Source organism: Ranitomeya variabilis, chromosome 6 (assembly GCF_051348905.1).
Source record: "Ranitomeya variabilis isolate aRanVar5 chromosome 6, aRanVar5.hap1, whole genome shotgun sequence".
NCBI classification, from domain to species: Eukaryota; Metazoa; Chordata; class Amphibia; order Anura; family Dendrobatidae; genus Ranitomeya; species Ranitomeya variabilis.
This window is the reverse complement of record NC_135237.1, coordinates 147,099,377-147,243,555: the sequence shown is the minus strand read 5'-3', so window position 1 is coordinate 147,243,555 and position 144,179 is coordinate 147,099,377. Positions and strand designations below refer to the sequence as shown.

At 44.2% G+C, this 144,179-nt stretch overlaps 2 protein-coding genes and 2 long non-coding RNA genes across 8 annotated transcripts; 2 read left to right on the top strand and 2 right to left on the bottom strand.

Annotated features, from left to right (window-relative positions):
- Positions 1-36,413: 36,413 nt before the first annotated feature.
- LOC143783517 (uncharacterized) lies at positions 36,414-72,655 on the bottom strand. Of its 4 annotated transcripts, none has more exons than XM_077271907.1 (5): positions 41,652-41,866; positions 40,020-40,280; positions 39,158-39,418; positions 37,612-37,951; positions 36,414-37,131 (listed from the first exon to the last, which is right to left on the bottom strand). In XM_077271907.1, the coding sequence occupies exons 1-4, from the start codon at positions 41,698-41,700 to the stop codon at positions 37,695-37,697; spliced, it is 828 nt and encodes a 275-aa protein (XP_077128022.1). In that variant the 5' UTR covers positions 41,701-41,866; the 3' UTR covers positions 36,414-37,131; positions 37,612-37,694. The 4 variants fall into 4 exon arrangements, 3 of the variants coding, with proteins under 3 accessions (XP_077128022.1, XP_077128023.1, XP_077128024.1); XM_077271908.1 differs by having other exon boundaries at positions 36,415-37,131; positions 37,612-37,829; XR_013217224.1 differs by lacking the exon at positions 41,652-41,866 and adding an exon at positions 72,493-72,655 and having other exon boundaries at positions 36,416-37,131; positions 37,612-37,965.
- A 3,737-nt stretch (positions 72,656-76,392) lies between these two features.
- On the top strand, positions 76,393-133,186 carry LOC143782025 (coiled-coil domain-containing protein 86-like). Of its 2 annotated transcripts, XM_077269090.1 has the most exons (5): positions 76,393-76,511; positions 87,410-87,730; positions 122,273-122,402; positions 126,400-126,474; positions 130,955-133,186. In XM_077269090.1, the coding sequence occupies exons 2-5, from the start codon at positions 87,438-87,440 to the stop codon at positions 131,111-131,113; spliced, it is 657 nt and encodes a 218-aa protein (XP_077125205.1). In that variant the 5' UTR covers positions 76,393-76,511; positions 87,410-87,437; the 3' UTR covers positions 131,114-133,186. The 2 variants fall into 2 exon arrangements, with proteins under 2 accessions (XP_077125205.1, XP_077125204.1); XM_077269089.1 differs by lacking the exon at positions 76,393-76,511 and having other exon boundaries at positions 87,406-87,730.
- LOC143782026 (uncharacterized) lies at positions 82,903-87,406 on the bottom strand. The gene is made up of 2 exons (XR_013216862.1): positions 87,270-87,406; positions 82,903-84,747 (listed from the first exon to the last, which is right to left on the bottom strand). It is a non-coding gene; the product is annotated as an uncharacterized LOC143782026 (long non-coding RNA).
- A 5-nt stretch (positions 133,187-133,191) lies between the features above and the next one.
- Positions 133,192-135,008, top strand: LOC143782027 (uncharacterized). The gene is made up of 2 exons (XR_013216863.1): positions 133,192-133,621; positions 133,911-135,008. It is a non-coding gene; the product is annotated as an uncharacterized LOC143782027 (long non-coding RNA).
- Positions 135,009-144,179: the final 9,171 nt, after the last annotated feature.

The following is a 144,179-nucleotide window of genomic DNA, read 5'->3' as shown; positions in this document are numbered from 1 at the left end:
CCAGCAAGGCTTTTTCTGCCTGAATTTCAAGATTGGGTTCCTCGTAAAGCAATCCGAGCGCCAGAAAAAACGCATCAATATTCGCCAATGCCGGATCTCCTGGCGTTAGCGAGAAAGCCCAATCCTGAGGGTCGCCCCGCAAGAAAGAGATAACAATTTTAACTTGCTGAGCTGAGTCTCCAGACGAACGGGGTCTCAGAGAAAGAAACAATTTACAATTATTCCTGAAATTCCTAAACTTAAATCGATCTCCAGAGAACAGTTCAGGAATAGGCATTTTAGGTTCAGACATAGGACAACTGGTAACAAAATCTTGTATGCCCTGCACACGAGCAGCAAGCTGATCCACACTTGTAATCAGAGTCTGGACATTCATGTCTGCAGCAAGCTTAAGCCACTCAGAGGTAAAGGGGAGGAAGAAAGAGAGGGAAAAAAAAAAAAAAAAAACCTCAGAATTTCCTTTCTTATTATCCCACTTCTGCAATGCATTAAACATTCAACTTTGGCCTGGCATACTGTTATGACCCCAATGGCAGAGGGTCTCTGCAATAAATACCAAGTCTGCAAACACAAAAAACCAGCTCATAGGGCAGTGGTAACTGGGCTGACCGCATAGCTAATCCTAGCACCACAAATAGCAGCAGCCGGGGAACGTGCCTACGTTGGTTCTAGACGTCTCGCGCCAGCCGGAGAACTAACTAACTCTAGAAGGGAAAAGATAGACCTTTCTTGCCTCCAGAGAAAAGACCCCAAAAGTTGGATACAAGCCCCCAACAAATAATAACGGTGAGGTAAGAAAAAAAGACAAACGTAAGAATGAACTAGGTATTTAGCAAAGAGAGGCCCACTGACTAATAGCAGAATATAGTAAGATGACTTATACGGTCAGCAAAAACCCTATCAAAAATATCCACGCTGGATATTCAAGAACCCCCGAACCGTCTAACGGCCCAGGGGGAGCATACCAGCCCCCTAGAGCTTCCAGCAAAATCAGGAATCACATTTAGTACAAGCTGGACAAAAAATAGAGCAATACAAATAACCAAAAAACAAGGAAGCAGGACTTAGCTTAATTTTGCATGAACCAGGACCAGCAGACAGGAGCAAACAGAAAGGACTGATTACAACGATGCCAGGCACCAGACTAAGAATTCAGGAAGTTCATATAGCAACACCCCTGGACTAACGACCCAGGTGGGTGCCAAACTAGGGAAAGACAAACTCAGAGTCATACCACTAGTGACCACAAGAGGGAGCCAAAAAAGTCTAATTCACAACAGGAAAGGTCATATTAATGTAAGCTTCGCTAAATTGACTCCTCCAGCCTTGCAATGAATACTGGTAAGAGTATATGTTAAACCTCCTGTTTTTAAAGATGTAGTTAACACTTTTTAAAAACTGAACTTGAAGCAGAGAATTTGTCAAACTCACAAAATGTCTAGCATTAACCTGAAAACTCTCTGCCGCTAGCATACTGCTGATCTAATATTCCTGCTCATAGTTGGAAACAGTTTTGCAGGATTTTTGAGCTGAACATACACAGGTTACAGCTACCGTCAATTCCTGGCTGCACCGCTGATGATACTACGGTTACATGACTGCATTGGCCATTGACTAGTTATATCTGTCCCGAGGATATTGTTGGGACCTAATATCTGCAGGCCACTCTAACAAGGACCAGCAGGACAACTGAGCTGGAATTTTCACTGGGATTTACAGAATAAGTAATCATTTTGAGTATTCTCTTATCTGTGTCCACTTCTTAAAAATTTTAAACAACTTAAAATGTATCTATAATTTCTGCACAGAACATGATTGCTGCATGCCACTGAACAAAGGCTGATGGTATTACCGGTGTGGCAGCATTAGAATCATGGGTAATTTATAAGTAATAACTTTTCATTATTCACTAGTCTTTGTACATTTTTTCACAAATCCTGGACAATTACTTAAAAAATGTACCTATAACTTATGTACAGAACATTGGTCAGGCATATCACATTCAATAACACAATACTATTATATGAGTAAAAAACATGGTTAACATATCAGCTTTAGATATTCATGATTAGAACATGTAGACCTACATCGGACTTAAAAGCTTAAAAAAGTTTACTGAATATACCTTCAATATTACATTTCACTACATTTCTTATTTTATTTTCACCCATTACACTGATTTATAAAAAGGCATGAATTATCTTTACTTCTCAGCTACATTTCCTAAATTGTGAGCAAATAGATTAGGAACACTTAGAAAAAAATCTAAAAAATAACAGCCTCCTCCATAACCCCTCTAGCTGTCCTTTCCATCACCAAGAGAAGTGTGTTTTTGCCATCTTAGTCAAAAATGGTTAATCCATTTGCTCATAATTTGGGAAAGGTCATATTAATGTAAGCTTCGCTAAATTGACTCCTCCAGCCTTGCAATGAATACTGGTAAGAGTATATGTTAAACCTCCTATTTTTAAAGATGTAGTTAACACTTTTTAAAAACTAAACTTGAAGCAGAGAATTTGTCAAACTCACAAAATGTCTAGCATTAACCTGAAAACTCCCTGCCGCTAGCATACTGATGATCTAATATTCCTGCTCACAGTTGGAAACAGTTTTGCAGGATTTTTGAGCTGACCATACACAGGTTACAGCTACCGTCAATTCCTGGCTGCACCGCTGATGATACTACGGTTACATGACTGCATTGGCCATTGACTAGTTATGTCTGTCCCGAGGATATTGTTGGGACCTAATATGTGCAGGCCACTCTAACAAGGACCAGCAGGACAACTGAGCTGGAAGCACTGGAATTTTCATTGGGATTTACAGAATAAGTAATCATTTTGAGTATTCTCTTATCTGTGTCCACTTCTGAAAAATTTTACACAACTTAAAATGCATCTATAATTTCTGCACAGAACATGATTGCTGCAGGCCACTGAACAAAGGCTGATGGTATTACCGGTGTGGCAGCATTAGAATCATGGGTAATTTATAAGATAAGCAATAATTTTTCATTATTCACTAGTCTTTGTACATTTTTTCACAAATCCTGGACAATTACTTAAAAAATGTACCTATAACTTATATACAGAACATTGGTCAGGCATATCACATTCAATAACACAATACTATTATATGAGTAAAAAACATGGTTAACATATCAGCTTTAGATAGTCATGATTAGAACATGTAGACCTACATCGGACTTAAAAGCTTAAAAAAGTTTACTGAATATACCTTCAATATTACATTTCACTACATTTCTTATTTTATTTTCACCCATTACACTGTGTAGGGGTTCACTCGCTCAGATGCGTAGGATGAAACAGGAGGCACATTCTCTTCAGTGTTCATGTAGGTTTATTCGCTCCATAAACCATTTAAGTCAGCAAAATAAAGGTAAACAGTCTTACAAATAGCCTTTGGCATTCTACCCACACCCAGACTCATAGTAAAACAGGTGGTCAGGAACAATGTCCCCACCCCTGTGTGTATAACTCCCAATAGGAACTATATAAGAGGAGGACAACGGGAGTATATATAGAAAAGTAACAATTTTATTGAAAAACACAATTAAAAACACACACATTTAAAAGACACCAAATGAATGTACCAGGAATCCATATTATATCCCATTTTAACAACCAACCATTGGAATGTACAAAGAGAAGATGTGCGGTAACTCCATGTAATCCTACCAAGTGGACCCAGTTCCCAATGACCACCCTATATCCGCAGTAATACATATAAGCCTGTGCAACTATGAAGTTAGAAAAGGTGCCAATACAAGAACCTGATCCACAATGGAGACTAACATGGAGAGTGCCCGGAGGAGCAGCAAGAGTAACCCCCCTGGGTGACGCTCAGTCCAGGGATCCTCATGTGGGTAAGATTGTGCTTGTGCTCTGGGAGGTGGATTTTCTAATGCCGCCTGGCTTGTTACTCTTGCTACTCCTTCGGGCACTCTCCATGTTAGTCTCCATTGTGGATCAGGTTCTTGTATTGGCACCTTTTCTAACTTCATAGTTGCACAGGCTTATATGTATTACTGCGGATATAGGGTGGTCATTGGGAACTGGGTCCACTTGGTAGGATTACATGGAGTTACCGCACATCTTCTCTTTGTACATTCCAATGGTTGGTTGTTAAAATGGGATATAATATGGATTCCTGGTACATTCATTTGGTGTCTTTTAAATGTGTGTGTTTTTAATTGTGTTTTTCAATAAAATTGTTACTTTTCTATATATACTCCCGTTGTCCTCCTCTTATATAAAATAGCCTTTGGCTCAGGCATAGGGAAACAAATGTCCATTCCTTCAGGCTCAGTCCTGAAGCCTTAACACACTGTGGAGGCTTGCCCCTCCACACACACAGACTCCTGTCTGTAGTGTCCGCCCTGGACACATTTAAATCTGTCCACCATGACAGACTCCCACACTCACTCACATGTGCCAAACACACCTCCATTAAGTAGCCTGAAACCACACCCAGAACCCATCACATGATTAGACATGTGGTTGTGACATCACCACAGGTCCTGACACACATACCGACAGCTATGGTTACATAACAGCGGTAAGCCATCTATGTGACACATATCTCCCATCGATTAGACACCCTTTAGCCACGCTACATACCTCCCCCTCTGCCTAAAGCCGTGGGGCTTGGCGCTTGTCCTTAACCGACTAGAGACCCCTCTCAGTCGTCCCTGACAGTCAAACCGTCTGTCTAAGTCAGAGCCTGTTATTGAACCCTTGTCCTCTCGTCTGCTACAGGATCTCCTGCTTAGGTCACTTAACCCTGAGCTGACTGAGGCACCACTGCTTCTACCTGTTTCATCAGGCCACCTTCTCCCATGGTCTTTATTGCCTGAAGAGGAATCCATCCACTTTTCTCTATGACCTCTGTTAGCTTCAGCTTGAGGACTTCCGGTCTTATGCAAAGTTCTTCGCCTCTCTGGCAGCTGTTTATTAACTTGCAATCTCTCAAGTCTCAGCTGCTCTACCTCCCTTAGGTATGCCATGCGATATTCCAGAAGCATGTGGATATTCCTAATACTCTCTCTGGATCCGACAACCAGGAACGGAACCATCCCATCTTCACCCATGGCCTGGACCTCTTCATCAGCCGGTATCCTCAGTCTCTTCAGACCGGATTTATCCACCATCTCCTGCATCACTCTCCCAAGTTTCCCAATGACTTTCGCCACCAGACCTTTGGGTACTTGGACTGTGTCTTCCACTAAGCCCAGCCGACTAAGAGCTTTCCTTTCACGCTCCAAACGTCGAACGGCTTCATCATTCTTCAAACTGATCCTCTGCTTTGTACGGAGGCAGTGTAGGTGCATATCCCTTAGGACAGCCACCCGCTTCACTGTGACTTCGCTAGTCAACAGTATGACCAATTGCTGAGTTTCAGGCGCCCAGTGCACACTACACGCCTCTACTGCCTTTCTAAATGCCTCATGCACACCCTTCCTGGTACAGGCTTCTCGCATCTCTTCGGGTACATCAATCACAGTCTTGAAGAGCGGGGTCTCACTCTCTTCATAGACAGATGGCTCCCTTTTTGCCTCTGATCTTTCCACCAAGACGTCTGTCACGACCGGGTGACTCTCTTGTTCCCCTTTTAGCACGAACTCTTCCTCAGTCTTTTCTTCCGCTTGAGCCTTCGCCAAGATGGGCATTGGCAACTCCTCTGCCAGGCAGCGACGTTCGTCCTCTCTCTGGAGAAGCTCCTGCTGATGCTTTCCTTGAGCCATTCTGAGCACATCCATATCTTTCAATATGGCCCTATTCATGGCCTGACACGCTGATAGGTGACCTCTGAGTTCAACGACCTCCTTCTCTAGGTCACCCACTTTGTGCTCAATTGCTTGCCTCAGGACCCTTTCTCGTTCGACTGTTTCTCTAAGCAGCTCTATGTTATGGTCCTGCTCTCTTTTGGCTAGCACATGTCGCACCACCAGTTCTTTAATTAAACTTTCAGATGGGGTCTCTTGCCCACCCACACTCTGCCTCTTCAGAGTTCCACCTGTTTCTGCATCCACCTCTATGGTCTCTCCTGGGCTCTCTGTCTGTTTACTCTTAGGTACCTCTGGACTCTTGGTAACTTCAGAGTTCTCCATCTCTTCAGCATCAGGTACTTCATCATACTGAGCCAGTTCAGTCTTTCCGGGCATTGCAGATGTGGGTCTACTACAGGTCTGTTCCAACCCCAGCCCGTCACCAACTACCTCAGCGCTAGGGTTTGTCAGAGACAAAGCGACCTCCTCATCAAGGACAATAACAATATCTGCACCAGACCATGTCTCTTCCTCATCATCTTTCTTCTCAGAGGGTGTAACCTGTCCCACCTTTTTGCGTCCCCCGCGACGAGATGAAGATTTGTGATTTTTACTGGGCTCCTCCTTACTGCACTCTTTTCCCTTTGCGCTCAAGTCACAGTCTGGATAGGAGTCACCCCCTCTCACCCTGTCATCCTGGAACAGCAAGTCCCCACTTAAACAGGTGTCAGAACCACACTTTCTTCCAGTCACCCGTAACTCTGGACTATTGACATTAAGTGGCGCTACTTTCTCTTTACACATCACACCACTCGGAATCACTACAGTCGCCTGTTGTGCTGAGGCTCCCTTAGGGTCACTCAGACTCCGTTCTGAGCAATCAGACACTCCCCTTTCCTCCCACAAGTCCCAAAACCTTTCAAAGTCCTGGCCTATTACAACAGGGAATGGCAAGTCTGGGACTACAGGTACATCATGGCTGGCAATAACAGTGGGCGTCTCAATGATTACCCTGGACACCGGATAATCCCTAGCGACCCCATGAACGCAGTGGGCTTCCATCTTCCTTCCGGGAATCAGATAGATAGGGAGTGTGGCGCTCACCAGCATCACCAGGCTCCCTGAGTCCAGAAGTCCAGTCACGCACACTCCATTGACTTCTACAGAAAAGCTCTGTGTCATTTTGTCAGATGAAAAGTCAGTACAACATTCTGAACATGCGCTGTTCAAACACTGAACTCGGCAACAGTCCATCAGCGCATTCGCCGCCGCCCTTTTGGACTCCACCCCCTTTTGGGTTACCGCCCCCTTGTGGACCATTTTCTCCTTTAGGGCCACCACCCATTTTAGGGACTCCACCCCCTTCCGGGCAACTACCCCCTTTTGAGACACAGCCCCTTTTTGGCCAACCATAATTATTTGGGGTCACCGCTCCGTTTTGGGACTCCACCCCACTTTTAGGGACACCACCCCACTCTGGGGTACACCCCGTGGACTTCCCACAGTACTCTCAGGCCCCAGATCGCACAGCACACCAATGTGACTCTGGCCCTTTAAGAGTCTGCACACACTAAACCAGCAATGTCTCTTTTTTTTTTCTTTTTGCTGCAGCTAGACTTCACAAGGCTCTGCACCGCAAACTTCATGGACCCGCCAATCCACAGCAAGCCGCTTGTCAACTTCGTGGACCCGCCGATCCACAGCAAGCCGCTTGTCACCTTCGTGACCCCACCGAGCCACAGCAAATTTCGTGACCTCACCGAGCCACAGCAAGCTGACCACAGAAGGAAAAAGAGAAATACCTGGACTCGCCGGTCCACAGCAAGCACCTGCACACGTGCTTTATAGAAAAAAAAACAGTCTTTCACTGACCCCGGTCAGTACAGAACACAAACTTCGGTCTGTTTCACACCCGGCTTTACAGCCCAAACACAGTTTTTCACTGACCACGGTCAGTATCACACGGTTTCCAGACCGTTACCTGTTGGTGGCGGCCACACAGGTTCCCGGATCCGTCTTCTCCTCAGAGGTATCCACAAATTGCAGTTCTCACTGAACCCGGTCGGTTTTTACTCACGGTTCTTCAAGACCGTCCAATCTTCTGGCTCAGCCCAGCCAGCGCTGCAACATGTGCTCCTGGATCTTTGCCCGCATTCTCCACCAATTGTAGGGGTTCACTCGCTCAGATGCATAGGATGAAACAGGAGGCACATTCTCTTCAGTGTTCATGTAGGTTTATTCGCTCCATAAACCATTTAAGTCAGCAAAATAAAGGTAAACAGTCTTACAAATAGCCTTTGGCTCAGGCATAGGGAAACAAATGTCAGTTCCTTCAGGCTCAGTCCTGAAGCCTTAACAGACTGTGGAGGCTTTCCCCTCCACACACACACAGACTGCTGTCTGTAGTGTCCGCCCTGGACACATGGAAATCTGTCCACCATGACAGACTCCCACACTCACTCACATGTGCCAAACACACCTCCATTAAGTAGCCTGAAACCACACCCAGAACCCATCACATGATTAGACATGTGGTTGTGACATCACCACAGGTCCTGACGCACATACCGACAGCTATGGTTACATCACAGCGGTAAGCCATCTATGTGACACATATCTCCCGTCGATTAGACACCCTTTAGCCACGCTACAACTGATTTATAAAAAGGCATGAATTAACTTTAGTTCTCAGCTACATTTCCTAAATTGTGAGCAAATAGATTAGGAACACTTAGAAAAAAAATCTAAAAAATAACAGCCTCCTCCATAACCCCTCTAGCTGACCTTTCCATCGCCAAGAGAAGTGTGTTTTTGCCATCTTAGTCAAAAATGGTTAATCCATTTGCTCATAATTTGGGAAAGGTCATATTAATGTAAGCTTCGCTAAATTGACTCCTCCAGCCTTGCAATGAATACTGGTAAGAGTATATGATAAACCTCCTGTTTTTAAAGATGTAGTTAACACTTTTTAAAAACTAAACTTGAAGCAGAGAATTTGTCAAACTCACAAAATGTCTAGCATTAACCTGAAAACTCCCTGCCGCTAGCATACTACTGATCTAATATTCCTGCTCACAGTTGGAAACAGTTTTGCAGGATTTTTGAGCTGACCATACACAGGTTACAGCTACCGTCAATTCCTGGCTGCACCGCTGATGATACTATGGTTACATGACTGCATTGGCCATTGACTAGTTATATCTGTCCCGAGGATATTGTTGGGACCTAATATGTGCAGGCCACTCTAACAAGGACCAGCAGGACAACTGAGCTGGAAGCACTGGAATTTTCATTGGGATTTACAGAATAAGTAATCATTTTGAGTATTCTCTTATCTGTGTCCACTTCTTAAAAATTTTACACAACTTAAAATGCATCTATAATTTCTGCACAGAACATGATTGCTGCAGGCCACTGAACAAAGGCTGATGGTATTACCGGTGTGGCAGCATTAGAATCATGGGTAATTTATAAGTAATAATTTTTCATTATTCACTAGTCTTTGTACATTTTTTCACAATGCCTGGACAATTACTTAAAACATGTACCTATAACTTATATACAGAACATTGGTCAGGCATATCACATTCAATAACACAATACTATTATAGGAGTAAAAAACATGGTTAACATATCAGCTTTAGATATTCATGATTAGAACATGTAGACCTACATCGGACTTAAAAGCTTAAAAAAGTTTACTGAATATACCTTCAATATTACATTTCACTACATTTCTTATTTTATTTTCACTTATTACACTGATTTATAAAAAGGCATGAATTAACTTTAGTTCTCAGCTACATTTCCTAAATTGTGAGCAAATAGATTAGGAACACTTAGAAAAAAAATCTAAAAAATAACAGCCTCCTCCATAACCCTTCTAGCTGTCCTTTCCATCACCAAGAGAAGTGTGTTTTTGCCATCTTAGTCAAAAATGGTTAATCCATTTGCTCACAATTTGGGAAAGTGTTATGACCCCAATGGCAGAGGGTCTCTGCAATAAATACCAAGTCTGCAAACACAAAAAAACAGCTCATAGGGCAGTGGTAACTGGGCTGACCGTATAGCTAATCCTAGCACCACAAATAGCAGCAGCCGGGGAACGTGCCTACATTGGTTCTAGATGTCTCGCGCCAGCCGGAGAACTAACTAACCCTAGAAGGGAAAAGATAGACCTTTCTTGCCTCCAGAGAAAAGACCCCAAAAGTTGGATACAAGCCCCCAACAAATAATAACGGTGAGGTAAGAAAAAAAGACAAACGTAAGAATGAACTAGGTATTTAGCAAAGAGAGGCCCACTGACTAATAGCAGAATATAGTAAGATGACTTATACGGTCAGCAAAAACCCTATCAAAAATATCCACGCTGGATATTCAAGAACCCCCGAACCGTCTAACGGCCCGTGGGGAGAATACCAGCCCCCTAGAGCTTCCAGCAAAATCAGGAATCACATTTAGTACAAGCTGGACAAAAAATAGAGCAATACAAATAACCAAAAAACAAGGAAGCAGGACTTAGCTTAATTTTGCATGAACCAGGACCAGCAGACAGGAGCAAACAGAAAGGACTGATTACAACGATGCCAGGCACCAGACTAAGAATTCAGGAAGTTCATATAGCAACACCCCTGGACTAACGACCCAGGTGGGTGCCAAACTAGGGAAAGACAAACTCAGAGTCATACCACTAGTGACCACAAGAGGGAGCCAAAAAAGTCTAATTCACAACAGTACCCCCCCTTTAAGGAGGGGTCACCGAACCCTCACCAAGACCACCAGGGCGATCAGGATGAGCAGCGTGAAAGGCACAAACTAAATCGGCCGCATGCACATCAGAGGCAACCACCCAGGAATTATCCTCCTGACCATAGCCCTTCCACTTGACCAGATACTGAAGCCTCCGTCTGGAGAGACGAGAATCCAAGATTTTCTCCACCACGTACTCCAACTCGCCCTCAACCAACACCGGAGCAGGAGGCTCAACAGAAGGAACCACAGGTACAACGTACCGCCGCAACAAAGACCTATGGAACACGTTGTGAATGGCAAACGACACCAGAAGATCCAAGCGAAAGGACACAGGATTAAGGATTTCCAATATCTTGTAAGGACCGATGAAGCGAGGCTTGAATTTAGGAGAGGAGACCTTCATAGGAACAAATCGAGAAGACAGCCATACCAAATCCCCAACACGAAGTCGGGGACCCACACCGTGGCGGCGGTTGGCAAAACGCTGAGCCTTCTCCTGTGACAACTTCAAGTTGTCCACCACATGATTCCAAATCTGCTGCAACCTATCCACCACAGAATCTACCCCAGGACAGTCAGAAGGCTCCACATGTCCCGAGGAAAAACGAGGATGGAAACCAGAGTTGCAGAAAAATGGCGAGACCAAAGTAGCGGAACTAGCCCGATTATTAAGGGCAAACTCAGCCAACGGCAAGAAGGTCACCCAATCATCCTGATCCGCAGAAACAAAACACCTCAAATAAGCCTCCAAAGTTTGATTAGTTCGCTCCGTTTGTCCATTAGTCTGAGGATGAAAGGCAGACGAAAACGACAAATCAATGCCCATCTTAGCACAAAAGGATCGCCAGAACCTGGAAACAAACTGGGATCCTCTGTCAGACACGATATTCTCAGGAATGCCGTGTAAACGAACCACATTCTGAAAGAACAAAGGAACCAGATCGGAAGAGGAAGGCAGCTTAGGCAAAGATACCAAATGGACCATCTTGGAAAAGCGATCACATACCACCCAGATGACAGACATGCCCTGAGACACCGGAAGATCTGAAATGAAATCCATGGAAATGTGTGTCCAAGGCCTCTTCGGGACAGGCAAGGGCAAGAGCAACCCGCTGGCACGAGAACAGCAAGGCTTAGCTCGAGCACAAGTCCCACAGGACTGCACAAATGACCGCACATCCCGCGACAAGGAAGGCCACCAAAAGGACCTAGCCACCAAATCTCTGGTGCCAAAAATTCCCGGATGCCCTGCCAACACCGAGGAATGAACCTCGGAAATGACTCTGCTGGTCCATTTAACAGGAACAAACAGTCTGTCAGGTGGACAAGAGTCAGGTCTACCAGCCTGAAATCTCTGCAACACACGTCGCAAATCCGGAGAAATGGCTGACAAGATTACTCCCTCTTTAAGAATACCAACTGGTTCTGCGACTCCAGGAGAGTCAGGCACAAAGCTCCTTGAAAGAGCATCAGCCTTCACATTCTTTGAACCTGGTAAATACGAGACCACAAAGTCAAAACGGGAGAAAAACAATGACCAACGGGCCGGTCTAGGATTCAGGCGTTTAGCAGACTCGAGATACATCAGATTTTTGTGATCAGTCAAGACCACCACACGATGCTTAGCACCCTCGAGCCAATGACGCCACTCCTCAAATGCCCACTTCATGGCCAGCAACTTCCGATTGCCAACATCATAATTCCGCTCAGCAGGCGAAAACTTCCTAGAGAAAAAAGCACATGGTCTCATTACAGAGCAACCAGGGCCTCTCTGCGACAAAACGGCCCCTGCCCCAATCTCAGAAGCATCCACTTCAACCTGAAAGGGAAGTGAGACATCAGGCTGGCACAAAACAGGCGCTGAAGTAAACCGGCGCTTTAACTCTTGGAAAGCCTCCACAGCTGCAGGAGCCCAATTAGCAACATCAGAACCTTTCTTGGTCATATCCGTCAAAGGTTTAACAACGCTAGAAAAATTAGCGATAAAACGACAGTAGAAGTTAGCAAAGCCCAAGAACTTCTGAAGACTCTTAACTGACGTGGGTTGAGTCCAAACATGAATAGCTCGGACCTTGACTGGGTCCATCTCCACCGCAGAAGGGGAGAAAATAAAACCCAAAAAGGGAACCTTCTGTACTCCAAAGAGACACTTTGAGCCCTTAACAAACAAAGCATTCTCACGCAAAACCTGAAACACCATCCTGACCTGCTCTACATGCGAGTCCCAATCATCAGAAAAAAACAGAATATCATCCAGATAAACAATCATAAATTTATCCAGATACTTCCGGAAAATATCATGCATAAAGGACTGAAACACTGAAGGAGCATTAGAGAGCCCAAAAGGCATCACCAAGTACTCAAAATGACCTTCGGTGTCATGAATCCCAATGGCTAGGGGATAGCACAGGACAAGCAAGGTACAAATAAATAACGGACGAGCTCTAGGGTGATGGAACCTGGGCTGACCGCTGCCCTACGCCTGACAAACGCAACTAGAGATAGCCAGGGAGCGTGCCTACGTTGGTTCTAGACGCCACGCACCAGCCTAAGAGCTAACTAGTACTGCAGAGAAAATAAAGACCTCACTTGCCTCCAGAGGAATGAACCCCAAAAGGTATAGTTGCCCCCCACATGTATTGACGGTGAAATGAGAGGAAGGCACACACATAGAGATGATATATATAGGTTTAGCAAATTGAGGCCCGCTGTAAACTAGAAAGCAGAACGATACAAAAGGGGTCTGAGCGGTCAGCAAAAAACCCTAATCAAAAACCATCCTGAGATTACAAGAACCCATGTGCCAACTCATGGCACATGGGGAGAACCTCAGTCCACTAGAGCTACCAGCTAGCATAGAGACATAATAAGCAAGCTGGACTAAAAAACCAAACAACTGAAAATCAGCACTTAGCTTATCCTGAAAGATCTGGGAGCAGGTATGCAGGAACTAAACAGAGCACATCTGAATACATTGTTAGCCGGCAAGGGAATGACAGAAAGGCCAGGTAAAATAGGAAACACCCAGCCTCTGATGGACAGGTGGAAACCAAAGGCCGCAACCCACCAAAGTCACCCAGTACCAGCAGTAACCACCAGAGGGAGCCCACAAACAGAATCCACAACACTTCGGGCGTATTAAATGCAGTTTTCCATTCATCTCCTTGCTTAATGCGCACAAGGTTGTACGCACCACGAAGATCTATCTTGGTGAACCACTTGGCACCTTTAATCCGGGCAAACAAGTCCGACAACAGAGGCAAAGGATACTGAAATTTAACAGTGATTTTATTCAGAAGCCGATAGTCAATACAAGGTCTCAAAGATCCGTCCTTCTTGGCCACAAAAAAGAATCCCGCACCAAGAGGGGAAGAGGATGGACGGATATGCCCCTTCTCCAGAGATTCCTTGATATACGAACGCATTGCGGTATGCTCAGGTACAGACAGATTAAATAATCTTCCCTTAGGAAATGTACTACCCGGAATCAAATCTATAGCGCAGTCACAGTCCCTATGAGGAGGAAGAGCACTGGACCTGGACTCGCTGAATACATCCTGATAATCAGACAAATGCTCAGGAACTTCCGAAGGAGTAGAGGAAGCAATAGACACCGGCGGGGAATCACCATGAATTCCCTGACAGCCCCAACTTGACACAGACATTGCCTTCCAATCCAAGACTGGATTATGGGTCTGTAACCATGGCAGACCCAAAACGACCAAATCATGCATTTTATGCAGAACAAGAAAACGAATCACCTCCCGATGTTCAGGAGTCATGCACATGGTTACCTGTGTCCAAAACTGCGGTTTATTTTCCGCCAATGGCGTAGCATCAATACCTCTAAGAGGGATAGGATTTACCAATGGCTCAAGAACAAAACCACAGCGCTTGGCAAACGACAGATCCATAAGACTCAGGGCAGCACCTGAATGCACAAACGCCATAACAGGGTAGGAAGACAATGAGCAAATTAAAGTCACAGACAAAATAAATTTAGGTTGCAAATTACCAATGGCGACAGGGCTAACAACCCTTGTAAGGCGTTTAGAGCATGCTGATATAACATGTGTAGAATCACCACAGTAAGAACACAACCCATTCTGCCGTCTATGATTTTTCCGTTCATTTCTAGTCTGAATTCTATCACATTGCATTAAATCAGGTGTTTGTTCAGACAACACCACCAGAGGATTAGCAGTTTTGCGCTCCCGCAAACGCCGGTCAATTTGAATAGCCAGCGCCATGGAATCATTCAGACTTGTAGGAATGGAGAAACCCACCATCACATTCTTAATGGCTTCAGAAAGGCCATTTCTGAAATTTGCGGCCAGAGCACACTCATTCCACTGAGTAAGCACGGACCATTTCCGAAATTTTTGGCAATACACTTCAGCTTCATCCTGGCCCTGAGAAATAGCCAGCAAGGCTTTTTCTGCCTGAATTTCAAGATTGGGTTCCTCGTAAAGCAATCCGAGCGCCAGAAAAAACGCATCAATATTCGCCAATGCCGGATCTCCTGGCGTTAGTGAGAAAGCCCAATCCTGAGGGTCGCCCCGCAAAAAAGAGATAACAATTTTAACTTGCTGAGCTGAGTCTCCAGACGAACGGGGTCTCAGAGAAAGAAAAAATTTACAATTATTCCTGAAATTCCTAAACTTAAATCGATCTCCAGAGAACAGTTCAGGAATAGGCATTTTAGGTTCAGACATAGGACAACTGGTAACAAAATCTTGTATGCCCTGCACACGAGCAGCAAGCTGATCCACACTTGTAATCAGAGTCTGGACATTCATGTCTGCAGCAAGCTTAAGCCACTCAGAGGTAAAGGGGAGGAAGAAAGAGAGGAAAAAAAAAAAAAAAACTCAGAATTTCCTTTCTTATTATCCCACTTCTGCAATGCATTAAACATTCAACTTTGGCCTGGCATACTGTTATGACCCCAATGGCAGAGGGTCTCTGCAATAAATACCAAGTCTGCAAACACAAAAAACCAGCTCATAGGGCAGTGGTAACTGGGCTGACCGTATAGCTAATCCTAGCACCACAAATAGCAGCAGCCGGGGAACGTGCCTACGTTGGTTCTAGACGTCTCGCGCCAGCCGGAGAACTAACTTACTCTAGAAGGGAAAAGATAGACCTTTCTTGCCTCCAGAGAAAAGACCCCAAAAGTTGGATACAAACCCCCAACAAATAATAACGGTGAGGTAAGAAAAAAAGACAAACGTAAGAATGAACTAGGTATTTAGCAAAGAGAGGCCCACTGACTAATAGCAGAATATAGTAAGATGACTTATACGGTCAGCAAAAACCCTATCAAAAATATCCACGCTGGATATTCAAGAACCCCCGAACCGTCTAACAGCCCGGGGGGAGAATACCAGCCCCCTAGAGCTTCCAGCAAAATCAGGAATCACATTTAGTACAAGCTGGACAAAAAATAGAGCAATACAAATAACCAAAAAACAAGGAAGCAGGACTTAGCTTAATTTTGCATGAACCAGGACCAGCAGACAGGAGCAAACAGAAAGGACTGATTACAACGATGCCAGGCACCAGACTAAGAATTCAGGAAGTTCATATAGCAACACCCCTGGACTAACGACCCAGGTGGGTGCCAAACTAGGGAAAGACAAACTCAGAGTCATACCACTAGTGACCACAAGAGGGAGCCAAAAAAGTCTAATTCACAACAGGAAAGGTCATATTAATGTAAGCTTCGCTAAATTGACTCCTCCAGCCTTGCAATGAATACTGGTAAGAGTATATGTTAAACCTCCTGTTTTTAAAGATGTAGTTAACACTTTTTAAAAACTGAACTTGAAGCAGAGAATTTGTGAAACTCACAAAATGTCTAGCATTAACCTGAAAACTCCCTGCCGCTAGCATACTGCTGATCTAATATTCCTGCTCACAGTTGGAAACAGTTTTGCAGGATTTCTGAGCTGACCATACACAGGTTACAGCTACCATCAATTCCTGGCTGCACCGCTGATGATACTACGGTTACATGACTGCATTGGCCATTGACTAGTTATATCTGTCCCGAGGATATTGTTGGGACCTAATATGTGCAGGCCACTTTAACAAGGACCAGCAGGACAACTGAGCTGGAAGCACTGGAATTTTCATTGGGATTTACAGAATAAGTATTCATTTTGAGTATTCTCTTATCTGTGTCCACTTCTTAAAAATTTTACACAACTTAAAATGCATCTATAATGTCTGCACAGAACATGATTGTTGCAGGCCACTGAACAAAGGCTGATGGTATTACCGGTGTGGCAGCATTAGAATCATGGGTAATTTATAAGATAAGTAATAATTTTTCATTATTCACTAGTCTTTGTACATTTTTTCACAAATCCTGGACAATTACTTAAAAAATGTACCTATAACTTATGTACAGAACATTGGTCAGGCATATCACATTCAATAACACAACACTATTATATGAGTAAAAAACATGGTTAACATATCAGCTTTAGATATTCATGATTAGAACATGTAGACCTACATCGGACTTAAAAGCTTAAAAAAGTTTACTGAATATACCTTCAATATTACATTTCACTACATTTCTTATTTTATTTTCACCCATTACACTGATTTATAAAAAGGCATGAATTAACTTTAGTTCTCAGCTACATTTCCTAAATTGTGAGCAAATAGATTAGGAACACTTAGAAAAAAAATCTAAAAAATAACAGACTCCTCCATAACCCCTCTAGCTGTCCTTTCCATCACCAAGAGAAGTGTGTTTTTGCCATCTTAGTCAAAAATGGTTAATCCATTTGCTCATAATTTGGGAAAGGTCGTATTAATGAAAACTTCGCTAAATTGACTCCTCCAGCCTTGCACTGAATATTGGTAAGAGTATATGTTAAACCTCTTGTTTTTAAAGATGTAGTTAACACTATTTAAAAACTGAACTTGAAGCAGAGAATTTGTCAAACTCACAAAATGTCTAGTATTAACCTGAAAACTCTCTGCCGCTAGCATACTGCTGATCTAATATTCCTGCTCATAGTTGGAAACAGTTTTGCAGGATTTTTGAGCTGAACATACACAGGTTACAGCTACCATCAATTCCTGGCTGCACCGCTGATGATACTACGGTTACATGACTGCATTGGCCATTGACTAGTTATATCTGTCCCAAGGATATTGTTGGGACCTAATATCTGCAGGCCACTCTAACAAGGACCAGCAGGACAACTGAGCTGGAATTTTCACTGGGATTTACAGAATAAGTAATCATTTTGAGTATTCTCTTATCTGTGTCCACTTCTTAAAAATTTTAAACAACTTAAAATGTATCTATAATTTCTGCACAGAACATGATTGCTGCATGCCACTGAACAAAGGCTGATGGTATTACCGGTGTGGCAGCATTAGAATCATGGGTAATTTATAAGTAATAACTTTTCATTATTCACTAGTCTTTGTACATTTTTTCACAAATCCTGGACAATTACTTAAAAAATGTACTATAACTTATGTACAGAACATTGGTCAGGCATATCACATTCATTAACACAATACTATTATATGAGTAAAAAACATGGTTAACATATCAGCTTTAGATATTCATGATTAGAACATGTAGACCTACATCGGACTTAAAAGCTTAAAAAAGTTTACTGAATATACCTTCAATATTACATTTCACTACATTTCTTATTTTATTTTCACCCATTACACTGATTTATAAAAAGGCATGAATTAACTTTAGTTCTCAGCTACATTTCCTAAATTGTGAGCAAATAGATTAGGAACACTTAGAAAAAAAATCTAAAAAATAACAGACTCCTCCATAACCCCTCTAGCTGTCCTTTCCATCACCAAGAGAAGTGTGTTTTTGCCATCTTAGTCAAAAATGGTTAATCCATTTGCTCATAATTTGGGAAAGGTCATATTAATGTAAACTTTGCTAAATTGACTCCTCCAGCCTTGCACTGAATACTGGTAAGAGTATATGTTAAACCTCTTGTTTTTAAAGGTGTAATTAACACTTTTTAAAAACTGAACTTGAAGCAGAGAATTTGTCAAACTCACAAAATGTCTAGTATTAACCTGAAAACTCCCTGCCGCTAGCATACTGCTGATCTAATATTCCTGCTCATAGTTGGAAACAGTTTTGCAGGATTTTTGAGCTGAACATACACAGGTTACAGCTACCGTCAATTCCTGGCTGCACCGCTGATGATACTACGGTTACATGACTGCATTGGCCATTGACTAGTTATATCTGTCCCGAGGATATTGTTGGGACCTAATATGTGCAGGCCACTCTAACAAGGACCAGCAGGACAACTGAGCTGGAAGCACTGGAATTTTCATTGGGATTTACAGAATAAGTAATCATTTTGAGTATTCTCTTATCTGTGTCCACTTCTTAAAAATTTTACACAACTTAAAATGCATCTATAATTTCTGCACATAACATGATTGCTGCAGGCCACTGAACAAAGGCTGATGGTATTACCGGTGTGGCAGCATTAGAATCATGGGTAATTTATAAGTAATAATTTTTCATTATTCACTAGTCTTTGTACATTTTTTCACAAATCCTGGACAATTACTTAAAAAATGTACCTATAACTTATGTACAGAACATTGGTCAGACATATCACATTCAATAACACAACACTATTATATGAGTAAAAAACATGGTTAACATTCAGCTTTAGATATTCATGATTAGAACATGTAGACCTACATCGGACTTAAAAGCTTAAAAAAGTTTACTGAATATACCTTCAATATTACATTTCACTACATTTCTTATTTTATTTTCACCCATTACACTGATTTATAAAAAGGCATGAATTAACTTTAGTTCTCAGCTACATTTCCTAAATTGTGAGCAAATAGATTAGGAACACTTAGAAAAAAAATCTAAAAAATAACAGCCTCCTCCATAACCCCTCTAGCTGTCCTTTCCATCACCAAGAGAAGTGTGTTTTTGCCATCTTAGTCAAAAATGGTTAATCCATTTGCTCATAATTTGGGAAAGGTCATATTAATGTAAACTTTGCTAAATTGACTCCTCCAGCCTTGCACTGAATACTGGTAAGAGTATATGTTAAACCTCTTGTTTTTAAAGGTGTAATTAACACTTTTTAAAAACTGAACTTGAAGCAGAGAATTTGTCAAACTCACAAAATGTCTAGTATTAACCTGAAAACTCCCTGCCGCTAGCATACTGCTGATCTAATATTCCTGCTCATAGTTGTTAACAGTTTTGCAGGATTTTTGAGCTGACCATACACAGGTTACAGCTACCGTCAATTCCTGGCTGCACCGCTGATGATACTATGGTTACATGACTGCATTGGCCATTGACTAGTTATATCTGTCCCGAGGATATTGTTGGGACCTAATATCTGCAGGCCACTCTAACAAGGACCAGCAGGACAACTGAGCTGGAATTTTCACTGGGATTTACAGAATAAGTAATCATTTTGAGTATTCTCTTATCTGTGTCCACTTCTTAAAAATTTTAAACAACTTAAAATGTATCTATAATTTCTGCACAGAACATGATTGCTGCAGGCCACTGAACAAAGGCTGATGGTATTACCGGTGTGGCAGCATTAGAATCATGGGTAATTTATAAGATAAGTAATAATTTTTCATTATTCACTAGTCTTTGTACATTTTTTCACAAATCCTGGACAATTACTTAAAAAATGTACCTATAACTTATGTACAGAACATTGGTCAGGCATATCACATTCAATAACACAACACTATTATATGAGTAAAAAACATGGTTAACATATCAGCTTTAGATATTCATGATTAGAACATGTAGACCTACATCGGACTTAAAAGCTTAAAAAAGTTTACTGAATATACCTTCAATATTACATTTCACTACATTTCTTATTTTATTTTCACCCATTACACTGATTTATAAAAAGGCATGAATTAACTTTAGTTCTCAGCTACATTTCCTAAATTGTGAGCAAATAGATTAGGAACACTTAGAAAAAAAATCTAAAAAATAACAGCCTCCTCCATAACCCCTCTAGCTGTCCTTTCCATCACCAAGAGAAGTGTGTTTTTGCCATCTTAGTCAAAAATGGTTAATCCATTTGCTCATAATTTGGAAAAGGTCATATTAATGTAAACTTTGCTAAATTGACTCCTCCAGCCTTGCACTGAATACTGGTAAGAGTATATGTTAAACCTCTTGTTTTTAAAGGTGTAATTAACACTTTTTAAAAACTGAACTTGAAGCAGAGAATTTGTCAAACTCACAAAATGTCTAGTATTAACCTGAAAACTCCCTGCCGCTAGCATACTGCTGATCTAATATTCCTGCTCATAGTTGGAAACTAGTTTTGCAGGATTTTTGAGCTGACCATACACAGGTTACAGCTACCGTCAATTCCTGGCTGCACCGCTGATGATACTACGGTTACATGACTGCATTGGCCATTGACTAGTTATATCTGTCCCGAGGATATTGTTGGGACCTAATATCTGCAGGCCACTCTAACAAGGACCAGCAGGACAACTGAGCTGGAAGCACTGGAATTTTCATTGGGATTTACAGAATAAGTAATCATTTTGAGTATTCTCTTATCTGTGTCCACTTCTTAAAAATTTTAAACAACTTAAAATGTATCTATAAATTCTGCACAGAACATGATTGCTGCAGGCCACTGAACAAAGGCTGATGGTATTACCGGTGTGGCAGCATTAGAATCATGGGTAATTTATAAGATAAGTAATAATTTTTCATTATTCACTAGTCTTTGTACATTTTTTCACAAATCCTGGACAATTACTTAAAAAATGTACCTATAACTTATGTACAGAACATTGGTCAGACATATCACATTCAATAACACAACACTATTATATGAGTAAAAAACATGGTTAACATTCAGCTTTAGATATTCATGATTAGAACATGTAGACCTACATCGGACTTAAAAGCTTAAAAAAGTTTACTGAATATACCTTCAATATTACATTTCACTACATTTCTTATTTTATTTTCACCCATTACACTGATTTATAAAAAGGCATGAATTAACTTTAGTTCTCAGCTACATTTCCTAAATTGTGAGCAAATAGATTAGGAACACTTAGAAAAAAATTCTAAAAAATAACAGCCTCCTCCATAACCCCTCTAGCTGTCCTTTCCATCACCAAGAGAAGTGTGTTTTTGCCATCTTAGTCAAAAATGGTTAATCCATTTGCTCATAATTTGGGAAAGGTCATATTATTGTAAACTTTGCTAAATTGACTCCTCCAGCCTTGCACTGAATACTGGTAAGAGTATATGTTAAACCTCTTGTTTTTAAAGGTGTAATTAACACTTTTTAAAAACTGAACTTGAAGCAGAGAATTTGTCAAACTCACAAAATGTCTAGTATTAACCTGAAAACTCCCTGCCGCTAGCATACTGCTGATCTAATATTCCTGCTCATAGTTGGAAACTAGTTTTGCAGGATTTTTGAGCTGACCATACACAGGTTACAGCTACCGTCAATTCCTGGCTGCACCGCTGATGATACTACGGTTACATGACTGCATTGGCCATTGACTAGTTATATCTGTCCCGAGGATATTGTTGGGACTGTCATGGTTCTCAATGGCAAGAGAACGTAATAAAGCATACAAAAGGACTAGCTCTTGGAAGATGGGAACTCGAGCTGACCATGAGCTAAACCTACCGCACAACTAACAGTGGCCGGGTAGCGTGCCTACGTTTTATCCCTAGACGCCCAGCACCAGCCGGAGAACTGACTGACCCTAGCAGAGGAAAATACAGACCTGGCTTACCTCTAGAGAAATTTTCCCCAAAAGGCAGACAGTAGCCCCCACATATATTGGCGGTGATTTTAGAGGAAATTGACATACGAAGTATGAAGATAGGTTTAGCAAATTGAGGTCCGCTTACTAGATAGTAGGAAGACAGAAAAGGGAACTTCACGGTCAGCTGAAAACCCTTTCAAAATACCATCCTGAAATTACTTTAAGACTCTAATATCAACTCATGACACCAGAGTGGCAATTTCAGCTCACAAGAGCTTCCAGCCTCAGAAATATTCAATCACAGAGAACTGGAACAAAAATGCAAAACAAACTTAGGACAACAAGTCCAACTTAGCTGATAGTTGTCTAGGAGCAGGAACATGCAACAGAAAGGCTTCTGGTAACATTGTTGGCCGGCATAGAAATGACTGAGGAGCAAGGCTAAATAGAAAACTCCCACATCCAGATGGAAAACAGGTGAACAGAGGAGATGAAGCACACAAGTGCAGTACCACCAGAAACCACCGGGGGAGCCCAGAAACCAAATTCACAACAGTACCCCCCCCTCAAGGAGGGGGCACCGAACCCTCACCAGAACCACCAGGGCGATCAGGATGAGCCCTATGAAAGGCACGGACCAAATCGGAGGCATGAACATCAGAGGCTGTCACCCAAGAGTTATCCTCCTGACCGTAGCCCTTCCACTTGACCAGATACTGAAGTCTCCGTCTGGAAACACGGGAGTCCAAGATCTTCTCGACAACATACTCCAACTCACCCTCAACCAACACCGGAGCAGGAGGCTCCACGGAAGGCACAACCGGTACCTCATACCTGCGCAACAATGACCGATGGAAGACATTATGAATAGAAAAAGATGCAGGGAGGTCCAAACGAAAGGACACAGGGTTAAGAATCTCCAATATCTTGTACGGGCCGATGAACCGAGGCTTAAACTTAGGAGAAGAAACCTTCATAGGGACAAAACGAGAAGATAACCACACCAAGTCCCCAACACAAAGACGAGGACCAACACGACGGCGGTTGGCAAAATGCTGAGTCTTCTCCTGGGACTTCAAATTGTCCACCACATGCCCCCAAATCTGATGCAACCTCTCCACCACAGCATCCACTCCAGGACAATCCAAAGACTCCACCTGACCGGAAGAGAAACGAGGATGAAACCCCGAATTACAGAAGAAAGGAGAAACCAAGGTGGCAGAACTAGCCCGATTATTGAGGGCAAACTCCGCCAAGGGCAAAAAGGCAACCCAATCATCCTGATCCGCAGACACAAAACACCTCAAATAAGTCTCCAAGGTCTGATTAGTTCGCTCGGTCTGGCCATTAGTCTGAGGATGGAAAGCAGACGAAAAAGACAAATCAATGCCCATCCTAGCACAGAACGCTCGCCAAAATCTAGACACGAATTGGGTTCCCCTGTCAGAAACGATATTCTCCGGAATACCATGCAAGCGCACCACATTTTGAAAAAACAGAGGAACCAGCTCGGATGAGGAAGGCAATTTGGGCAAGGGAACCAAATGGACCATCTTAGAGAAACGGTCACACACCACCCAGATGACAGACATCTTCTGAGAAACAGGGAGATCAGAAATAAAATCCATGGAGATGTGAGTCCAAGGCCTCTTCGGAATAGGCAAGGATAACAACAATCCACTAGCCCGAGAACAACAAGGCTTGGCCCGAGCACAAACATCACAAGACTGCACAAAACCTCGCACATCTCGCGACAGGGAAGGCCACCAGAAGGACCTAGCCACCAAATCCCTGGTACCAAAGATTCCAGGATGACCTGCTAACGCAGAAGAATGGACCTCCGAGATGACTCTACTGGTCCAATCATCAGGAACAAACATTCTACCAGGCGGGCAACGATCAGGTCTATTCGCCTGAAACTCCTGCAAGACCCGTCGCAAGTCTGGGGAAACAGCAGATAATATCACTCCATCCTTAAGGATACCTGTAGGTTCAGAATTACCAGGGGAATCAGGCTCAAAACTCCTAGAAAGGGCATCCGCCTTCACATTTTTAGAACCTGGTAGGTAAGAAACCACAAAATTAAACCGAGAGAAAAATAACGACCAGCGCGCCTTTCTAGGATTCAGGCGCCTGGCAGACTCAAGATAAATCAAATTCTTGTGGTCGGTCAATACCACCACCTGATGTCTAGCCCCCTCAAGCCAATGACGCCACTCCTCAAAAGCCCACTTCATAGCCAAGAGCTCCCGATTACCAATATCATAATTTCGCTCAGCGGGCGAAAATTTACGAGAAAAGAATGCACAAGGTCTCATCACGGAGCAGTCGGAACTTTTCTGCGACAAAACCGCCCCAGCTCCGATTTCTGAAGCGTCAACCTCAACCTGAAAAGGAAGAGTAACATCAGGCTGACGCAATACAGGGGCGGAAGAAAAGCGGCGCTTAAGCTCCCGAAAGGCCTCCACAGCAGCAGGGGACCAATCAGCAACATCAGCACCCTTCTTAGTCAAATCAGTCAACGGTTTAGCAACATCAGAAAAACCAGTTATAAATCGACGATAAAAATTAGCAAAGCCCAAAAACTTCTGAAGACTCTTAAGAGAAGAGGGTTGCGTCCAATCACAAATAGCCTGAACCTTGACAGGGTCCATCTCAATGGAAGAGGGGGAAAAAATGTACCCCAAAAACGAAATCTTTTGAACCCCAAAAACGCACTTAGAACCCTTTACACACAAGGAATTAGAGCGCAAAACCTGAAAAACCCTCCTGACCTGTTGGACATGAGAGTCCCAGTCATCCGAAAAAATCAAAATATCATCAAGATACACAATCAAAAATTTATCCAAATAATCACGGAAAATGTCATGCATAAAGGACTGAAAGACTGAAGGGGCATTTGAAAGACCAAAAGGCATTACTAAGTACTCAAAATGGCCCTCAGGCGTATTAAATGCGGTTTTCCACTCATCCCCCTGCTTAATTCGCACCAAATTATACGCCCCACGAAGATCAATCTTAGAGAACCACTTGGCCCCCTTTATTCGAGCAAACAAATCAGTAAGCAGTGGCAAAGGATACTGATATTTAACCGTGATTTTATTCAAAAGCCGATAATCAATACACGGCCTCAAAGAGCCATCTTTTTTAGCTACAAAGAAAAAACCGGCTCCTCAGGGAGATGACGAAGGACGAATATGTCCCTTTTCCAAGGACTCCTTAATATATTCCCGCATAGCAGCATGTTCAGGCACAGATAGATTAAATAAACGACCCTTTGGAAACTTACTGCCCGGAATCAGATCTGTAGTACAATCGCAATCTCTGTGCGGAGGTAGTGAACCAAGTTTAGGCTCCTCAAAAACGTCACGATAATCAGATAAAAATTCCGGAATCTCAGAGGGAATAGATGACGAAATGGAAACCAAAGGTACGTCCCCATGAGTCCCCTGACATCCCCAGCTTAACACAGACATTGCTTTCCAGTCGAGGACTGGGTTATGAGATTGCAACCATGGCAATCCAAGCACCAACACATCATGTAGATTATACAACACAAGGAAGCGAATAATCTCCTGGTGATCCGGATTAATACGCATAGTTACTTGTGTCCAGTATTGTGGTTTGTTACTAGCCAATGGCGTGGAGTCAATACCCTTCAGAGGTATAGGAACTTCCAGAGGCTCTAAATCAAACCCACAGCGTTTGGCAAAGGACCAATCCATAAGACTCAAAGCGGCGCCAGAGTCGACATAGGCGTCCGCGGTAATAGACGATAAAGAGCAAATCAGGGTCACAGATAGAATAAACTTAGACTGTAAAGTGCCAATTGAAACAGACTTATCAACCTTCTTAGTACGTTTAGAGCATGCTGATATAACATGAGTTGAATCACCACAATAGAAGCATAACCCATTTTTTCACCTAAAATTCTGTCGTTCGCTTCTGGACAGAATTCTATCACATTGCATAATCTCTGGCGTCTTCTCAGTAGACACCGCCAAATGGTGCATAGGTTTGCGCTCCCGCAAACGCCGATCAATCTGAATAGCCATTGTCATGGACTCATTCAGACCTGTAGGCACAGGGAACCCCACCATAACATCTTTAATGGCATCAGAGAGACCCTCTCTGAATTTCGCCGCCAGGGCGCACTCATTCCACTGAGTAAGCACAGACCACTTACGAAATTTTTGGCAGTATATTTCAGCCTCATCTTGCCCTTGAGACAGGGCCATTAAGGCTTTTTCAGCCTGAATTTCTAAATGAGGTTCCTCATAAAGCAACCCCAAAGCCAGGAAAAACGCATCCACATTGAGCAACGCAGGATCCCCTGGTGCCAAAGCAAATGCCCAATCCTGAGGGTCGCCCCGGAGCAAGGAAATTACAATCCTGACCTGCTGTGCAGGATCTCCAGCGGAGCGAGATCTCAGAGACAAAAATAATTTACAATTATGTTTGAAATTCTGGAAGCGAGATCTATCCCCAGAGAAAAATTCAGGTAAAGGAATTCTAGGTTCAGATGTAGGAGCATGAATAACGAAATCCTGTAAGCTTTGAACCTTCATAGCGAGATTATTCAAACCTGTAGCTAAACTCTGAGGATCCATATTAATCAGGTGAAATCAAAACCATTCAAGGATTAGAAGGAGAGAGAGACGAAGGCTGCAGTAAGCAGAGATGCTAGTGAATAAACTAATGAGCAAACTCAGGAAAAAAAAAAAAAAATCTCTGCAGACTTCTTTCTTCTGCCAATTATTTTAACTCTTGGCCGGCCAAACTGTCATGGTTCTCAATGGCAAGAGAACGTAATAAAGCATACAAAAGGACTAGCTCTTGGAAGATGGGAACTCGAGCTGACCATGAGCTAAACCTACCGCACAACTAACAGTGGCCGGGTAGCGTGCCTACGTTTTATCCCTAGACGCCCAGCGCCAGCCGGAGAACTGACTGACCCTAGCAGAGGAAAATACAGACCTGGCTTACCTCTAGAGAAATTTTCCCCAAAAGGCAGACAGTAGCCCCCACATATATTGGCGGTGATTTTAGAGGAAATTGACATACGAAGTATGAAGATAGGTTTAGCAAATTGAGGTCCGCTTACTAGATAGTAGGAAGACAGAAAAGGGAACTTCACGGTCAGCTGAAAACCCTTTCAAAATACCATCCTGAAATTACTTTAAGACTCTAATATCAACTCATGACACCAGAGTGGCAATTTCAGCTCACAAGAGCTTCCAGCCTCAGAAATATTCAATCACAGAGAACTGGAACAAAAATGCAAAACAAACTTAGGACAACAAGTCCAACTTAGCTGATAGTTGTCTAGGAGCAGGAACATGCAACAGAAAGGCTTCTGGTAACATTGTTGGCCGGCATAGAAATGACTGAGGAGCAAGGCTAAATAGAAAACTCCCACATCCAGATGAAAACAGGTGAACAGAGGAAATGAAGCACACAAGTGCAGTACCACCAGAAACCACCAGGGGAGCCCAGAAACCAAATTCACAACATGGGACCTAATATCTGCAGGCCACTCTAACAAGGACCAGCAGGACAACTGAGCTGGAAGCACTGGAATTTTCATTGGGATTTACAGAATAAGTAATCATTTTGAGTATTCTCTTATCTGTGTCCACTTCTTAAAAATTTTAAACAACTTAAAATGTATCTATAAATTCTGCACAGAACATGATTGCTGCAGGCCACTGAACAAAGGCTGATGGTATTACCGGTGTGGCAGCATTAGAATCATGGGTAATTTATAAGATAAGTAATAATTTTTCATTATTCACTAGTCTTTGTACATTTTTTCACAAATCCTGGACAATTACTTAAAAAATGTACCTATAACTTATGTACAGAACATTGGTCAGACATATCACATTCAATAACACAACACTATTATATGAGTAAAAAATATGGTTAACATTCAGCTTTAGATATTCATGATTAGAACATGTAGACCTACATCGGACTTAAAAGCTTAAAAAAGTTTACTGAATATACCTTCAATATTACATTTCACTACATTTCTTATTTTATTTTCACCCATTACACTGATTTATAAAAAGGCATGAATTAACTTTAGTTCTCAGCTACATTTCCTAAATTGTGAGCAAATAGATTAGGAACACTTAGAAAAAAATTCTAAAAAATAACAGCCTCCTCCATAACCCCTCTAGCTGTCCTTTCCATCACCAAGAGAAGTGTGTTTTTGCCATCTTAGTCAAAAATGGTTAATCCATTTGCTCATAATTTGGGAAAGGTCATATTATTGTAAACTTTGCTAAATTGACTCCTCCAGCCTTGCACTGAATACTGGTAAGAGTATATGTTAAACCTCTTGTTTTTAAAGGTGTAATTAACACTTTTTAAAAACTGAACTTGAAGCAGAGAATTTGTCAAACTCACAAAATGTCTAGTATTAACCTGAAAACTCCCTGCCGCTAGCATACTGCTGATCTAATATTCCTGCTCATAATTGGAAACTAGTTTTGCAGGATTTTTGAGCTGACCATACACAGGTTACAGCTACCGTCAATTCCTGGCTGCACCGCTGATGATACTACGGTTACATGACTGCATTGGCCATTGACTAGTTATATCTGTCCCGAGGATATTGTTGGGACTGTCATGGTTCTCAATGGCAAGAGAACGTAATAAAGCATACAAAAGGACTAGCTCTTGGAAGATGGGAACTCGAGCTGACCATGAGCTAAACCTACCGCACAACTAACAGTGGCCGGGTAGCGTGCCTACGTTTTATCCCTAGACGCCCAGCACCAGCCGGAGAACTGACTGACCCTAGCAGAGGAAAATACAGACCTGGCTTACCTCTAGAGAAATTTTCCCCAAAAGGCAGACAGTAGCCCCCACATATATTGGCGGTGATTTTAGAGGAAATTGACATACGAAGTATGAAGATAGGTTTAGCAAATTGAGGTCCGCTTACTAGATAGTAGGAAGACAGAAAAGGGAACTTCACGGTCAGCTGAAAACCCTTTCAAAATACCATCCTGAAATTACTTTAAGACTCTAATATCAACTCATGACACCAGAGTGGCAATTTCAGCTCACAAGAGCTTCCAGCCTCAGAAATATTCAATCACAGAGAACTGGAACAAAAATGCAAAACAAACTTAGGACAACAAGTCCAACTTAGCTGATAGTTGTCTAGGAGCAGGAACATGCAACAGAAAGGCTTCTGGTAACATTGTTGGCCGGCATAGAAATGACTGAGGAGCAAGGCTAAATAGAAAACTCCCACATCCAGATGGAAAACAGGTGAACAGAGGAGATGAAGCACACAAGTGCAGTACCACCAGAAACCACCGGGGGAGCCCAGAAACCAAATTCACAACAGTACCCCCCCCTCAAGGAGGGGGCACCGAACCCTCACCAGAACCACCAGGGCGATCAGGATGAGCCCTATGAAAGGCACGGACCAAATCGGAGGCATGAACATCAGAGGCTGTCACCCAAGAGTTATCCTCCTGACCGTAGCCCTTCCACTTGACCAGATACTGAAGTCTCCGTCTGGAAACACGGGAGTCCAAGATCTTCTCGACAACATACTCCAACTCACCCTCAACCAACACCGGAGCAGGAGGCTCCACGGAAGGCACAACCGGTACCTCATACCTGCGCAACAATGACCGATGGAAGACATTATGAATAGAAAAAGATGCAGGGAGGTCCAAACGAAAGGACACAGGGTTAAGAATCTCCAATATCTTGTACGGGCCGATGAACCGAGGCTTAAACTTAGGAGAAGAAACCTTCATAGGGACAAAACGAGAAGATAACCACACCAAGTCCCCAACACAAAGACGAGGACCAACACGATGGCGGTTGGCAAAATGCTGAGTCTTCTCCTGGGACTTCAAATTGTCCACCACATGCCCCCAAATCTGATGCAACCTCTCCACCACAGCATCCACTCCAGGACAATCCAAAGACTCCACCTGACCGGAAGAGAAACGAGGATGAAACCCCGAATTACAGAAGAAAGGAGAAACCAAGGTGGCAGAACTAGCCCGATTATTGAGGGCAAACTCCGCCAAGGGCAAAAAGGCAACCCAATCATCCTGATCCGCAGACACAAAACACCTCAAATAAGTCTCCAAGGTCTGATTAGTTCGCTCGGTCTGGCCATTAGTCTGAGGATGGAAAGCAGACGAAAAAGACAAATCAATGCCCATCCTAGCACAGAACGCTCGCCAAAATCTAGACACGAATTGGGTTCCCCTGTCAGAAACGATATTCTCCGGAATACCATGCAAGCGCACCACATTTTGAAAAAACAGAGGAACCAGCTCGGATGAGGAAGGCAATTTGGGCAAGGGAACCAAATGGACCATCTTAGAGAAACGGTCACACACCACCCAGATGACAGACATCTTCTGAGAAACAGGGAGATCAGAAATAAAATCCATGGAGATGTGAGTCCAAGGCCTCTTCGGAATAGGCAAGGATAACAACAATCCACTAGCCCGAGAACAACAAGGCTTGGCCCGAGCACAAACATCACAAGACTGCACAAAACCTCGCACATCTCGCGACAGGGAAGGCCACCAGAAGGACCTAGCCACCAAATCCCTGGTACCAAAGATTCCAGGATGACCTGCTAACGCAGAAGAATGGACCTCCGAGATGACTCTACTGGTCCAATCATCAGGAACAAACATTCTACCAGGCGGGCAACGATCAGGTCTATTCGCCTGAAACTCCTGCAAGACCCGTCGCAAGTCTGGGGAAACAGCAGATAATATCACTCCATCCTTAAGGATACCTGTAGGTTCAGAATTACCAGGGGAATCAGGCTCAAAACTCCTAGAAAGGGCATCCGCCTTCACATTTTTAGAACCTGGTAGGTAAGAAACCACAAAATTAAACCGAGAGAAAAATAACGACCAGCGCGCCTTTCTAGGATTCAGGCGCCTGGCAGACTCAAGATAAATCAAATTCTTGTGGTCGGTCAATACCACCACCTGATGTCTAGCCCCCTCAAGCCAATGACGCCACTCCTCAAAAGCCCACTTCATAGCCAAGAGCTCCCGATTACCAATATCATAATTTCGCTCAGCGGGCGAAAATTTACGAGAAAAGAATGCACAAGGTCTCATCACGGAGCAGTCGGAACTTTTCTGCGACAAAACCGCCCCAGCTCCGATTTCTGAAGCGTCAACCTCAACCTGAAAAGGAAGAGTAACATCAGGCTGACGCAATACAGGGGCGGAAGAAAAGCGGCGCTTAAGCTCCCGAAAGGCCTCCACAGCAGCAGGGGACCAATCAGCAACATCAGCACCCTTCTTAGTCAAATCAGTCAACGGTTTAGCAACATCAGAAAAACCAGTTATAAATCGACGATAAAAATTAGCAAAGCCCAAAAACTTCTGAAGACTCTTAAGAGAAGAGGGTTGCGTCCAATCACAAATAGCCTGAACCTTGACAGGGTCCATCTCAATGGAAGAGGGGGAAAAAATGTACCCCAAAAACGAAATCTTTTGAACCCCAAAAACGCACTTAGAACCCTTTACACACAAGGAATTAGAGCGCAAAACCTGAAAAACCCTCCTGACCTGTTGGACATGAGAGTCCCAGTCATCCGAAAAAATCAAAATATCATCAAGATACACAATCAAAAATTTATCCAAATAATCACGGAAAATGTCATGCATAAAGGACTGAAAGACTGAAGGGGCATTTGAAAGACCAAAAGGCATTACTAAGTACTCAAAATGGCCCTCAGGCGTATTAAATGCGGTTTTCCACTCATCCCCCTGCTTAATTCGCACCAAATTATACGCCCCACGAAGATCAATCTTAGAGAACCACTTGGCCCCCTTTATTCGAGCAAACAAATCAGTAAGCAGTGGCAAAGGATACTGATATTTAACCGTGATTTTATTCAAAAGCCGATAATCAATACACGGCCTCAAAGAGCCATCTTTTTTAGCTACAAAGAAAAAAACGGCTCCTAAGGGAGATGACGAAGGACGAATATGTCCCTTTTCCAAGGACTCCTTAATATATTCCCGCATAGCAGCATGTTCAGGCACAGATAGATTAAATAAACGACCCTTTGGAAACTTACTGCCCGGAATCAGATCTGTAGTACAATCGCAATCTCTGTGCGGAGGTAGTGAACCAAGTTTAGGCTCCTCAAAAACGTCACGATAATCAGATAAAAATTCCGGAATCTCAGAGGGAATAGATGACGAAATGGAAACCAAAGGTACGTCCCCATGAGTCCCCTGACATCCCCAGCTTAACACAGACATTGCTTTCCAGTCGAGGACTGGGTTATGAGATTGCAACCATGGCAATCCAAGCACCAACACATCATGTAGATTATACAACACAAGGAAGCGAATAATCTCCTGGTGATCCGGATTAATACGCATAGTTACTTGTGTCCAGTATTGTGGTTTGTTACTAGCCAATGGCGTGGAGTCAATACCCTTCAGAGGTATAGGAACTTCCAGAGGCTCTAAATCAAACCCACAGCGTTTGGCAAAGGACCAATCCATAAGACTCAAAGCGGCGCCAGAGTCGACATAGGCGTCCGCGGTAATAGACGATAAAGAGCAAATCAGGGTCACAGATAGAATAAACTTAGACTGTAAAGTGCCAATTGAAACAGACTTATCAACCTTCTTAGTACGTTTAGAGCATGCTGATATAACATGAGTTGAATCACCACAATAGAAGCATAACCCATTTTTTCACCTAAAATTCTGTCGTTCGCTTCTGGACAGAATTCTATCACATTGCATAATCTCTGGCGTCTTCTCAGTAGACACCGCCAAATGGTGCATAGGTTTGCGCTCCCGCAAACGCCGATCAATCTGAATAGCCATTGTCATGGACTCATTCAGACCTGTAGGCACAGGGAACCCCACCATAACATCTTTAATGGCATCAGAGAGACCCTCTCTGAATTTTGCCGCCAGGGCGCACTCATTCCACTGAGTAAGCACAGACCACTTACGAAATTTTTGGCAGTATATTTCAGCCTCATCTTGCCCTTGAGACAGGGCCATTAAGGCTTTTTCAGCCTGAATTTCTAAATGAGGTTCCTCATAAAGCAACCCCAAAGCCAGGAAAAACGCATCCACATTGAGCAACGCAGGATCCCCTGGTGCCAAAGCAAATGCCCAATCCTGAGGGTCGCCCCGGAGCAAGGAAATTACAATCCTGACCTGCTGTGCAGGATCTCCAGCGGAGCGAGATCTCAGAGACAAAAATAATTTACAATTATGTTTGAAATTCTGGAAGCGAGATCTATCCCCAGAGAAAAATTCAGGTAAAGGAATTCTAGGTTCAGATGTAGGAGCATGAATAACGAAATCCTGTAAGCTTTGAACCTTCATAGCGAGATTATTCAAACCTGTAGCTAAACTCTGAGGATCCATATTAATCAGGTGAAATCAAAACCATTCAAGGATTAGAAGGAGAGAGAGACGAAGGCTGCAGTAAGCAGAGATGCTAGTGAATAAACTAATGAGCAAACTCAGGAAAAAAAAAAAAAAATCTCTGCAGACTTCTTTCTTCTGCCAATTATTTTAACTCTTGGCCGGCCAAACTGTCATGGTTCTCAATGGCAAGAGAACGTAATAAAGCATACAAAAGGACTAGCTCTTGGAAGATGGGAACTCGAGCTGACCATGAGCTAAACCTACCGCACAACTAACAGTGGCCGGGTAGCGTGCCTACGTTTTATCCCTAGACGCCCAGCGCCAGCCGGAGAACTGACTGACCCTAGCAGAGGAAAATACAGACCTGGCTTACCTCTAGAGAAATTTTCCCCAAAAGGCAGACAGTAGCCCCCACATATATTGGCGGTGATTTTAGAGGAAATTGACATACGAAGTATGAAGATAGGTTTAGCAAATTGAGGTCCGCTTACTAGATAGTAGGAAGACAGAAAAGGGAACTTCACGGTCAGCTGAAAACCCTTTCAAAATACCATCCTGAAATTACTTTAAGACTCTAATATCAACTCATGACACCAGAGTGGCAATTTCAGCTCACAAGAGCTTCCAGCCTCAGAAATATTCAATCACAGAGAACTGGAACAAAAATGCAAAACAAACTTAGGACAACAAGTCCAACTTAGCTGATAGTTGTCTAGGAGCAGGAACATGCAACAGAAAGGCTTCTGGTAACATTGTTGGCCGGCATAGAAATGACTGAGGAGCAAGGCTAAATAGAAAACTCCCACATCCAGATGAAAACAGGTGAACAGAGGAAATGAAGCACACAAGTGCAGTACCACCAGAAACCACCAGGGGAGCCCAGAAACCAAATTCACAACATGGGACCTAATATCTGCAGGCCACTCTAACAAGGACCAGCAGGACAACTGAGCTGGAAGCACTGGAATTTTCATTGGGATTTACAGAATAAGTAATCATTTTGAGTATTCTCTTATCTGTGTCCACTTCTTAAAAATTTTAAACAACTTAAAATGTATCTATAATTTCTGCACAGAACATGATTGCTGCATGCCACTGAACAAAGGCTGATGGTATTACCGGTGTGACAGCATTAGAATCATGGGTAATTTATAAGTAATAACTTTTCATTATTCACTAGTCTTTGTACATTTTTTCACAAATCCTGGACAATTACTTAAAACATGTACCTATAACTTATGTACAGAACATTTGTCAGGCATATCACATTCAATAACACAATACTATTATATGAGTAAAAAACATGGTTAACATATCAGCTTTAGATATTCATGATTAGAACATGTAGACCTACACATCGGACTTAAAAGCTTAAAAAAGTTTACTGAATATACCTTCAATATTACATTTCACTACATTTCTTATTTTATTTTCACCCATTACACTGATTTATAAAAAGGCATGAATTAACTTTAGTTCTCAGCTACATTTCCTAAATTGTGAGCAAATAGATTAGGAACACTTAGAAAAAAATTCTAAAAAATAACAGCCTCCTCCATAACCCCTCTAGCTGTCCTTTCCATCACCAAGAGAAGTGTGTTTTTGCCATCTTAGTCAAAAATGGTTAATCCATTTGCTCATAATTTGGGAAAGGTCATATTAATGTAAACTTCAACTCCTAGACCTACTGCCAGTTTCTGGAAGACAACTTCTTCAAGCAGTGGTACAGGAAGAAGTCGGTATCGTGCAAGAAAAACATGATTTTCATGCAGGACAATGCTCCATCAGATGCCTCCAACTACTCCACCGTGTGGCTGGCCAGTAAAGGTCTCAAAGAAGAAAAAATAATGACATGGCCCCCTTGTTCACCTGATCTGATGCCCATAGAGAACCTGTGGTCCCTCATAAAATGTGAAATCTACAGGGAGGGAAAACAGTCCACCTCTCGGAACAGTGTCTGGGAGGCTGTGGTGGCTGCTGCACGCAATGTTGATCGTAAACAGATCAAGCAACTGACAGAATCTATGGATGGAAGGCTGTTGAGTGTCATCATAAAGAAAGGTGGCTATATTGGGCACTAATTTTTTGGGGTTTTATTTTTGCATGTTAGAAATGTATATTTCTAAATCTTGTGCCGTTATATTGGTTTACCTGGTGAAAATAAACAAGTGAGATGGGGATATATTTGGTTTTTATTATGTTGCCTAATAATTCTGCACAGTAATAGTTACCTGCACAAACAGATATCCTCTTAAGATAGCCAAATCTAAAAATAACCCACTCCAACTTCCAAAAATATTAAGCTTTGATATTTACGAGTCTTTTGGGTTGATTGAAAACATAGTTGTTGATCAATAATAAAAATAATCATCTAAAATACAACTTGCCTAATAATTCTGCATGCAGTGTATGTTAAACCTCTTGTTTTTAAAGATGTAGTTAAAAATGTTGAAAAACTGAACTTGAAGCAGAGAATTTGTCAAACTCACAAAATATCTAGTATTTACCTGAAAATTCCCTGCCGCTAGCCTACTGCTGATCTAATATTCCTGCTCATAGTTGGAAAGTTTTGCAGGACTTTTGTGCTGACCATACACAGGTTACAGCTACCACCAATCCCCGGCTGCACCGCTGATGATACTACGGTACATGACTGCATTGGCCATTGATTATTTATATCTGTCCTGAGGATATTGTTGGGACCAAATTGCTGCAGGCCACTCTAACAAGGACCAGGAGTGGGGCAATGCTGTGGATACTGGGCTCTCATAAGAAGTCAGTGCCGATGAGTGGAGTCCCCTTTCCGGTATATTTACCTGCAGTGGGCTTTGAGAAAATGGCCGCCAGAGGCAGTGTATGCATAGATTGAGTTTTTGAGAGACGAGATCCTCTGTCACCCTGCACCACAGCAGCAGCCCCCCACCCAGTAAGCTCATTTTGGAATATAAAACGCACCCCCATTCACCTCCCAAATTTGGAGAAAAAAAGTGAGTCTTACAATCCAAAAAATACAGTACTTAAAAGTTTAGTTTGCCTTTAAGAAAGCTCACTCTGATGTGGTATTTGCCTTTTTGGTCTCTGTTATTTGAACTTGGTAGCATTAGGCTTTGTTCCCAAGATGAGTTTTTGGTGAGTTGTTGATAATGCATATTTTCGCTGAGTCAGAAATGTTTTAGAAAACCGGGTGAGATTATATTTATTGCCTTATTTCACTAAGCGTAAACTGACCTGCGGTGCGTGTTTCAAATATGCAACATGTCAATTTCTCTTGCTGTTAAGCTTTCAAGTGAAGATTTTCCCCATAGACTTGCATTAGATGTGGAAAATCCACAGGTAAAAAAAACACACAGGTATTTTGAGGTTTTCGTGACCAAAATCTCATGAAATCTGCAAATCAATATATGATAACGTTTGTCAAAGCCAAATACCAGGAAGTATCAAAAGCAGGGCAGCTTGATTTAAGGCATAGCAGACCAACAAGACACAAAAAACGCAGTCAAAATGCAAAAAACTACATGAAAAAAAGCTCTAAAAATGCAATGAAAAAAGCAAGTGTCCTAATTTACTTAAAAGCTGCATCATCAAAAACTCACCAAAAGCTCATGGTGGGAACGCAGCGTTGTAAATATTTTTCAGACATCAACTTTTAAATAGGTTTTCCACATAATTGGTGTCTATTGTAGCTGAAAACTAGACCAGCTCATAACTTATGGAATGTGTACATTTTGGTGCATAGACGGTCTACAGATAGGTAAAATTAATTTTGCCCACCTCATGGCAGGTTAATTTTATACTTTAGTTTAAGACAAGGGTAAAACATGTCGATCTTCATAAACCTCCCTCTATGTTTTTCTCTGTGCCACTGACCTGTGTTACTATGGTAGATGTCCTGTCCTGGAAGGTAGAATTCCCAATCATTGTCCACTTTTCAACAAATGTCCTCAGTCCGGTTAGAAGAAATGTGCCAAACAACATGGAGGGCTGACAAGGTCATGACCAGCGGCTGCTTGTGATGATCGCGACGCCTGTGACATCTCATGAAGGCTTCTCCTCCTGGTCTGAGTCGTGTTCCTCTCTGTGTAGAGCTGCGGCAGGAATGTGATGTCATGCATAGAATTCCATCCCATTGTGATGTCATGCATAGAATTCCATCCCATTGTGATGTCATTGATTGACATCCAATCAAGGCTCAGTTTTCTATATGTAGCTGCAACAAATATACTATAAGATAAAATATAAATTTTAGATAATAAAAGTGATTATTATCTATACAGTAATAATCTGCAGCAGATGAGGGGTGTAACATAATATTGTGGATCTTCATATACCAATAGAAAAATCTATTTCTTTCGCCTTCTGGATTGCTCTTTCACTCCGAGTTTACAGGTAAAATCTTTATTCAGTGAATACAGATTTCCATGTTAATAACCAATGAGATAACAGTTGCTGCTCATGAGAGTCTATGGAGCGGGGAGGAGGGAGGAGCTAGAGGCAGGCACAGACATCCTGCTGCCTGCTCACCTCAAATGACACTTACACGTTAAAGGGAACCTGTTATGTTGTACGTGCAGTGTGATCTATGGAAATGATAATATAGAGAAGCTGAGCAGACTCATATATGTCCAGGGGGCAGACCTACAAGTGACTGACAGCAATTTCTGCATGCACCATCATACAGGGAAGACTGTCAATCACTACCAGCACCACACACTGGGATATTTGTATGTAAACATCAGGGATTTCAATGAATAAAATGCTAATTTTACTGAATTGTTTCCCACAAAAATGTCTAGAAATCTGATCAGCTCCTCCTGCTCTATAACACCCAGGCTGCTGGTCAGATATATTAACATGTCTGTGTGCTGCCAAAAGCTGGAAAGAGAGAAGGAAATCTTCTTTTCTGTGTGTTTAGTGTATTGGAGACATTATATTGGTGAGTCTCCTCCTAGAAGCTTACAGTCAATTGCAAATTACAGAAAGAGCTTTCAGAGGGGAAAACTGGAGAACCAGTGCGGACACAAGTTATATACTGATCGGAAATAGTGTTGTATCTCATACACACAAAGATCATTCTAACAAGTTACTTAAAAGAACAGTTCCCCTTTAAGAAAGCGCAAATTAATGTTGTCTTTGCCTTTGGGACCCCTGTGTTCTTTGAACTGGGAAGTATTATAAGTATTTTCCAGAATACCTGCTTATAAATAGTTTCTCCACATAACTGGTGTCCATTGTAGCTGAAATCTAGGCCAGCTCATAACTGGGGGGTTTTGTACATTTTGGTGCATAGACAGTCTACAGATGGGCCAAATTAATTTTGTACGCCTCACAGCAGGAGAGTTTTGGATTAAGACCAGCGTATGACATGTTGACCTTATAAATCCCCCTCTCTGTTTTTCTATTCTGAGCCACTGACCTTTTACTATGGTTGATGTCCTGTCCAGGAAAGTACAATTCCTAATCATTGTTCTCCACTTTTCAACAAATGTCCTCAGTCCGGCTAGAAGAAACTTGCCAAACAACATGGAGGCTGATAAGGTCATGACTGGTGGTCTGCTTGCGATGATCGGGACCGCCTGTGACATCTCATGATGGCTTCTCCGCCTGGTCTGACTCATGTTCCTCTCTGTGTAGAGCTGCAGCAGGAATGAGAGGCCTGACCTCAGCGCTGAGGCTCCTAAAGAAGAGAATCCCATTGTGATGTCATGCATAGAATTCCATCCCATTGTGATGTCATTGATCGACATCTAATCAAGGCTCAGTTTTCCATATGTAGCTGCAACACTTATATTATATACTATAAGAAAAAATATATATTTTATCTAATAAAAGTGATTATCTATACAGTAATAATCTGCAGCAGATGAGGGGTGCAGACACAAGTTATATACTGACCGAAAATAGTGTTGTATCTCATACACACAAAGCAGATCATTCAAACAAGTTACTTAAAAGAACAGTTCCCCTTTAAGAAAGCGCACATTCATGTGGCCTTTGCCTTTTAGACCTATGTGTTCTTTGAACTGGGAAGTATTATAAGTATTTTCCAGAATACCTGCTTATAAATATTTTTTCCACATAACTGGTGTCCATTGTAGCTGAAATCTAGGCCAGCTCACAACTGGGGGAATTTGTACATTTTGGTGCATAGACAGTCTACAGATGGGCTAAACTAATTTTGTACACCTCACGGCAGGAGAGTTTTGGATTAAGACGAGCGTATGATATGTCGACCTTCATAAATCCCCCTCTCTGTTTTTCTCTTCTGAGCCACTGACCTTTTACTATGGTTGATGTCCTGTCCAGGAAAGTACAATTCCTAATCATTGTTCTCCACTTTTCAATAAATGTCCTCAGTCCGGCTAGAAGACACTTGCCAAACAACATGGAGGCTGATAAGGTCATGACTTGTGGTCTGCTTGTGATGATCGGGACCGCCTGTGACATCTCATGATGGCTTCTCCTCCTGGTCTGACTCATGTTCCTCTCTGTGTAGATCTGCAGCAGGAATGAGAGGCCTGACCTCAGCGCTGAGGCTCCTAAAGAAGAGAATCCCATTGTGATGTCATGCATAGAATTCCATCCCATTGTGATGTCATTGATCGACATCTAATCAAGGCTCAGTTTTCTATATGTAACTGCAAGACTTATATTATATACTATAAGAGAAAATCTATATTTTACATAATAAGAGTGATTATTATCTATACAGTAATAATCTGCAGTAGATGAGGGGTGCAGACACAAGTTATATAAGGACCGGAAATAGTATTGTATCTCATACACACAAAGCAGATCATTCTAACAAGTTACTCAAAATAACAGTTCCTCTTTAAGAAAGCGCATATTCATGTGGTCTTTGCCTTTAGGACCCCTGTGTTCTTTGAACTGGGAAGTATTAGGCCATGTTCACACTTTGCGGTTTTTCCCGCGGATCCGCTGCGATTTTGATGCTGCGGGTCCGCAGCAGTTTCCATAGCGTTTACATTAACATGTAAACCCTATGGAAACCGCAAACCGCAGTGCACATGCTGCGGGAAAAACCGCGCAGAAACGCAGCGGTTTAAAACCCGCAGCATGTCACTTCTTTGTGCAGAATCGCTGCGATTCTGCACCCATAGGAAAGCATTGATCCGCTTACTTCCCGCATGGGGCTGTGCCCACGTTGCGGGAAGTAAGCGGTTCAATGTGCGGTTGCTACCCGGGGTGGAGGAGAGGAGACTCTCCTCCAGGCCCTGGGAAGCATAAATAGTGTAAAAAAAAAAGAATTAAAATAAAAAATGATGCTATACTCACCTCTCAGCGCTGCACGCGGCTGTCCGGTCTCAGTTGATGTGCGAACAGGACCTGCGGTGACGTCGCGGTCACATGACCGTGATGACGCCGCGGTCACATGACCGTGACGTCACGAAGGTCCTTCTCGGCACAGCATCTTTGGAACCGGAGCGCCGCGTGCAGCCAATTTTTATTATTTTTAACATTACTATTGATGCTGCATATTGCTGCATATGCAGCATCAATAGTATAGGAGTAATCCCGCGGCGGAAACCGCAAAACTAACCGCGATAAATCTGCAGGGATAACCGCAGCGGTTTTGCCCTGCAGATTTATCAATTCCGCTGCGGGAGAACCCGCAGAGGGACGCCGCAAAGTGTGAACGTGGCCTTATAAGTATTTTCCAGAATACCTGCTTATAAATAGTTTCTCCACATAACTGGTGTCAATTGTAGCTGAAATCTAGGCTAGCTCACAACTGGGGGAATTTGTACATTTTGGTGCAAAGACAGTCTACAGATGCGCCAAATTAATTTTGTACACCTCACGGCAGGAGAGTTTTGGATTAAGACGAGCATATGACATATCGACCTTCATAAATCCCCCTCTATGTTTTTCTCTTCAGAGCCACTGACCTTTTACTATGGCTGATATCCTGTCCTGGAAGGTACAATTCCTAATCATTGTTCTCTACTTTTAACAAATGTCCTCAGTCCGGCTAGAAGAAAATTGCCAAACAACATGGAGGCTGATAAGTTCATGACCAGTGGCTGGTTGTGCTGATCCGGACGCCTGTGACACCTCATGATGGCTTCTCCTCCTGGTCTGAGTCGTGTTTCTCTCTGTGTAGAGCTGCGGCAGGAATGAGGCTTCTAAAGAGAATCCCATTGTGATGTCATGCATAGAATTCCATCCCATTGTGATGTCAGTAATCGACATCTAATCCAGGCCCAATTTGCTTTAAGTGGCTTCAAAACTTAGAGGTCGGATTTATATATCAGGTGTAACTCAGGTGATACTCCAAGTATCTGAGGTTCGTAATGTGAGATTTTGCCAAACTTGGGGCACCAGATTGTACACAAAGAGCAGCTGCTGCAAAACCTCTTTTTAAAGAGTAAACAGAACATATATTAGCTGATGTAAATAGCCCCAGTTTTACATCAGTTTTCTATAATGAGGCTCTGAGTGAAATCAGTGTACTATAATGAGCTGTATATTACAGTATAATATTTTCTAGCAGGTGAGCTGTATATTACAATATTCTGCATGAGGTGAGCTGTATATAATATTCATCCATGATAGAGAAAAGTAAAGCCGCACAGTTGTCCACGATCCGAGACCAACTGCGGTCCATCCAGGGCGTGTCGTACAGGAGCCTGATATCCAAGTAGAGGTGCCCGCATGAATGAGATATGCAACCAAGAGAAAAATAGAGAACAGTGCGGCAACACTCACCGATCCATGTGTGGTTCGATTCCTTTATTCAAGCATTAAAACAAAGCCGTCATGTTCACGGCCCGGGATTGTGAAACAAAGCAGGAGGTGAGCAGGATGTGATGACGGCCGTTTCGCGCCTACGGTAGCGCTTCCACGTGTCACAGTTTGAGACCTGAATTAATAATATTCAGCAGCAGGTGAGCTGTATATTATAATATTCAGCAGAAGATGAGCTGTATATTATAATATTCTGCAGGAGGTGAGCTGTAAATTATAATATTCTGCAGCAGGTGAGCTGTATAATATTCTGCAGTAGATGAGCTGTATATTACAATATTCGGCAGCATGTGAGCTGTATATTATAATATTCGGCAGCAAGTGAGCTGTATATAATAATATTCAGCAGCAGATGAGCTGTATCTTATGATATTCTGCAACAGATGATTTGTATATAATATTCAGCAGCAGATGAGCTGTATATTATAATATTCTGCAGCAGGTGAGCTGTATATTATACTATTCTGTAGGAGGCGAGCTGTATATTACAATATTCTGCAGCAGGTGAGCTGTATATAATAATATTCAGCAGCAGATGAGCTGTACATAATAATATTCATCAGCAGATGAGCTGAATATAATAATATTCTGCAGCAGGTGAGCTGTATATTATAATATTCTGCAGCAGATGACCTGTATAATATAGTATTCGGCAGGAGGTGAGCTGTATATTATAATATTCTGCAGCAGATGAGCTGTATAATATAGTATTCTGCAGGAGGTGAGCTGTATATTACAATATTCGGCAGCATGTGAGCTGTATATGTATACTATTCTGCAGCAGATGAGCTACATATTATACTATTCTGCAGCAGGTGAGCTGTATATTATAATATTCTGCTGCAGATGAGCTGTTTATTATAATATTTTGCAGAAGATGAGCTGTATATTTAAATATTCTGCAGAAGATGAGCTATATTTTAATATTCTGCAGGAGAGCTGTACATTATAATATTCTGCAGAAGATGAGCTGTGTACTATAATATTCTGCAGAAGATGAGCTGTATTATAATATTCTGCAGAAGATGAGCTGTGTATTATAATATTCTGCAGCAGATAAGATGTATATTATAATATTAGGCAGCAGGTGAGCTGTATATTATAATATTCTGCAGCAGGTGAGGTGTATATTATAATATTCTGCAGGTGAGCTGTATATTTTAATATTCTGCAGCAGGTGAGCCTTATATTACAATATTCTGCAGCAGGTGAGCTGTATAATACAATATTCGGCAGCAGGTGAGCTGTATATTATAATATTCTGCAGTAGATGAACTGTATATTACATTCTGCAGCAGGTGAGCTGTATATTATACTATTCTGCATCAGGTGAGCTGCATATTATAATATTCTGCAGCAGATGAGCTGTATATTATAATATTTTGCAGCAGATGATCTTTATATTTTAATATTCTGCAGGAGCTGAGCTGTATATTATAATATTTTGCAGCTGGTGAGCTGTATATTATAATATTCTGCAGCAGATGAGCTGTATATTATAATATTTTGCAGCAGGTGATCTTTATATTCTAATATTCTGCAGGAGCTGAGCTGCATATTATAACATTTTGCAGCTGGTGAGCTGTATATTATAATATTCTGCAGCAGGGGAGCTGTATATTATAATATTCAGCAGCAGGTGAGCTGTATATTATAATATTCTGCAGGAGGTGAGCTGCATATAATATTCTGCAGCAGATGAGCTGTATATTATAATATTCTGCAGCAGGTGAGCTGTATATTATAATATTCCACAGCAAGTGAGCTGTATATTATAATATTCTGCAGGAGGTGAGCTGTATATTACAATATTCAGCAGCAGGTGAGCTATATATTATAATATTCTGCAGGAGGTGTGCTGTATATTATAATATTCTGCAGCAGATGAGCTGTATATTATAATATTCTGCAGTTGATGAGCTGTATGTTAAAATATTCTGCAGCAGGTGAGCTGTATAATACTCTGCAGCAGGTGAGCTGCATACTATAATATTCTGCAGTATATAAGCTGTATATTATAATATTTTGCAGTAGGTGACCTGTATATTATAATACTCTGCAGCAGGTGAACTGTATATTATAATATTCTGCAGCAGGTGAGCTGTATATTATAATATTCTACAGCAAGTGAGCTGTATATTATAATATTCTGCAGGAGGTGAGCTGTATATTATAATATTCTGCAGAAGATGAGCTGTATATTATAATATTCTGCAGTTGATGAGCTGTATGTTATAATATTCTGCAGCAGGTGAGCTGTATATTATAATACTCTGCAGCAGGTGAGCTGCATATTATAATATTCTGCAGTAGATGAGCTGTATATTATAATATTCTGCAGCAGGTGATCTGTATATTATAATATTCTGCAGCAGGTGAGCTGCATATTATAATATTCTGCAGTAGATGAGCTGTATATTATAATATTCTGCAGCAGGTGAGCTGTGTATTATAATATTCTGCAGCAGGTGAGCTGTATATTATAATATTCTGCAGCAGGTGAGCTGTATATTATTATATTCTGCAGTAGGTGAGCTGTATATTAAAATATTCTGCAGCAGGTGAGCTGCATATTATAATATTCTGCAGTAGATGAGCTGTATATTATAATATTCTGCAGCAGGTGAGCTGTATATTATAATATTCTGCAGCAGGTGAGCTGTATATTATAATATTCTGCAGCAGATGAGCTGTATATTATAATATTCTGCAGTAGGTGAGCTGTATATTATAATATTCTGCAGCAGGTCAGCTGTATATTATAATATTTTGCAGTGGATGAGCTGCATATTATAATATTCTGCAGTAGGTGAGCTGTATATTATAATATTCTGCAGCAGGTGAGCTGTATATTACAATATTGTGCAGCAGGTGAGCTGTATATTATAATACTATACAGTCATATGAAAAAGTTTGGGCACCCCTATTAATCTTAAGCTTAATGTTTTATAAAAAATGTTTTTTTTTGCAACAGTATTCTGCAGCAGGTGAGCTGTGTATTATAATATTCTGCAGCAGGTGAGCTGTATATTATAATATTCTGCAGCAGGTGAGCTGTATATTATAATATTCTGCAGCAGGTGAGCTGCATATTATAATATTCTGCAGTAGATGAGCTGTATATTATAATATTCTGCAGCAGGTGAGCTGTGTATTATAATATTCTGCAGCAGGTGAGCTGTATATTATTATATTCTGCAGTAGGTGAGCTGTATATTATAATATTCTGCAGGAGATGAGCTATACAGTCATGGACAAAAATTTTGAGAGTTATTTATTATTACTATTATTTATTGTTATAGCGCCATTTATTCCATGGCGCTTTACAAGTGAGGAGGGGTATACATAATAAAAACAAGTACAATAATCTTAAACAATACAAGTCATAACTGGTACAGGAGGAGTGAGGACCCTGCCCGCGAAGGCTCACAATCTACAAGGGATGGGTGAGAATACAGTAGGTGAGGATAGAGCTGATCGTGCAGCGGTTGGTTGATCAGTGGTTACTGCAGGTTGTAGGCTTGTCGGAAGAGGTGGGTCTTCAAATTCTTTTTGAAGATTCTGATGGTAGGCGAGAGTCTGATGTGTTGTGGTAGAAGGTTCCAGAGTAGGGGTGATACGCGAGAGAAATCTTGTATACGATTGTGGGAAGAGGAGATAAGAGGGGAGTAGAGAAGGAGATCTTGTGAGGATCGGAGGTTGCGTGTAGGTAAGTACCGGGAGACGAGGTCACAGATGTATGGAGGAGACAGGTTGTGGATGGCTTTGTATGTCATCGTTGGGGTTTTGTACTGGAATCTCTGGGCAATGGGGAGCCAGTGAAGGGATTGACAGAGGGGAGAGGCCGGAGAATAGCGGGGGGACAGGTGGATTAGTCGGGCAGCAGAGTTTAGAATAGATTGGAGGGGTGCGAGAGTGTTCGAGGGGAGGCCACAGAGCAGGAGGTTGCAGTAGTCGAGGCGAGAGATGATGAGGGCATGGACTAGGGTTTTTGCAGATTCTTGGTTGAGGAATGAACGGATTCGTGAAATATTTTTGAGTTGAAGTCGGCAGGAAGTGGAAAGGGCTTGGATATGTGGTTTGAAGGAGAGATCAGCGTCAAGGATTACCCCGAGGCAGCGAGCTTGTGGGACTGGGGAAAGTGGGCAGCCATTTACTGTAATGGATAGGTTCGTTGGGGGGGTCGCGTGAGGTGGGGGAAAGATGATGAATTCTGTTTTGTCCATGTTAAGTTTGAGAAATCTAGCGGAGAAGAAGGATGAAATAGTGGACAGACATTGAGGGATTCTGGTTAGTAGGGAGGTGATATCTGGTCCAGAGATGTAGATCTGTGTGTCATCAGCATAGAGGTGATACTGAAAGCCATGAGATTCTATGAGCTGTCCCAGGCCAAAGGTGTAAATGGAGAAGAGCAGGGGCCCAAGGACTGAACCTTGTGGGACTCCGACAGATAGGGGGCGAGGTGAGGAGGTGGTGTGTGAGTGGGAGACCCTGAATGTCCGGTCTGTTAGGTATGATGAGATCCAGGATAGGGCCAAGTCTGTGATGCCAAGGGATGAGAGGATCTGTAATAATAGGGAATGGTCTACTGTGTCAAAGGCAGCCGACAGGTCGAGGAGGAGGAGAACAGAGTAGTGTCGCTTGCTCTTGGCGGTTAAGAGGTCATTGGTGACCTTAGTTAGGGCAGTTTCAGTGGAATGGTGTGACCGGAAGCCAGATTGTAAGTGGTCAAAGAGGGAGCAAGAAGGGAGATGGGAGGACAGTTCAAGGTAGACGTGTTGTTCCAGTAGTTTTGAGGCATAGGGTAGAAGTGATATAGGGCGATAGCTAGATACAGAGGATGGGTCAAGAGAGGGCTTTTTGAGGATAGGTGTGATGGAGGCATGTTTAAAGCTTGAGGGGAAAACACCAGTTGTTAGTGATAGGTTGAATAGATGGGTTAGGGTTGGGATGAAGATTGTGGTGAGGTTTGGGATGAGGTGGGATGGGAGCGGGTCAAGTGCACAGGTGGTGAGATGCGATCTTGAGAGTAGAGTGGCGAGTTGATCTTCTGTAATGGTGGAGAAGTTGGTTTTGGAGGTGGAGGGCTGGGAAGTTGGGAGGAAGGGCTCTGGGGCTTGTTGACCAAAACTGTCTCTGATGTTATCAATCTTCTGCTTGAAGAATGAGGCAAAGTCTTCAGCGGAGATAAGTGGGGAGGGGGGAGGTGCTGGGGGACGGAGGAGAGAATTGAAGGTGTTGAATAACTGTTTAGGGTTGTGAGACAGGGAGGATATGAGAGATGAGAAGTAGGTTTGTTTAGCTGTTGCAAGTGTGGTCTTGAAAGCAGTGAGGGACTATTTGAATGCGATGAAGTGGTCGTTGGAGTGGGATCTTTTCCATCTGCGCTCAGCAGCCCTGGAAGCTCGCCTCAGTTCTTTGGTCAGGCTGGTGTGCCAGGGCTGTCTGTTGATTTTGCGAGCTTTGGTATGTGTAAGTGGGGCAGCAGATTCCAAAGCTCCAGCTATTGTGGTGTTATATAGAGCGGCAGCGTCATCCACATTGTGTAAGGAACTTATGTCTGTGAGAGGGAGGATGGATTCAGAGTATGAATGTAGGTCAAGATGTTTAAGATTTCTGCGAGGGTGTGAAAGTTTGTGGGGTGGGGATTGTAGAACTGGAGTGGAGAGAGATGAGAATGTGAGAAGGTTGTGGTCAGAGAGAGGAAGAGGTGAGTTAGAGAGGTTAGATAGAGAGCAGAGGCGGGTGAAGATGAGGTCCAGTGTGTGACCATCTTTGTGAGTGGCTGCAGAAGACCATTGAGTGAGGCCGAAGGAGGAAGTGAGAAATAGAAGTTTAGTGGCAGCTGAGAGGGAAGTGTCAATGGGGATGTTGAAATCGCCCATGATGATAGTGGGGATGTCTGCAGAAAGGAAATGAAGTAGCCAGGTGGTGAAGTGGTCAAAGAAGATGGTGGCTGGCCCTGGGGGGCGGTAAATGACAGACAGTTGGAGGTTGGAGGGGGAGTAGATGCGCACAGAGTGCACCTCAAAGGAAGGGAGGGTAACAGAGGGTGGCAGTGGGATTGGGGTGAAGGAGCAGTTATCTGACGGGAGAAAACCAACTCCTCCGCCATGCTTGCTGCTGGGGCGGGGTGTGTGAGAAAGGTGGAAGCCACCGTAAGAGAGTGCAGCAGGGGAGGCTGTGTCAGAAGGGGTGAGCCAGGTTTCGGTGATGGCGAGGAAGGAAAGTTTGGTAGTAACAAAAAGATCATGGATGTAGGGAAGCTTGTTACAGACAGAGCAAGCGTTCCACAGAGCTCCTGTTAGTGGGACTGGGGAAGCGGGGGCTGGGTGAATGGGTATAAGGTTAGAGTGGTTACGGAAGTTTGTGATGGAGCGTGGGTGGGAGGTAGAAATGACTGTGGGAATATGGTGAGGAGGACCAGGATTTGGAGAGATATCACTAGCAGTGAGAAGTAGCAGAGAAAGTGTTAGCAGGTGGGAGCAGGAGAGGGCGTGAGGGGGCTGCCTGTGCATTGAGACAGAGGATTGTATGTTAAGGAACAGTTCTGAGGAGGAGGTGAGATGGATGGGGAGGATTGAAGGGAAGATGAACAGTTCCTTACTTGGTGTGGGGATTGGGGGAGGTAGCAGAAAGTGAAAGAATATAGGGGTAAAAGTGACAACAAACAGAAACATTGTTTACAGTGACTGGCCAGTTACCTTCAGTTTCAATTCAGGATTTAATTCTAATGTAATCCACACTTTTAGAACACACTTCTAGAAATCACACTGCAGACTGAAGTCATGCAGACTTGTGCTATGCAATATATGGAAAACTAAGTGCGAAGTGAGAATGAGACAAATATTAATTTTTCCAAAGTCTACTGTTTCATTTTTTCTAATGGCAATTTGCATATACTCCTGAATGTCAGAGTGATCAGCTTAACAGCAATTACTGTACTTGCAAAGTCAATATTTGCCCAGAAAATGAACTTTAACCCCCAAAACACATTTCAACATCATTGCAGTCCTGCCTTAAAAGGAGCAGCTAACATCGTTTTAGTGATTGAACCATTAACACAGGTGTGGGTGTTGATGAGGACAGGGCTGGCGATCAATCAGTCATGATTAAGTAAGAATGACATCACTGGACACTTTTAAAGGAGGCTGGTGCTTGGTACCATTGTTTCTCTTCAGTTAACCATGGTTATCTCTAAAGAAACACGTGCAGCCATCATTGCACTGCACAAAAATGGCCTAACAGGGAAGAGTATCGCAGCTACAAAGATTGCACCTCAGTCAACAATCTATCGCATCATCAAGAACTTCAAGGAAAGAGCTTCCATTGTTGTCAAAAAGGCTCCAGGGCGCCCAAGAAAGACCAGCAAGCGCCAGGACCGTATCTTAAAACTGTTTCAGCTGCGGGATCGGACTACCAGCAGTGCCGAGCTTGCTCAGGAATGGCAGCAGGCTGGTGTGAGTGCTTCTGCACGCACTGTGAGGCGGAGACTCTTTGAGCAAGGCCTGGTTTCAAGGAGGGCAGCAAAGAAGCCACTTCTCTCCAGAAAAAACATCAGGGACTGACTGATATTCTGCAAAAGGTACAGGGAGTGGACTGCTGAGGACTGGGGCAAAGTCATTTTCTCTGATGAATCCCCTTTTCGATTGTTTGGGACATCTGGAAAACAGCTTATTCGGAGAAGAAGAGGTGAGCGCTACCACCAGTCTTGTCTCATGCCAACTGTAAAGCATCCTGAAACCATTCATGTGTGGGGTTGCTTCTCAGCCAAGGGAATCGGCTCACTCACAGTCTTGCCTAAAAACGCAGCCATGAATAAAGAATGGTACCAGAATGTCCTCAAAAAGCAACTTCTCCCAACCGTCCAAGAGCAGTTTGGCGCCCAACAATGCCTTTTCCAGCATGATGGAGCACCTTGCCATAAAGCAAAGGTGATAACTAAATAGCTCATGGAACAAAACAGAGATTTTGGGTCCATGGCCTGGAAACTCCCCAGATCTTAATCCCATTGAGAACTTGTGGTCAATCATCAAGAGACGGGTGGACAAACAAAAACCAACAAATTCTGGCAAAATGCAAGCATTGATTATGCAAGAATGGACTGCTATCAGTCAGGATTTGATCCAGAAGTTGATTGAGAGCATGCCAGGGAGAATTGCAGAGGTCTTAAAGAAGAAGGGTCAACACTGCAAATATTAACTTGCTGCATTAACTCATTCTGTCAATATAAACTATTGGTGCTCATAATATGATTGCAATTATATTTCTGTATGCGATATAAACATCAGACAAACACTAATAAAAACCAGAGGGCAGCAGATCACGTGAAAATATAATTTTGTTGTCATTCTCAAAACTTTTGGCCATGACTGTATATTATAATATTCTGCAGTAGATGAGCTGTATAATATTTTGCAGCAGGTGAGCTGTATATTATAATATTCTGCAGCAGATGAGGTGCATATTATAATATTCTGCAGCAGATGAGCTGTATATTATAATATTCTGCAGCAGGTGAGCTGTATATTATAATATTCTGCAGCAGGTGAGCTGCATATTATAATATTCTGCAGCAGGTGAGCTGTATATTATAATATTCTGCAGCAGGTGAGCTGTATATTGCCCCATATAAAGCTGCACAAACATTGATTATGCCCCATAAGATGCTCCATAAAGACATTTGCCCCATATAAAGCTGCACAAACATAGATTATGCCCCATAAGATGCTCCATAAAGTCTTTTGCCCCATATAAAGCTGCACAAACATTGATCATGGCCCCATAAGATGCTCCATAAAGACATTTGCCCCCATATAGTGCTGCACAAATGCTGATTATGGACCCATAAGATGCTCCATGCAGACATTTGCCCCATATGCTGTTGCTGCGATGAAAAAAAAAAAAAATCACATACTCACCTCTCAGGCCCCCGGCAATTGCTATATTCACCTGCTCCCCATTCCACCGCCGCCGCTGCATCTTCCCTGTCCTCTGCACTGACTGTTCAGGCAGAGGGCAGCACGCACACTAATCGCGTCATCGCGCCCTCTGACCTGAGCGTCAGTGCAGAGGACGGGGAAGAAGGAGCGGTGGCCGTGGAACGGGGAGCAGGTGAATATCGCGCACTGAGTTATACTCACCTGCTCCTGGCGCGGCCCCTGGTTCCCCAGCGCCGGTAGCTACTTCCTGTATTGTGCGATCACATGGTACCGCTCATTACAGTAATGAATATGCCCTATGGGAGTGGAGTCGGGTCCATATTCATTGCTGTAATGAGCGGTACCATGTGACCGCTCACTACAGGAAGAAGCTGTGCATTGGTCAACTATACAACGCACCGTGTTTTTTTCCCACCATGCATAACGCCTTTTTGTATGACCAAACAACTCAATCTTGGTTTCATCAGTCCACAGGACCTTCTTCCAAAAAGAAATTGGCTTCTCCAAATGTGCTTTTGCATACCTCAGCCGACTCTGTTTGTGGCGTGCTTGCAGAAACGGCTTCTTTCGCATCAATCTCCCATACAGCTTATCCTTGTTCAAAGTGCGTTGTATAGTTGACCGATGCACAGTGACACCATCTGCAGCAAGTTGATGCTGCAGCTCTCTGGAGGTGGTCTGAGGATTGTCCTTGACTGATCTCACCATTCTTCTTCTCTGCCTTTCTGATGTTTTTCTTGGCCTGCCACTTCTGGCCTTAACAAGAACTGTACCTGTGTTCTTCCATTTCCTTACTATGTTCCTCACAGTGGAAATTGACAGGTTAAATCTCTGAGACAGCTTTTTGTATCCTTCTCCTGAACAACTATGTTGAATAATCTTTGTTTTCAGATCATTTGACAGTTGTTTTGAGGAGCCCATGATGCCACTCTTCAGAGGAGATTCAAACAGGAGAACAACTTGCAAGTGGCCACTTTAAGTAGCTTTTCTCATGATTGCATACACCTGGCTGTGAAGTTCAAAGCTCAATTCATGCTGCGATGAAAAAAAAAAAAAATCACATACTCACCTCTCAGGCCCCTGGCACTTGCTATATTCACCTGCTCCCCGTTCCACCGCTGCCGGCCGCCGCTGCGTCTTCCCTGTCCTCTGCACTGACTGTTCAGGCAGAGGGCAGCACGCACACTAATCGCGTCATCGCGCCCTCTGACCTGAGCGTCAGTGCAGAGGACGGGGAAGAAGGAGCAGGTGAATATCGCGCACTGAGTTATACTCACCTGCTCCTGGTGCGGCCCCTGGTTCCCCAGCGCCAGTAGCTTCTTCCTGTATTGTGCGATCACATGGTACCGCTCATTACAGTAATGAATATGCCCAATGGGAGTGGAGTTGGGTCCATATTCATTGCTGTAATGAGCGGTACCATGTGACCGCTCACTACAGGAAGAAGCTGCCGGTGCCGGGGAACGAGGGACTGCGCCAGGAGCAGGTGAGTATGATTACACAGCTGCTGCTCCTCCTCCCCTGCCGACCCCTGGGTATGACTAGAGTATAAGCCGAGAGAGGCAATTTCAGCCTAAAAAAATGCCCCTAATACTATTCTGCAGCAGGTGAGCTGTATATTATAATATTCTGCAGCAGGTGAGCTGTATATTATAATATTCTGCAGCAGGTGAGCTGTATATTATAATATTCTGCAGCAGATGAGCTGTATATTATAATATTCTGCAGTAGGGGTCATTCCGTGTCAAGTGGACCAGTGGTCCCCACTCGACCTTCTCCGATTTTGCTGAAAATTTATAAGGATGTACATGTATGTTTGAAAAGAGGTTCTGTAAATTTTTAGGGCCAGATCTCAAATACATTGGCCACTGTTGACCTTTCACTGGAGGTTCCACCAAGCCTGCGGCTTCAGCTAAGAGGATTTTGCAAACTTTGGCACATAGCCATTAGAGTTCTATACTGGCTATGATGCTGAAATTTGGCATACTAGCCCAACTTTTGCTGCTAAACACGATAAAATTATTACCGGCTATGACAAAACAATATTTGGGCCGCAATTTTGTGTCAAAGTAGCTTGAAAAACGCGTTGCATAAAATTTATGCCAAACTTTGCCCATATATAACTCAAGACCAAAAACCAATAGTAACTGGTGCTTTGCCCTGTACACCAAACATCTACATGACTTTGCATTGCTGCAATATCACGGTCAAAGCATATGTATTTGTGGAAATATTCACACCCACATATGATGAAAAACTTAAAAAAAACGAATTTTACCTATTTTTAGGTCAAATTTCTCAAAAAGGGTACCCCTAAAATATATTAATTCTGATATCATTAGAAAGAGCACATTTTTCTCTACAAGGATCATTGTTTGTTTTTTTGGAGTCTCTCAGTTTAAGAAATGAAAAATGCTACTGAACATGGTGTTATTTATTAATATGCAATGAATGGTAACTGCACTATTCAAACCCTTGCGTTGGTCCATGGTGGTTATACCACAACCAATTCCCTAAGAATTGGTATTATAATCCTATTAAGAATTGTAATAATGCTGTCTTTCGAGAATTGGCAGCCCCATCGCCTAGGAGCCATGGCCGATAGCCGTGCAAGGCGAGCCTCGGGCGGTCTCTTTATCGCAGGTTCCGAAGCCTGAGGGTGGGTGTCTTTGCCTAGGATCCCAAGCCTAATATTGGGTATCTTTTGTTGGTTCCCAAGCTATAATGTTCAGTCTAAGTGGTCTGGAATTGTTGCTGAATTTGCAACATAATCGGTTCAGAGAAGCTGTATTGTCGGCCCATTGCTGTCTAAAAAGGTCCAAATTTTGGCATTGGCACCTAAAAGTTGGTCCATTAAGGCTATATCAGACGAATTCGGTGTCTCTGAACGAATGGTCAAACAAGCTCGAAAGCTTAAATGTGAACATAGGATCTTAGCCTTACCTAGAATTAAGTGTGGCAAGAAAGTTTCTGAGGAAGTGAAGAAAAAGGTGCAGGCATTTTTTGAGGATGATGAATTCAGTCGAATGTGCCCTGGTACAAAAGACTATGTATCAGTGCGAATAGCAGGAGAAAAAAAGCAGATGCAAAAGCGACTATTACTGAGCAATATGAGGGAAATGTTTGTTGCCTATCGGGATCGGAATGGCCCTGAAATTGGATTTTCCAAGTTGTGTGAGCTTCGGCCAAAGTGGTGCGTAACCGTTGGATCTGCTGGAACACATTCCGTTTGTGTGTACCATTCACCAAAATGTCAAACTAATGCTTGCAGCATGCCCAATCAGTGATGACTACAAAGAGCTCATATGCAAAATGGTCTGTGGAATTGAATCCAAGGACTGTATGCTTGGCCGTTGTGATAAATACCCGGGTCCTGAAGTTTTAAAAGAATTTCTAGTCAATGTGTTTGTCAACAGTGACCCTGAAGATATTATTGAGTTCAAACAATGGATTCACACTGATCGAGACACGCTTGATACCAAACAACTGACTATAGAAGATTTCATTGAAGAATTGGTTTTGAAAATTTCTAAACTTTGTAGCCATCACTACATCGCCAAGCATCAAAGTTGCTATCTGAAATCGTTGAAGGAAAATCTGAGACCTGGAGAGCTTGTGATCCTTATGGACTTTGCTGAAAATTACTCATTTATTGTTCAAGATGCCATTCAAGGTTTCCACTGGGAAAATAGTCAAGCTACAGTACACCCATTTGTAACTTACTTCAAGGAGTAAAATGGTGAAGCTGCGCAGAACATCAGCTTGTGCATAATCAGTGATTGCTCACAACATGACACAGTTGCAGTCTACACTTTCTTAACAGTAATTGTGGAGTATCTCAAGACTCATCTATGGGATTCGTCATATCCACTACTTCAGCGATGGATCTGCAGCCCAGTACAAAAATTTAAAAAATGTTCTCAACTTGTGCCACCACAATGCTGATTTCAATATCAGCGCTGAATGGAATTTTTTTGGTACCAGTCATTAGTGTTGAGCATTCCGATACCGCAAGTATCGGGTATCGGCCGATACTTGCGGTATCGGAATTCCGATACCGAGATCCGATACTTTTGTGGTATCGGGAATCGGTATCGGGATTAATATCAATGTGTAAAAGAAAGAATTAAAATAAAAAATAGGGATATACTCACCTCTCCGGCGGCCCCTGGACTTTACCGCCGTAACCGGGAGCCGTTGTACCTAAGAATGCGCGCTTGAAGGGCCTTAGATGACGTCACGGCGCTCTGATTGGTCCGTAGCGGTCGCGTGACAGCTACGCGACCAATCAGAAGCTGCTGACGTCATCTAAGGCCCTTCAAGCGCGCATTCTTAGGTACAACGGCTCCCGGTTACGGCGGTAAAGTCCAGGGCGCGTCAGAGGGTGAGTATATCCCTATTTTTTATTTTAATTCTTTCTTTTACACATTGATATGGATCCCAGGGCCTGAAGGAGAGTTTCCTCTCCTTCAGACCCTGGGAACCATACAGGATACCGTCCGATACTTGGTGTCCCATTGACTTGTATTGGTATCGGGTATCGGTATCGGATTAGATCCGATACTTTGCCGGTATCAGCCGATACTTTCCGATACCGATACTTTCAAGTATCAGACGGTATCGCTCAACACTGCCAGTCATGGAAAGTCACCCTGTGATGGGATTGGAGGGACAGCAAAGAGGTTGGCAGCTCGTGCCAGTCTTCAACACCCAACTGAAAACCAAATACTGACCCCGGTGGATTTATTCAACTTTTGCAATGAGCAACTGCATGGAATCAAGTTTTTTTTTGTTCCAAAAGAAAAAATTTACGAAATACGGGTAGTTCAAGAGGAAAGGTTCAAAGATGGTCATGCAATTGCTGGGACAAGAGAAAATCACCAGTTTGTGCCAATTGATGACAAAAAGATTCGCATTTCAAGGGTGTCAAATGACCCATCATCTTTCATTGCCTATGTAGATAGATCTGTCAGATCAGAAATGCCTTTTGTGCCAATTGCAAACCTCCAGCCAGGGCAATACATTGCCTGCATTTACGATAGGAACTGGTGGATTGGAAATATTTCTGAAATTTCTGTCTACGAGCATGATGCATTAATAAATTTTATGCATCCTCATGGACCAGCTAGCTTCTTTCACTGGCCTGTGAGAAATTATACATGCTGGATTCCCGAGCAGTCAATCATTGCAATAATTCCAGCACCAGCTGCAACATCAATGGGCCGACAATACAGCTTCTCTGAACCGATTATGTTGCAAATTCAGCAACAATTCCAGACCACTTAGACTGAACATTATGGCTTGGGAACCAACAAAAGATATTATAGGCTTGGGATCCTAGGCAAAGACACCCACCCTCAGGCTTCGGAACCTGCAATAAAGAGACCGCCAGAGGCTTGCCTTGCACGGCTATCGGCCATGGCTCCTAGGCGATGGGGCTGCAATTCTCGAAATACAGCATTATTACAATTCTTAATAGGATTATAATACCAATTCTTAGGGAATTGGTTGTGGTATAACCACCATGGACCAACGCAAGGGTTTGAATAGTGCAGTTACCATTCATTGCATATTAATAAATAACACCATGTTCAGTGGCATTTTTCATTTCTTAAACTGAGAGACTCCAAAAAAAACAAACAATGATCCTTGTAGAGAAAAATGTGCTCTTTCTAATGATATCAGAATTAATATATTTTAGGGGTACCCTTTTTGAGAAATTTGACCTAAAAATAGGTAAAATTCGTTTTTTTTAAGTTTTTCATCATATGTGGGTGTGAATATTTCCACAAATACATATGCTTTGACCGTGATATTGCAGCAATGCAAAGTCATGTAGATGTTTGGTGTACAGGGCAAAGCACCAGTTACTATTGGTTTTTGGTCTTGAGTTATATATGGGCAAAGTTTGGCATAAATTTTATGCGACGCGTTACTTTGACACAAAATTGCGGCCCAAATATTGTTTTGTCATAGCCGGTAATAATTTTATCGTGTTTAGCAGCTAAAGATGAGCTAGTATGCCAAATTTCAGCATCATAGCCAGTATAGAACTCTAATGGCTATGTGCCAAAGTTTGGAAAATCCTCTTAGCTAAAGCTGCAGGCTTGGTGGAACCTCCAGTGAAAGGTCAACAGTGGCCAATGCATTTGAGATCTGGCCCTAAAAATTTACAGAACCTCTTTTCAAATATACATGTACATCCTTATAAATTTTCAGCAAAATCGGAGAAGGTCGAGTGGGGACGATTTTTAAAACTGGTCCACTTGATGTGGAATGACCCGTAGGTGAGCTGTATATTATAATATTCTGCAGGAGGTGAGCTGTATATTATAATATTCTGCAGTAGATGAGCTGTATATCATAATATTCTGCAGTAGATGAGCTGTATATTATAATATTCTACAGTAGGTGAGCTGTATATTATATTCTGCAGCAGGTTAGCTGTATATTATAATATTCTGCAGTAGGTGAGCTGTATATTATAATATTCTGCAGTGGATGAGCTGTATATTATAATATTCTGCAGTAGGTGAGCTGTATATTATAATATTCTGCAGTAGGTGAGCTGTATATTATAATATTCTGCAGTGGATGAGCTGTATATTATAATATTCTGCAGTAGGTGAGCTGTATATTATAATATTCTGCAGGAGGTGAGCTGTATATTATAATATTTTGCAGTAGATGAGCTGTATATCATAATATTCTGCAGTAGATGAGCTGTATATTATAATATTCTGCAGTAGGTGAGCTGTATATTATAATATTCTGCAGTAGGTGAGCTGTATATTATAATATTCTGCAGTGGATGAGCTGTATATTATAATATTCTGCAGTAGGTGAGCTGTATATTATAATATTCTGCAGGAGGTGAGCTGTATATTATAATATTCTGCAGTAGATGAGCTGTATATCATAATATTCTGCAGTAGATGAGCTGTATATTATAATATTCTACAGTAGGTGAGCTGTATATTATAATATTTTGCAGTAGGGGAGCTGTTGCTCTAGCTGCTGCTGTTACAGGCAGATAGATGTTGGTTGTGTTACACAGCCGGGATCTGTGATGATGCCGGCTCAGATCTTAAGCTGCTCTATAAACCCACCGTGACCATGTGACTTAATCTTACAATTTTTGTAGCAAAGGCGTTAAAGAGTAATGTGTTCATAACATATGATTCCCATCAATGCTGCGCCACCGGGGGCAATGAGTGCATGGAATAATGAAACAAAAGAGTATACAGGCATTGCAGCAGGGGAGCGCAGCTGATTCTTTCTGTGGGGTACAATATTTCCCTGCCTGTTTTGACATATTGTACCTCAAATAAATAACCAGCTGTGATCCCCTGTTGTAATGTCTGCATATTCTTTTCCGTCCTCCCCTGCCCAGCAGCTATAGTATGATCAGACCATATTCGTGAATGGTCAGACACGGCCACTACACAGTACACAGTACGGGCAGCACGGTGGCTCAGTGGATAGCACCTCAACCTTGCAGTGTATGCTCTCCCCGTGTTTGCGTGGGTTTCCTACGGGTACTCCAGTTTCCTCCCACACTCCAAAGACATACTGATAGGGAATTTAGATTGTGAGCCCCATTGGGCACAGCGATGACAATGTGTGGAAACTGTAAACAGCTGTGGAATATGTTAGTGCTATATAAAAATAAAAAGATTATGTAGATTACTATTTTTTTATTATGCATTGCTTATATAGCGCTACCATATTCTGCAGCACATTATCATTTCTGTCCCCATTTGTGCTCACAATCTAAATTCCCATCAGTATGTCTTTGGAATGTGGGAAGAAATCGGAGTACCAGAAGCAAACCCACGCAAACACTGGGAGACATACAAACTCCTTGCAGAATTGGACCCAGGACCCCAGCGCTGCAAGGCTGCAGTGCTAACAACGGAGCCGCCGTGCTGGCCCCCAAAATTACTGTTATTGTGAACAGTTAAGCAAATTGAAGATGAAATTATCTCTAAAAGGCTTAAACTTAAAGATGACATATTTCCTTTGTATTTTAGGCAAAAAACTATAAAGGTTGAATTTGATGGACCTTGTTCTTTATCACCCTATGTACCTATGTAACTATATATTTATTTATATATTCATCTTTCACATTTCGAAAATTACAAAAAGGAAAATGGGCCAATGCAAATGTCTCCACATTCCTCCACATAGCATAATGCAACTCATAGTCCTCCATATAGAATAATGCACCCCATAGTCCTCCATACAGATGGAGATCGCGGCGGCCATTTTCCTGAAGCAGAGTTCGCATCTCGGCTTCAGGAAAATGGCCGCCGCGATCTCCATCTGCGCACGCGCGGCATCCCGCGGCCATTTTCCTGAAGCCCCGGGCAGCAGAGCGCTCCATCTGCGCACGCGCGGCCACAGGAAGATGGCCGCCCCCACCGATCACCAGGGGAATATCGCAGATCGCGCTCTTTTTCCACACCTATGAAGTGGATTCGGGCCATGGGCATGCGCAAACCACTACGCCACCAACAGAAAAATAAGCAAGATCTGGGGGAAGGAACAGCGATGTCACCACGCCCATTTGACCAGACCAGCCTGATTGACAGGCGAAAACGGCGACTTTGGTAACGTATTTCGGCAGCATAGGTGGGGAATCAGGGTCCACAAAATACACTATTGTAATGCACAGCTCAGGCCCTATTTAACGGTATTTTTATCTCATATGGAAAAAACGGGGTGACAGGTTCCCTTTAAACAAAAGAACCCTGTGGCAACAGGGGATGAGGATGGTCTGATATGACCCTTTGCCAAACTTTCTGCAATATAGTCCTTCATGGCCTGCCTTTCTGATCAGAGATTTTATACAGTTTGCTCTTAGGCAGCTTGGCACCAGGTACAAGATTAACGGCGCAGTCATAAGGACGATGGGGAGAGAGTTCTTGGCACCCCTGCTCCGAGAATACATCCCCAAAATCAGACAGGTATTTTGGTACAAACTGGGTATTGACCCTAGCAAGCCAAGTACCCAAGCAATGTCCTTGGCAATACTCACTCCATTACTACTTCCTGAGTCTGACAATGTACTACAGGATTGTGCAGAGCGAGCCAAGTCCAAGAACCACAGGTGAGGGCAGACCCTTTAGCATATAATGGTCAATCACCTCAGAGTGCATGGCCCCTACCTGAAGACGTGAACCTCGGACGACTTGAGTAAAATACCCGTTCTCAAGGGGGCAAAGTCGATGTCGATTATGGGTATGGGTCTTGACATTATACAGTATGTGGATTGAGGCCACGGACCTGGACAAACCTAGCATCGATCAAGTTGAACCCCGCCCCACTGTCTAGAAATGCAAACACCTCTATCTTAATTTCACCCAGGTGAATTTCTGCTGGTAGAAAAAATTGTGTCCTACCTACGGAGGTGACGAGTACACCCGGGTTGCTAACCTCCCCGCAAATGGCCCTTTTTACCAAAGTAAAAACACACTCATCCTTTTCACCAAAAAACAGATGGTTCTACAGAGTGAGATGCCGCACCCACCTGCATGTGGTCCTCAGATGACTCAGTCCCAATCTCCCTTAGCCCTGGACCTCCCGCACCTTGGGGTGTCTCCTTATGTCTCTGACGAAGACGGCGATCAACCCAGGTCGCCAGAGACATGGCCGCCTCAAGAGAGTCTGGAGTCTCATACAGGGCTGAAGCATCCTTCACCCTTACTGTAAGCCCCTCACAGAACAGGCAACGGAGTTCCAGATCATTTCACTTAGTGTCCATGGCCCACCTCCAAAACTAAGAGCAATACTCCTCCGCCAACCGGTCCCCTTACTGAAGTTGGCGCAGTGTGGACTCAGCCAAGGAGATGCGGGTGGGGTGTAGTATATAAGGCCCAGCGCCCGAAAAAAATTCCTCCGTCTGAAGCGGCTGATAGTCAGACGTGAGAGAAAATGCCCATGCTTGGAATCCCCCAGGAGGAGCGAGATTACCTGAGATGAGATTACCTAGATGTACCTGAGGAAACAGGATGTAACCTTTAGGGTATGTGCACACGTTGCGGATTTCTTGCAGAAAATTCCTGAAGAAAACCGGAAATTTTCTGCAAGAAATCCGCATTTTTTTTTTGCGTTTTTTTTCCGTTTTTTTCGCGTTTTTTTAGCATTCTGCAAGCGTAATTAGCTTGCAGAATGCTAAAGTTTTCCAAGCGATCTGTAGCATCGCTTGGAAAACTGACTGACAGGTTGGTCACACTTGTCAAACATAGCGTTTGACAAGTGTGACCAACTTTTTACTATAGATGCAGCTTATGCAGCATCTATAGTAAAAGATAGAATGTTTAAAAATAATAAAAAAAATAAAAAAAATGCTTATACTCACCCAGACATCTCCTCAGCGGCCGTCCGGCTCCTCTTCTAGCTGGTCTGTGCGCACAGGACCTCCCGTGACGTCACGGTCACGTGAGCGGTCACATGACCGCTCACGACCAATCACAGGACAGTGACGTCATTCGGCGAGGTCCTTCAGCGCACACCAGCTACAGGAACCGAACGGCAGCGTGCGAGGAGGCGGGAATACATCGAGGGTGAGTATAGGACTGTTTATTATTTTATTTCTTATTTTTTGACCACTTATATGGTGCCCAGTGCGTGGAGGAGAGTCTCCTCTCCTCCACCCTGGGTACCAACCGCATATAATCTGCTTACTTCCCGCATGGTGTGCACAGCCCCGTGCGGGAAGTAAGCAGATCAATGGACCCCTAGGTGTGCGGAATCCCTGCAATTCCGCATTTTTAATGAACATGTTGCTTTTTTTTCCGCTATGCGATTTTTTCGCGGAAAAAATCGCAACATTTGCACAAAAAATGCGGAATACCCTGTAAATAATAGGAGGCTTATGTAAGCGTTTTTTTTCGCGTTTTTATCACGTTTTTATAGCGAAAAAACGCGAAAAAAACGCTAACAATCCTGAACGTGTGCACATGGCCTAACAGGCCTCTCTGATTGCAACAAACTTTTCACGGCCCCCAGAGAACTGTCAGGCAAAGCGATGTTGGACTCAACTATAGTTTGACTGGGTGACATGATTCCCACACCAGATGTATTAGGGTGCTGCAAAACAAGCATGCATAAATCTGCCACCTCCAGGCTGAGCTGCTGCAGTTGCCATCAGAGCGGTGATAGGATCCATAATGGATCAGCAAAAAATGTTACGGTCAGAGCTAATGCCATGACACAGCTATCAGGAGACCCGGGACCAGGGACTCCTTCTCTGTCCCTAACACTAGGGCGCGCCATAGCTCGCTCTATTCTGCGGGATACTTCTGAAGGTGAAGATGCCGGGGTTGCCACCCTTGCCTTATCTCCTGAGTTAGCCCTCTGTTTGTTCTTTTCCCCCACCCAGGGAAGAGGGGCACTACTGTGCACTGTAGTACACCAACTCGACAAACAAGGCTGGACAAACAAAAGTTAACTGAAAACACCAGACATACAAAATATTCACCCACATATAATAGAGGAGTGTACTGGAAAGTGGAGGAAGGGGAAAAGAACAAAGTAGAGGAGGAAAGGGAATTATCACACTTACAAACAACGCAACAGTCTAAGATATGCCTCCAAAACTCCTTCTGATATAAACAACTTTCCTGCTAAGAAATGCAGCAAATGCTAGCTCTGACATGGATCTGCATCAGGACCCAGATTATAAAGGGGATGCGAGTGGCTAACTGAGCTCAACTGAGAGCTCAGAGTTTTCAACATGGCTAATTACCAACCTTTATGCCCAAAGAAATAAACACCATTAAAATGAAGAAGTGCTTCTTCTCACAGCGCAGGAGTAGGAGCAATCAGACGCTGTGGTATTCTGGCTCCTCTCTGTTGCGGTAACCCTGTGACAAATGCAAACAGTATAATACACAGTCCTTGATATAGTATAATGCAGCCCCTATATAGTATAATGCCCACCCCATAGTCCTCCAGTATTATGGCCACCACGTACTCTCTGATTTAAAAAAAAAATTCAATACTCAACTCTCCCTGTTTCCTCACTGCTCCAGTCTCTGCAGCGTGTCTCCCTCAGTAGCTCCACTGCCTGACCCGATGAAGTAATATCATTGCGCCCGCTGTGTTAACGTCAGACGCTAAGGGGGAATGATGTCAGGGTTCCACCCCTCAGTGTCTGGAATACAGTTACTGACAGCTCAGCCATTCAATTTGGTACAGGGGCGTGCTGAAGCTATTGATGCTTTGATTGACAGCTCAGTCAACCAGTCTGGTGCAGGGGTGTGCTGAGCTGTCGGTACGTTGATTAACAGCTCGGCCATCCAATCTGAGACTGGGTGGCGCTGTCTCTTAAGTGTTCATTATCCCAGGTGATTGCCAGGCTGTCATGGTTCCCAATGGCAAGGGAACGTAAGAAACATATAAGTAACGAACGAGCTCTCGGGTGATGGAAACTCGAGTTGACCGTGAGCTAAATCTACCACACAACTAACAGTAGCCAGGGAGCATACCTACGGCTTCCTATATGCCACGCGCCAGCCGGAGGACTAACTACGCCTGGTAGAGGAAGAAACAGACCTGGCTTACCTCTAGGGAAATACCCCAAAAGATGATAGCAGCCCCCCACATGTAATAACGGTGAATTAAGAGGAAAAGACATACACAGTATGAAAGTAGATTTAGCAAAGAGAGGTCCACTTACTAGATAGCAGAAGGATACAAAAGAGGACTTCACGGTCAACTGAAAACCCTTTCAAAAACCATCCTGAAATTACTTTAAGACTCCTGTGTCAACTCATGACACAGGAGTGGCAATTTCAGCCCGCAAGAGCTTCCAGCTACAGAGAATAACAAAAACTGCAAACTGGACAAAAGATACAAAACAAAAGGACAAAGTCCACTTAGCTGATCAGCAGACTAGTAGCAGGAACATGCAACCGAAGGCTCTGGTTACAATGATGACCGGCAAGGAAATGACTGGAGAGCAAGGCTAAATAGGAAACTCCCAAACACTGATGGAAGCAGGTGAACAGAAGAAGCAAAGTGCAAACAAGTCACCAGTACCACCAGCAACCACCAGGGGAGCCCAAAAAGCGGATACACAACAGTACCCTCCCCTTAAGGAGGGGGCACCGAACCCTCACAAGAACCGCCAGGGCGATCTGGATGAGCCCTATGAAAGGCACGAACCAAATCCGAGGCATGAACATCAGAGGCAGTTACCCAAGAATTATCTTCCTGACCATAGCCTTTCCATTTAACCAGATATTGAAGTCTCCGTCTGGAAATACGGGAGTCCAAGATCTTCTCTACGACGTACTCCAATTCACCCTCCACCAGCACAGGAGCAGGAGGTTCAGTAGAAGGAACCACCGGTACCTCATATCTCCGCAACAACGACCGATGGAACACATTATGGATAGCGAAAGATGCCGGGAGGTCCAAACGAAAGGAAACAGGGTTAAGAATCTTCAAAATCCTATAAGGACCGATGAACCGAGGCTTAAATTTGGGAGAAGAAACCCTCATAGGGACAAAACGGGAAGACAACCACACCAAGTCCCCAACGCGAAGGTGGGGACCAACACGACGACGACGGTTAGCAAACTGCTGAGTCCTCTCCTGGGACAATTCCAAATTATCCACCACTTGTCCCCAAATCCGATGCAACCGATCCACCACAGCATCCACTCCAGGACAATCCGAAGATTCAACCTGACCAGATGAAAAACACGGATGAAACCCTGAATTGCAAAAGAAAGGAGAAACCAAAGTGGCAGAACTAGCCCGATTATTAAGAGCAAACTCCGCCAACGGCAGAAAGGCAACCCAATCATCCTGATCCGCAGACACAAAACACCTCAAATAAGTCTCCAAAGTTTGATTAGTTCGCTCCGTCTGGCCATTGGTCTGAGGATGGAATGCAGACGAAAAGGACAAATCAATGCCCAACCTGGCACAGACTGCCCGCCAAAATCTAGACACGAACTGGGTACCCCTGTCAGAAACGATGTTTTCCGGAATACCATGCAAGCGAACCACATTTTGAAAAAACAGAGGGACCAACTCAGATGAGGAAGGCAACTTAGGCAATGGTACCAAATGAACCATTTTAGAAAAACGGTCACACACCACCCAGATGACAGACATCTTCTGAGAAACAGGGAGATCCGAGATAAAGTCCATAGAGATGTGCGTCCAAGGCCTCTTCGGAATAGGCAAGGGCAACAACAACCCACTAGCCCTAGAACAACAAGGCTTGGCCCGAGCACACACATCGCAAGACTGCACAAAAACACGCACATCTCGAGACAGGGAAGGCCACCAGAAGGATCTAGCCACCAAATCTCTGGTGCCAAAAATTCCCGGATGACCTGCCAGAGTAGAAGAATGAACTTCCGAGATGACTCTAGTGGTCCACTTGTCAGGAACAAACAGTCTACCAGACGGACAACGATCAGGTCTATCCGCCTGAAATTCTTGCAAAGCACATCGCAAATCTGGAGAGACAGCAGACAAAACCACTCCATCCTTAAGGACACCAGCAGGTTCAGAATTCCCAGGAGAGTCAGGCTCAAAACTCCTAGAAAGAGCATCTGCTTTCACATTCCTAGAACCCGGTAAGTACGAGACCACAAAATTAAACCGGGAAAAAAACAACGACCAACGTGCCTGTCTAGGATTCAGGCGCCTGGCAGACTCCAAATAAATTAAATTCTTGTGATCAGTCAAAACTACCACCTGATGTCTGGCACCCTCAAGCCAATGACGCCACTCCTCAAATGCCCACTTCATGGCCAAAAGCTCCCGATTACCAACATCATAGTTTCGCTCGGCGGCCGAAAATTTTCGCGAAAAGAACGCACAAGGTCTCATCACTGAGCAGTCGGAACTTTTCTGCGACAAAACCGCCCCCGCTCCGATCTCGGAAGCATCGACCTCAACCTGAAAGGGAAGAGAAACATCAGGCTGGCGCAACACAGGGGCAGACAAAAAGCGGCGCTTAAGCTCCCGAAAGGCCTCCACGGCAGCAGGGGACCAATTGGCAACATCAGCACCCTTTTTAGTCAAATCCGTCAGAGGTTTAGCAACGCCAGAAAAACCAGCTATAAATCGACGATAAAAATTAGCAAAGCCCAAGAATTTCTGGAGACTCTTCAGAGAAGTAGGCTGCGTCCAGTCGTAAATAGCCCGAACCTTGACAGGGTCCATCTCAATAGAAGAAGGGGAAAAAGTATACCCCAAAAATGAAATTTTTTGAACCCTTTAGACACAAAGAATTCTCCCGCAAAACCTGAAAAACCCTCCTGACCTGCTGAACATGAGACTCCCAGTCATCAGAAAAAATCAAAATATCATCCAAGTACACAATCATAAATTTATCCAAATATTCACGGAAAATATCATGCATTAAGGACTGAAAGACAGAAGGTGCATTAGAAAGGCCGAAAGGCATTACCAAATACTCAAAATGGCCCTCAGGCGTATTAAATGCGGTCTTCCACTCATCCCCCTGCTTAATTCGCACCAAATTATACGCCCCACGAAGATCAATCTTAGAGAACCACTTAGCCCCCCTTATGCGAGCAAACAAATCAGTCAGCAAAGGCAACGGATACTGATATTTGACTGTAATTTTATTCAGGAGACGATAATCAATACAAGGCCTCAGAGAGCCATCCTTTTTAGAGACAAAGAAAAAACCGGCTCCTAAAGGTGATGAAGAAGGACGAATATGTCCCTTTTCCAGGGACTCCTTAATATACTCGCGCATAGCAGCATGTTCAGGTACAGATAGGTTAAACAAACGACCCTTTGGAAATTTACTGCCAGGAATCAGATCTATGGCGCAATCACAATCCCTGTGAGGAGGGAGTGAACCAATCTTAGGCTCTTCAAAAATATCACGATAATCAGACAAAAATGCCGGAATCTCAGATGGAATAGATGACGAAATGGACACCATAGGAGTGTCCCCATGAGCCCCCCGACATCCCCAGCTTAACACAGACATAGCCTTCCAGTCAAGGACTGGGTTATGAGACTGTAACCATGGTAATCCAAGCACCAAAACATCATGTAAATTGTACAACACAAGGAAGCGAATCACCTCCTGATGGTCTGGAGTCATACGCATAGTCACTTGCATCCAGAACTGTGGTTTATTAAAAGCCAAAGGTGTAGAATCAATACCCTTCAGAGGTATAGGGACTTCCAGAGGCTCTAAATCAAACCCACAGCGTCTGGCAAAGGACCAGTCCATAAGACTCAGAGCGGCGCCAGAGTCCACATAGGCATCCACGGTAATAACTGATAATGAACAAATCAAGGTTACAGACAAAATAAATTTGGACTGTAAAGTGCCAATTGAAATGGACTTGTCAACCTTCCTAGTACGCTTAGAGCATGCCGATATAACATGAGCAGAATCACCACAATAGAAGCATAACCCATTTTTACACCTATAATTCTGCCGCTCGCTTCTGGACATAACTCTGTCACATTGCATTTTCTCTGGCGTCTCTTCAGAAGATACCGCCAAATGGTGCACGGGTTTGCGCTCCCGCAAACGCCGATCAATCTGAATTGCCATCGTCATGGACTCATTCAGACCTGTAGGCGCAGGGAACCCGACCATAACATCTTTAACGGCATCAGAAAGGCCCTCTCTGAAATTTGCCGCTAAGGCGCACTCATTCCACTGAGTAAGCACAGACCACCTACGAAATTTTTGGCAGTATATCTCCGCTTCATCTTGCCCTTGAGATAGGGCTATCAAAGCTTTTTCAGCTTGAATCTCCAAATTAGGTTCCTCATAAAGCAACCCTAAAGCCAGGAAAAACGCATCCACATTGAGCAACGCAGGATCCCCTGGTGCCAATGAAAATGCCCAATTTTGAGGGTCACCTCGCAGCAAAGAGATTACAATCTTAACCTGCTGGACAGGATCTCCTGAGGAGTGAGGTCTGAGAGAAAGGAATAATTTACAATTATATTTGAAATTCAAAAACCGAGATCTATCTCCGGAAAACACCTCTGGTGTAGGGATTTTAGGTTCAGAAATAGGAGCATGTATAACAAAATCTTGTAAATTTTGAACCTTCGTAGCAAGATTATTTAAACCTGCAGCCAAACTCTGAGGATCCATCTTTAAACAGGTGAGCTCAGAGCCATTCAAGGATTATAAGGAGAGAAAGGCAAAGGCTGTAATTAAAGCTGAAATACAACAGATCCAACTATGGAGCAAGCATAGAGGAAAAAGGGAAAAAAAAAAAAAAAAATTTACAGACTTCTTTTTTCTCTCCTTTCTTCTGCCAATAAGTTTAACACAGGCCGGTCATACTGTCATGGTTCCCAATGGCAAGGGAACGTAAGAAACATATAAGTAACGAACGAGCTCTCGGGTGATGGAAACTCGAGTTGACCGTGAGCTAAATCTACCACACAACTAACAGTAGCCAGGGAGCATACCTACGGCTTCCTATATGCCACGCGCCAGCCGGAGGACTAACTACGCCTGGTAGAGGAAGAAACAGACCTGGCTTACCTCTAGGGAAATACCCCAAAAGATGATAGCAGCCCCCCACATGTAATAACGGTGAATTAAGAGGAAAAGACATACACAGTATGAAAGTAGATTTAGCAAAGAGAGGTCCACTTACTAGATAGCAGAAGGATACAAAAGAGGACTTCACGGTCAACTGAAAACCCTTTCAAAAACCATCCTGAAATTACTTTAAGACTCCTGTGTCAACTCATGACACAGGAGTGGCAATTTCAGCCCGCAAGAGCTTCCAGCTACAGAGAATAACAAAAACTGCAAACTGGACAAAAGATACAAAACAAAAGGACAAAGTCCACTTAGCTGATCAGCAGACTAGTAGCAGGAACATGCAACCGAAGGCTCTGGTTACAATGATGACCGGCAAGGAAATGACTGGAGAGCAAGGCTAAATAGGAAACTCCCAAACACTGATGGAAGCAGGTGAACAGAAGAAGCAAAGTGCAAACAAGTCACCAGTACCACCAGCAACCACCAGGGGAGCCCAAAAAGCGGATACACAACACCAGGCTACTTAACTGAGCTGTTTCTCCCAGACCTCTGCCAGACATACAGTACATTCCACTAACTGTGGTTTGTTCTCTCTGCACCTTGCGTTCTGTATGTTGATCTTTCATTCCCTGACCTTGGACCTCATTCCGACCATCCATCTGTTTAACCCCTTCTGCTCTGATCCGCTATCCTTCTGGTTTTCTGACCTCAGAAAGTTACCTGTCTATGCTTTTTTCTCTTCCATTTGACGTACCCTCTTGGCTTCTGACCTTGGACTCCTTGACTATTCTGACTCAGAACTTGGCCGTGAAAAAGTGACTAGCGTCAGAGATGGTAAAGGAAGCATCACCTGACACTTCCTCCTCCATCATTATTTCAACTGTATAGGCAGCGAGGATGCTGATACAGTCAAATGTGCGATACTTGGGGAGGTGGGGGCCTAGGGCCAGCACTGACACTGGGCCCACGACACATAGGCCCCATAGTGGCTGTGTGGTCTGCCACTATTAGCTGCATGCCACTGATGGCCCCTGGGGGAGTGGGGGCACTAGGCAAATGCTTAGTTTGTACCGCCCTAATGCCAGCCTTGGCTGTGTCCCAACTTTCAATCACTGTGTGCAATGTCATCTCTCCTGCCGCCTTCATTGCTCTGCAGCTCTAACATCTTGGAGGGAGTGGACAGTTACTCTGCTCTCTATATACTTACATTCAATTAAATACCTTATTCTCTTCTTGAGATCTGGTCTTCCAGATATTCAAACACCCAACATGAATCATTGTAAGCAGTACCAAACTCTGTGAGCCACAAGCTGCACTGACAAGTCTGGGAGCATTTTCTATACTAATGAAATTGCATTGTAGGCTGTGAAATTACAGGCAAATCGTACTAGTACATAGCGATACATTGGTGTATACCAATGCATTTATATGTACATTCTAGAGGTCAGAGATTTGTTATTCTTCATTAAAAATTACTAAAAAATAATGAAAAATAATTGTCATTTTAATGCACTTTAAAAAAAAAAATAACACCATGAATCAGCAAATAACATAGATATATTTGATGTCCCTGTAATCATAACAAGCCACAATAACAAACTTCTCTAATTATTGCGTCTTCTGTGTTTTTTATGTGCTTTCCCTCTTAAGCTACCGTCCCACGATGAGCGTTTCTTGTTTTTGACACTGTGCCGTGTCAAAAATGCAGGTTCTTACAGTTCCAGCAAAGTGGATTAAAATTTATAGAAATCTCATGCCCACTGTGCTTCTTTTTAACACTCCATAAACTCAACTATGGTTCGTTTTTCAAATCCGCAGCATGTCAAGTTCTCTTGCGAGAGAAATAAGAATTCTCCAGCAATGAAGGGTAAATATAAACTTCACATTTATTGGTAGGTAAAAAGATTACGGCAACCTCATATCCTGGGCCGGTGTCAGCAACCGGCGCACCCGGGCAAGTGCAGGGTCCCTGAGCAGGTGGGGGAGCCCACTCGCCGTCGGGGACCCAAGCGTGCTATGGTGGTCTGGTGCCTGTGCCAATGCCTGCAAGTGGGTCCCCGGCACTTGTGATATTTATCTCTCCCCACTCCACCGCTGTGGCGTCTTCTGCGTCCTCTCACTGTGACGTTCAGATCAAAGGGTGCGATGACATCACGTCTGTGCGCCCTCTGCCTGAACAGTCAGTGCAAAGAGCCGGAAGACGCCCGACACTGAAGACCGGCCAGCGAGGAGAGGTATTTAATTTTTTTAATGTTTGGAGCAATATATGGGAACCATCATACACTGGAGTATCATATGGCGCCCATTATACATTAGAGCATCATATATGGGGCCCATCATATACTGGAGCATCATATGGGGTACATTATATATTGAGCATCATATGGGGCCTATCCTATATGGAGCATTATATGGGGCCCATTCTGTATGGAGCAATATATGGGGCCATCATATACTGTATGGAGCATTATATGGGACTCATTATACTGTATTGAACAATATATGTGGCTCATTATACTGTATGGGGCCAATCCTATACTTTATGGAGCATTATATGGGGTCCATTATAAACTGTATGGAATATTATACAGGGCCCATTAAGTATAGAGCATTATATGGGGCTCATTATACTGTATAGAGCATTATATGGGGCTCATTATTTTGTATAGAGAAATATATGGGGTCTAATATGTACTGTTTGGAGCAATATATGGAGCTCGTTATTCTGTATGTAAGCACTATGTGGTGGCCATAATACTGTATGAAAGGATTTACTATTCAGTTTCTGACCTATTGTAGAATTTACAATAGATATCGCTCATGTAATGTAAGAGGTGAAATCTTTAGCATTGTACTATACTGTATCTATATTTTTCTATATATCACAGGAGGGTGTGATCAAGAAATGCACTAACCTCAACCATGGTACTATTTTAAACAATTTTTATTAGAACAATTCTTTTTAAAACAACATATTTTTGTTACTACAAGAAAGGGTCCTGGAACCACAAAAAAGGGACAAATCTGCCATAGGTCACTCCCTATGAAAATCTGGCTAAATACTTTGTGTTTCTATAGCTGCCCCTGCTATGTTGCACACATAAAAAAATAATGAATATTTACATGTAATCACATGTGAGGGAAAGAAAATTCATTTGCTCATATGAGCACACCTTAATCTAGGTAGCTGCACGCTAATCCTCTTAGTTTAATTAGATATTTCCCCCACATTGTAAAAATCAATGCAACTATCTATTTAGTATGAGGCATACCTGTTTTTTAGCCACATGGGAGTGATCCTCGGCGTCCCTCTGCCCCGACGCGCGTTTCACACCGCTTCTTCAGGAGGCTCCATTGGAGGGCCAGAATATAGTTTTAAAAAAACTAGGAACAAATTCCTATGCACACTGCACATATCTTATTTTGAATTAAAAAACACAACAAAACAGGAACAAATACAATATTTAAAATGAAGAACAAGTAAAGTTAAATAAACAAACTTACTGGTATTTCAATTGGAACTATGGGCCTGCTTTTGGCTAATGAGATGGTCACTGTCCGGTTCCATATTTGTCACTGCTAGTCGTAACCATTGAAGCAATTGTTCTCTTTCTTGATATCAAGGTTTCCTGGGGATTCCAAATTGCTATTAGTAAGATACCAATATATATACAGCGCTACAAAAACAATATACCAGCAATAAAATTGCCCACAGAGACATACAGACTGCACTGCCCATCAATGCAGTCTGATCAGTGCCCATCAATGCAGCCTTGTCAGTCCATATCCTTTCAGCCTCAGCTGTGCCCATACTGGTGGAACTCTGCTTTTACCTCAGACTCGGACTAGTGTGGTCTAAGAGTCCCCAATAGGCAGCAAAGGTCCCTAATAGGCAGCATAGTCCCCAGTAGGAAGCTCAGGTCCCCAATAAGCAGCACAGGTCCCCAGTAGGCAGCTCAGGTCCCCAATAGGCAGCACAGGTCCCCAATAGGCAGCACAGGTCCCCAATAGGCAGCACAGTCCCCAATAGGTAGCACAGTCCCCAATAGGTAGCAAAGTCCCCAATAGGCAGCACAGGTCCCCAATAGGCAGCATAAGTCCCCAATAGGCAGCACAGGTCCCCAATAGGCAGCACCGTCACAAATAGGCAGCACAGTGCCCAATAGGCAGCACAGGTCCCCAATAGGCAGCATAGTCCCCAGTAGGCACCACAGGTCCCCAATAGGGAGCACAGGTCACCAGTAGGCAGCATAGTCCCCAAAAGGCAGGTAAATGTCCCCAATAAGCAGCACAGGTCCCCAATATGCAGCATAGTCCTCAATAGGCAGCTCAGGTCCCCAATAGGCAGCTAAGGTCCCCAATAGGCAGCTCAGGTCCCCAATAGGCAGCACAGATCCCAAATAGGCAGCACAGTCCCCAATAGGCAGCACAGTCCCCAATAGGTAGCATAGTCCCCAAAAGGTAGCATAGTCCCCAATAGGCAGCACAGGTCTCCAATAGGCAGCATAGGTCCCCAATAGGCAGCATAAGTCCCCAATAGGCAGCACAAATCCCCAACAGGAACCACAGGTCCCCAATAGGCAGCATGGTCCCAAATAGGCAGCATGGTCCCAAATAGGCAGCACAGTCCCCAAAAGGCAGCACAGGTCCCCAATAGGCAGCACAGGTCCCCAATAGGCAGCATAGTCCCCAGTAGGCAGCACAGGTCCCCAATAGGCAGCACAGGTCCCCAATAGGTAGCATAGTCCCCAATAGGCAGCATAAGTCCCCAATAGGCAGCACAGGTCCCCAATAGGCATCACAGGTCCCCAATAAGCAGCACAGTCCCCAATAGGCAGCACAGTCCCCAATAGGTAGCACAGGTCCCCAATAGGTAGCACATGTCCCCAGTCAGCAGCACAGGTCCCCCCAGTAGGCAGCACAGGTCCCCCCAGAAGGCAGCACAGGTCCCCAGTAGGCAGCATAGTCCTCAATAGGCAGGTAAATGTCCCCAATAAGCAGCACAGATCTCCAATAGGCAGCATAGTCCCCAATAGGCAGCACAGGTCCTCAATAGGCAGCATAGTCCCCAATAGGCAGCTCAGGTCCCCAATAGGCAGCACAGGTCCCCAATAGGCAGAACAGTCCCCAATAGGTAGCATAGTCCCCAATAGGTAGCATAAGTCCCCAATAGGCAGCACAGGTCCTCAATAGGCAGCATAAGTCCCCCAATAGGCAGCACAGGTCCCCAATAGGCAGCACAGGTCCCCAAAAGGCAGCACAGGTCCCCAAAAGGCAGCACAGGTCCCCAATAGGTAGCACAGGTCCCCAATAGGCAGCACAGGTCCCCAATAGGCAGCACAGTCCCCAATAGGCAGCATAAGTCCCCAATAGGCAGCACAGGTCCCCAATAGGCAGCACAGGTCCCAAATAGGCAGCACAGTCCCCAATAGGTAGCATAGTCCCCAATAGGTAGCATAGTCCCCAATAGGCAGCACAGGTCCCCAATAGGCAGCATAGGTCCCCAATAGGCAGCATAAGTCCCCAATAGGCAGCACAAATCCCCAATAGGAATCACAGGTCCCCAATAGGCAGCATGGTCCCAAATAGGCAGCACAGTCCCCAAAAGGCAGCACAGGTCCCCAATAGGCGGCACAGGTCCCCAATAGGCAGCATAGTCCCCAGTAGGCAGCACAGGTCCCCAATAGGCAGCACAGGTCCCCAATAGGTAGCATAGTCCCCAATAGGCAGCATAAGTCCCCAATAGGCAGCACAGGTCCCCAATAGGCATCACAGGTCCCCAATAGGCAGCACAGTCCCCAAAAGGCAGCACAGTCCCCAATAGGTAGCACAGGTCCCCAATAGGCAGCATAGTCCCCAGTCAGCAGCACAGGTCCTCCCAGTAGGCAGCACAGGTCCCCAGTAGGCAGCACAGGTCCCCAATAGGCAGGTAAATGTCCCCAATAAGCAGCACAGTTCCCCAATAGGCAGAAGAGTCCCCAATAGGTAGCATAGTCCCCAATAGGTAGCATAAGTCCCCAATAGGCAGCACAGGTCCTCAATAGGCAGCATAAGTCCCCCAATAGGCAGCACAGGTCCCAAATAGGCATGACAGGTCCCCAATAGGCAGCACAGGTCCCCAATAGGCAGCACAGGTCCCCAAAAGGCAGCACAGGTCCCCAATAGGTAGCATAGTCCCCAATAGGCAGCATAAGTCCCCAATAGGCAGCACAGGTCCCCAATAGGCAGCACAGTCTCCAATAGGCAGCATAAGTCCCCAATAGGCAGCACAGGTCCCCAGTAGGCAGCACAGGTCCCCAATAGGCAGCACAGTCCCCATTAGGCAGCATAGTCCCCCCAGTAGGCAGCACAGGTCCCCAGTAGGCAGCATAGTCCCCAATAGGCAGCATAGTCCCCAATAGGCAGCACATGTCCTCAATAGGCAGCATAGTCCCCAATAGGCAGCTCAGGTCCCCAATAGGCAGCACAAGTCCCCAATAGGCAGAACAGGTCCCCAATAGGCAGCACAGTCCCCAATACGCATATGCAGGGCCGCGCATCATCTTTCCTTGCCGCCTCGTCGTTCTGCCCACGATTACAGGGCCCGTCGGCATTGAACTGTAGTGAAGTCCAATGTCGGCCGGGCCCAGGGGCTGGATAAATGTCCTCTGAGGGCCGCATGTGAGATAGCTGATGGTGAACCACCATTAAATGTTACTGTTAGCCACATATTCATCGGCCAAAGGAAAATAAATGCATACAATCATATGCATGGGGGGATGGGGGTTGCTTTTTTCTTTCCATGGGCTGACAAACATGAGGCAACAATCATTTTTAATGGTGCATCAAACAAGGGGGAAAAGCATTAAAAAAAATGCAAAAATCAGAGAATATTGATATTGTGTAATTTGGGGCGGACATATGCAGAAAACAAAACCACCGGATTTCTGCAACATGTGAACACGGCCTAACAGACGCCAGATGTCATACAGGGACGCTACATAAAGATGAGAACGTTCTGGCGGCTCCGACTGTGAATGACTGAAATAAATCCCCCGAAACTGTGGTAGGGCCTACGTCCTGCGGTCTCCTGCATGGCCTCACTGCCAGCGCCCCTCTGACAACTCCTCCTGGCAGGGGAGAAAGATGGTAACTGGCTGTGACACCGGTGCCCACAGCATAGTGCAGCCTCTTTGGTAAAGTCGTATACATTTACACTACTATACTGAAGGGGCGCTCTGCCTGTTCTGACGGCAGCGACCTGGTGACGAGCTCTCACTGACTGTGGAGACAGTCTAGCTGCAATGACGGTAATCAGAGCGGACATGTTGCCACAGCAGCCATGTGAGGGGCTGACAGTAATAGCAGACGTTACACAAGACGCCCTCAGGACATAAGGCGCCATCTTCTGTGTTTACACAGCGCGGGCTCGACGGTTTCCATGGTAACAGGCTCCCGGAAGCGCCGGCTGACGTCATCTCAGCGCGTCCACCAGGACACTGCACGTGGAAGCTGGGAGCTCAGAGCAGGCGGAGATCGTCAGGGTTGAGCCTAGAGTGTATGGGCTCCTTCCAGGTCCTGACTGCAGCCCATACACTCTAGCCGGCTCATTACTGAAGATGCTAGAGTGTATGGGCTCCTTCCAGGTGCCTGACTGCAGCCCATACACTCTAGCCGGCTCATTACTGAAGATGCTAGAGTGTATGGGCTCCTTCCAGGTCCTGACTGCAGCCCATACACTCTAGCCGGCTCACTGTGAAGATGCTAGAGTGTATGGGCTCCTTCCTGGTATATATTCTTGAAGATAGCAGACTTTATGGGTTGCTGCCTGGCCCTGACTGCAGCCTAAACATGTCACTAGAATGTATGTGCTCCTTCAAGGTATAAATTATTAAAGCCAGCAGAATATATGGACTCCTGCCAGGTCCTGACTGCAGCCCATACAGTCTAGCCAGCTCACTGGTGAAGAGACTAGACTGTATGGGCTCCTTCCAGGTATATATTATTGTAGATACAGACTGTATGGGCTCCTGTCAGGTATATATTATTGTAGATACAGACTGTACGGGCTCCTGTCAGGTATATATAATTGTAGATACAGACTGTACGGGCTCCTGTCAGGTATATATTATTGTAGATATAGACTGTACGGGCTCCTGTCAGGTATATATTATTGTAGATATAGACTGTACGGGCTCCTGTCAGGTATATATTATTGTAGATATAGACTGTACGGGCTCCTGTCAGGTATATATTATTGTAGATATAGACTGTACAGGCTCCTGTCAGGTATATATTATTGTAGATATAGACTGTACAGGCTCCTGTCAGGTATATATTATTGTAGATATAGACTGTACGGGCTCCTGTCAGGTATATATTATTGTAGATATAGACTGTACGGGCTCCTGTCAGGTATATATTATTGTAGATACAGACTGTACGGGCTCCTGTCAGGTATATATTATTGTAGATATAGACTGTACAGGCTCCTGTCAGGTATATATTATTGTAGATATAGACTGTACGGGCTCCTGTCAGGTATATATTATTGTAGATATAGACTGTACAGACTCCTGTCAGGTATATATTATTGTAGATACAGACTGTACGGGCTCCTGTCAGGTATATATTATTGTAGATATAGACTGTACGGGCTCCTGTCAGGTATATATTATTGTAGATATAGACTGTACAGGCTCCTGTCAGGTATATATTATTGTAGATATAGACTGTACGGGCTCCTGTCAGGTATATATTATTGTAGATATAGACTGTACGGGCTCCTGTCAGGTATATATTATTGTAGATATAGACTGTACAGGCTCCTGTCAGGTATATATTATTGTAGATATAGACTGTATGGGCTCCTGTCAGGCATATATTATTGTAGATCTAGACTGTATGGGCTCCTGTCAGGCATATATTATTGTAGATATAGATTGTACGGGCTCCTGTCAGGTATATATTATTGTAGATACAGACTGTACGGGCTCCTGTCAGGTATATATTATTGTAGATATAGATTGTACGGGCTCCTGTCAGGTATATATTATTGTAGATACAGACTGTACGGGCTCCTGTCAGGTATATATTATTGTAGATATAGACTGTACGGGCTCCTGTCAGGTATATATTATTGTAGATACAGACTGTACGGGCTCCTGTCAGGTATATATTATTGTAGATATAGACTGTACGGGCTCCTGTCAGGTATATATTATTGTAGATATAGACTGTACGGGCTCCTGTCAGGTATATATTATTGTAGATATAGACTGTACGGACTCCTGTCAGGTATATATTATTGTAGATATAGACTGTACGGGCTCCTGTCAGGTATATATTATTGTAGATACAGACTGTACGGGCTCCTGTCAGGTATATATTATTGTAGATATAGATTGTACGGGCTCCTGTCAGGTATATATTATTGTAGATACAGACTGTACGGGCTCCTGTCAGGTATATATTATTGTAGATATAGACTGTACGGGCTCCTGTCAGGTATATATTATTGTAGATATAGACTGTACGGGCTCCTGTCAGGTATATATTATTGTAGATATAGACTGTACGGGCTCCTGTCAGGTATATATTATTGTAGATATAGACTGTACAGGCTCCTGTCAGGTATATATTATTGTAGATATAGACTGTACGGGCTCCTGTCAGGTATATATTATTGTAGATATAGACTGTACGGGCTCCTGTCAGGTATATATTATTGTAGATATAGACTGTACAGGCTCCTGTCAGGTATATATTATTGTAGATATAGACTGTATGGGCTCCTGTCAGGCATATATTATTGTAGATCTAGACTGTATGGGCTCCTGTCAGGCATATATTATTGTAGATATAGATTGTACGGGCTCCTGTCAGGTATATATTATTGTAGATACAGACTGTACGGGCTCCTGTCAGGTATATATTATTGTAGATATAGATTGTACGGGCTCCTGTCAGGTATATATTATTGTAGATACAGACTGTACGGGCTCCTGTCAGGTATATATTATTGTAGATATAGACTGTACGGGCTCCTGTCAGGTATATATTATTGTAGATATAGACTGTACGGGCTCCTGTCAGGTATATATTATTGTAGATATAGACTGTATGGGCTCCTGTCAGGCATATATTATTGTAGATCTAGACTGTATGGGCTCCTGTCAGGCATATATTATTGTAGATATAGATTGTACGGGCTCCTGTCAGGTATATATTATTGTAGATACAGACTGTACGGGCTCCTGTCAGGTATATATTATTGTAGATATAGACTGTACGGGCTCCTGTCAGGTATATATTATTGTAGATATAGACTGTATGGGCTCCTGTCAGGCATATATTATTGTAGATCTAGACTGTATGGGCTCCTGTCAGGCATATATTATTGTAGATATAGATTGTACGGGCTCCTGTCAGGTATATATTATTGTAGATACAGACTGTACGGGCTCCTGTCAGGTATATATTATTGTAGATATAGACTGTACGGGCTCCTGTCAGGTATATATTATTGTAGATATAGACTGTACGAGCTCCTGTCAGGTATATATTATTGTAGATATAGACTGTACGGGCCCCTGTCAGGTATATATTATTGTAGGTATAGACTGTACGGGCTCCTGTCAGGTATATATTATTGTAGATATAGACGGTACGGGCTCCTGTCAGGTATATATTATTGTAGATATAGATTGTACGGGCTCCTGTCAGGTATATATTATTGTAGATATAGACTGTACGGGCTCCTGTCAGATATATATTATTGTAGATATAGACTGTACGGGCTCCTGTCAGGTATATATTATTGTAGATACAGACTGTACGGCTCCTGTCAGGTATATATAATTGTAGATACAGACTGTATGGGCTCCTGTCAGGTATATATTATTGTAGATATAGACTGTATGGGCTCCTTCCTGGTTCCCTGACTGCAGTCCATACACTCTAGCCGGCTCATTACTGAAGATGCTAGAGTGTATGGGCTCCTGTCAGGTATATATTACTGTAGATATACTGTAGACTGTACGGGCTCCTGTCAGGTATATATAAGCGATGATATCAGAATGTATGGGCTCCTATCAGGTATATATATCATTGACGGTATCAGAATGTGTAGGCTCCTGTCAGGTGTATATTAGTGATAATATCAGAATGTATGGGCCTCTGTGAGGTATATATTACTGATGATATCAGAATGTGTGGGCTCCTGTCAGGTATATATTAGTGATGATATCAGAATGTATGGGCCCCTGTCAGGTATATATTAGTTATGATATCAGAATGTATGGGCTCCTGTCAGGTATACACTCACTGGCCACTTTATTAGGTACACCATGCTAGTAACGGGTTGGACCCCCTTTTGCCTTCAGAACTGCCTCAATTCTTCGTGGCATAGATTCAACAAGGTGCTGGAAGCATTCCTCAGAGATTTTGGTCCATATTGACATGATGGCATCACACAGTTGCCGCAGATTTGTCGGCTGCACATCCCAAAGATGCTCCATACAAGGCAGGATGGATCCATGCTTTCATGTTGTTTACGCCAAATTCTGACCCTACCATCCGAATGTCGCAGCAGAAATCGAGACTCATCAGACCAAGCAACGTTTTTCCAATCTTCTACTGTCCAATTTCGATGAGCTTGTACAAATTGTAGCCTCAGTTTCCTGTTCTTAGCTGAAAGGAGTGGTACCCGGTGTGGTCTTCTGCTGCTGTAGCCCATCTGCCTCAAAGTTCGACGCACTGTGCGTTCAGAGATGCTCTTAGGCCTACCTTGGTTGTAACGGGTGGCGATTTGAGTCACTGTTGCCTTTCTATCAGCTCGAACCAGTCTGCCCATTCTCCTCTGACCTCTGGCATCAACAAGGCATTTCCGCCCACAGAACTGCCGCTCACTGGATTTTTTTTCTTTTTCGGACCATTCTCTGTAAACCCTAGAGATGGTTGTGCGTGAAAATCCCAGTAGATCAGCAGTTTCTGAAATACTCAGACCAGCCCTTCTGGCACCAACAACCATGCCACGTTCAAAGGCACTCAAATCACCTTTCTTCCCCATACTGGTGCTCGGTTTGAACTGCAGGAGATTGTCTTGACCATGTCTACATGTCTAAATGCACTGAGTTGCCGCCATGTGATTGGCTGATTAGAAATTAAGTGTTAACAAGAAGTTGGACAGGTGTACCTAATAAAGTGGCCAGTGAGTGTATATATATATATATATATATATATATATATATATATATATACACACACACACACACACATACATACACACACATACATACATACATACACAGACAGTACAGACCAAATGTTTAGACACCTCATTTAAAGATTTTTCTGTATTTTTATGACTATGAAAACTGTACATTCACACTGAAGGCATCAAAACTATGTGGAATTATATACTTAATAAAAGTGTAAGGCAACTGAAAATATCTTATATTCTAGGTTTTTCAAAGTAGCCACCTTTTGCTTTGATGACTGCTTTGCACACTCTTGGCATTCTCTTGATGAGCTTCAAGAGGTAGTCACTGGGAATGGTCTTCCAACAATCTTAAAGGAGTTCCCAGAGATGCTTAGCACTTGTTGGCCCTTTTTGCCTTCACTCTGCGGTCCAGCTCACCCCAAACCATCTCGATTGGGTTCAGGTCTGGTGACTGTGGAGGCCAGGTCATCTGGCATAGCACCCCATCACTCTCCTTCTTGATCAAATAGCCCTTACACAGCCTGGAGGTGTGTTTGGGGTCATTGTCCTGTTGAAAAATAAACGATGGTCCAACTAAAAGCAAACCGGATGGTATAGCATGTCGCTGCAAGATGCTGTGGTAGCCATGCTGGTTCAGTATGCCTTCAATTTTGAATAAATCCCCAACAGTGTCACCAGCAAAGCACCCCCACACCATCACACCTCCTCCTCCATGCTTCACGGTGGAAACCAGGCATTTAGAGTCCATCCGTTCACCTTTTCTGTGTGCGACGTGTGGCAATCCGTCCCAATGTGTTGCTAATGAAAGTCTATGGAGAAAAAATGCATCATGCAGGCAACTTTGCAGGATGCGTTTTTTCTCTAAAACGACGCATTGAGACGTACAGCAAGCGACGTTAGTGTGAAAGTAGCCTTAACGGAGGAAGAAGGCTGCCGTCCGCAGCCCTGCCGAACGCTGGTGTGAAACCAGCCTACGGCTGTTATTATAGCACCTTCCATGTGTTAAGGTACCTTCACACTAAACGATATCGCTAGCGATCCGTGACTTTGCAGCGTCCTGGCTAGCGATATTTGACACGCAGCAGCGATCAGGATCCTGCTGTGATATCGCTGGTCGTTGAACAAAGTTCAGAACTTTATTTGGTCGTCAGACCGGCGTGTATCGTCGTGTTTGACACCAAAAGCAACGATACCAGCGTTGTTTTACGCAGGGCCGCGCTTAGTAACCCGATGTTTACCCTGGTTACCAGTGTAAAATGCAAAAAAACAAACAGTACATACTCACCTTCGCATCCCCCGGCGTCCGCTTCCCACACTGACTGAGCGCCGTAAAGTGAAAGTACAGCACAGCTCTGCTGTTAGGGCCGGCGCTCAGTCAGCGCTGGAAGCGGACGCCGGGGGACGCGAATGTAAGTATGTACTGTTTGTTTTTTTTACATTTTACGCTGGTAGCCAGGGTAAACATCAGGTTACTAAGCGCGGCCCTGCGCTTAGCAACCCGATGTTTACCCTGGTTAACCGGGGACCTCAGCATCGTTGGTCGCTGGAGAGCGGTCTGTGTGACAGCTCTCCAGCGATCAAACAGCGATCGGCATCGTTGTCGCTATCGCTGCAGCGTCGCTTAATGTGAAGGTACCTTAACACAGATACATCATGGGCTTGTCCTGCCCTGCGCATGAAATGAAAGGCAAAAATACAATGTGGAGACTTCATCAGAGCAATGTTTTATTTACATTCAGAACTGGTTTAAGAGGAACAAATTACCATTTCCCACAGAAATCTCAGACTTTTACTTATAGAAATACTGGATAAATATCATTTTACCATTAGATATAGAAACATTTCCAATTTTATAAAACTGCATTTTTTTGCATTGAATAACTTTATGCCTTTGCTTGTTTCATTTTATGCATTTCTAAAGTATTGTAAAACTGTAGTATGCTGTTGGTGCATGCGGGCTGGACTGTCGGTTTGGTATGTGGCTCTGTTCCCCCCAGGCCTGCCTCCGATGTCTGAGGTTTCGGTGTCCCAGACCAGAGATCATAATACCGGCCTTGAATTGTGAAGGACACGGCAGCCGACCCTGAGAAACATCCAAGGTGGGAACGCCCCATCATGTCGAAGAGAGTCTGCTAGATCCAGGCCTAGCAGACCAGTGCTGGTGGGTTCATGGATGCCAGGAGGGGGTTGGCCTAAAGGCCCCGTCTCACATAGCGATTTACCAAAGATCACGACCAGCGATACGACCTGGCCGTGATCGTTGGTAAGTCGTTGTGTGGTCGCTGGGGAGCTGTCACACAGACCGCTCTCTCCAGCGACCAACGATCAGGGGAACGACTTCGGCATTGTTGAAACTGTCTTCAATGATGCCGAAGTCCCCCTGCAGCACCGCCGTACAGTGAGAGCAGAGCGCAGCGGTGACGTCACTGCTGTGCTGTGCTCTCACTGTACGGCCGGCGCTCACAGTCAGAGCAGGAAGCAGACGGCAAGGGACCTGACGGACATCAGATGGTGAGTATGTACTGTTTGTTTTTTTACATTTACGCTGGTAACCAGGGTAAACATCGGGTTACTAAGCGCGGCCCTGCGCTTAGTAACCCGATGTTTACCCTGGTTACCAGTGAAGACATCGCTGGATCGGTGTCACACACACCGATTCAGCGATGTCAGCGGGACCTCAACGACCAAAAAATGGTCCAGGCCATTCCGACACGACCAGCGATCTCACAGCAGGGGCCTGATCGCTGGTACGTGTCACACATAGCGAGATCGCTACTGAGGTCGCTGTTGCGTCACAAAACTTGTGACTCAGCAGCGATCTCGCTAGCGATCTCGCTATGTGAGACGGGGGCTTAAAGGAAGGTCTCGTCTTTTCCTGGCGGGTCGGAGAGTTGTCCCGTCGGTTTTTTGGACAGAACATTTCCAAGACAACCAAAATTGAACAGCAGATCTCTTGGGAGGCAGACTTTAGTACTCTGTTGCAGAAGCGAAGTACTCTTAAACTGATAGGTGCAGAGTACGACGCACTAGAAAGTTGGCGTGCATGATTGTTCAGGGCACTGGCGGTGTGGACCGGCCACCAGAGAAGTCCTAGACCGAAGCCTGGATATTTTAAGAGCAGGGTCACAGGAGCCTCTGGAAAACATGGAGGCTGCATGAATAGGAAGGTTTCCCCAGGAGACGTCCATATTGCTCAGGGGCAAACTAGGACATACTTGTCCTGTCCATTTTTTTTTTTTTTTTTTTAAAGTAACCCCCTCACTGCCTGAAGATCACACATCATTCTTCACAGACCGATGATGAAGATGGGCATGGAATAACCTGGACGCAGACCTTTCGGCGGCTGGCACATAACGGATTAGTCTTTCCTCCCTACTCTATCTGGCTCTGGGGGGGCCGGAGGGTAGGGGGATTCGTGGCATGGACCGTCCTCTGGGGAACCACAAACACTCTTGATGTGTTAGGGCCTTGCCTCGTAGACCACAGATGATACGGTAGTGACAATTCTAGGTGGGAGATTAGAGTGACAATTCCACTGTCGCCCTCAAAAGCCGTATCTGAAAAAAAAAGAAAAGAAAAAGGAAAATCGTTAATAAAAAAAACCCCCAAAACCTAAGTCAGAACTGGGCTGGGTGGTCCAGACCCATGTCTGCCTCCTACTGACATTAAGCTAAAAAGGATTAGCTTCGTGCCAGTTGGTGGTGTGGCCTACTCTACAGGGAAATACCTCAAAAATTTTTTTGCATAGCATAAGCAGCATACACTCATTTTTTTTGTGTACCCCAATGAAGCATTAGCCCCCCCCACATCAACCAGATGGCCACACAGCATAAACTCGCTCCCCCAGTCAGAAACCTCCACCTCACATTAACCAGCGGGCCACACAGCATAACCTCGCTCCCCCAGTCAGAAACATCCACCTCACATTAACCAGCGGACCCCACAGGATAAATCCAAAGCCCACCAGACATTCCCTCCCCTCAAGCGTAAATCCAAATATGACGCCCCCTGCCCCAACCATAAATCCCATCAGACACCCCCTCCAATCGAACGCCACCCTAGCTTAAACTCTCATCGGACGTCCAACCCCCACAAACCCCCATCGGACGTACAACCCCCACCGGACGCGGAACCCCCCACCCAGCAGAAACCCCCAGATGCAGACCCCCCACCCCGCACAAACCCCCATCACACGTGGACCCCCCCCCACCCAGCACAAATCCCCATCGGACGTGGACCCCCCCACATTCAACGACAAGCAGGTCGCCTCCCCACATTCAACGACAAGCAGGTCGCCTCCCCACATTCAACGACAAGCAGGTCGCCTCCCCACATTCAACGACAAGCAGGTCGCCTCCCCACATTCAACGACAAGCAGGTCGCCTCCCCACAAGCAGGTCGCCCTCAAATCTGACCACAGGGGTCCCCCAAATAGCCTGCAGCAGGTCACCCCTCACATGCAGGTCGCCTCCCCACATCCCACCACAAGCAGGTCACCCCCACATCCCACCACAGGGGTCCCCCAATAGCTTGCAGCAGGTCTCCCCCCACATCCACCACAAGGGTCCCCCCCAATAGACAGCAGGTCACGCCCTCCCAAAACTCGACCACAAGCATGTCGCCCTCAAACCCCACCACCAGGGTCTCCCCAATAGCCAGCAGCAGGTCGCCCCCACTAAAAGGGGTCCACCCCGTAAGCAGCACGTCACCTCCAAACCCCATCACAGGGATCCCCCACAATAGCCAGCAGCAGCAGAGCCCCCCAAAATCCTACCACAGGGGTCCCCCACAATAGCCGGCAGCAGCAGAGCCCCCCAAAACCCCACCACAGGGGTCCCCCACAATAGCCAGCAGCAGCGGAGCCCCCCAAAACCACACCGCAGCGGTCCCCCACAATAGCCAGCAGCAGCGGAGCCCCCCAAAATCCCACCGCAGGGGTCCCCCACAATAGCCAGCAGCAGCGGAGCCCCCCAAAACCCCACCACAGGGGTCCCCCACAATAGCCAGCAGCAGCGGAGCCCCCAAAACCCCACCACCGGGGTCCCCCACAATAGCCAGCAGCAGCGGAGCCCCCCAAAACTACACCGCAGCGGTCCCCCACAATAGCGAGCAGCAGCGGAGCCCCCCAAAATCCCACCGCAGGGATCCCCCACAATAGCCAGCAGCAGCAGAGACCCCCAAAATCCTACTGCAGGGGTCCCCCACAATAGCGAGCAGCAGCGGAGCCCACCAAAACCCCACCGCAGGGATCCCCCACAATAGCCAACAGCAGCAGAGCCCCCCAAAATCCTACCACAGGGGTCCCCCACAATAGCCAGCAGCAGCGGAGCCCCCCCAAATCCCACCGCAGGGGTCCCCCACAATAGCCAGCAGCAGCGGAGCCCCCCCCAAATCCCACCGCTGGGATCCCCCACAATAGCCAGCAGCAGCAGAGCCCCCCCCAAATCCCACCGCTGGGATCCCCCACAATAGCCAGCAGCAGCAGAGCCCCCCAAAATCCTACCACAGGGGTCCCCCACAATAGCCAGCAGCAGCGGAGCCCCCCAAAACCCCACCACCGGGGTCCCCCACAATAGCCAGCAGCAGCGGAGCCCCCCAAAACTACACCGCAGCGGTCCCCCACGATAGCCAGCAGCAGCGGAGCCCCCCAAAATCCCACCGCAGGGGTCCCCCACAATAGCCAGCAGCAGCGGAGCCCCCCAAAATCCCACCACAGGGGTCCCCCACAATAGCCAGCAGCAGCGGAGCCCACCAAAATCCCACCGCAGGGATCCCCCACAGTAGCCAGCAGCAGCGGAGCCCCCCAAAATCTCACCACAGGGGTCCCCCACAATAGCCAGCAGCAGCGGAGCCCCAAAATCCCACCGCAGGGGTCCCCCACAATAGCCAGCAGCAGCAGAGACCCCCAAAATAGCCAGCAGCAGCGGAGGCCCCCCACAATAGCCAGCAGCAGCGGAGCCCCCCAAAATCCCACCACGGGTCACTCCCCACACAGACAAGTAGGTCGACCACCACAGGGCCTCCCCCCAATAGCGAATAGCGATCGGCAAGTAGCATTTTTCACCCTGAAACCACAAACCTCCATGGCGTCCACAAGCTGTCATGCTGCTTTCCTTTGCCGCCTTGGAGAACACGCCCCCCTCCCGATAGGACACGCCCCCGGAAATGACGTCACACCTGGAAGGAGCCCATACACTCTAGCATTTACCAGATCGTCAGTGTCGGTGAGACCGATCTGAGGGGAGTCATGGAAAGTAGGGCGGAGAAGTCAGGCACCGCCGGAGCCCCAGTGCTGAGGGGAGCTGCACACGCACCGGAGGAGCCCACAGAAGCCGTGCTGCAGGGGGGAGGGGAGGCAGTGAGGACGGTACAGGAGGGGCACGACAGAGGGGAAGCAGTGACATCTGTGCAGGCGGGGGAGAAGAAAGGAGGGCGAGGAAAGGAGCAGCCAGGGCTGAAGAGGAGAAGGGAGGCGCCGGCTCCGAAGACTCCGCAGGGGAGGCCGAAGTCTGGGCGAGTCTGGAAGGAGAACAAGAAGAGGTGAGCAGATGGCAGGGTGCATGGCCTGCACTATGGGGGCTGGGACCAGCTATTGCTCTCCTGTTCCCCTGAGTATTCGGGGGAGGGGGATTATGTATTTTCGGCTTTCCCCATACCGTGCTAGAGCTGTGGGCGCTCTAATAATAGAGCAGAAGCAGCGCCCCCCAGAGGATCCTGTGAGCACCACCTTGTACAGTCCAGAACTATCCGACCTGTACGAGGCTGAAGTTGGTTTCTTATTCGTCAGTTTCTTATTCGGCAATTTTTTCTTTTCTGTTTTTTATAGGTTTAACAACAAAAAATAATCATCACAATAATAAAACACAATGCAGTGAGGAGCCCTGATGTGAATACGCTTAAAAACGGCTACAAAAACAATAAAACTGGCACAAAAATGGGCATCAAAGTGGGCACCAAAGAGCGCTGAAGAAAGGGTTAAATGCCTTTGGGCCACTGATCTCACACTGCTGACATATAGAACAAGGCGCCCCACATCCAAACCAGTTATTTCCAGCCTGGCCCAAATGGGTTCTGGGCACCAGAACTGGCATCAAAGTGGGCAAACAGCCCATTTTCACAGATTTGAATAAGTAACTGATGTTTTTAAGGGGTTAAATGCCTTTGGGCCACTAATACGACACTTAAAATACACAGACAGTGATGCCCTGCATCAAACCCAGGTCCCTTCACCCTGGCCCAAATGGGTTCTGGGCACCAGAACTGGCATCAAAGTGGGCAAACATCCCATTTTCACAGATTTGAATAAGTAACTGATATTTTTAAGGGGTTAAATGCCTTTGGGCCACTGATACAACACTTAAAATACACAAAGTGATGCCCTGCATCAAACCAAGGTCCCTACAGCCTGGCCCAAATGCGTTCTGGGCACCAGAATTGGCATCAAACTGGGCAAACAGCCCATTCTCGCAGATTTGAATAAGTAACTGATGTTTTTAAGGGGTTAAATGCCTTTGGGCCACTGATCTGACACTTAAGATACACAGAAAGTGATGCCCTGCATCAAACCCAGGTCCCTTCAGCATGGCCCAAATGGGTTTTGGGCACCAGAATTGGCATCAAAGTCGGCAAACAGCCCATTTTCACAGATTTGAATAAGCAACTGATGTTTTCAAGGGGTTAAATGCTTTTGGGCCACTGATACGACACTTAAAATACACAGAAAGTGATGCCCTGCATCAAACTCAGGTCCCTTCAGCCTGGCCCAAATGGGTTCTGGGCACCAGAACTGGCATCAAAGTGGGCAAACAGCCCATTTTCACAGATTTGAATAAGTAACTGATGTTTTTAAGGGGTTAAATGCCTTTGGGCCACTGATACAACACTTAAAATACACCCAAAGTGATGCCGTGCATCAAACCCAGGTCCCTTCAGCCTGGCCCAAATGTTTTCTGGGCATCAGAACTGGCATCAATTTAGGCAAACAGCCCATTTTCGCAGATTTGAATAAGTAACTGATGTTTTAAAGGGGTTAAATGCCTTTGGGCCACTGATCTGACACTTAAAATACACAGAAAGTGATGCCCTGCATCAAATCCAGGTCCCAGCAGCCTGGCCCAAATGGGTTCTGGGCACCAGAACTGGCATCAAAATGGGCAAACAGCCCATTTTCACAGATTTGAATAAGTAACTGATGTTTTTAAAGGGTTAAATGCCTTTGGGCCACTGATACCACAGTGCATACATATAAAACAGGGAGCCCCACATCAAAAACAGGTCTCTTCAGCCTGGCCCAAATGGGTTCTGGGCATCAGAACTGGCATCAAAGTGGGTAAACAGCCCATTTTCACGGATTTGAATAAGTAACTGATGTTTTTAAGGGGTTAAATGCCTTTGGGCCACTGATACAACACTTAAAATACACAGAAAGTGATGCCCTGCATCAAACCAAGGTCCCTACAGCCTGGCCCAAATGCGTTCTGGGCACCAGAATTGGCATCAAACTGGGCAAACAGCCCATTTTCACAGATTTGAATAAGTAACTGATGTTTTTAAGGGGTTAAATGCCTTTGCGCCACTGATCTGACACTTAAAATACACAGACAGTGATGCCCTGCATCAAAACCAGGTCCCTCCAACCTGGCAAAAATGGGTTCTGGGCATCAGAACTGGCATCAAAGTGGGCAAACAGCCCATTTTCACAGATTTGAATAAGTAAGTGATTTTTTAAGAGGTTAAATGACTTTGGGCCACTGATATGACACCATTATTACATGCATTTTGATGCCCTGCATGAAATTCATGTCACTTTAGCTTTTCCCAAATGGGTTCTGGCCGTGAGAATTGGCATCAAAGTTGGCATTGATTTTAATAATTTGAATAAGTAACTGAATTTTAAGGGGTTAAATGACCTTGGCCACTGATCTCACACCACTATTACATACACAGGCTGGAGACATACTAGCGATTTAAAAATCGGTTCTATTTATTGCAGGAAAGTCTGACGAGTGCAATGCAAGTGTCATGTGAGTGTCAGGCGTTTTTTGTGCAAGTACAATCTGACTTTTCACACCTAGCATCCGATCTACATCCGACTGCAGTGCGATTTTAACATGAGATTTTACATACAGAAATGTTATTAATCATTTACACATAGTTTTAAAACGTAATATTCTTCAAAATGTGTGTGTGTGTGTGTATACACACACACACACACACACTCACTCACTCACTCACTCACTCACTCACTCACTCACTCACTCACTCACTCACTCACTCACTCACTCACTCACTCACACACTCACACACACTTATTCTATGTGTATATCTCTATTCTATCGTAATCTAACCTGTCACTCTGATTAAAATGTACGTGGCTGATCATTTGCCGGCTTTTAATCTATCTAGAATATATATATATATATTTCTAGATAGATGGATTAAAAGCCGGCAAATGATCAGCCACGTACATTTTAATCAGAGTGACAGGTTAGATTACGATAGAATAGAGATATACACATAGAATAAATGTGTGGTGTGTGTATGTATGTATGTATGTGTATATATATATGTATGTATGTATGTGTGTATATATATATATATATATATATATATATATATACATACATACATACATACATACATACATACATACATACATACATACATACACATGATGGTGGCCCGATTCTATCGCATCGGGTATTCTAGAGCAGAGGTCCCCAACCGCCGGTCCGCGGACCAGGACCGGGCCGTTGGGGTTTTTCAGCCGGTCCGCGGCGCCCCTGTTCAGCGGTCACGTGGGACCGCTCATTAGAGAAATGAATAGGCTGCTCCACCTCCCATGGGGGCGGAGCCGCATAATTCATTCCTCTAATGACGGTGCCGGTGACCGCTGACAGAGGAAGAGGCTGCGGCACCGAAGACCAGCTGTCCGGGGGAAGGAGCGGGACGCCGGGAGCAGGTAAGTATTACATATTCACCTGTCCGCGTTCCACACGCCGGGCGCTGTCTCCATCTTCCCGGCGTCTCTCCTCACTGACTGTGCAGGTCAGAGGGCGCGATGACGCATATAGTGTGCGCGCCGCCCTCTGCCTGATCAGTCAGTGCAGAGAGACGCCGGGAAGATGGCGCCGAGGAGCTGCAAGCAAGACAGGTGAGTATGTGTTTTATTATTTTTATTGCAGCAGCAGCACAGCTATGGGGCAATAATGGACGGTGCAGAGCACTATATGGCACAGCTATGGGGCAATAATGGTGCAGAGCACTATATGGCACAGCTATGGGGCAATAATGGTGCAGAGCACTGTATGGCACAGCTATGGGGCAATAATGGACGGTGCAGAGCACTATATGGCACAGCTATGGGGCAATAATGGTGCAGAGCACTGTATGGCACAGCTATGGGGCAATAATGGTGCAGAGCACTGTATGGCACAGCTATGGGGCAATAATGGTGCAGAGCACTGTATGGCACAGCTATGGGGCAATAATGGTGCAGAGCACTATATGGCACAGCTATGGGGCAATAATGGTGCAGAGCACTGTATGGCACAGCTATGGGGCAATAATGGTGCAGAGCACTGTATGGCACAGCTATGGGGCAATAATGGTGCAGAGCACTGTATGGCACAGCTATGGGGCAATAATGGTGCAGAGCACTGTATGGCACAGCTATGGGGCAATAATGGTGCAGAGCACTGTATGGCACAGCTATGGGGCAATTATGAACGGTGCAGAGCACTGTATGGCACAGCTATGGGGCAATTATGAACGGTGCAGAGCACTGTATGGCACAGCTATGGGGCAATAATGGTGCAGAGCACTATATGGCACAGCTATGGGGCAATAATGGTGCAGAGCACCAGGGAAACAAGCATGGTGCTCCCACTCATTCTGAACCTATGGTAAGTTGAATCACATTCTCATTATAAATGTCATAATTATATGATAAGTATGCACTAAGCTCCATCCCTCCATAACCCCACCCCCATATGACCAAAGCCCCGCCCCTGCCCCACCCCCACCGGGCCATGGAAAACTGGTCTTGCTTAAAGCCGGTCCCTGGTGCAAAAAAGGTTGGGGACCTCTGTTCTAGAGTATGCATGTCCACGTAGTATATTGCCCAGTCACTTAGTATATTGCCCAGCTACATAGTATACTGCACAGCGACGTAGGATATTGCACAGAGCCACATAGTATATTGCACAGCTTTGTAGTATATTGCCCAGCCTTGTAGTATATTGCCCAGCCACGTAGGATATTGCCCAGTGACGTAGTATATTACCGAGGCACGTATAGGGCCAAAAAATAAAAAATAAACATACTCACCTAACGATCCGAGGGCCCCTTGTAGTGTATCATACTCACCATTCTTGTCGCTGCTCCTCTGCGTCCTGCCTCTTCTCTTCTTGGGATCCTGTGCAGATGGTAGTGGTCGGCTTCAGGAAAATGGCCGCGGGATGCCGCGCGTGCGCAGATCGAGATCGCGGCGGCCATTTTCCTGAAGCCGAGTTCCATTGCAAGTGCCAGGGCTGGTGGGAGCAGGACCTATGAAGACGTCGCGGTCACCAGCCCGCACACCAGCCCTGGGACGGGACCGCACCGCAAGCTGACGCTTGTAATGGAGCGGTCCGGGGAGCGTGGCGAGGAGCGAGAAAGGCGGCGGAGGGTGAGTATAGCAGGTTTTTTTTTTTTATTTATTATTTTTAACATTACATTTTGTACTATTGATGCCGCATAGGCAGCATCAATAGTACAAAGTTGGGGACACACAGGGTTAATAGCAGCGGTAACGGAGTGCGTTACCCGCGGCATAACGCGGTCCGTTACCGCCGGCATTAACCCTGTGTGAGCGGTGTATGCGGGCGCCGGCAGTGAGTGCGGGGAGTAAGCGGCCATTTTTTTCTGGACTGTGCGCGTCGCTGATTGGTCGCGGCAGCCATGACAGGCAGCTGCCGAGACCAATCAGCGAACGAATAACGGTGACAGACAGAAGGACAGACGGAAGTACCCTTAGACAATTAGATATATATATCTAACAAAATCCAAAATATATTAAATACCTTCAACAAATATTTGTAGAACAAAATTCCCTCTTAAATGCAAGGGAAATAAAGGCATAAACAAGAAATAAAATTTGAAATGCTTTATTAAATATTACACAATAAGGGTATGTGCACACGTCCGGATGTCTTGCAGAAATTTCCTGAAGAAAACCGGAAATTTTCTGCAAGAAATCCGCATTTTTTTTTTGCGTTTTTTTTCCGTTTTTTTCGCGTTTTTTTAGCATTCTGCAAGCGTAATTAGCTTGCAGAATGCTAAAGTTTTCCAAGCGATCTGTAGCATCGCTTGGAAAGCTGACTGACAGGTAGGTCACACTTGTCAAACATAGTGTTTGACAAGTGTGACCAACTTTTTACTATAGATGCAGCTTATGCAGCATCTATAGTAAAAGATAGAATGTTTAAAAAAAATAAAAAAAATGCTTATACTCACCCAGACATCTCCTCAGCGGCGTCCGTTCCTCTTCCTATAGCTGGTGTGTGCGCGCAGGACCTTCCATGACGTCGCGGTCATGTGAGCGGTCACGTGACCGGTCACAACCAATCACAAGACAGTGACGTCATCACAGGTCCTTCACCGCACACCAGCTATAGGAACCGAAGCGGCAGCATGCAGCGGTGAGAGGCGGGAACACTCCGGGGGACATCGAAGGTGAACATATCACTATTTTTTATTTTAATTCTTTTATTTTTGACCAATTTTATGGTGCCCAGTGCGTGGAGGAGAGTCTCCTCTCCTCCACCCTGGGTACCAACCGCACATAATCTGCTTACTTCCCGCATGGTGTGCACAGCCCCGTGCGGGAAGTAAGCAGATCAATGGACTCCTAGGTGTGCGGAATCCGCGCAATTCCGCATTTTTAATGAACATGTTGCTTTTTTTTCCGCGATGCGATTTTTTCGCGGAAAAAATCGCAACATTTGCACAAAAAATGCAGAATACACTGTAAATAATAGGAGGCATATGTTAGCGTTTTTTTCACGGTTTTATATCGGAAAAAACGCGGAAAAAACGCAAAAAATCCTGACGTGTGCAAATACCCTAAGGCTATGTGCACACGTTCAGGATTTCTTGCAGAAAATTCTGGAGAATTCCGGACATTTTCTGCAAGAAATCCGCAAGAAAACTGCGTGCGTTTTTGCCGCGGTTTTGACGCGTTTTTGCCGCGTTTTTTTCCGGACACTTCCCAATGCATTTTAAGTGGGAAATCCGCAAAAAAAAACGCAAAATTAATGAACATGCTGCGTTTTTTACCGCGGAAAAAAACGCATCATGTGTACAAAAAGTGCAGAATTCATTAAAAATGATAGGATGCATAATATAAGCAGATTATTTGCGGTTTTATAGCGTTTTTATAGGGAAAAAACGCGAAAAAACCGCGAATGATCTGCAACGTGTGAACACAGCCTAAAACCCATGAAAACAAACAAGGAAAATCTCAATAAAAACAAGCAGACACAAGGCAAAACACCGATATGCAATTTACCATTGTGAGTATCAATAGTATATGCTGTAAGTACTAATGAATGTCAACCAGCAGGTTTACTGCAGATAAATAGTATAGGCTAGTGAACTGGATAATGAAGGTCAAACCTCACAACAAAAACATGCTAAAAAGAGTGTGCATGTAGCAATGATACAAACATGCTTAACCCCTTCCCGACATCTGACGGTATAGTACGTCACATGTCGGGACCCCCGCTTTGATGTGCGCTCCGGCGGTGAGCGCACATCAAAGCCGGGACATGTCAGCTGTTTTGAACAGCTGACATGTGCCCGCAATAGGCGTGAGCAGAATCGCGATCTGCGCGCGCCTATTAACTAGTTAAATGCCGCTGTCAAACGCAGACAGCGGCATTTAACTACCGCATCCGGCCGTGCGGCCGGATATGAGCGCATCGCCGACCCCCGTCACATGATCGGGGGTCGGCGATGCTCCTCCATTGTAACCATAGAGGTCCTTGAGACCTCTATGGTTACTGATTGCCGGTGGCTGTGAGCGCCCCCCTGTGGTCGGCGCTCACAGCACACCTGCAAATCTGCTGTGTAGCAGCGATCTTATGATCACTGCTGCATAGCAGAGCCGATCGGGCTGTGCCTGCTTCTAGCCTCCCATGGAGGCTATAGAAGCATGGCAAAAGTAAAAAAAAAAAAAGTTTTTAAAAATGTGAAAAAAATAAAAAAAATATAAAAGTTTAAATCACCCCCCTTTCGCCCCAATCAAAATAAATCAATAAAAAAAAACCCCAACCTACACATATTTGGTATCGCCGCGTTCAGAATCGCCCGATCTATCAATAAAAAAAAAGCATTAACCTGATCGCTAAATGGCGTAATGAGAAAAAAATTCGAAACGCCAGATTTACGTTTTTTTGGTCGCCACGACATTGCATTAAAATGCAATAACGGGCGATCAAAAGAACGTATCTGCACCAAAATGCTATCATTAAAAACGCCAGCTCGGCACGCAAAAAATAAGCCCTCACCTGACCCCAGATCACGAAAAATGGAGACGCTACGAGTATCGGAAAATGGCGCAATTTTGTTTTGTTTTGTTTTTTGCAAAGTTTAAAATTTTTTTTCACCACTTAGGTGAAAAATAACCTAGTCATGTTAGGTGCCTATGAACTCGTAGTGACCTGGAGAATCATAATGGCAGGTCAGTTTTAGCATTTAGTGAACCTAGCAAAATAGGCAAGCAAAAAACAAGTGTGGGATTGCACTTTTTTTGCAATTTCACTGCACTTGGAATTTTTTTCCCGTTTTCTAGTACACGACATGCTAAATCCAATGATGTCGTTCAAAAGTACAACTTGTCCTGCAAAAAATAAGCCCTCACATGGCCAAATTGACGGAAAAATAAAAAAGTTATGGCTCTGGGAAGGAGGGGAGCGAAAAACGAAAACGGAAAAACGGAAAAAGCTCCGGGGGTGAAGGGGTTAAAGCAAATATTCCTGCGTGGGCTGTTGTGATTAAAATGCTAAATATAAAAGGTAAGTAACTAAATGCAAAGGTGCTAATAGCCCATAGTTGAAAAGCAAACTAGTAGGCAAAAAGTACTATACCTATAAGTATATATAAGCATTCAGTATATGACAGCTACCTTCATGTGTCTGTAAATGTACAAACACTAAAACAAAGCCTATACCAAAGGTAAATGCACAAATGAAACAAATGAACTTACATGAGAATAGTCAGGGATGTGGTATGCCTGTGCTGCAACCCCGACAGCACCGTTTCGCCAATCGGGCTTCTTCCATAAGGGGGCAAGTGTGCTATGTGTGAGAAAGTGCTCCTTATAAATGGCAAAAAGTTAGCCCAAAGATTAAGAACAGCTGATAGTGTATAGCTGCGTACCGGATATTGTACGGCGCATGCGCCGGCTTTCAGCCGCTCGTACAAACCTAGTGGCTTCCAGACCCCCGCTGCCTGGCACGCAAATGTGGAACGCTCGCGTCACCTGATGGGCGGGGCTGTAAGTCACCGAGCGGCTAAATCCAGGGCATGCGCACTAATCCAAGCCTGCAGTTTGTAATAGTAAATATCGCTGATAGAGTGGAGCGCAGTTACTAAGGGGCGTGGTGAAGGCTCGTAACACCTAATGGGCGGGACAGAAAAAAGCACCAAGCAGCCGATAACTTAGCCTGCATCCCACTACAGACAAATAGTCTATAAAAAGTTTTTACGAGCGGCTGAAAGCCGGCGCATGCGCCGTACAATATCCGGTATGCAGCTATACACTATCAGCTGTTCTTAATCTTTGGGCTAACTTTTTGCCATTTATAAGGAGCACTCACACATAGCACACTTGCCCCCTTATGGAAGAAGCCTGATTGGCGAAACGGTGCTGTTGGGGTTGCAGCACAGGCATACCACATCCCTGACTATTCTCATGTAAGTTCATTTGTTTCATTTGTGCATTTTCCTTTGGTATAGGCTTTGTTTTAGTGTTTGTACATTTACAGACACATGAAGGTAGCTGTCATATACTGAATGCTTATATATACTTATAGGTATAGTACTTTTTGCCTACTAGTTTGCTTTTCAACTATGGGCTATTAGCACCTTTGCATTTAGTTACTTACCTTTTATATTTAGCATTTTAATCACAACAGCCCACGCAGGAATATTTGCTTTAAGCAGGTTTGTATCATTGCTACATGCACACTCTTTTTAGCATGTTTTTGTTGTGAGGTTTGACCTTCATTATCCAGTTCACTAGCCTATACTATTTATCTGCTGTAAACCTGCTGGTTGACATTCATTAGTACTTACAGCATATACTATTGATACTCACAAATGGTAAATTGCATATCGGTGTTTTGCCTTGTGTCTGCTTGTTTTTATTGAGATTTTCCTTGTTTGTTTTCATGGGTTTTAGGGTATGTGCACACGTCAGGATTTTTTGCGTTTTTTTCGCGCTTTTTCCGCTATAAAACCGCGATAAAAACGTGAAAAAAAACGCTAACATATGCCTCCTATTATTTACAGTGTATTCCGCATTTTTTGTGCAAATGTTGCGATTTTTTCCGCGAAAAAAATCGCATCGCGGAAAAAAAAGCAACATGTTCATTAAAAATGCAGAATTGCGGGGATTCTGCACACCTAGGAGTCCATTGATCTGCTTACTTCCCGCACGGGGCTGTGCACACCATGCGGGAAGTAAGCAGATTATGTGCGGTTGGTACCCAGGGTGGAGGAGAGGAGACTCTCCTCCACGGACTGGGCACCATAAAATTGGTCAAAAATAAAAGAATTAAAATAAAAAATAGTGATATGCTCACCTTCGATGTCCCCCGGAGTGTTCCCGCCTCTCACCGCTGCATGCTGCCGCTTCGGTTCCTATAGCTGGTGTGCGGTGAAGGACCTGTGATGACGTCACTGTCTTGTGATTGGTCGTGAGCGGTCATGTGACTGCTCACGTGACTGCTCACGTGACTGCTCACGTGACTGCTCACGTGACTGCTCACGTGACTGCTCACGTGACTGCTCACGTGACTGCTCACGTGACCGCTCACGTGACCGCGACGTCATGGAAGGTCCTGCGCGCACACACCAGCTATAGGAAGAGGAACGGACGCCGCTGAGGAGATCGTCTGGGTGAGTATAAGCATTTTTTTTTATTATTTTTAAACATTCTATCTTTTACTATAGATGCTGCATAAGCAGCATCTATAGTAAAAAGTTGGTCACACTTATCAAACACTATGTTTGACAAGTGTGACCTACCTGTCAGTCAGTTTTCCAAGCGATGCTACAGATCGCTTGGAAAACTTTAGCATTCTGCAAGCTAATTACGCTTGCAGAATGCAAAAAATCCGCGAAGAAAACAGAAAAAAAATGCGGATTTCTTGCAGAAAATTTCCGGTTTTCTTCAGGAAATTTCTGCAAGACATCCGGACGTGTGCACATACCCTTATTGTGTAATATTTAATAAAGCATTTCAAATTTTATTTCTTGTTTATGCCTTTATTTCCCTTGCATTTAAGAGGGAATTTTGTTCTACAAATATTTGTTGAAGGTATTTAATATATTTTGGATTTTGTTAGATATATATATCTAATTGTCTAAGGGTACTTCCGTCTGTCCTTCTGTCTGTCACCGTTACTCGTTCGCTGATTGGTCTCGGCAGCTGCCTGTCATGGCTGCCGCGACCAATCAGCGACGCGCACAGTCCAGAAAAAAATGGCCGCTTACTCCCCGCACTCACTGCCGGCGCCCGCATACACCGCTCACACAGGGTTAATGCCAGCGGTAACGGACCGCGTTATGCCGCGGGTAACGCACTCCGTTACCGCTGCTATTAACCCTGTGTGTCCCCAACTTTGTACTATTGACGCTGCCTATGCAGCATCAATAGTACAAAATGTAATGTTAAAAATAATAAATAAAAAAAAAAACCTGCTATACTCACCCTCCGCCGCCTTTCTCGCTCCTCGCCACGCTCCCCGGACCGCTCCACTCTGATTAAAATGTACGTGGCTGATCATTTGCCGGCTTTTAATCTATCTATCTATCTAGAATATATATATATATATATATATATATATATACATATACTCATACTCACCGGCCACTTTATTAGGTACACCTGTCCAACTTCTTGTTAACACTTAATTTCTAATCAGCCAATCACATGGCGGCAACTCAGTGCATTTAGGCATGTAGACATGGTCAAGACAATCTCCTGCAGTTCAAACCGAGCATCAGTGTGGGGAAGAAAGGTGATTTGAGTGCCTTTGAACGTGGCATGGTTGTTGGTGCCAGAAGGGCTGGTCTGAGTATTTCAGAAACTGCTGATCTACTGGGATTTTCACGCACAACCATCTCTAGGGTTTACAGAGAATGGTCCGAAAAAGAAAAAAAATCCAGTGAGCGGCAGTTCTGTGGGCGGAAATGCCTTGTTGATGCCAGAGGTCAGAGGAGAATGGGCAGACTGGTTCGAGCTGATAGAAAGGCAACAGTGACTCAAATCGCCACCCGTTACAACCAAGGTAGGCCTAAGAGCATCTCTGAACGCACAGTGCATCGAACTTTGAGGCAGATGGGCTACAGCAGCAGAAGACCACACCGGGTACCACTCCTTTCAGCTAAGAACAGGAAACTGAGGCTACAATTTGTACAAGCTCATCGAAATTGGACAGTAGAAGATTGGAAAAACGTTGCTTGGTCTGATGAGTCTCGATTTCTGCTGCGACATTCGGATGGTAGGGTCAGAATTTGGCGTAAACAACATGAAAGCATGGATCCATCCTGCCTTGTATGGAGCATCTTTGGGATGTGCAGCCGACAAATCTGCGGCAACTGTGTGATGCCATCATGTCAATATGGACCAAAATCTCTGAGGAATGCTTCCAGCACCTTGTTGAATCTATGCCACGAAGAATTGAGGCAGTTCTGAAGGCAAAAGGGGGTCCAACCCGTTACTAGCATGGTGTACCTAATAAAGTGGCCGGTGAGTGTGTGTATATATATATATATATATATATATATATATATATATATATATATATATATATATATATATATATATATATACACACACATATACATACTCACTCACTGGCCACTTTATTAGGTACACCATGCTAGTAACGGGTTGGACCCCTTTTGCCTTCAGAACTGCCTCAATTCTTCGTGGCATAGATTCAACAAGGTGCTGGAAGCATTCCTCAGAGATTTTGGTCCATATTGACATGATGGCATCACACAGTTGCCGCAGACTTGTCGGCTGCACATCCCTGATGCGAATCTCCCGTTCCACCACATCCCAAAGATTTCATGTTGTTTACGCCAAATTCTGACCCTACCATCCGAATGTCGCAGCAGAAATCGAGACTCATCAGACCAAGCAACGTTTTTCCAATCTTCTACTGTCCAATTTTGATGAGCTTGTACAAATTGTAGCCTCAGTTTCCTGTTCTTAGCTGAAAGGAGTGGTACCCGGTGTGGTCTTCTGCTGCTGTAGCCCATCTGCCTCAAAGTTCGACGCACTGTGCGTTCAGAGATGCTCTTAGGCCTACCTTGGTTGTAACGGGTGGCGATTTGAGTCACTGTTGCCTTTCTATCAGCTCGAACCAGTCTGCCCATTCTCCTCTGACCTCTGGAATCAACAAGGCATTTCCGCCCACAGAACTGCCGCTCACTGGATTTTTTTTCTTTTTCGGACCATTCTCTGTAAACCCTAGAGATGGTTGTGCGTGAAAATCCCAGTAGATCAGCAGTTTCTGAAATACTCAGACCAGCCCTTCTGGCACCAACAACCATGCCACGTTCAAAGGCACTCAAATCACCTTTCTTCCCCATACTGATGCTCGGTTTGAACTGCAGGAGATTGTCTTGACCATGTCTACATGCCTAAATGCACTGAGTTGCCGCCATGTGATTGGCTGATTAGAAATTAAGTGTTAACAAGAAGTTGGACAGGTGTACCTAATAAAGTGGCCAGTGAGTGTATATACATTTTGACGAATATTACGTTTTAAAACTATGTGTAAATGATTAATAACATTTCTGTATGTAAAATCTCATGTTAAAATCGCACTGCAGTCAGATGTAGATCGGATGCTAGGTGTGAAAAGTCAGATTGTACTCGCACAAAAAACGCCTGACACTCACATGACACTTGCATTGCACTCGTCAGACTTTCCTGCAATAAATAGAACCGATTTTTAAATCGCTAGTGTGTCTCCAGCCTGTGTATGTAATAGTGGTGTGAGATCAGTGGCCAAGGTCATTTAACCCCTTAAAATTCAGTTATTCAAATTATTAAAATCAATGCCAACTTTGATGCCAATTCTCACGGCCAGAACCCATTTGGGAAAAGCTAAAGTGACATGAATTTCATGCAGGGCATCAAAATGCATGTCATAATGGTGTCAGATCAGTGGCCCAAAGGCATTTAACCCCTTAAAAACATCAGTTACTTATTCAAATATGTGAAAATGGGCTGTTTGCCCACTTTGATGCCCAGAACCCATTTGGGCCAGGCTGGAGAGACCTGGGTTTGATGCAGGGCATCACTTTGTGTGTATTTTAAGTGTCAGATCAGTGCCCCAAAGGCATTTAACCCCTTAAAAACATCAGTTACTTATTCAAATCTGTGAAAGTGGGCTGTTTGCCGACTTTGATGCCAATTCTGGTGCCCAAAACCCATTTGGGCCATGCTGAAGGGACCTGGGTTTGATGCAGGGCATCACTTTCGGTGTATCTTAAGTGTCAGATCAGTGGCCCAAAGGCATTTAACCCCTTAAAACCGTCAGTTACTTATTCAAATCTGCGAGAATGGGCTGTTTGCCCAGTTTGATGCCAATTCTGGTGCCCAGAACCCATTTGGGCCAGGCTGCTGGGACCTGGATTTGATGCAGGGCATCACTTTGTGTGTATTTTAAGTGTCAGATCAGTGGCCCAAAGGCATTTAACCCCTTTAAAACATCAGTTACTTATTCAAATATGTGAAAATGGGCTGTTTGCCCACTTTGATGCCCAGAACCCATTTGGGCCAGGCTGGAGAGACCTGGGTTTGATGCAGGGCATCACTTTGTGTGTATTTTAAGTGTCAGATCAGTGCCCCAAAGGCATTTAACCCCTTAAAAACATCAGTTACTTATTCAAATCTGTGAAAATGTGCTGTTTGTCCACTTTGATGCCAGTTCTGATGCCCAGAACCCATTTGGGCCAGGCTGGAAATAACTGGTTTGGATGTGGGGCGCCTTGTTCTATATGTCAGCAGTGTGAGGTCAGTGGCCCAAAGGCATTTAACCCTTTCTTCAGCGCTCTTTGGTGCCCACTTTGATGCCCATTTTTGTGCCAGTTTTATTGTTTTTGTAGCCGTTTTTAAGCGTATTCACATCAGGGCTCCTCGCTACATTGTGTTTTATTATTGTGATGATTAATTTTTGTTGTTAAACCTATAAAAAACAGAAAAGAAAAAATTGCCGAATAAGAAACTGACGAATAAGAAACCAACTTCAGCCTCGTCCGACCTGTGGGAATACACCTGAAAGGGTCCTACGCGCTGTCATCAGTGGTCTGAGGGGGCTGCAGTGCTCTCACATGTGGTCACATCGGGTGGCAGACTGTGTAGTTTCCTGGGCCATTGGTGCAGGGGGTTCCAGCGCTTCTGGGTTTATGGCCTGGGACGATCCGGACCAGCCTACAGTCTGATATAAACATTGAGAGGGGCTGCCGAGTCACACTGGTATTGATGACAAATCTGAAGGATAGGATATCAGTTTAAAGGTGGAATAATCCTTTTTAAAAACTTTTTTTTTTTCTCCCAAGATTTTTAATTGATGACTTATTCTTAGTAAAGGCTATACAAACTATGTACGTACGTTATTACATGGATCTCTTTGACCTGATGTCAGTCAGACTGAGTGGATGGAGATTGAATACACCTAGGTCTTGTTCACACGCTGCGTTTTTGTGCCGAAAAACACAATGTTTTACAGTACCAGCAAAGAGAAAATGATATTTCTGACATGTCATGAACACGTTGCTGTATTAGGCTACTTTCACACTAGCGTCGTGTACTGCACGTCGCTATGCGACGTTGCAGCGCAGCGACGCAGTGTGGAAGCGCAGCACAACGGGGGCAGCGGATGCTGTTTTACATCGCATCCGCTGCCCCATTGTGAGGTGCGGGGGGGCGGAGTTCCGGCCGCGCATGCGCGGTCGGAAGACGCTATCGACGCACAAAAACGTTACATGTAACTTTTTTTGTGCCGACGGTCCGACGCGACGTGGCAATGTGTCGCACTGCGTCGCTAATTCAAGTCTATGGAGAAAAAACGCATCCTGCAAGCAATTTTGCAGGATGCGTTTTTTCTACAGAACAACGCATAGCGACGCAGTGCACGACGCTAGTGTGAAAGAGGCCTATTATTATTACTACCTTGGAACCATCAGAGCGTTTTTCAGATTTGCAGCATGTGGATTCTTTCAGAAGTTTGCAGCGTTTTTCACCCATTTAGAAAAGTGTGTATTTTTATGTAGTGCTTTTCCTGCCTACATCCAGCAGATTTTTTTTCTACAGGAATAAAACTGCATAAAATATGCACATTTTTTAATGTCATTCGCTTTGATGGTTCTGTGAAGTGCAGCATTTTTTTACCTAACTGTTTTTGCCTATTATAGTTAGTTGTGCCAAAGTCTCCGTAGTGGGTTACATTGTTGAATACAGTGCTCGGAGATGCCCACTCAGCCAAACACTAGGCATTTCTGGTGGTCGTGCATGAGACCAGGAAGCACAGACTAGTAGGCACTGGTTAAGCATCAAAATGGAAGCTCCAAGTGAACAATGTGGGCGAGCAGCGCTACATCTAGGTGTGTTTTTTACAGTTCAGAGCGGGTCATTCCATATCAAGTGATCCAAATATGAATATTTTTTTTATCTCACGTCTTTAGATTTTTTTTTATTTTTTGTTTTTATGAAGTACAACTTTAGTTAATTACAAATTAAAAGCTTTGAATTTTTTTCCTCATCAGTTAATTTTTTAAAGATTTCTAAAGTTGCAAAAAAGCGCGGATTTTGGCCTGGTATGGCTTTACATTTTTTATCATATCTCGCATCATTTTTCTCAGAATGGTACTGGCTTTCATTTGATATGTCACAAGACTATGTTTCTTTATATTTTGTTTTGGAGAAATCAAATTCAAAATTTTGATTTGCAATTGTGAAAAAAAACATGTTTTAAAATTGTGAAAACATGCATGTGTGCTACTTGTGTTCTTGTTTATATTTGTCCAGGGATTCAACTTGGGACCTATCACATTTTTATTTATTTTTTTAAGCATAAAATCAGATGATTCAATGTTTGTTGAGTTTCTTCCTTTTTTCTTTTCAAATTACAACTTATTGAATCAACGTTTCTATGCAACAATAAAGAAACACAAAAAACAAATACCAAAGTGCCAGAATAAATACATCTTAATCATCATAACACAACTTGTTCAATGCATTCAGATTGAAAATGCTGAGCAAGCCAAAAGAAAAAAGGTGATCATATCCTCAAGTGTGATTTTCTAAATACAGTCTCATCCTAATTATGTTAAAAATCAGATGAAAAGAACCAATATTTTTACCACCTATTTATACATGGAACATTTTTTTTTCTATTATATCACTAAACATGTCATTTATGAAGTGTTTAAGAAGAATAGTACAGTAAATACTCGTTCTATAAAATATGAACTAATCAAACAATTAATAGTAGGTTTTTAAACTGGCCTTCTATCATCAATGTGTCCCTTCTAGTGGGTGATATGTCATCTTGTCCATAAGCGCTCACTATCAGTGGCCGTTTCCTTTTGTGTCGGCATATGCACGGCCTGTCATGGTGTCCGGCTCCACCTGAGTTAATATCTAATTTTTGTACACTTTTACAATGTCTGGTTTTCTTGGATACACAAAAGACGGTGCTGGACCAGAAGGTGCAAAAAAGTCACTTCTACGTCTTCATTGTCACAATCTATGGAGAGTCCAGTAGCCGCCACCAGCGCCAATCATATTCACAGGTCACTTCACCAGTTCTGTCATCCATTGCCAATCTTGTGCCGCCTTCTACCACTTCCTGGACGTCACTGATTTTATTTCTGTGTCACTACATGGAATGACAGTGTGGTATTGCTGTGTCCCTGTGATGGGTTCTGCTTCCTGTAACAGATGTTATAACAAAGTCTCCTCCTCTTCGTAGTCCTGGTTTGTACAATACATGAACTGGATGTTAAGAATATTTTTCTTCCTCCATTTGAGGAGTTGCCTGAGTGTTAAGATTTGATCTGAATATGGCCTCTTGAGGCCCGAGCTGCCGGCCTGTCATCTGCTCTGCAGTCACTGTCCACCCCTGCTCATTCTCAGGTTGGCCCCTAACAAAATTTCTCCTCTGTCCTCTCCTGCTTGAAAGACTCTGTAACATAATAAAATAATACCGTAATATCTAAAAATCATGGATTATTCGGTAAATCTAGACCCCACAGTGTTAGACCACAGGCTGAACAGATCTGAATTCAAGATTTTCGAATTGACAATGCAATATTTTTATTTTTTAAAATATGATCCCATCATGATCCCAACTTGCATTTTGGTATAGACTTGGCTAGGAGCATAGCAGGCAGTTTTTTTAAATTTAGAAATTAAACTTTTTTTTCAGAAATGCATTTTAAAATCTTGCATTTGCGTTCGCATGGGTAAAATATTAACAAAGATTTTTTTTTTTCTTCACATTTTGCATTCTCTGACACAATTACCAAATAACAAAATCTCAAAAGAATTAAAAATAGAGGTAAAAATCATTGGTTCACTTGACATGGAATGACCTGAGCATTTCATAAATTACTTTATATTCATTAGAAAAGCAGTCTAAAGTGAACATGACAGCAGATTGGGGCAGCACGGTTCAAATCCCACCAAGGACAACACCTGCAAGGAGTTTGTATGTTTTCCTCGTGTTTGCGTGGGTTTCCTCCAGGTTCCCCGGTTTCCTCCCACACTCCCAAGACATACTGATAGGGAATTTAGATTGTCATCGCTGTCCCCGATGGGGCTCACAATGTGTGCAAACTGTAAAGCGCTGCAGAATATGTTAGCGCTATATAAAAATAAAGATTATTATTATTATTATTCATGCTGCCTATGAATGGGGGATCTGCTGTGGTATTGTAGCCAGGTATGTTTTACTCTAGGAAATTATGGGGTTCCACAGAAAATCTACTGTTAGGCTATGCGCACTCGTTTCGGATCTGCAGCGTTTTTTCTGTGCGGAATTGCACAAATGATTGCTCAAGCAATGTAAATCAATGGGAATACAGAATTGGTGTGCACATGCTGCAGAAAATTCCATCCTGATTCGCAGCTTTTTATTTTCTGCAGCATGTCAATTCTTTTTGCGGATCTGCAGCCTTTCTGCACCCATTGACTTCTATTGAGTCAGTCAAACCTGCAGCCAAACCGCAGGTGTAAAAAGGTTTGCGGATTTGCATGCCAAAAACGCTGCAGAAAGGAAATTATGTCTGAAGGGGGGAGAATGTGTGAGCGGAGAATATGTGCCTGTCTGTGGGTGTACCCAGGTGTCATCTAATGGGACTACTACTCCCATCCGGCTATGTCTGCTGTCACATATAACAGGGACAGCATGAGCTGATGATGGGAGAATAGTCCCATCATCCGGCGCCCATCGGGAGATGTGACTGCTCTACCCGGCTTCTGGCGATACACTGACTTCTTACGAAGCCACTCCTTCGTTGCCCTGGTGATGTGCTTGGGATCATTGTCATGCTGAAAATCCCATCCATGTTTCATCTTCAATGCCCTTGCTGATGGAAGGAGGTTTGCACTCAAAATCTCATGATTCATGGCCCCATTCATTCTTATGTACACGGATCAGTCGTCCTGGTCCCTTTGCAGAGAAACAGCCCCAAAGCATGATGTTGCCACTCCCATGCTTTACTGTAGGTATGGTGTTCTTTGGATGCAAGCATTCTGTCTCCTCCCAAACACGACGAGTTTGGTTTCTACCAAACAATTCTACTTTTGTTTCATCAGACCATATGACATTCTCCCAATACTATTCTGGACAATCCAAATGCTCTCTAGCAAACTTCAGACGGGCCCAGACATGTACTCTGTTAAGCAGGGGGACACGTCTTGCACTGCAGGATCTGAGTCCCTGGCAGCGTAGTGTGTTACTGATGGTAGCCTTTGTTACGGTGGTCCCAGCTCTATGCAGGTCATTCACTAGGTTCCCCCTGTGTGGTTCTGGGACTTTTGCTCACCGTTCTTGTGATCATTTTGACCACACGGGGTGAGATCTTGCGTGGAACCCCAGATCGAGGGAGATTATCAGTGATCTTGTATGTCTTCCTTTTACTTATTATTGCTTCCACAGTTGATTTCATCACACCAAGCTGCTTGCCTATTGCAAATTCAGTCTTCCCAGCCTGGTGCCGGGCAACAGTTTTTTATTTCTGGTATCCTTCGACCGCTCTTTTGTCTTCACTAGTTTTCCCGAGCACACTCAGGTGACCTCCGAGTATTTGTTAGTGTTCAGAGATTTAGTTTTCGTCACCTCAGCTGAATGATTTACAGCTATTAGCCAGCTTGAATACATGTGGGGATTCCCTAGCAACCAGGCAACCCCCACATGTACTCAGCCTGGCTAGTAGCTGTAAATCATTCAGCTGAGGTGATGAAAACTAAATCTCCAAACACTAACAAATACTCGGAGGTCACCCGAGCGTGCTCGGGATAACCCGAGCAACGTGTATACTCGCTCATCACTAGTCTTCACCATAGTGGAGTTTAGAGTGTGACTGTTTGAGGTTGTGGACAAGTGTCTTTTATACTGATAAATTCTAATAGGTGCCATTACTACAGGTAATGAGTGGAGGACAGAGGAGCCTCTTAAAGATGACGTTACAGGTCTGTGAGAGACAGAAGTCTTGCATGTTTTTAGGTGACCAAATACTTATTTTCCACCGTCATTTCAAAAAATAAATCTTGCCAATTCAAACAAGGTGATTTTCTGGATTTGTTTTCTCATTTTGACTTTCATAGTTGTGGTCTACCTATGATGTCAATTACAGGACTCATCTTTTTAAGTGGGAGAACTTGCACAATTGGTCGCTGACTAAATACTTTTTTTTCCCCATTGTAGGTTAATTATGTTAATTCTCCTACATAGGCTGGTGTGTGTCTTTATTTAAATTAATGAGGGTATCTGGCTGACGAGGTTGAAGAAAATTACATCACAATTCTTTTTTTTTTTTTTTTAATAATCTTTATTTACCTCTATGGATTTACAAAATGCAAGAAAATCTCATAAAAACCACACAGATTTTCAACTGCGTTTTCTGCCAAGAGAGGCAGAAACTGCGCAGAATTTTACACAAGCAAATCCGCAACGTGCACACATACCCTTAAATGTGCGTATTGTCTGAAACACCGCAGCATTTTCAGCGTCTACATGCAGGCCTAAGCCACAGACGGTCAATGTACTGCCAGCTCACACTTTCATTAAAAGTCCAGGAAGGGAATGGCTGTAGGAATCCGGACCTTGAGCTAGAAGTATCTTTATGGTTGCAAATTAAGGCTACTTTCACACTAGCGTTAACTGCATTACGTCTCAAAACGTCTTTTTTGCCGAAAAAACGGATGCGTCAAAAAAGTGAAAAACGGTGACAAACGTATGCCACGCATACAGCATTTCGACGGATCCGTCGCAAATCCGCTAAACGTTTCCGTCGAAAATACTGGATGCGTTGCATACGTTGCATACGTTTTACCATCCGTTGCATCCGTTTTTCCGACGGATCCGTTTTTAAAATGGGAGGCTCCCAAATTTGATTGGCTACTGGAAAATATGGAAAACTATATAGTTACTGTTTTTACAACCCATCTTTGTGGGTTTTAGTTTTGTGGCAGCGATGGAAGGTGTTCTTGGGAGGATTGCTAGTTTGGTTACCGACGTTATCTTTGAGACGAATCGCCTGGATATTATAGTGCGGGAGAAGGAGGCGGCAGCGGAAAGGCGTAGGATGCTTCTGCAGCAACGGAGACGACTGTGGATTCATCCGATTAATCAACTACGGATGACCCGGGGTGTCCAGTCTACTCTGTACCTGGAGTTGCGGCACAATCCACACAAATTCTATAACTACGTGCGGATGAGGATGGAACATTTTGACTTTTTGCTTGCAAAAATGGAGGATGTCATCCGAAGACGGGACACAAGGATGAGGCTTGCCATCACACCGGCGGAGTGGCTGATGGTGACCCTGCGGTAAGCCTCTTTTTTTTATTTCATTGCTGATATTTAATGTTATATTACATGCTACAGACAATACTGCGCTGACATATTGCGCACTATTTTCTGCAGCATGTAATTTTGGTTTTCTTGGCGGCCATTCCACTGCTTTTTTTAAATGTCATTGCTGATATTGAATGTTCTATAACAGACTGCAGAAAATACTGCGCTGAAATATTGCGTTGCATTTTCTGTAGTTTTTTTTTTTTTTTTTGGGGGGGGGGGGGGGGGTTTGTTGACATGCAACTGCTTGTTTTTCTGTCATTGGTCATTTTTTATGTTATATTACATGCTGCAGACAATACTGCGCTGACATACTGCGCACTATTTTCTGCAGCATGTAATTTTGGTTTTATTGGCGGCCATTCCCCTTTTTTTTTTTTTTACACCGGTTTCATGCTGGTTTGATTGTGTCCCGTCCTTAAAAAAAAATTAACAGTGCCATATTGAAACTTGTTGGTCTGTGCAATTTTTTCTAACATTTTTTTTTTTTTTAAAGTTTCCTAGCTACGGGTGAATCTATGACTTCGCTCCATTACCAATTCAGGCTGGGCATTTCCACTATTTCCGGAATAGTGAAGGACACATGTCGGGCTATTTGGACCACTTTGCAACCAGAGTATATCCCCCAACCATCCATAGAAATATGGTTGCGAAGTGCAGAAGAGTTTCAGCAATTTTGCAATTTCCGAAATTGTGTGGGCGCAGTTGACGGGAAACATATAAGGATTGCGAAACCGGCAGGAACAGGATCGGAGTATTATAATTATAAGAAGTATTTCTCCATCGTCCTTATGGCTATTGCAGATGCCAACTGCAAGTTCCTTGCCGTGGACATAGGAGCGTATGGACGGTCCAATGATTCGCAAGTTCTTAAAAACTCTCCGATGGGTCGTTGCCTTTATGGAGAGACCTATGATTTCCCGCCAGCCAGACCACTGCCAGGAACAAGTGAACCAGCCATGGAATATGTTTTTGTAGGTGATGAAGCCTTTCAACTGTCGCCGCACCTACTGAAACCTTACAGTAGCCGGAACTTAAACCATACCAAGCGGGTCTTTAACCCCTTCACCCCCAAGGGTGGTTTGCACGTTAATGACCGGGCCAATTTTTACAATTCTGACCACTGTCCCTTTATGAGGCTATAACTCTGGAACGCTTTGACGGATCTTGGCGATTCTGACATTGTTTTCTCGTGACATATTGTACTTCATGTTAGTGGTAAAATTTATTCGATATAACTTGCATTTATTTGTGAAAAAAACGAATATTTGGCGAAAATTTTGAAAATTTCGCAATTTTCCAACTTTGAATTTTTATGCCCTTAAATCACAGACATATGTCACGCAAAATACTTAATAAGTAACATTTCCCACATGTCTACTTTACATCAGTACAATTTTGGAACCAAAATTTTTTTTTGTGACGGAGTTATAAGGGTTAAAAGTTAACCAGCAATTTCTCATTTTTACAACACCATTTTTTTTTAGGGACCACATCTCATTTGAAGTCATTTTGAGGGGTCTATATGATAGAAAATACTCAAGTGTGACACCATTCTAAAAACTGCACCCCTCAAGGTGCTCAAAACCACATTCAAGAAGTTTATTAACCCTTCAGGTGTTTCACAGGAATTTTTTGAATGTTTAAATAAAAATGAGCATTTAACTTTTTTTCACACACAATTTATTTCAGCTCCAATTTGTTTTATTTTACCAAGGGTAACAGGAGAAAATGGACCCCCAAAGTTGTTGTACAATTTGTCCTGAGTACGCTGATACCCCATATGTGAGGGTAAACCACTGTTTGGGCGTATGGCAGAGCTCGGAAGGAAAGGAGCGCCATTTGACTTTTCAATGCAAAATTGACTGGAATTGAGATGGGACGCCATGTTGCGTTTGGAGAGCCCCTGATGTGCCTAAACACTGAAACCCCCTACAAGTGACACCATTTTGGAAAGTAGACCCCCTAAGGAACTTATCTTGATGTGTGGTGAGCACTTTGACCCACCAAGTGCTTCACAGAAGTTTATAATGCAGAGCCGTAAAAATAAAAAATCATATTTTTTCACAAAAATGATCTTTTCGCCCCCAATTTTTTATTTTCCCAAGGGTAAGAGAAGAAATTGGACCCCAAAAAATGTTGTGCAATTTGTCCTGAGTACGCTGATACCCCATATGTGGGTGTAAACCATTGTTTGGGCGCATGGCAGAGCTTGGAAGGGAAGGAGCGCCATTTGACTTTTCAATGCAAAATTGACTGGAATTGAGATGGGACGCCATGTTGCGTTTGGAGAGCCCCTGATGTGCCTAAACATTGAAACTCCCTACAAGTGACACCATTTTGGAAAGTAGACCCCCTAAGGAACTTATCTAGATGTGTGGTGAGCACTTTGACCCACCAAGTGCTTCACAGAAGTTTATAATGCAGAGCCGTAAAAATAAAAAATCATATTTTTTCACAAAAATGATCTTTTTGCCCCCAATTTTTTATTTTCCCAAGGGTAAGAGAAGAAATTGGACCCCAAAAAATGTTGTGCAATTTGTCCTGAGTACGCTGATACCCCATATGTGGGTGTAAACCATTGTTTGGGCGCATGGCAGAGCTTGGAAGGGAAGGAGCGCCATTTGACTTTTCAATGCAAAATTGACTGGAATTGAGATGGGACGCCATGTTGCGTTTGGAGAGCCCCTGATGTGCCTAAACACTGAAACCCCCTACAAGTGACACCATTTTGGAAAGTAGACCCCCTAAGGAACTTATCTTGATGTGTGGTGAGCACTTTGACCCACCAAGTGCTTCACAGAAGTTTATAATGCAGAGCCGTAAAAATAAAAAATCATATTTTTTCACAAAAATGATCTTTTCGCCCCCAATTTTTTATTTTCCCAAGGGTAAGAGAAGAAATTGGACCCCAAAAAATGTTGTGCAATTTGTCCTGAGTACGCTGATACCCCATATGTGGGTGTAAACCATTGTTTGGGCGCATGGCAGAGCTTGGAAGGGAAGGAGCGCCATTTGACTTTTCAATGCAAAATTGACTGGAATTGAGATGGGACGCCATGTTGCGTTTGGAGAGCCCCTGATGTGCCTAAACATTGAAACTCCCTACAAGTGACACCATTTTGGAAAGTAGACCCCCTAAGGAACTTATCTAGATGTGTTTTGAGAGCTTTGAACCCCCAAGTGTTTCACTACAGATTATAACGCAGAGCCGTGAAAATAATTTTTATTTTTTTTCTCAAAAATGATTTTTTAGCACCCAGCTTTGTATTTTTACAAGGGTAACAGAATTAATTGGACCCCAAAATTTGTTTTCCAATTTGTCCTGAGTACGCTGATACCCCATATGTGGGGGGGAACCACTGTTTGGGCGCATGACAGAGCTCGGAAGGGAAGGAGCGCCATTTGGAATGCAGACTTAAATGGATTGGTCAGCAGCCGTCACGTTGCATTTGCAGAGCCCCTGATGTACCCAAACAGTACAAACCCCCCACAAGTGACCCCATATTGGAAACTAGACCTCCCAAAGAACTTATCTAGATGTGTTTTGAGAACTTTGAACCCCCAAGTGTTTCACTAAAGTTTATAGCGCAAAGCCGTGAAAATAAAAATTCTTTTTTTTTTTCACAAAAATGATTTTTTAGCCCCCAGTTTTGTATTTTCACAAGGGTAACAGGATAAATTAGACCCCAAAAGTTGTTGTCCAATTTGTCCTGAGTACGCTGATACCCCATATGTGGGGGGGAACCACTGTTTGGGTGCATGACAGAGCTCGGAAGGGAAGGAGCGCCATTTGGAATGCAGCCTTAAATGGATTGGTCTGCAGGCGTCACGTTGCATTTGCAGAGCCCCTGATGTACCCAAACAGTACAAACCCCCCACAAGTGACCCCATATTGGAAACTAGACCTCCCAAGGAACTTATCTAGATGTGTTGTGAGAACTTTGAACCCCCAAGTGTTTCACTACAGTTTATAACGCAGAGCCGTGAAAATAAAACATCTTTTTTTTCCCACAAAAATGATTTTTAGCCCCCCAAATTTTTATTTTCCTAAGGATAACAAGAGAGCTTGGACCCCAGAAGTTGTTGTTCAATTTGTCCCGAGTACGCTGATAACACATATGTTGGGGTAAACCCCTTTTTGGGCGCACGGGAGAGCTCGGAAGGGAAGGAGCACTGTTTTACTTTTTCAACGCAGAATTGGCTGGAATTGAGATTGGACGCCATGTCGCGCTTGTAGAGCCCCTGATGTGCCTGGACAGTGGAAACTCCCCAATTCTACCTGAAACCCTAACCCAAACACACCCCTAACCCTAATCCCAACGGTAACCCTAACCACACCCCTAGCCCTGACACACCCATAATTCTAATCCCAACCCTAATCCAAACGTAAATGTAATCCAAACCCTAACCCTAACTTTAGCCCCAACCCTAACTTTAGCCCCAACCCTAACTTTACCTCCAACCCTAGCCCTAACCCTAACCCTAACCCTACCCCTAACCCTAACCCTAAACGTGACTGAAATACGTGGCACTGAAATACGTGGCACTGAAATACGTGGCACTGAAATACGTGGCACTGAAATACGTGATACGTGGCACTTAAATACGTGGCACTGAAACACGTGGCACTGAAATACGTGGCACTGAAATACGTGGCACTGAAATACGTGGCACTGAAATACGTGGCACTGAAATACGTGGCACTGAAATACGTGATACGTGGCACTTAAATACGTGGCACTGAAACACGTGGCACTGAAATACGTGATACGTGGCACTGAAATACGTGGCACTGAAATACGTGGCACTGAAATACGTGGCACTGAAATACGTGGCACTGAAATACGTGGCACTGAAATACGTGGCACTGAAATATGTGATACGTGGCACTGAAATACGTGGCACTGAAATACGTGGCACTGAAATACGTGGCACTGAAATACGTGGCACTGAAATACGTGGCACTGAAATACGTGGCACTGAAATACGTGGCACTGAAATACGTGGCACTGAAATACGTGGTACTGAAATACGTGATACGTGGCACTGAAATACGTGGCACTGAAATACGTGGCACTGAAATACGTGATACGTGGCACTTAAATACGTGGCACTGAAACACGTGGCACTGAAATACGTGATACGTGGCACTGAAATACGTGGCACTGAAATACGTGGCACTGAAATACGTGATACGTGGCACTGAAATACGTGGCACTGAAATACGTGATACGTGGCACTGAAATACGTGGCACTGAAATACGTGATACGTGGCACTGAAATACGTGGCACTGAAATACGTGGCACTGAAATACGTGGCACTGAAATACGTGTCACTGAAATACGTGGTACTAAAATATGTGGCACTGAAATACGTGATACGTGGCACTGAAATACGTGATACGTGGCACTGAAATATGTGATACGTGGCACTGAAATACGTGGCACTGAAACACGTGGCACTGAAATACGTGGCACTGAAATACGTGGCACTGAAATACGTGGCACTATGACTGTCAGAAAATGTTCATTAAACGGTTAGGGGTGAGGTTAGGGGTAGAGTTAGGGTTTGGATCCCTTTATCACCTTGATGGTGGTGGGTGGCTTTTCAGTGTGTTTAAATGCATGCGTTTTTAAAGCAAACAAACGCATGTGCTTAAAAACGCAAGAAAATACTGCAGGTTGTATTTCTGAAAATGAACGCATGCAGAAAAAAAACGCATGCGTTTGAAAACGCGACCAAACGCGTACAAAAAAACCGCATGCGTTTTCAATGTTAAATATAGGGAAAAAACGCATGCGTTTTTTTGTGCAAAAAACGCTGCAGACAAAAACGCAAGTGTGAAACCAGCGACGCTTTTTATAGCAAAAAAGTTTTTGCGTCTCCACATTTTGAGACCTATAATTTTTCCACATTTTGCTCCACAGAGTCATGTGAGGTCTTGTTTTTTGCGGGACGAGTTGACGTTTTTATTGGTAACATTTTCGGACACGTGACCGTTTTTGATCGCTTTTTATTCCGATTTTTGTGAGGCAGAATGACCAAAAACCAGCTATTCATGAATTTCTTTTGGGGGAGGCGTTTATACCGTTCCGCGTTTGGTTAAATTGATAAAGCAGTTTTATTCTTCGGGTCAGTACGATTACAGCGATATCTCATTTATATCATTTTTTTATGTTTTGGCGCTTTTATACGATAAAAACTAAAATATAGAAAAAATAATTATTTTCGTATCGCTTTATTCTCAGGACTATAACTTTTTTATTTTTTTGCTGATAATGTTGTATGGCGGCTTGTTTTTTGCGGGACAAGATGACGTTTTCAGCGGTACCATGGATATTTATATCAGTCTTTTTGATCGCGTGTTATTCCACTTTTTGTTCGGCGGTATGGTAATAAAGCGTTGTTTTTTGCCTCGTTTTTTTTTTTTTTTTCTTACGGTGTTTACTGAAGGGGTTAACTAGTGGGGCAGTTTTATAGGTTGGGTCGTTACGGACGCGGCGATACTAAATATGTGTACTTTTATACTTTTGTTTTTTTTATTTAGATAAAGAAATGTATTTATGGGAATAATATATTTTTTTTTATTATTATTTATTTAGGATTTTTTTTTTTTTTTTTTTTTTTTTTACACATGTGGAAAAAATTTTTTTTAACTTTTTTACTTTGTCCCAGGGGGGGACATCACAGATCATTGATCTGGCAGTGTGCACAGCACTCTGCCAGATCGACGATCTGCTGTGCAGGGCTGCAGGCTTACCAAGTGTCTGCTCTGAGCAGACACTCGGTAAGCCACCTCCTTCCCTGCAGGACCCGGATGCCGCGGCCATCTTGGATCCGGGACCTGCAGCCAGGAAGGAGGTAGGAGACCCTCGCAGCAACGCGATCACATCGCGTTGCTCCGGGGGTCTCAGGGAAGCCCGCAGGGAGCCCCCTCCCTGCGCGATGCTTCCCTATACCGCCGGTACACTGCGATCATGTTTGATCGCGGTGTGCCGGGGGTTAATGTGCCGGGGGCGGTCCGTGACCGCTCCTGGCACATAGTGCCGGATGTCAGCTGCGATATGCAGCTGACACCCGGCCGCGATCGGCCGCGCTCCCCCCGTGAGCGCCGCTGATCGGTGATGACGTACTATCCCGTCGGCGGTCATACGGGCCCACCCCACCTCGACGGGATAGTACGTCAAATGTCGGGAAGGGGTTAATTACCGGCTTACTAGAGCACGAAGAGTAGTGGAGTGTTCCTTTGGCATATTGACGTGGAAGTGGCGAGTTCTGCTGACCGCTATCAAAATGAAAACAACAATTATAGATGAGGCAGTTAAAGCCTGTGTGGTGCTCCACAACTTTGTCCTTTCAAAGGAGCCCGTTTCTTTGGATGATGAAGAGTTGGAGGCCACCTTGTGGGATTACCGCAGCAGCTCGGTTCGCTCTACAGGTTCAGTTACAAGGATGAGGGACCAGTTTGCCGATTATTTTGTGTCACCTGTCGGGCGGATCCCATGGCAAGACATGATTGTGTAACCTGTTTTCCATGTGTTTATGTAAAAAAATGTGTTTCTTCAGAAAAAAAAAAAAGTACAAAAGCGTGGTTTTCTTGCTAGTAAAACCAATATTTTATACCTTTCATACGTCTGCTGTTTATTTTTATTTTATCTTTATTAGTTACCATATGACCTTAATAAATCCACACACACACAGAGTAGAATTTTAATCCAACTGAATTTTATTTTGAACTCTTTTTTTTCAAAAATTTTTTTTTTTAACCAAAAAATATTTAGATATTTTTTTATTTTCACAATTTTTTGTAAACCATTTTCAAAGTTTTGAACATAAAACATAACTCTTTACATTTACAAATCTTCAAAGTGGGGGGTGGAGATACGAGGGGAGGAGGGGCTGGAAGGTTGGACCACGTCGATAGGTGGGGAAACCCTACTTGTTTGGGGTGCAGTGGAAGGGGGGGGTAAAACCAGGAGGCTGACCAGAGGGGGGTGGTGTTGGGATAGGGGGAATACTTATTGGGGAAGGGAAGCTGGGCAAGGAAGAAAACACTGGGGAAGGAATTTGGTTTGGGGGCCGGGATGGGTATGGGGACTGGGTTGGGTATTGTGACTGGGTAGGGTAGTGGGACTGGGTTGGGTAATGGGGCTGGCGTGGGGTTTGTGGCTGGGTTTGGTAATGGTGCTGGTGTGGGTATTGGGGCTGGGTTTGGTAATGGTGGGTATGGTGTGGAAATGGGGCCTGGGGTTGGGCATGGTGTGGAAATGGGGCCTGGGGTGGAAATGGGGCCTGGGGTGGAATTGTACTGGATGTGTGGGGAGGTGTGTGGGTCGATTGGGGCTCGTTAATGGCCTGCAGTAGAGCATTATGGCAGGTATTCATTACCCGCATCTGTTGCTCAAAAGAAAGCTTCTCCATGCTCCTGAGCATGGATTGGAAAAAAATATTGGCCAGATCTGGACTTACAGCTGAATGCAGCCTATCCAAGCGACTGCTGGTTTCCTGGCTTGTTTCACTGATGCGTGACTGCACCATGTTGAAACCAGCAGTCACTTGCTCTCCCAAAATTTTGAAAAAGCCTTGGAAGGATGCATGCAGGTGTAAGAACTCAGGAGCATAGCTCCTTTCCTGACCCCTCTGTCGCTGCCGCCAAGAACCTAATGGTGGTCTAGAGGTGGCAGGATCAGAGGGGTGGGGTAAAGGGAACGCTAACTGTTCAGCATCAGATGCGAGCAATGAAGGCTGCAATAATGCTCCACTGCTTGGGGCGGATGAAGTGGAGGGGACAGAGGGGTCAGAGGAGGGGACAGAGGGGTCAGTGGTGTGGGCCCTACCGACGTGGCCCTCAGTGGCGGACTCAGGAGGGATCGCTCCAGAGGGCGCAGAGGAAGATGCAGGCGCCCGGTGGCTGGAGAAGGTGCTGTGAAAGAAAAAACAAAAGAAATTAATACATTGATATGAAAAAGCCCTGACTGAAAGCAAACTAAGTAGACAGGTTAACATGGTTATTAGTGGACTGTAGAATACTTACACTCTGCTCAGCATTGTTCGCCTCAGGAAGGAGAGGGCCGGGCCGTGTTTGTATTTGCTCTTCCTTCCTGCAGAGCCACTCGGGGCCTGCATCTCCGCGTTGAATTCCCTCTTAAAGCGATCCCTCAGTGACGGCCACCGCTTCCTAACCTTTCCAACTGTGAAGACAAGAATGAAAAGAAAAAAAAAAAAATTGGTAAATGCAATACATTACAGTCAGCTCAAAACATCACTGGAAAGTGAATACTTACCTAGTTTGCTCAGCTGCTGAGGATGAAGGCTCTCCCACCTTGGAAAGAGGTTGTGACACACTTCGTCCCAGAGCCGACGGGTGACACCGGTATCGGCATGCCTGCGGTCAGCCATGTTCCACAGCGGCTTCCGCTCACGAACCTCCTCGATGAGACCATCTATGTCGATGTCGTCATCATCGTCATCTCCTGCGGGAGCACGCTGTGAAGCCTGTGCCAAAAAAAAAGAAGAAGAAAAACAAACAAATTAGTACACTGAAACACTAAAGTACCAATAGAATCCCCCTCCCAAAAAAAAAAAAAAACTCACTGATGGCCGACCGCGGCGACGAGTCCGCCGACTCTGGGAGTGTCTGGGAGAACCTTCAGCGGCAGCAGCAGGAGCAGCAGCAGCAGCAGCAGCCTGAAATAAAGGAAACAAATTCTCAGTAATGTAGGCATATATTTTCTGTGTTTAGTTATGTATGAAAATCTGTTTTGTGTATGGTGCAGTGTGATGTGCGAAGCAACTGTTTCACCACTACTTACACTTGGTTCCTCCTCCACTTGCATCTCTCCACCCGTCTCGCCCCCTTCTGACAGCTCCTCATCTGATTCAGCTTCCTGTTGAAACATAATTTATGCATGTAGTGATCAAAAAAAATGTAAATTAAAAAACCCAAAAAAAAACCAAAACATTTTTTGTGTTAACTTACCGATACACGCTGTTGCTGTGGAGGAGGGCTGTCAGAAGAGGACATTGTTGCGGTAGCAAGGCCGGCGGCTGTGGTCCTGGTGTCTCTGTAAGTTAAAAGACACTTGCAATCTGCTCTACACATTGAAGCAGCAGATTTGGGGTCTTCAAAACTTACTTGTAAAGATTTGTGGCTGTGGTCCTGGTGGGCTGGTCCTGGGCTGACGACAGGCGGCGGCTGTGGTCCTGGTGTCTCTGTAAGTTAAAAGACACTTGCAATCTGCTCTACACATTGAAGCAGTAGATTTGGGGTCTTCAAAACTTACTTTTAAAGATTTGTGGCTGTGGTCCTGGTGGGCTGCTCAGTGGATGTGGTCCCTGGTGTATCTGTAATAAGTATAATGGATTTATAGTTAGACCACCCCCCGAAGTAGGCAATGTTTAAAGATAAACACCCTGCTAAAATGATGTGAGAAATGTTCATTAAAGGTGAACACCAAAACCCAAAAAAAGAGGCATGTTATACCATTAATTTCCATGTCCCTAAAAAAAATAATTTTGAAATGTGAACCCACCATGCAAAAATATATTTGCCACATTTTATTTGAAAAAATCACCTCCCCCCAAAAAAAACCTTTACAGTATAACCTTTATTTAAAAATAAGCCCTCAACCAACTCTGTATTGCATGTGTAACCATTGGTACATACACCAGTTTTAAATTTACCTTTATGAAATGATACTACGGACATTTTTTTAACAAACATTTTATTATTTTCTTTTTTTTTTCACTTTTTTTTTTTTTTTTTTAAATCACAATTAGGAGCTGAAATGCTCTTTATTTTAAATACAAGTACATCAACTGCAAATGGTATTAACAGTAAAATAAAATCAACACTTTTAAATAGAAAAAAAACCACTCACACACATTCAAACCACAAGCTGCAGACCGCTAGACTTTTAAAAAATACATCAGATTTAAAAAAAAAAACACATTTAAACCACATGCTGCACAGACCACTATACAGTCAATACATCAGAAAAAGGCAATTAACCAATTAAAGCATGGACAAATGCACATGCAATCAACAAGATGCACACAAACATGCATGGTATGTGTCCACATTCCGGATTGCATCAGTATTTGGTCAGGATTTCCCATCAGTATTTGTAAGCCAAAACCAGGAGTGTAACAATTAGAGGGAAAGTATAATCGGAAAACAGGCACACTTTTGCTTTTATCACCCACTCCTGGTTTTGGCGTACAAATACTGATGGAAAATCTTGACCAAATCCTGATGCAATCCTGAACATGGACACATACCCTCCCACATGAACAGGCATAAGATTGGCAAAGGCATAATAAGGTGCAGGCACATGATACAAAAGCACACAGCCGTACAAAAATACACACATACACATGCGCGCACATAGCTTTATGCAAATACACATATGTACAACAAAGGCAGAAAGGTGAACCCAATCAGAAGACGCATACACACACACACATTACACACACATACAAAAGGCTGACAATCCTTTGGCTGGAGCTGCAGGTCTTCACAGTGGCTGGCATCATGGTGGATCTGGACTCTAGCATGGCACTGGCTGGTGCAGGACGATGGCAGGCCTCAGGTTCTCTTCAGGTTTTAAGCTCTTGCTGTAGTCAGTAGTACCTCATACACACAGAAATGCACAGGCACACAGATGCACACAAAAATTGCAATACTCACACTGGCTCTATGGTGGCTGGAGTCTTGTGGCTGGAGTCTTGTGGCTGGAGTCTTGTGGCTGGAGTCTTGTGGCTGGAGTCTTGTGGCTGGAGTCTTGTGGCTGGAGTCTTGTGGCTGGAGTCTTGTGGCTGGAGTCTTGTGGCTGGAGTCTTGTGGCTGGAGTCTTGTGGCTGGAGTCTTGTGGCTGGAGTCTTGTGGCTGGCTCCTTCCTGTGGCTGGCTCCTTCCTGTGGCTGGCTCCTTCCTGTGGCTGGCTCCTTCCTGTGGCTGGCTCCTTCCTGTGGCTGGCTCCTTCCTGTGGCTGGCTCCTTCCTGTGGCTGGCTCCTTCCTGTGGCTGGCTCCTTCCTGTGGCTGGCTCCTGTGTCAGGCTGGGGTCTTATGGCTGGGGTACTGTTGCTGGCTTTTTCCTGTGGCTGGCTCCTGTGTCAGGCTGGGGTCTTATGACTGGGGTCCTGTTGCTGGCTGGGGTCTTGCTGGCAGTCTTCTCCTCTCTGGGTCTTGCAGGCATATGTGGGGTTGAAGGCCCAGGCCAGGTTTATATAGATTTGGGGGTGTCTAGCCAATTGGCAACAAAATCCTGCTTCTGAGCATGCTCAGTGTAAAAAAACGTATTGCAGCGCTGTATTGCGTCGTACGACGTGTCCCGACGCTTCCATTGCAGCCAACGACATATGCCGCTGGATGCGTCGCGACACGTTTATTAGGCGGAGACAAAAACGTTACAATCAACGTTTTTTGCCGACGACGTGTCGCCAAATTTCGACGCATACGTCGTAAGACGGACACGACGTATGCCAATACGTCGCCAATACAAGTCTATGGGGAAAAAACGCATCCAGCAAAAACTTTTGCTGGATGCGTTTTTTATGAAAAGAGACGTTTTGAGACGTAATGCAGTTAACGCTAGTGTGAAAGTAGCCTAAGCCGACATGTACCATAATTTATTGTAGACGTGGTCAGAGTTAATATGCTAAAATGTTGTGTGCAATCTTTTTATTTATTTATTTTTTTCCTACCAGGTTCTCCAACATGGTAAGAGATCGCTCACTGTGCACCTCCTGGGAGGTGAAGATGAAACAAAGGCAGGAGAAAAAGTTACTCAAAAGTTTAGCTCAACAACTGAAGGATGAAAAGCAGCAAGAGAAAGAGGTGAGATCATCTGTCTAATGCAGGACTAGATGAGTAGAAGGAGCCATGACTCATTGTGTCCTTTACTGACCTATTGGAAGGCATCAGGAGATAACTGAGATGTGTAGATGCTTGACATCACAACTGTCTGAGAAATGGTCTAGCTCAAAGCCAGAAAAGCCGTCTCACACCATTGTCACTTACTCTCCACCAAATTTTATATTAGGCAGTAAGATTTGGTCAGGAAGTGTTTTTGCCCATGTTTCCCCCAAACAGTTTTGTCCATCAGACCTCCGAAAAATAATGTTATTCATCACTCCAGAGAACGCTTTCCCACCGATAACCAAAGGGATATGAAAGTATGTACATGCGTTCCATGTACATTTTGATCACTGTGGTACACTTATCACAGTGATCAAAATAAAAAAATAGTAAATGACCCCCCCCCCCTTTATCACCCCCATAGGTAGGGACAATAATAAAATAAAGAAAATATTTTTTTTTCCCACTAGGGTTAGAACTAGGGTTAGAGTTAGAACTAGGGGTAGGGGTAGGGTTAGGGTTAGAACTAGGGTTAGCGTTAGAATTAGGCTATGTGCACACTGTGCGGATTTGGCTGCGGAACGGCCGCTGCGGATTCATAGCAGTGTTCCATCAGGTTTACAGTACCATGTAAACCTATGGAAAACCAAATCCGCTGTGCCCATGGTGCGGAAAATACTGCGCGGAAATGCTGCGCTGTATTTTCCGCAGTATGTCAATTTTTTGTGCGGATTTCGCAGCGTTTTACAGCTGTTCCTCAATAGGAATCCGCAGGTGAAATCCGCATAAAAAACACTGGAAATCGGCGGTAAATCCGCAGGTAAAATGCAGTGCCTTTTACCTGCGGATTTTTCAAAAATGGTGCGGAAAAATCTCACACGAATCCGCAACGTGGGCACATAGCCTTAGGGTTAGGGTTGGAATTAGGGCTAGGGTTGGAAATAGGATTAAGAATAGGCTTGTGGTTAGGGTTATGGTTAGGGTTAGGGGTGTGTTGGGGTTAAAGTTGTGGTTGGGGTTGGGATTAGGGTTAGGGTTGGGGTTAGGGTTGTGGTTAGGGGTGTGTTGGGGTTGGCTTGTGATTAGGGTTATGGCTAGAGATGGGATTAGGGTTAGGGGTGTGTTGGGGTTAGTGTTGGAGTTAGAATTGAGGGGTTTCCACTGTTTAGGCACATCAGGGGTCTCCAAACGCAACGTGGCGCCACCATTGATTCCAGCCAATCTTGCGTTCAAAAAGTCAAATGGTGCTCCCTCCCTTCCGAGCCCCGACGTGTGCCCAAACAGTGGTTTACCCCCACATATGGGGTACCAGCATACTCAGGACAAACTGGGCAACAATTATCGGGGTCCAATTTCTCCTGTTACCCTTGCGAAAATAAAACATTGCTTGCTAAAACATAATTTTAGAGGAATGAAAAATGATTTTTTGTTTTCACGGCTCTGCGTTATAAACTTCTGTGAAGCACTTGGGGGTTCAAAGTGCTCACTATACATCTAGATAAGTTCCTTGGGGGGTCTAGTTTCCAAAATGGGGTCACTTGTGGGGGTTTCTACTGTTTAGGCACATCAGGGGCTCTGGAAATGGAATGTGACGCACGCAGACCACTCCATCAAAGCCTGCATTTCAAAACGTCACTACCTCCCTTCCGAGCCCTGACTTGTGCCCAAACAGTGGTTTACCCCCACATATGGGGTATCAGTGTACTCAGGACAAACTGTGCAACAACTTTTGGGGTCCAATTTCTCCTGTTACCCTTGTGAAAATAAAAAATTGTGGGCTAAAAAATCATTTTTGAGAAAAGAAAAATTATTTTTTATTTTCATGGCTCTGCGTTATAAACTTCTGTGAAGCACTTGGGGGTTCAAAGTGCTCACCACACATCTAGATTAGTTCCTTGGGAGGTCTAGTTTCCAAAATGGGGTCACTTGTGGGGGAGCTCCAATGTTTAGGCACACAGAGGCTCTCCAAACGCGACATGGTGTCCGCTAATGATTGGAGCTAATCTTCCATTCAAAAAGCCAAATGGCGTGCCTTCCCTTCCGAGCCCTGCCGTGCGCCCAAACAGTGGTTTACCCCCACATATGGGGTATCATCGTACTCAGGACAAACTGGACAACAACTTTTGGGGTCCAATTTCTCCTGTTACCCTTGGGAAAATAAAAAATTCTGGGCTAAAAATCATTTTTGAGGAAAGAAAAATTTTTTATTTTCACGGCTCTGCGGTATAAACTTCTGTGAAGCACCTGGGGGTTTTAAGTGCTCACTATGCATCTAGATAAGTTCCTTGGGGGTCTAGTTTCCAAAATGGGGTCACTTGTAGGGGAGCTCCAATGTTTAGGCACACAGGGGCTCTCCAAACGCGACATGGTGTTTGCTAACGATTGGAGCTAATTTTCCATTCAAAAAGTCAAATGGTGCTCCTTCCCTTCCGAGCCTTGCCGTGTACCCAAACAGTGGTTTACCCCCACATATGAGGCATCGGCGTACTCAGGAGAAATTGCCCAACAAATTTTAGGATCCATTTTTATCCTGTTGCCCATGTGAAAATGAAAGAATTGAGGCTAAAAGAAATTTAGTGTGAAAAAAAAGTACTTTTTCATTTTTGCGGATCAATTTGTGAAGCACCTGGGGGTTTAAAGTGCTCACTATGCTTCTAGATAAGTTCCTTGGGGGGTCTAGTTTCCAAAATGGGGTCACTTTTGGGGAAGCTCCAATGTTTAGGCACACGGGGGCTCTCCAAACGCGACATGGTGTCCGCTAAAGATTGGAGCCAATTTTTCATTCAAAATGTCAAATGGCGCTCCTTCCCTTCCGAGCCCTGCCGTGCGCCCAAACAGTGGTTTACCCCCACATATGAGGTATCAGCGTACTCAGGACAAATTGGACAACAACGTCCGTGGTCCAGTTTCTCCTTTTACCCTTGGGAAAATAAAAAAATTGTTGCTAAAAGATCATTTTTGTGACTAAAAAGTTAAATGTTCATTTTTTACTTCCATGTTGCTTTTCCTGCTGTGAAACACCTGAAGGGTTAATAAACTTCTTGAATGTGGTTTTGAGCACCTTGAGGGGTGCAGTTTTTAGAATGGTGTCACTTTTGGGTATTTTCAGCCATATAGAACCCTCAAAATGACTTCAAATGTGAGGTGGTCCCTAAAAAAAATGGTTTTGTAAATTTTGTTGTAAAAATGAGAAATCACTGGTCAAATTTTAACCCTTATAACTTCCTAGCAAAAAAAAATTTGTTTCCAAAATTGTGCTGATGTAAAGTAGACATGTGGGAAATGTTATTTATTAACTATTTTGTGTCACATAACTCTCTGGTTTAACAGAATAAAAATTCAAAATGTGAAAATTGCGAAATTTTCTAAATTTTCACCAAATTTCCGTTTTTTTTCACAAATAAACTCAGAAATTATCGACCTAAATTTACCACTAACATGAAGCCCAATATGTCACGAAAAAACAATCTCAGAATCGCTAGGATCCGTTCAAGCGTTCCTGAGTTATTACCTCATAAAGGGACACTGGTCAGAATTGCAAAAAACGGCCAGGTCATTAAGGCCAAAATAGGCTGGGTCATGAAGGGGTTAATCCCACCCGAGAATGTGCTTGATCATGTACAGTAATGTCAAAACAACATGTTCCGTCTCCTTGAGCGTCTTTTAGCTGCTTTAGGTTTCGAAAGCCGTGAAGCGGCTAAAATAAGTGGCATGCCCATTCTTCAGTTGGCTTCTGCTTGGAAGTCGATAATATCTTATATATAGAATTAAAGTGAAAAGGCGTTGCAAAGGCGGCTGTAAAGATGCCAAAGATATCACTTCACTAAAACACCACTGGCATTTTCTGCTTCAAAATCTATGTGGGCATACAAGGGCATACCCTAATATCCTATACTGCATTGATGGAGCTTGTCAAGATGGTGGAGACAAAAAATTTTCATGTATTGCATTTTTTTCTTTATTTTTTTCTTTACAGGCGAAAAGGAGACGTCGGGAAGAAAACCTGAGACGTAGGTTAGAAAATGAGAGGAAAGCTGAGGTGGTACAAGTGGTAAGTGGTCTCTGCTGTCCATGTTGATTGCAATGTTAAGAAAGAAAAGGGGCTGGTTTTGTCTCGTCGTCAGCCCTGGTTTCACAATAGTTTTATACTGTTAATGCCGGCTACATTACATAAGCCTATCTGTAAAAATGTACATTTAGAATAAATATGCCATGTTAATCCTTCCTACAAAAGAAGTTAAGAAACATCCTTTTTTCATTAATTAAAGGGAACCTGTCACCTCGTTTTTTCGGTATGAGATAAAAATACTGTTAAATAGGGCCTGAGCTGTGCATTACAATAGTGTAGTTTGTGGACCCCGATTCCCCACCTATGCTGCCGAAATACGTTACCAAAGTAGTCGTTTTCGCCTGTCAATCAGGCTGGTCAGGTCGGATGGGCGTGGTGTCTTCCCCCAGATCTTGCGTAGTTTTCCGTTGGTGGCGTAGTGGTGTGCGCATGTCCAAGGTCCCGAATCCTGCACAGGGGTGTGAAAATAGCAGCGATGTCCGTTATTCCATTGGTGATCGGTGGGCGCGGCCATCTTGCTTTGGCCGCGCGTGCGCAGAAGCGGCGCTCTGCTGGCCGCGGCTTCAGGAAAATGGCCGCGGGCATCCGCGCGTGCGCAGATGGCTATCGCGGCGGCCATTTTCGTGAAGCCGAGATGCGAACTCTGCTTCACGAAACTCTGCTTTCTGAAGATAATACTGCCATAGTGTTCTCACATAATGCCACCATATAGATCACACATAATACCGCCATATACATCACACACAATACTATCAAATAGATCACACAATACTGTCATACAGTTCTCACATACCACCATATAGATCACAAATAATACCACCATATAATTCTCACCTAGTACTTCCACATAGATCACACATAATCCCACAATATAGTTCTCATATACCACCGTCATATAGTTTTTACATCATTCCACAACACTGAGCAAACATAATATTGCCATATAGATCACATATAATACCGTCACATAGATCACACAATACTTGGCGGCATAATGTGTGATATTATATATATTATAATATCCCGGCATAATGTGTGGTCTTTATGGGAGTATATGTGATATATATATATCTATATCGGCATTATACGTGATCCATATGGTATTGTGCTGCTCTAGGGAGGTGAGAGACGTATGGTGGAAGGGGCAGGGTGACAGGAGCACAGTATTTCAGGACAGCAGTGTACTGGTCTGTGGGTGGGAGGGTGTGCTCACACTCACACGCTCGCAACTGTATACTTATAGCCTTTACTGGCTATTAAAATGGGGGACACCCCCCAAAAAAAGACGTGGGGCCCCCTTATAATTAATAACCATCAAATATTATGCAGACAGCTGCGGGCTGACATTAATAGCCTAGGAAGGGGCCATGGATACTGTCCCCCCCCCCCCCCCCCTTCCAGGCTAAAAACATCAGCTCTCAGCCGCCGTTTAAATGCGCCTTTTCTGGCGCTTTGCCTGGCAATTTCCACTTACCCTGTAGCGGTAGCAAGTGGGGTTCATATTTGTGGGGTTAATGTCACCTCCATATTGTCCGGTGACATCAAGCCCACGGCTTAGTAATGGAGAGGCGTCTATAAGGCACCCATCCATTACTAATCCTATAGTTGTATTGTAAATAAAGACTCGGCCAGAATAAAGTCCTTTATTAATCTTTTTTAAACCATACCGAACGCATAATCCTCGACTCCCTCATCTCCCACAACAAAAATAATAAACCACAATGGGAAAAGACACGCAGGGGGGAGAGTGCATAGGAGAGGATTAGATACTGACTGCTGAGCCGTGTATCTAATCCTGGCCTGTGTGATACCGACAGCTGAGCCGTGTATCTAATCCTGTCCTGTGTGATACCGACTGCTGAGCCGTGTATCTAATCCTGTCCTGTGTGATACCGACTGCTGAGCCGTGTATCTAATCCTGTCCTGTGTGATACCGACTGCTGAGCCGTGTATCTAATCCTGTCATGTGTGAAACCGACTGCTGAGCCGTGTATCTAATCCTGTCCTATGTGATACCGACTGCTGAGCCGTGTATCTAATCCTGTCCTGTGTGATACTGACTGCTGAGGACACAGTACACGGGACAGGATTAGCTACCCAGGACAGAGGTAGCAGTGGTAGGTGTATATAGAGGCAGGTAGTGGTATATAGAGGCAGATAGTGGTATACAGAGGCAGGCAGGCAGTGGTATACAGAGGCAGGCAGGCAGTGGTATACAGAGGCAGGCAGGCAGTGGTATACAGAGGCAGGCAGGCAGTGGTATACAGAGGCAGGCAGGCAGTGGTATACAGAGGCAGGCAGGCAGTGGTATACAGAGGCAGGCAGTGGTATACAGAGGCAGGCAGGCAGTGGTATACAGAGGCAGGCAGGCAGTGGTATACAGAGGCAGGCAGAGAGTGGTATACAGAGGCAGGCAGAGAGTGGTATACAGAGGCAGGCAGAGAGTGGTATACAGAGGCAGGCAGAGAGTGGTATACAGAGGCAGGCAGGCAGTGGTATACAGAGGCAGGCAGACAGTGGTATACAGAGGCAGGCAGGCAGTGGTATACAGAGGCAGGCAGGCAGGTAGCAGTGGTATACAGAGGCAGGCAGGCAGTGGTATACAGAGGCAGGCAGTGGTATACAGAGGCAGGCAGACAGTGGTATACAGAGGCAGGCAGTGGTATACAGAGGCAGGCAGACAGTGGTATACAGGCAGGCAGGTAGCAGTGGTATACAGAGGCAGGCAGACAGTGGTATACAGAGGCAGGCAGACAGTGGTATACAGAGGCAGGCAGGCAGTGGTATACAGAGGCAGGCAGACAGTGGTATACAGAGGCAGGCAGTGGTATACAGAGGCAGGCAGACAGTGGTATACAGGCAGGCAGGCAGGTAGCAGTGGTATACAGAGGCAGGCAGGCAGACAGTGGTATACAGAGGCAGGCAGTGGTATACAGAGGCAGGCAGGTAGCAGTGGTATACAGAGGCAGGCAGGCAGTGGTATACAGAGGCAGGCAGGCAGTGGTATACAGAGGCAGGCAGGCAGTGGTATACAGAGGCAGGCAGGCAGTGGTATACAGAGGCAGGCAGGCAGTGGTATACAGAGGCAGGCAGTGGTATACAGAGGCAGGCAGAGGTATACAGAGGCAGGCAGGCAGGTAGCAGTGGTATACAGAGGCAGGCAGGCAGGTAGCAGTGGTATACAGAGGCAGGCAGGCAGACAGTGGTATACAGAGGCAGGCAGTGGTATACAGAGGCAGGCAGTGGTATACAGAGGCAGGCAGTGGTATACAGAGGCAGGCAGGCAGTGGTATACAGAGGCAGGCAGGCAGTGGTATACAGAGGCAGGCAGGCAGTGGTATACAGAGGCAGGCAGGCAGTGGTATACAGAGGCAGGCAGGCAGTGGTATACAGAGGCAGGCAGGCAGTGGTATACAGAGGCAGGCAGGCAGTGGTATACAGAGGCAGGCAGACAGTGGTATACAGAGGCAGGCAGGTAGCAGTGGTATACAGAGGCAGGCAGGTAGTGGTATACAGAGGCAGGCAGGCAGTGGTATACAGAGGCAGGCAGGCAGTGGTATACAGAGGCAGGCAGGTAGCAGTGGTATACAGAGGCAGGCAGGCAGTGCTAGGTGGTATATAGGGGCTGGTAGCAGTGGTAGATGCATAAGAAAATAAAAACGCTGTTCTTACCTTCTTTCCTCTACTAGGAAGTGCTGAGTCATGTTCAGGGCAGAGCAGTGTTACGATCTCCCTGCTCTGCTCTGAACAGGTCAGCAGTGATTGCAGCCTGTAATGTAATACGAAGTACAGGCTGCAATCACAGCTCCTCGCTGCAGATACTTACCCTGGACCCTCGGCAGCAGCTTCTCCCAGCAGCAGCTTCTGCCATCGCACGCACTGAGCTGTGTGTGCGATGGCAGAGGGAAATAAACAAAATGGCCGCGATCTCCTCTCACAGCTGTGACGTGGCAGCTCAGTGGGCGTGGCCAAGTCACAGCTGAGAGGCAGGAGATGGGGTCGGAGCCCGACCGTTGGCTCCTATGTACATGGCTGCCGTAAGTGAGGTGTTCAAGTGTCGTGCCCAGACACTTACACCCACACTAATGAAAATGGCGGCCTCCAGTGGTGAATGTAAAAGTGAATAAATAAAAAAGTATGAAAGAGGTACATTTACTTTTGTATTAAAAATAATTGATTGTATAATCAATAATTAATACAAAAACTAAAATCACGGCACCCTCCCTTTAAGGCTTTAATTTTTGAGGGGTTCATTACTTCTTTGTTGCAGTTTTATGTGAACCGTTTGTATATTTTCTGCATATAGTGTTCCTTTAAGGTGAATGTTGACCCTAAATGGCTGAAAATCGATTATTCTAATCTGCCACATATAAAATATTCACGGCAGTCTCCACTTTTTTGTGTAAATGTCTCTCAGATTCTGTACTTTATTGCTAACCAAATGTATGTTCTCTTCCATTAGATCCGAAATCCAGCAAAATTGAAACGGGCCCGCAAGAAGCAATTGCGCAGCATAGAGAAGAGAGATACCCTGATGATGTCAAAAGCTGGGAAGAAGCTGTCTCAGAAGAAGAGTGCCTCTTCCAAGGGGACAGAAAAAAAGGAGGCTATTTCTAGATGAAGAAAATGCATTCTGCCATCGGATTTGGACAGAAACTCCACCCGGAGCTTACACCCCGGCAGTGTGCGGATCAGCCATTGCGTTTTTGTAACGAGGGGAGCACATATGGTATTAAGAAGTAATGCGTCACTGTGCTGAGATCTACTCTTATAAAAGAGACTTTTGGGTCTATGTAGACTGTGGCCTTACAAGTACTTAAAACTACTTTCTGGACTAGTTATTCTAAGGGTATGTGTGCACAGTTTTTAAACTCTTTTGAAGCAAGTCTGCAGTTTTGATAGAATCCGTGTTCATTCTGCTGTAGATGTAGCATTGGTCAGAATGTTGAGCTGTGTATAACCCCTGGCAAAAATTATGGAATCACATTCAGTTGTTTAATTTTGTAGAAAAAAAGCAGATCACAGACATGGCACAAAAATAGTCATTTCAAATGGCAACTTTCTGGCTTTAAGCAACACTAAAAGAAATCAAGAGCAAAAAATGTGGTAGTCAGTAATGGTTACTTTTTTTAACCAAGCATAGGGAAAAAATTATGGAATCACTCAATTCTGAGGAAAAAATTATGGAATCATGAAAAACAAACAAAAAAACACTCCAACACATCACTAGTATTTTGTTGCACCACCTCTGGCTTTTATAACAGCGTGCAGTCTCTGAGGCATGGACTTAATGAGTGTCAAACAGTACTCTTCATCAATCTGGCTCCAACTTTCTCTGATTGCTGTTGCCAGATCAGCTTTGCAGGTTGGAGCCTTGTCATGGACCATTTTCTTCAACTTCCACCAAAGATTTTCAATTGGATTGAGATCTGGACTATTTGCAGGCCATGACATTGACCTTATGTGTCTTTTTTTCAAGGAATGTTTTCAGTTTTTACTCTATGGCAGGATGCATTATCATCTTGAAAATTGATTTCATCATCCTCAAACATCCTTTCAATTTATGGGATAAGAAAAGTGTCCAAAATATCAACATAACCTTGTGCATTGATTGAAGATGTAATGACAGCCATCTCCCCAGTGTCTTTACCTGACATGCAGCCCCATATCATCAATGACTGTGGAAATATGTATTTTCTCTTCAGGCAGTCATCTTTATAAATCTCATTGGAACGGCACCAAACAAAAGTTCCAGCATCATCACCTTGCCCAATGCAGATTCGCGATTCATCACTGAATATGACTTTCATCCAGTCATCCACAGTCCACGATTGCTTTTCCTTAGCCCATTGTAACCTTGTTTTTTCTGTTTAGGTGTTAATTATGGCTTTCGTTTAGCTTTTCTGTATGTAAATCTCATTTCCTTTAGGCGGTTTCTTACAGTTCGGTCACAGACGTTGGCTCCAGTTTCCACCCATTCGTTCCTCATTTGTTTTGTTGTGCATTTCCTGTTTCGGAGACATATTGCTTGAAGTTTCAGGTCTTGAAGCTTTGATGTCTTCCTTGGTCTACCAGTATGTTTGCCTTTAACAACCTTCCCATGTTGTTTGTATTTGCTCCAGATTTTAGACACAGCTGACTGTGAACAACCAACATCTTTTGCAACATTGCGTGATGATTTACCCTCTTTTAAGAGTTTGATGATCCTCTCCTTTGTTTCAATTGACATCTCTTGTGTTGGAGCCATGATTCATGTCAGTCCACTTGGTGCAACAGCTCTCCAAGGTGTGATCACTCCTTTTTAGATGCAGACTAACCAGCAGTTCTAATTTGATGCAGGTGTTATTTTGGGGTATGAAAATTTACAGGGTGATTCCATAATTTTTTTTCGTCAGAATTGAGTGATTCCATAATTTTTCCCCTATGCTTGGTTAAAAAAGTAACCATTACTGACTACCAAATTTTTTTGTTTTTGATTTCTTTTAGTGTTTCTTAAAGCCAGAAAGTTGCCACTTGAAATTACTTTAGTTTTGTGCCATGTCTGTGATCTGCTTTTTTTTTTTTTTCTCTACAATATTAAACAACTGAATGAACATCCTCCCAAGGCTGGTGATTCCATAACTATTGCCAGGGGTTGTATAAGCCCACATTGCTGACTTAGGCTATGTGCACACGTTGTTGATTTGTCTGGATTTTACCGCAGATGTCCTGCAGTTTTCGTGCGGATTCCACCTGCGGTTTTACACCTGCGGACTCCTGTTGAGGAGCAGGTGTAAACCGCTGCGGAATCCGCACAAAGAATTGACATGCTGTGGAAAATACAACGCTGCGTTTCCGTGCGGTATTTTCCGCTCCATGGGCACTGCGGATTTCTTTTTCCATACGTTTACATGGTACTGTACAATGCATGGAAAGCTGCTGCGAATCCGCAGCAAAATCCATAATGTGTGCACATAGCCTTACAGATTCTTGTCTACACTGTGACTTGTCAGCAAGCTGCCAATCAGTGGGGGTGGTGAAGTTACAGAGATTAATTGCACTGGCTGCACGTGAGCCATAGTCAGGCAGTGATAATCTCCTGCTAATAAAACACTGATTGCATTGAAACTAAAGCACACATCCTAGTAAGGCTACGTTCACATTTGCGTTGTGCGCCGCTGCGTCGGTGACACAACGCAAACAAAAACGCATGCTAAAACGCTGCGTTTTGCGACGCATGCGTCCTTTTTTGCCAAAAGTTGGACGCAAAAAAAATGCAACTTGCTGCATTCCCTGCGCCCAACGCTTGCGGCCAAAAAAACGCATGCGTCGCAAAACGCAGCACAATGCATGTCCATGCGCCCCCATGTTAAATATAGGGGCGCATGACGCATGCGGCGACGCTGCGGCGCCTGATGCTAATGTGAACGTAGACTAAGTAATACACCCCTGTAATCAGGCTTTGCGCCTCTACATTATAAAACACCAGTACAAAGCCTAGGACATGACATATTGCTGGAAGCCAGGCTTTCTATCCCTACATCAGATTGAATACAAAAATCAGCTGCCAGATTCCCTATAATTAGCTTCAGGTTTTCACAAATGCCAAACTGCTAAAAAGAACTGACCTGACCATTCTTCAGGCTCCATTCTAAGAGAGCCAATGAGCATGCAATAACTAAAGCTGGTGCTGATTCTGTCATGATTATAGAGAAAGCCTCAGATCTTTCTACTTTATCTATGACAGCGACTTCACCGAGGCGCAACTCACGAACTGCTTCTCCCAAGACAAAGAAAAATGCTCTTGGGATGTGTTTCCACCGACTTACTTATTTTTTCAGGAGTTATTAGAATAGAAATGCTCCCAAAAACCTCCCCAAACTCGAGTTTCTACTCCAAGCACTCAGCATAAATCCTCAGTGTGAACACACCTTTGTTTGGGCATTTCTCCTAATGTAGACTTTGGGTCTATGCACATGAATATCTTTAGACGCTGGCGTACCAGTCACGTTTTTCAAGCGGAAGACCCTTCAGGAATACACAGGTGCTGTTCTAACGGAAGAATCTTTTGTGGTGGTGTGGTTTTTTGGTTTTGTTTTTTCCTCCCCATTATGTATACAATACAATAGAGAGTGGCTTCCAAGGGGATTTCACATGAAGAACGGTCAAGTCTTTTCTTTTAACGTTATACGTCTTCTAAAGCTTGAAGCAGTAAAGAAAGCTCAGAGAGACTGAACATGGGAACAGTGACATTGCAGTGCCTATGTTTATTTAGAATGGGTCTGCTCCAAAACCGTCCTGAAAGACATCTTGTGCACATAGCCTTATTGTTCAATAGTCAAGGCATACAACATGAGGGGGAGACTGGGCACCCCGGATTCTTGCCTTCTGCCAGCACGGACTGACCTGTAATTTCCCTATTAACCATTATGTAGGCACTGTATATACTATTCTAATTGGCCTAATAAAATCTGGTACAAACTTAAAAAAAAATCTTGCCGCTCCAAGGAAACTTCCAAATAAAGGATTTTTCTGTTTCCATTTTCCCCTTCTTTCATCTAAGTAGTATCAAACAATCTTCTAGGGCTCTTCGTGCTATCATTAAAGCCTTAATGTATCAGAACCCATTCTTGGTGGTCTAGCATATAGTATGCCCTAGGGCAGTGAGGGTGAACCGTTTAGAGGCCGATTGCCCAAACTGCAACCCAAAACCCACTTATTTATCTCAAAGTGCCAACACAGCATTTTAACCTGAATACGGAGTTTTTAGTTTAGAAAAACAAGTCATACATGAACATCTTTTTATCTTAAAGGGAACCTGTCACCCCCAAAATGGAAGATGAGCTAAGTCCACCAGCATTGGGCTTATCTACAGCATTCTGTAATGCTGTAGATAAGCCCCTGATGTATTCGGAAAGATGAGAAAAAGAGGTTAGATTATACTCACCCAGGGGCGGTCCTGCTGCGGTCCGGCGCCTCCCATCTTCATCAGATGACGTCCTCTTCTTTTCTTCATGCTGTGGCTCCGGCGCCTGCATACATTGTCTGCCCTGTTGAGGGCAGAGCAAAGTACTGCAGTGCGCCGGGAAAGGTCAGAGAGGCCTGCACACTGCAGTACTTGGCTCTGCCCTCAACAGGGCAGACAAAGTGTGCCGGAGCCGCAGCGTGAAGACAAGAAGAGGACGTCATTGTAAGAAGATGGGAGGCCCCGGACTGCGACGCCCGCCGGACCGCAGCGGGAACGCCTATGGGTGAGTATAATCTAACCTCTTTTTCTCACCTTTCAGGATACATCGGGGGCTTATCTACAGCATTACAGAATGCTGTAGATAAGCCCCTGATGCTGGTGGGCTTAGCTCATCTTCCATTTTGGGTGTGACAGGTTCCCTTTAAATGGGAAATACAATAATAGGACTTTCAATGTTATGTCACTCTGGTGATCTCCAGCTAGAATGGGAGCAATATTGTCTCATTCTTTGGCCACTTGACTACTGAGACATGTAACATGGCATCAGCAGAAGCACATCTGATGATGTTTTGTTCCAGTCACCTGAGGTCTTTAGTGGTTAGGACATTATTTCCTGTCCTGCTGGAGACCACTAAAGCAGCTGGTGTGAGAGCAGGAGTGGGGAAGCTTTTATTCTGCCAAGGGGTATTTGGATATTTATAACTTCGTTCTGGGGCTATACTAAATTATTAACTAGAACCCCTGGCAGTACAGAAATACATCAGTAAAACCCCCATCAGTACAAAAACAGCATCACAACCCTCATCAGTACAGACATGCCTCACCAGATCCACCAGCAGAACAGAAATGCATCATTAGGACCAGCAGTACATGATACATCAATTGTAATGTCCAGTCCGCCCCATAAACACTTGTATCACATTAATTTACAACTCCCAGTATGTCCTTAAAAGTGATAAGAAGATTATAAGAGTTGAATGTAAAGACAACTGAATCCGCGTTACAGTGATGATGGAACCCAATAGACACTCAATATGTGACAGAATGACTTCTAACTACTCCGCTCAAATTCATGCACAATAAAGTAGTATGATACAGATGAATACTATGCTCCCCAACACAGCAAAGGGCCACAACAGGCCGACCCCCGCTGATCCAGGGCCAGGGAAATAGCCGTACCCAGAGAGACAGTGGTAGCGTGTCAGATGCGGACTCACCGGGATGGAACTATGGCTCCGTATGGAGTGGTGAATGCGGTCCGGTCTGGGTGGTGGGATCCGCCGGGTGGACGAGCAGGCAGAAGAAGACGACCGCAGAGCAGCGTGCAGTGCGAAAGCTGCGTAGAGCCAGGGACAGCTCCGGCCGGTAGCGTCCCTGGATACGAGTGGGAGTAGACAAGGGGAGGAGCTCGCTGGCACAGGGCTCAGCGTGTGACGTCACGGAGCTTCGTTTCGAAGGAGTGGCGTCCTTCATCGGGGTTACCGGTCTCTGGAGGCACCCCGATATTTAAACTCCCAGGTTGTCACTCAAAATATGCAGCCTGCCCGTTTACCCAGCTGATGAGATGGCTGCTTATGATGGTACCAGTTGTCCAAGCGACATAGGTTGCAGCCGGAAAATGAAAAGATGAAGATTGTGGCCCGTAGGCAACAATGTATTAAATAGAGGGATATACCATAATAAAGATAAAGATACAAGAAGCGTCCATGCTGTATAGAAAATACCTCCCTGTGCTTGACTAGTAGGTCAGATTGGTGGGACAGAACTACCAAAATAGAAAATGTGGGAAGGAAATAAAAACTAACCTTTAATAAATAATAGATTAAAAAATAGATTAAAAATCACAGTGGAATTAAAAGAAAAATAAAAAATGGGGGGACAAATCACGTCTATGTCAATTCTTAACTAAAATGGGTAAAGATAAAACCAATCGGAAACCAGGGTAATAGAGGACTACCCCAGTGCATTATAGCCCCATTGGGGGAATAAAAAAAGGGGGGGGGGGAAGGTGAAAGAACTAAAAAGCGAATATTTCTAGCCCGTGATTGAGGCCTTTGGGGGCAAGACTGTCCAGGGAAAAAATCCACTGGGATTCGGCCCTGGACATAGCTTTTATTAGGTTACCCCCTCTTAAATTTGGTCTAATCTTTTGAATTCCCCAAAACGAGATGCCCCTAGTAGATTTACTATGCCTTTCACTAAAATGACGAGAAAGTGGGTGGCCCATGAAACCTTTTTGGATATTCATACAATGTTCCTTGACCCGGACCATAAGGGGCCTCTTAGTGCGGCCAACATAAAGTTTTCTACATGGGCACTCAATTGCGTATATAACTTTTGAGGTGGAGCACGTAATGTTATCCCTGATGGTGTATTCATTCATGCCATCAGAGTCAGTAAAAGTAGAGCGGCATGTTTTCTGAAAGGATGTGTGCCGGCACCCATAACAAAATCTGCAAGGTGTGAACCCTGCCTTGCTAGTAACAGGGACATCCGCTATTAGTTTATAATTGGATGCTTGTTTTGTGGTGGGGGCTATAATGCTACCCAAAGATTTTGCCTTCTTAAATACGAATCTCGGTGCAGGTGGCAGAAGCTCCCCTATAATTTTGTCCCCTTGAAGCACGGACCAGTGCTTGTGAATGATGGACCTAAATTTGGTGTGCCCAGCATGAAATTGGGTGACGAATGGTAACTGGCGGATTTGGTCCTGAATATTCGTTGCTAGATTGGTGGGTTTCACTCTGTGTAACAGAGAGTCCCTGGGTATCTCCATAATATCCTTCTTGGCTTGTTCCAACAGTGCGCTGTTTCCTGCGGCTTAGTGATCCATCTACTCCTGGTGAGGCAGCGCTGGTGTATTCTTTTATACCATAGATTATAAGAGTTGTTGTTATCATGTCATTATCAGACTGTGGACCATACAGGGACCACAGTACGGATAAGACACAAGCAGGATCACAAACATTTATATCCAGGTACCTGATAGATGACGTTGTCTCTGATTGGAATCGTTCTCTTTCCTTCATTGCTCCAGACGCCGTGATGACTTTTCACAGCCTCATCTCTGCAGACTTCCATCTTCTCCGGTCTTCTGCTGCACATCTCGATACGATGACCAGTGTCATTATAATGCTCCTGAATACCTGAATAAAATTATCTGTCCTAGGCAGAGTCCCTGAATAAATAATTGCAACTCACTATATTCACTGCACAAAATATGACCCACACACTGCCCTTCTTATGGTATTGTCTGCTGACAGTACTCCACTCAATAGTCTCCTCACACATTTCCCCCTCCCTCATGCTGTTTCCTCTGGCATCAACTCTGCTAACCATACCGTCTCCTCACATATTTAACCCCTACTCTCCATGCTGTATCCTCACACATCCCTCCCGGGTCTCATACTTTGGCTTCACCCAATCCCCTCCATCCGCATACTGTGTCCACATACATTCACCCCTCCTACTTTGCATACATCCCGCCCCTCGCTCTTCATACTGTCAGCAACCATCCCCCTCCCTCATTCCTCATACTGTTTATGCACAAATCCTCTCCCTCGCTTCATATACTGTCATCAAATTTCTTGCTGTTAATACAATGTCTGCACACATCCCCGCCCTCGCTCCCCATACTGTGTCCGCACCCATCCCCTCCCTCGCTCTCCATACTGTGCCCTCATATTTCTTTCTCCACCTTTGCTGTCTGCACCCACTTAGCTCCCCATATTTTGAAGTGCAATCCACCAGAAAAAGACTGAGCGCACATGCCCTTAGACCACATTCCCACATTCAGTATTTGATCACTATTTTACCTCAGTATTTGGAAGCCAAAACCAGGAGTGGGTGAAAAATGCAGAAGTGATGTGTTTCTGGTATACTTATCCTCTGATTGTTCCACTCATGAATTTGGCTTACAAATACTGAGGTCAAATACTGACGAAATACTGAACGTGTAAATGTAGCTTTAGGCTGGTTTGGGACATCTGTCTGTGATGTCCGAACCAGCTCTGGATCTCCCGCCCTGATTCAGCACCCTTATGCATGTGATGAGTTTGGGTCAGGAGCTCTATGGCCATTCCTGACATCACAATCTGTACTCGCACCTTGAAAGTTGATATCTGAAACCGGTCATAGACAAAATTAGTTAATGTGTTTCATTGCTTTTGTTGCCTATAGCAACCAATCACAGCTCAGCTTTCATTTTTCAAACTGCGCTAGTAATATAAAAGATGTACTGTGATTGGTTGCTATGGGCAATGTGAGCAGTTTTCACTTAGACTGAATTTCCTACTGATTATGGACTAAATTGCAGTCCGATACTAGAATCCCATTCATTGAACGGTGTTATTGCTCATATTGCGAGCTGTGCATTATAGATACAGGGCAGCTAAATTGTATAAGTCCACAGCTGGGAAGGTCAGTGATCTGAGACAACGTATGTAGGTCATGAGCACAGGTAAGAGGACGCGGCAGCGCTACAGCGAAGCTCCAGTAGGACAGGCACATGACTCACCGCGGCCTCTTTGTAATTATAGTTCCGCCATGCCTCATAAATCAGCACCCCCAGAAGACTACAAGACCCAGCGAGTGACGGCAGCAGCGTGATCACATGACCTGATCATGCTGCTGACGTTGCCCAGACCTGACGATCAGGGCTTCAGTTGTACTCACACCTGAAAGATGCTAGTACAATTGATTGCTAGGAGCTGGCTGTTGACGGCGCGTGTGCCCACAGAGGGCTCTGAGTGCCACCTCTGGTACTCGGGCTATAGGTTCACCATCACTGCCCTTGGTTGTTTTGATTGAGATCATTTTTTATTTTCAGTTCTGCTACATTTAAATTAAAAAATAGGTTTATTTTACAAAGAAATATATATATCTTCTTGCTTTCTGATAAGTGCTTTATACATTTGCTGTGCCTCTTAAAGTCCAGTCCTAGACACAGCATAGTGTTCATCCTGTATATGTGGCCACATATGTTTACTGTGTCTCTGTATGTGTCTTCTTGTCTCATTAGGTTCATGTTATATGTATATTTCCTTGTGGCAATTCTTAAAGGGAATGTATCACCACATTAGTCCCCTAAGCTGAGAGGAGAATAATGTAGAGGCATAGACCATGATTCCAGCAATGTGTCACTTACTGGGCAGCTTGTTGTAGTTTTGATAAAATCACTGTTTTACCAGCATAGCATTATCACTAGAGGACTGGTAAATCTGCTGCCATGTAGTCCTCTATATTCATGAGCGCCGTCTAACCCCACAGTGATGGGGGATCACTGAATAGCCACTTTCTGTGTAACCTACATGGGGAGATAGCTGCCAATGGGATATGTGCTCAGTAAGTGACCGCTGGAATCGGAGTCTCGATCTCTACATCATAATGCACACAGATGGAGTAGCAAAAACATGGTGACAGATTCCTGTTATGGTCTGATGATTTAGGAGCGACATGCGACTAGCTCTGGGCAGGTGGTAACTATACCGACCGCAGTTCCTGATCTTAACACAGACACTAGCAGTAGCCGTGGGATGTTCCTGTCACTCCCTGGACACCTCGTCACAGCCGGAGATCTAGCTACCCCTAAAGGTAGAAGCAGGAAAGCTATCTTGCCTCAGAGAAAATCCCCAAAGGATAGGACAGCCCCCCACAAATAATGACTGTGAGAGGAGAAGGAAATGACATACGTAGTATGAAACAAGATTTAGCAAAGGAGGCCACTACTAGCTAGAAAGAATTAGTACAGGACAGAACACTGTGCGGTCAGTAATAAAAACTAGAAAAAGTCCACCGCAGAGAAATGCAAAAATCTCCACACCTGACTAAAGGTGTGGAGGGCAAACTCTGCTGCCCAGAGCTTCCAGCTTAGCTGACTAGATACATACTGATAAGCTGGACAAATGAGCAAAACATAGAAAGTGCTAAACAACAAAGTCCACAACAAGTGAACAGCAAAAAGACAAGCAAGGACTTCGCTTTGCTGAAATGGTCAGAGTGACAGGGAAATCCTTAGAGAGCCATGACTCCAAGCTCAACAATTGACAACTGCCATTGAATTAGGGAAAAGGCCAGACTAATATAGCAGAGCCAGAAAGATGATCAGTGAAAACAGCTGCTGATGCTAAATCCAAGAAGCAGCCATACCACTCAAAACCACAGGAGGGAGCCCAAGAGCAGAACTCACAAAAATGCTACTTATAACCACCGGAGGGAGCCCAAGAGCGGAATTCACAACAGATTCCCTTTACAAAACATTGGGGGAATTAATTAACACTATTGGTTTTTATGCGTTCAATGAAGTTTGATACTTTAACCTCATTGAGACGAAGCCTGTTTTCACCTAAATGACCGGGCCAATTTTTACAATTCTGACCACTGTTATTTTATGAGATTATAGCTCTGGAACGCTTCAACGGATCCCGGTGATTCTGACATTGTTTTCTTGTGACATATTGTACTTTATGATAGTGGAAACACTTCTTCGATATGACTTGCGTTTATTTGTGAAAGAAACAGAAATTTAGCAAAAATTTTGAAATTTTCAAACTTTAAGTTTTTATGCCCTTAAATTAGAGAGTCATATCACACAAAATAGTTAAAAAAATAAAATTTCCCACATGTCTGCTTTACATCAGCACAATTTTGGAAACATAATTTTTTTTTGTTAGGACGTTATAAGGGTTAAAAGTTGACCCGCTATTTCTCATTTTTCAACAAAATTTGCAAAACCATTTTTTTAGGGACCACCTCACACTTGAAGTCATTTTGAGGGGCCTATATGACAGAAAATGCACAAAAATGACACCATTCTAAAAACTGCACCCTCTCAATGTATTCAAAACCACATTCAAGAAGTTTATTAACCCTTCAGGTGCTTCACAGGAATTTTAGGGATGTTTAAAAAAAATGAACATTATTAACTTTTTTCACAAAAAAATTACTTAAGATCCAATTTGTTTTATTTTACTAAGGGTAACAGGAGAAATTGGACCCCATAAGTTGATGTACAATTTATCCTGAGTATGCTGATACCCCATATATGCAGGTAAACTACTGTTTGGGCACATGGCAGAGCTCGGAAGGGAAGGAGCGCCGTTTGACTTTCCACTGCAAAATTGGCTCGAATTGACATCGGACGCTATGTTGTGTTTGGAGAGCCCCTGCTGTGCCTACACAGTGGAAACCCCCCCACAAGGGACACCATTTTGGAAACTAGACCCCCCCAAGGAACTTATCTAGATATGTGGTGAGCATTTTGAACCCCCAAGTGCTTCACAGAAGTTTTATAGTAGAATAGAGCAGTATAAATTAAAAAAATCATTTTTTTCACAAAAATGATTTTTCGCCCCCAATTTTTTATTTTCCCAAGGGTAACAGGAGAAGTTGGACCCCAAGAGTTGTTGTGCAATTTGTCCTGAGTACGCTGATACTACATATGTGGGGGGTAAACCACTGTTTGGGCACACAGGAGAGATCGGAAGGGAAGGAGCACTGTTTGACTTTTCAATGCAGAATTGGCTGGAATTGAGATCGGATGCCATGTTGTGTTTGGAGAGCCCCTGATGTGCCTAAACAGTGGAAACCCCCCAATTCTAACTTCAACCCTAATCCCAACCCTAACTTTAGCCCCAACCCTAACCCTGATGGGAAAATGGAAATAAATAGATGAAAGATGCAAGAGTCTGTCTGTATCCCAGAAACTCACTCAGCTTTTATGCACACACAATGATTACAAGAAAACAGGTCAAAGGTGAGGATGTTACCTTTAGCAGCCATTCAAACCCATTTGTGTAAACTTCTGTGCATGTTATCAGGCCAAAATCACCAGGGTATGTAAACTTTGGGATTTGGATGTTTCACCCCCAGCAGTTCGCCCCTGGCTACATTTCACCCCCGAACATTTCATCCCCAGCATTTGGCCCCCAGGATGTTTCGCACCCGCACATTTCGCCCCCAGCAGTTCACCCCTGGGTACATTTTGTCCCCAGCATTTGGCCCCCAGGATGTTTCGCCCCTGCACATTTTACCCCCGCACATTTCGCCCCCAGCAGTTCACCCCCAGCAGTTCGCCCCTGGGTACATTTTGGCCCCAGCATTTGGCCCCCAGGATGTTTCGCACCTGAACATTTTACCCCTGCACATTTCGCCCCCTGCAGTTCACCCCCTGGGTACATTTCGCCCTCGCATATTTCATCCCCAGCATTTGGCCACCGGATGTTTCACCCCCAGATGTTTGTACCCTTGTGATTCATGAATTCCTGTCATCAATGTTTTGCCCCCGGATGTTTGTACCCTTGTGGTTCATAAATTCGCGTCTGTCATCAATGTTTCACCCCCAGCAATTTGCCCCCGGTAGTTCGCTCCCGGATGTTTGTACCCTTGTGATTCATGAATTCCCATCTGTCATCAATGTTTCGCCCACGGATGTTTGTACCCTTGTGGTTCATGAATTCCTGTCCGTCATCAATGTTTTGCCCCCAGCAGTTCGCCCCCAGATGTTTGTACCCTTGAGGTTCATGAATTCCTGTCCATCATCAATTTTTCGCCCCCAGCAGTTTGCCTCCGGCAGTACACCCCGGATGTTTGTACCCTTGTGATTCATGAATTCCCGTCCGTCATCAATGTTTCGCCCCCGGATGTTTGTACCCTTGTGGTTCTTGAATTCCTGTCCGTCATCAATGTTTCGCCCCCAGCAGAACGCCCCCGGCAGTTTGCCCCGGATGTTTGTAGCCTTGTG

Excerpts from the sequence above, each read along its gene's own strand:
- LOC143782025 (XM_077269090.1), top strand. The coding sequence starts at position 87,438 with ATGGAAAGTAGGGCGGAGAAGTCAGGCACCGCCGGAGCCCCAGTGCTG. Across the intron at positions 87,731-122,272 it reads TGGAAGGAGAACAAGAAGAG|GTTCTCCAACATGGTAAGAG; the intron begins GTGAGCAGATGG and ends TTTTCCTACCAG. Across the intron at positions 122,403-126,399 it reads AAAAGCAGCAAGAGAAAGAG|GCGAAAAGGAGACGTCGGGA; the intron begins GTGAGATCATCT and ends TTTTCTTTACAG.
- LOC143783517 (XM_077271907.1), bottom strand. The coding sequence starts at position 41,700 with ATGATTAGGAATTGTACCTTCCAGGACAGGATATCAGCCATAGTAAAA. Across the intron at positions 40,281-41,651 it reads GATATCAGCCATAGTAAAAG|GAGCCTCAGCGCTGAGGTCA; the intron begins GTCAGTGGCTCT and ends TCTCTTCTTTAG. Across the intron at positions 37,952-39,157 it reads GACATCAACCATAGTAAAAG|CTACATATAGAAAACTGAGC; the intron begins GTCAGTGGCTCA and ends TATTTGTTGCAG.